General features: G+C 44.0%; 126 non-coding genes across 126 annotated transcripts; all 126 read right to left on the bottom strand.

Annotated features, from left to right (window-relative positions):
- Positions 1-30,834: 30,834 nt before the first annotated feature.
- Positions 30,835-30,905, bottom strand: trnag-gcc (transfer RNA glycine (anticodon GCC)). The gene has a single exon. It is a non-coding gene; the product is annotated as a tRNA-Gly (tRNA).
- Positions 30,906-31,016: 111 nt separating this feature from the next.
- trnad-guc (transfer RNA aspartic acid (anticodon GUC)) lies at positions 31,017-31,088 on the bottom strand. Its single transcript has one exon. It is a non-coding gene; the product is annotated as a tRNA-Asp (tRNA).
- A 534-nt stretch (positions 31,089-31,622) lies between these two features.
- trnag-gcc (transfer RNA glycine (anticodon GCC)) lies at positions 31,623-31,693 on the bottom strand. Its single transcript has one exon. It is a non-coding gene; the product is annotated as a tRNA-Gly (tRNA).
- A 111-nt stretch (positions 31,694-31,804) lies between these two features.
- Positions 31,805-31,876, bottom strand: trnad-guc (transfer RNA aspartic acid (anticodon GUC)). Its single transcript has one exon. It is a non-coding gene; the product is annotated as a tRNA-Asp (tRNA).
- Positions 31,877-32,409: 533 nt separating this feature from the next.
- On the bottom strand, positions 32,410-32,480 carry trnag-gcc (transfer RNA glycine (anticodon GCC)). Its single transcript has one exon. It is a non-coding gene; the product is annotated as a tRNA-Gly (tRNA).
- A 111-nt stretch (positions 32,481-32,591) lies between these two features.
- On the bottom strand, positions 32,592-32,663 carry trnad-guc (transfer RNA aspartic acid (anticodon GUC)). Its single transcript has one exon. It is a non-coding gene; the product is annotated as a tRNA-Asp (tRNA).
- A 533-nt stretch (positions 32,664-33,196) lies between these two features.
- Positions 33,197-33,267, bottom strand: trnag-gcc (transfer RNA glycine (anticodon GCC)). The gene has a single exon. It is a non-coding gene; the product is annotated as a tRNA-Gly (tRNA).
- Positions 33,268-33,378: 111 nt separating this feature from the next.
- On the bottom strand, positions 33,379-33,450 carry trnad-guc (transfer RNA aspartic acid (anticodon GUC)). The gene has a single exon. It is a non-coding gene; the product is annotated as a tRNA-Asp (tRNA).
- Positions 33,451-33,983: 533 nt separating this feature from the next.
- trnag-gcc (transfer RNA glycine (anticodon GCC)) lies at positions 33,984-34,054 on the bottom strand. The gene has a single exon. It is a non-coding gene; the product is annotated as a tRNA-Gly (tRNA).
- A 111-nt stretch (positions 34,055-34,165) lies between these two features.
- On the bottom strand, positions 34,166-34,237 carry trnad-guc (transfer RNA aspartic acid (anticodon GUC)). Its single transcript has one exon. It is a non-coding gene; the product is annotated as a tRNA-Asp (tRNA).
- Positions 34,238-34,770: 533 nt separating this feature from the next.
- Positions 34,771-34,841, bottom strand: trnag-gcc (transfer RNA glycine (anticodon GCC)). Its single transcript has one exon. It is a non-coding gene; the product is annotated as a tRNA-Gly (tRNA).
- An 898-nt stretch (positions 34,842-35,739) lies between these two features.
- On the bottom strand, positions 35,740-35,811 carry trnad-guc (transfer RNA aspartic acid (anticodon GUC)). Its single transcript has one exon. It is a non-coding gene; the product is annotated as a tRNA-Asp (tRNA).
- A 533-nt stretch (positions 35,812-36,344) lies between these two features.
- Positions 36,345-36,415, bottom strand: trnag-gcc (transfer RNA glycine (anticodon GCC)). Its single transcript has one exon. It is a non-coding gene; the product is annotated as a tRNA-Gly (tRNA).
- A 111-nt stretch (positions 36,416-36,526) lies between these two features.
- On the bottom strand, positions 36,527-36,598 carry trnad-guc (transfer RNA aspartic acid (anticodon GUC)). The gene has a single exon. It is a non-coding gene; the product is annotated as a tRNA-Asp (tRNA).
- A 532-nt stretch (positions 36,599-37,130) lies between these two features.
- Positions 37,131-37,201, bottom strand: trnag-gcc (transfer RNA glycine (anticodon GCC)). The gene has a single exon. It is a non-coding gene; the product is annotated as a tRNA-Gly (tRNA).
- A 715-nt stretch (positions 37,202-37,916) lies between these two features.
- trnag-gcc (transfer RNA glycine (anticodon GCC)) lies at positions 37,917-37,987 on the bottom strand. The gene has a single exon. It is a non-coding gene; the product is annotated as a tRNA-Gly (tRNA).
- Positions 37,988-38,098: 111 nt separating this feature from the next.
- trnad-guc (transfer RNA aspartic acid (anticodon GUC)) lies at positions 38,099-38,170 on the bottom strand. Its single transcript has one exon. It is a non-coding gene; the product is annotated as a tRNA-Asp (tRNA).
- A 533-nt stretch (positions 38,171-38,703) lies between these two features.
- trnag-gcc (transfer RNA glycine (anticodon GCC)) lies at positions 38,704-38,774 on the bottom strand. Its single transcript has one exon. It is a non-coding gene; the product is annotated as a tRNA-Gly (tRNA).
- Positions 38,775-38,885: 111 nt separating this feature from the next.
- Positions 38,886-38,957, bottom strand: trnad-guc (transfer RNA aspartic acid (anticodon GUC)). Its single transcript has one exon. It is a non-coding gene; the product is annotated as a tRNA-Asp (tRNA).
- Positions 38,958-39,493: 536 nt separating this feature from the next.
- Positions 39,494-39,564, bottom strand: trnag-gcc (transfer RNA glycine (anticodon GCC)). The gene has a single exon. It is a non-coding gene; the product is annotated as a tRNA-Gly (tRNA).
- Positions 39,565-39,675: 111 nt separating this feature from the next.
- trnad-guc (transfer RNA aspartic acid (anticodon GUC)) lies at positions 39,676-39,747 on the bottom strand. Its single transcript has one exon. It is a non-coding gene; the product is annotated as a tRNA-Asp (tRNA).
- Positions 39,748-40,281: 534 nt separating this feature from the next.
- On the bottom strand, positions 40,282-40,352 carry trnag-gcc (transfer RNA glycine (anticodon GCC)). Its single transcript has one exon. It is a non-coding gene; the product is annotated as a tRNA-Gly (tRNA).
- A 111-nt stretch (positions 40,353-40,463) lies between these two features.
- trnad-guc (transfer RNA aspartic acid (anticodon GUC)) lies at positions 40,464-40,535 on the bottom strand. Its single transcript has one exon. It is a non-coding gene; the product is annotated as a tRNA-Asp (tRNA).
- Positions 40,536-41,067: 532 nt separating this feature from the next.
- Positions 41,068-41,138, bottom strand: trnag-gcc (transfer RNA glycine (anticodon GCC)). The gene has a single exon. It is a non-coding gene; the product is annotated as a tRNA-Gly (tRNA).
- A 715-nt stretch (positions 41,139-41,853) lies between these two features.
- trnag-gcc (transfer RNA glycine (anticodon GCC)) lies at positions 41,854-41,924 on the bottom strand. Its single transcript has one exon. It is a non-coding gene; the product is annotated as a tRNA-Gly (tRNA).
- A 111-nt stretch (positions 41,925-42,035) lies between these two features.
- On the bottom strand, positions 42,036-42,107 carry trnad-guc (transfer RNA aspartic acid (anticodon GUC)). Its single transcript has one exon. It is a non-coding gene; the product is annotated as a tRNA-Asp (tRNA).
- Positions 42,108-42,641: 534 nt separating this feature from the next.
- trnag-gcc (transfer RNA glycine (anticodon GCC)) lies at positions 42,642-42,712 on the bottom strand. The gene has a single exon. It is a non-coding gene; the product is annotated as a tRNA-Gly (tRNA).
- Positions 42,713-42,823: 111 nt separating this feature from the next.
- trnad-guc (transfer RNA aspartic acid (anticodon GUC)) lies at positions 42,824-42,895 on the bottom strand. Its single transcript has one exon. It is a non-coding gene; the product is annotated as a tRNA-Asp (tRNA).
- A 532-nt stretch (positions 42,896-43,427) lies between these two features.
- On the bottom strand, positions 43,428-43,498 carry trnag-gcc (transfer RNA glycine (anticodon GCC)). Its single transcript has one exon. It is a non-coding gene; the product is annotated as a tRNA-Gly (tRNA).
- A 111-nt stretch (positions 43,499-43,609) lies between these two features.
- trnad-guc (transfer RNA aspartic acid (anticodon GUC)) lies at positions 43,610-43,681 on the bottom strand. Its single transcript has one exon. It is a non-coding gene; the product is annotated as a tRNA-Asp (tRNA).
- A 532-nt stretch (positions 43,682-44,213) lies between these two features.
- Positions 44,214-44,284, bottom strand: trnag-gcc (transfer RNA glycine (anticodon GCC)). The gene has a single exon. It is a non-coding gene; the product is annotated as a tRNA-Gly (tRNA).
- A 715-nt stretch (positions 44,285-44,999) lies between these two features.
- On the bottom strand, positions 45,000-45,070 carry trnag-gcc (transfer RNA glycine (anticodon GCC)). Its single transcript has one exon. It is a non-coding gene; the product is annotated as a tRNA-Gly (tRNA).
- Positions 45,071-45,181: 111 nt separating this feature from the next.
- trnad-guc (transfer RNA aspartic acid (anticodon GUC)) lies at positions 45,182-45,253 on the bottom strand. Its single transcript has one exon. It is a non-coding gene; the product is annotated as a tRNA-Asp (tRNA).
- Positions 45,254-45,786: 533 nt separating this feature from the next.
- On the bottom strand, positions 45,787-45,857 carry trnag-gcc (transfer RNA glycine (anticodon GCC)). Its single transcript has one exon. It is a non-coding gene; the product is annotated as a tRNA-Gly (tRNA).
- Positions 45,858-45,968: 111 nt separating this feature from the next.
- Positions 45,969-46,040, bottom strand: trnad-guc (transfer RNA aspartic acid (anticodon GUC)). The gene has a single exon. It is a non-coding gene; the product is annotated as a tRNA-Asp (tRNA).
- Positions 46,041-46,572: 532 nt separating this feature from the next.
- Positions 46,573-46,643, bottom strand: trnag-gcc (transfer RNA glycine (anticodon GCC)). Its single transcript has one exon. It is a non-coding gene; the product is annotated as a tRNA-Gly (tRNA).
- A 111-nt stretch (positions 46,644-46,754) lies between these two features.
- trnad-guc (transfer RNA aspartic acid (anticodon GUC)) lies at positions 46,755-46,826 on the bottom strand. The gene has a single exon. It is a non-coding gene; the product is annotated as a tRNA-Asp (tRNA).
- Positions 46,827-47,359: 533 nt separating this feature from the next.
- On the bottom strand, positions 47,360-47,430 carry trnag-gcc (transfer RNA glycine (anticodon GCC)). The gene has a single exon. It is a non-coding gene; the product is annotated as a tRNA-Gly (tRNA).
- A 111-nt stretch (positions 47,431-47,541) lies between these two features.
- trnad-guc (transfer RNA aspartic acid (anticodon GUC)) lies at positions 47,542-47,613 on the bottom strand. The gene has a single exon. It is a non-coding gene; the product is annotated as a tRNA-Asp (tRNA).
- Positions 47,614-48,146: 533 nt separating this feature from the next.
- On the bottom strand, positions 48,147-48,217 carry trnag-gcc (transfer RNA glycine (anticodon GCC)). The gene has a single exon. It is a non-coding gene; the product is annotated as a tRNA-Gly (tRNA).
- Positions 48,218-48,328: 111 nt separating this feature from the next.
- trnad-guc (transfer RNA aspartic acid (anticodon GUC)) lies at positions 48,329-48,400 on the bottom strand. The gene has a single exon. It is a non-coding gene; the product is annotated as a tRNA-Asp (tRNA).
- A 533-nt stretch (positions 48,401-48,933) lies between these two features.
- trnag-gcc (transfer RNA glycine (anticodon GCC)) lies at positions 48,934-49,004 on the bottom strand. The gene has a single exon. It is a non-coding gene; the product is annotated as a tRNA-Gly (tRNA).
- A 111-nt stretch (positions 49,005-49,115) lies between these two features.
- On the bottom strand, positions 49,116-49,187 carry trnad-guc (transfer RNA aspartic acid (anticodon GUC)). Its single transcript has one exon. It is a non-coding gene; the product is annotated as a tRNA-Asp (tRNA).
- Positions 49,188-49,720: 533 nt separating this feature from the next.
- trnag-gcc (transfer RNA glycine (anticodon GCC)) lies at positions 49,721-49,791 on the bottom strand. Its single transcript has one exon. It is a non-coding gene; the product is annotated as a tRNA-Gly (tRNA).
- A 111-nt stretch (positions 49,792-49,902) lies between these two features.
- trnad-guc (transfer RNA aspartic acid (anticodon GUC)) lies at positions 49,903-49,974 on the bottom strand. The gene has a single exon. It is a non-coding gene; the product is annotated as a tRNA-Asp (tRNA).
- Positions 49,975-50,506: 532 nt separating this feature from the next.
- trnag-gcc (transfer RNA glycine (anticodon GCC)) lies at positions 50,507-50,577 on the bottom strand. Its single transcript has one exon. It is a non-coding gene; the product is annotated as a tRNA-Gly (tRNA).
- A 111-nt stretch (positions 50,578-50,688) lies between these two features.
- On the bottom strand, positions 50,689-50,760 carry trnad-guc (transfer RNA aspartic acid (anticodon GUC)). The gene has a single exon. It is a non-coding gene; the product is annotated as a tRNA-Asp (tRNA).
- A 533-nt stretch (positions 50,761-51,293) lies between these two features.
- Positions 51,294-51,364, bottom strand: trnag-gcc (transfer RNA glycine (anticodon GCC)). Its single transcript has one exon. It is a non-coding gene; the product is annotated as a tRNA-Gly (tRNA).
- A 714-nt stretch (positions 51,365-52,078) lies between these two features.
- trnag-gcc (transfer RNA glycine (anticodon GCC)) lies at positions 52,079-52,149 on the bottom strand. The gene has a single exon. It is a non-coding gene; the product is annotated as a tRNA-Gly (tRNA).
- A 111-nt stretch (positions 52,150-52,260) lies between these two features.
- trnad-guc (transfer RNA aspartic acid (anticodon GUC)) lies at positions 52,261-52,332 on the bottom strand. The gene has a single exon. It is a non-coding gene; the product is annotated as a tRNA-Asp (tRNA).
- A 533-nt stretch (positions 52,333-52,865) lies between these two features.
- trnag-gcc (transfer RNA glycine (anticodon GCC)) lies at positions 52,866-52,936 on the bottom strand. Its single transcript has one exon. It is a non-coding gene; the product is annotated as a tRNA-Gly (tRNA).
- A 110-nt stretch (positions 52,937-53,046) lies between these two features.
- trnad-guc (transfer RNA aspartic acid (anticodon GUC)) lies at positions 53,047-53,118 on the bottom strand. Its single transcript has one exon. It is a non-coding gene; the product is annotated as a tRNA-Asp (tRNA).
- A 533-nt stretch (positions 53,119-53,651) lies between these two features.
- trnag-gcc (transfer RNA glycine (anticodon GCC)) lies at positions 53,652-53,722 on the bottom strand. The gene has a single exon. It is a non-coding gene; the product is annotated as a tRNA-Gly (tRNA).
- Positions 53,723-53,833: 111 nt separating this feature from the next.
- Positions 53,834-53,905, bottom strand: trnad-guc (transfer RNA aspartic acid (anticodon GUC)). Its single transcript has one exon. It is a non-coding gene; the product is annotated as a tRNA-Asp (tRNA).
- A 532-nt stretch (positions 53,906-54,437) lies between these two features.
- On the bottom strand, positions 54,438-54,508 carry trnag-gcc (transfer RNA glycine (anticodon GCC)). Its single transcript has one exon. It is a non-coding gene; the product is annotated as a tRNA-Gly (tRNA).
- A 111-nt stretch (positions 54,509-54,619) lies between these two features.
- On the bottom strand, positions 54,620-54,691 carry trnad-guc (transfer RNA aspartic acid (anticodon GUC)). The gene has a single exon. It is a non-coding gene; the product is annotated as a tRNA-Asp (tRNA).
- A 532-nt stretch (positions 54,692-55,223) lies between these two features.
- trnag-gcc (transfer RNA glycine (anticodon GCC)) lies at positions 55,224-55,294 on the bottom strand. The gene has a single exon. It is a non-coding gene; the product is annotated as a tRNA-Gly (tRNA).
- Positions 55,295-55,405: 111 nt separating this feature from the next.
- trnad-guc (transfer RNA aspartic acid (anticodon GUC)) lies at positions 55,406-55,477 on the bottom strand. Its single transcript has one exon. It is a non-coding gene; the product is annotated as a tRNA-Asp (tRNA).
- A 533-nt stretch (positions 55,478-56,010) lies between these two features.
- Positions 56,011-56,081, bottom strand: trnag-gcc (transfer RNA glycine (anticodon GCC)). Its single transcript has one exon. It is a non-coding gene; the product is annotated as a tRNA-Gly (tRNA).
- Positions 56,082-56,192: 111 nt separating this feature from the next.
- trnad-guc (transfer RNA aspartic acid (anticodon GUC)) lies at positions 56,193-56,264 on the bottom strand. Its single transcript has one exon. It is a non-coding gene; the product is annotated as a tRNA-Asp (tRNA).
- Positions 56,265-56,796: 532 nt separating this feature from the next.
- On the bottom strand, positions 56,797-56,867 carry trnag-gcc (transfer RNA glycine (anticodon GCC)). The gene has a single exon. It is a non-coding gene; the product is annotated as a tRNA-Gly (tRNA).
- Positions 56,868-56,978: 111 nt separating this feature from the next.
- On the bottom strand, positions 56,979-57,050 carry trnad-guc (transfer RNA aspartic acid (anticodon GUC)). Its single transcript has one exon. It is a non-coding gene; the product is annotated as a tRNA-Asp (tRNA).
- Positions 57,051-57,582: 532 nt separating this feature from the next.
- On the bottom strand, positions 57,583-57,653 carry trnag-gcc (transfer RNA glycine (anticodon GCC)). Its single transcript has one exon. It is a non-coding gene; the product is annotated as a tRNA-Gly (tRNA).
- A 111-nt stretch (positions 57,654-57,764) lies between these two features.
- Positions 57,765-57,836, bottom strand: trnad-guc (transfer RNA aspartic acid (anticodon GUC)). Its single transcript has one exon. It is a non-coding gene; the product is annotated as a tRNA-Asp (tRNA).
- Positions 57,837-58,369: 533 nt separating this feature from the next.
- Positions 58,370-58,440, bottom strand: trnag-gcc (transfer RNA glycine (anticodon GCC)). Its single transcript has one exon. It is a non-coding gene; the product is annotated as a tRNA-Gly (tRNA).
- Positions 58,441-58,551: 111 nt separating this feature from the next.
- Positions 58,552-58,623, bottom strand: trnad-guc (transfer RNA aspartic acid (anticodon GUC)). The gene has a single exon. It is a non-coding gene; the product is annotated as a tRNA-Asp (tRNA).
- Positions 58,624-59,154: 531 nt separating this feature from the next.
- On the bottom strand, positions 59,155-59,225 carry trnag-gcc (transfer RNA glycine (anticodon GCC)). The gene has a single exon. It is a non-coding gene; the product is annotated as a tRNA-Gly (tRNA).
- Positions 59,226-59,335: 110 nt separating this feature from the next.
- On the bottom strand, positions 59,336-59,407 carry trnad-guc (transfer RNA aspartic acid (anticodon GUC)). Its single transcript has one exon. It is a non-coding gene; the product is annotated as a tRNA-Asp (tRNA).
- A 531-nt stretch (positions 59,408-59,938) lies between these two features.
- Positions 59,939-60,009, bottom strand: trnag-gcc (transfer RNA glycine (anticodon GCC)). Its single transcript has one exon. It is a non-coding gene; the product is annotated as a tRNA-Gly (tRNA).
- Positions 60,010-60,120: 111 nt separating this feature from the next.
- On the bottom strand, positions 60,121-60,192 carry trnad-guc (transfer RNA aspartic acid (anticodon GUC)). The gene has a single exon. It is a non-coding gene; the product is annotated as a tRNA-Asp (tRNA).
- Positions 60,193-60,725: 533 nt separating this feature from the next.
- Positions 60,726-60,796, bottom strand: trnag-gcc (transfer RNA glycine (anticodon GCC)). Its single transcript has one exon. It is a non-coding gene; the product is annotated as a tRNA-Gly (tRNA).
- Positions 60,797-60,907: 111 nt separating this feature from the next.
- Positions 60,908-60,979, bottom strand: trnad-guc (transfer RNA aspartic acid (anticodon GUC)). Its single transcript has one exon. It is a non-coding gene; the product is annotated as a tRNA-Asp (tRNA).
- A 533-nt stretch (positions 60,980-61,512) lies between these two features.
- Positions 61,513-61,583, bottom strand: trnag-gcc (transfer RNA glycine (anticodon GCC)). The gene has a single exon. It is a non-coding gene; the product is annotated as a tRNA-Gly (tRNA).
- A 111-nt stretch (positions 61,584-61,694) lies between these two features.
- trnad-guc (transfer RNA aspartic acid (anticodon GUC)) lies at positions 61,695-61,766 on the bottom strand. Its single transcript has one exon. It is a non-coding gene; the product is annotated as a tRNA-Asp (tRNA).
- Positions 61,767-62,299: 533 nt separating this feature from the next.
- Positions 62,300-62,370, bottom strand: trnag-gcc (transfer RNA glycine (anticodon GCC)). Its single transcript has one exon. It is a non-coding gene; the product is annotated as a tRNA-Gly (tRNA).
- A 111-nt stretch (positions 62,371-62,481) lies between these two features.
- Positions 62,482-62,553, bottom strand: trnad-guc (transfer RNA aspartic acid (anticodon GUC)). Its single transcript has one exon. It is a non-coding gene; the product is annotated as a tRNA-Asp (tRNA).
- A 532-nt stretch (positions 62,554-63,085) lies between these two features.
- On the bottom strand, positions 63,086-63,156 carry trnag-gcc (transfer RNA glycine (anticodon GCC)). Its single transcript has one exon. It is a non-coding gene; the product is annotated as a tRNA-Gly (tRNA).
- Positions 63,157-63,267: 111 nt separating this feature from the next.
- On the bottom strand, positions 63,268-63,339 carry trnad-guc (transfer RNA aspartic acid (anticodon GUC)). Its single transcript has one exon. It is a non-coding gene; the product is annotated as a tRNA-Asp (tRNA).
- A 533-nt stretch (positions 63,340-63,872) lies between these two features.
- trnag-gcc (transfer RNA glycine (anticodon GCC)) lies at positions 63,873-63,943 on the bottom strand. Its single transcript has one exon. It is a non-coding gene; the product is annotated as a tRNA-Gly (tRNA).
- Positions 63,944-64,053: 110 nt separating this feature from the next.
- trnad-guc (transfer RNA aspartic acid (anticodon GUC)) lies at positions 64,054-64,125 on the bottom strand. The gene has a single exon. It is a non-coding gene; the product is annotated as a tRNA-Asp (tRNA).
- A 532-nt stretch (positions 64,126-64,657) lies between these two features.
- Positions 64,658-64,728, bottom strand: trnag-gcc (transfer RNA glycine (anticodon GCC)). Its single transcript has one exon. It is a non-coding gene; the product is annotated as a tRNA-Gly (tRNA).
- Positions 64,729-64,839: 111 nt separating this feature from the next.
- trnad-guc (transfer RNA aspartic acid (anticodon GUC)) lies at positions 64,840-64,911 on the bottom strand. Its single transcript has one exon. It is a non-coding gene; the product is annotated as a tRNA-Asp (tRNA).
- A 533-nt stretch (positions 64,912-65,444) lies between these two features.
- trnag-gcc (transfer RNA glycine (anticodon GCC)) lies at positions 65,445-65,515 on the bottom strand. Its single transcript has one exon. It is a non-coding gene; the product is annotated as a tRNA-Gly (tRNA).
- Positions 65,516-65,627: 112 nt separating this feature from the next.
- trnad-guc (transfer RNA aspartic acid (anticodon GUC)) lies at positions 65,628-65,699 on the bottom strand. Its single transcript has one exon. It is a non-coding gene; the product is annotated as a tRNA-Asp (tRNA).
- Positions 65,700-66,232: 533 nt separating this feature from the next.
- trnag-gcc (transfer RNA glycine (anticodon GCC)) lies at positions 66,233-66,303 on the bottom strand. The gene has a single exon. It is a non-coding gene; the product is annotated as a tRNA-Gly (tRNA).
- A 111-nt stretch (positions 66,304-66,414) lies between these two features.
- Positions 66,415-66,486, bottom strand: trnad-guc (transfer RNA aspartic acid (anticodon GUC)). The gene has a single exon. It is a non-coding gene; the product is annotated as a tRNA-Asp (tRNA).
- Positions 66,487-67,018: 532 nt separating this feature from the next.
- trnag-gcc (transfer RNA glycine (anticodon GCC)) lies at positions 67,019-67,089 on the bottom strand. The gene has a single exon. It is a non-coding gene; the product is annotated as a tRNA-Gly (tRNA).
- Positions 67,090-67,200: 111 nt separating this feature from the next.
- On the bottom strand, positions 67,201-67,272 carry trnad-guc (transfer RNA aspartic acid (anticodon GUC)). The gene has a single exon. It is a non-coding gene; the product is annotated as a tRNA-Asp (tRNA).
- Positions 67,273-67,805: 533 nt separating this feature from the next.
- trnag-gcc (transfer RNA glycine (anticodon GCC)) lies at positions 67,806-67,876 on the bottom strand. Its single transcript has one exon. It is a non-coding gene; the product is annotated as a tRNA-Gly (tRNA).
- A 111-nt stretch (positions 67,877-67,987) lies between these two features.
- On the bottom strand, positions 67,988-68,059 carry trnad-guc (transfer RNA aspartic acid (anticodon GUC)). Its single transcript has one exon. It is a non-coding gene; the product is annotated as a tRNA-Asp (tRNA).
- Positions 68,060-68,592: 533 nt separating this feature from the next.
- On the bottom strand, positions 68,593-68,663 carry trnag-gcc (transfer RNA glycine (anticodon GCC)). Its single transcript has one exon. It is a non-coding gene; the product is annotated as a tRNA-Gly (tRNA).
- Positions 68,664-69,379: 716 nt separating this feature from the next.
- Positions 69,380-69,450, bottom strand: trnag-gcc (transfer RNA glycine (anticodon GCC)). The gene has a single exon. It is a non-coding gene; the product is annotated as a tRNA-Gly (tRNA).
- Positions 69,451-69,561: 111 nt separating this feature from the next.
- Positions 69,562-69,633, bottom strand: trnad-guc (transfer RNA aspartic acid (anticodon GUC)). The gene has a single exon. It is a non-coding gene; the product is annotated as a tRNA-Asp (tRNA).
- A 534-nt stretch (positions 69,634-70,167) lies between these two features.
- On the bottom strand, positions 70,168-70,238 carry trnag-gcc (transfer RNA glycine (anticodon GCC)). Its single transcript has one exon. It is a non-coding gene; the product is annotated as a tRNA-Gly (tRNA).
- Positions 70,239-70,349: 111 nt separating this feature from the next.
- trnad-guc (transfer RNA aspartic acid (anticodon GUC)) lies at positions 70,350-70,421 on the bottom strand. Its single transcript has one exon. It is a non-coding gene; the product is annotated as a tRNA-Asp (tRNA).
- A 532-nt stretch (positions 70,422-70,953) lies between these two features.
- On the bottom strand, positions 70,954-71,024 carry trnag-gcc (transfer RNA glycine (anticodon GCC)). The gene has a single exon. It is a non-coding gene; the product is annotated as a tRNA-Gly (tRNA).
- Positions 71,025-71,135: 111 nt separating this feature from the next.
- On the bottom strand, positions 71,136-71,207 carry trnad-guc (transfer RNA aspartic acid (anticodon GUC)). Its single transcript has one exon. It is a non-coding gene; the product is annotated as a tRNA-Asp (tRNA).
- Positions 71,208-71,741: 534 nt separating this feature from the next.
- trnag-gcc (transfer RNA glycine (anticodon GCC)) lies at positions 71,742-71,812 on the bottom strand. Its single transcript has one exon. It is a non-coding gene; the product is annotated as a tRNA-Gly (tRNA).
- Positions 71,813-71,923: 111 nt separating this feature from the next.
- Positions 71,924-71,995, bottom strand: trnad-guc (transfer RNA aspartic acid (anticodon GUC)). Its single transcript has one exon. It is a non-coding gene; the product is annotated as a tRNA-Asp (tRNA).
- Positions 71,996-72,528: 533 nt separating this feature from the next.
- On the bottom strand, positions 72,529-72,599 carry trnag-gcc (transfer RNA glycine (anticodon GCC)). Its single transcript has one exon. It is a non-coding gene; the product is annotated as a tRNA-Gly (tRNA).
- Positions 72,600-72,710: 111 nt separating this feature from the next.
- trnad-guc (transfer RNA aspartic acid (anticodon GUC)) lies at positions 72,711-72,782 on the bottom strand. The gene has a single exon. It is a non-coding gene; the product is annotated as a tRNA-Asp (tRNA).
- Positions 72,783-73,500: 718 nt separating this feature from the next.
- On the bottom strand, positions 73,501-73,572 carry trnad-guc (transfer RNA aspartic acid (anticodon GUC)). Its single transcript has one exon. It is a non-coding gene; the product is annotated as a tRNA-Asp (tRNA).
- A 533-nt stretch (positions 73,573-74,105) lies between these two features.
- trnag-gcc (transfer RNA glycine (anticodon GCC)) lies at positions 74,106-74,176 on the bottom strand. Its single transcript has one exon. It is a non-coding gene; the product is annotated as a tRNA-Gly (tRNA).
- Positions 74,177-74,287: 111 nt separating this feature from the next.
- On the bottom strand, positions 74,288-74,359 carry trnad-guc (transfer RNA aspartic acid (anticodon GUC)). Its single transcript has one exon. It is a non-coding gene; the product is annotated as a tRNA-Asp (tRNA).
- A 533-nt stretch (positions 74,360-74,892) lies between these two features.
- On the bottom strand, positions 74,893-74,963 carry trnag-gcc (transfer RNA glycine (anticodon GCC)). Its single transcript has one exon. It is a non-coding gene; the product is annotated as a tRNA-Gly (tRNA).
- Positions 74,964-75,074: 111 nt separating this feature from the next.
- On the bottom strand, positions 75,075-75,146 carry trnad-guc (transfer RNA aspartic acid (anticodon GUC)). The gene has a single exon. It is a non-coding gene; the product is annotated as a tRNA-Asp (tRNA).
- A 536-nt stretch (positions 75,147-75,682) lies between these two features.
- Positions 75,683-75,753, bottom strand: trnag-gcc (transfer RNA glycine (anticodon GCC)). Its single transcript has one exon. It is a non-coding gene; the product is annotated as a tRNA-Gly (tRNA).
- A 702-nt stretch (positions 75,754-76,455) lies between these two features.
- trnag-gcc (transfer RNA glycine (anticodon GCC)) lies at positions 76,456-76,526 on the bottom strand. The gene has a single exon. It is a non-coding gene; the product is annotated as a tRNA-Gly (tRNA).
- A 111-nt stretch (positions 76,527-76,637) lies between these two features.
- On the bottom strand, positions 76,638-76,709 carry trnad-guc (transfer RNA aspartic acid (anticodon GUC)). The gene has a single exon. It is a non-coding gene; the product is annotated as a tRNA-Asp (tRNA).
- A 526-nt stretch (positions 76,710-77,235) lies between these two features.
- On the bottom strand, positions 77,236-77,306 carry trnag-gcc (transfer RNA glycine (anticodon GCC)). The gene has a single exon. It is a non-coding gene; the product is annotated as a tRNA-Gly (tRNA).
- A 111-nt stretch (positions 77,307-77,417) lies between these two features.
- On the bottom strand, positions 77,418-77,489 carry trnad-guc (transfer RNA aspartic acid (anticodon GUC)). The gene has a single exon. It is a non-coding gene; the product is annotated as a tRNA-Asp (tRNA).
- Positions 77,490-78,022: 533 nt separating this feature from the next.
- Positions 78,023-78,094, bottom strand: trnag-gcc (transfer RNA glycine (anticodon GCC)). Its single transcript has one exon. It is a non-coding gene; the product is annotated as a tRNA-Gly (tRNA).
- Positions 78,095-78,205: 111 nt separating this feature from the next.
- Positions 78,206-78,277, bottom strand: trnad-guc (transfer RNA aspartic acid (anticodon GUC)). The gene has a single exon. It is a non-coding gene; the product is annotated as a tRNA-Asp (tRNA).
- A 527-nt stretch (positions 78,278-78,804) lies between these two features.
- trnag-gcc (transfer RNA glycine (anticodon GCC)) lies at positions 78,805-78,875 on the bottom strand. The gene has a single exon. It is a non-coding gene; the product is annotated as a tRNA-Gly (tRNA).
- Positions 78,876-78,986: 111 nt separating this feature from the next.
- On the bottom strand, positions 78,987-79,058 carry trnad-guc (transfer RNA aspartic acid (anticodon GUC)). Its single transcript has one exon. It is a non-coding gene; the product is annotated as a tRNA-Asp (tRNA).
- Positions 79,059-79,592: 534 nt separating this feature from the next.
- Positions 79,593-79,663, bottom strand: trnag-gcc (transfer RNA glycine (anticodon GCC)). The gene has a single exon. It is a non-coding gene; the product is annotated as a tRNA-Gly (tRNA).
- Positions 79,664-79,773: 110 nt separating this feature from the next.
- On the bottom strand, positions 79,774-79,845 carry trnad-guc (transfer RNA aspartic acid (anticodon GUC)). The gene has a single exon. It is a non-coding gene; the product is annotated as a tRNA-Asp (tRNA).
- Positions 79,846-80,373: 528 nt separating this feature from the next.
- trnag-gcc (transfer RNA glycine (anticodon GCC)) lies at positions 80,374-80,444 on the bottom strand. Its single transcript has one exon. It is a non-coding gene; the product is annotated as a tRNA-Gly (tRNA).
- A 111-nt stretch (positions 80,445-80,555) lies between these two features.
- Positions 80,556-80,627, bottom strand: trnad-guc (transfer RNA aspartic acid (anticodon GUC)). Its single transcript has one exon. It is a non-coding gene; the product is annotated as a tRNA-Asp (tRNA).
- Positions 80,628-81,161: 534 nt separating this feature from the next.
- On the bottom strand, positions 81,162-81,232 carry trnag-gcc (transfer RNA glycine (anticodon GCC)). Its single transcript has one exon. It is a non-coding gene; the product is annotated as a tRNA-Gly (tRNA).
- Positions 81,233-81,343: 111 nt separating this feature from the next.
- Positions 81,344-81,415, bottom strand: trnad-guc (transfer RNA aspartic acid (anticodon GUC)). The gene has a single exon. It is a non-coding gene; the product is annotated as a tRNA-Asp (tRNA).
- A 711-nt stretch (positions 81,416-82,126) lies between these two features.
- trnad-guc (transfer RNA aspartic acid (anticodon GUC)) lies at positions 82,127-82,198 on the bottom strand. The gene has a single exon. It is a non-coding gene; the product is annotated as a tRNA-Asp (tRNA).
- A 529-nt stretch (positions 82,199-82,727) lies between these two features.
- On the bottom strand, positions 82,728-82,798 carry trnag-gcc (transfer RNA glycine (anticodon GCC)). The gene has a single exon. It is a non-coding gene; the product is annotated as a tRNA-Gly (tRNA).
- A 112-nt stretch (positions 82,799-82,910) lies between these two features.
- trnad-guc (transfer RNA aspartic acid (anticodon GUC)) lies at positions 82,911-82,982 on the bottom strand. Its single transcript has one exon. It is a non-coding gene; the product is annotated as a tRNA-Asp (tRNA).
- A 534-nt stretch (positions 82,983-83,516) lies between these two features.
- Positions 83,517-83,587, bottom strand: trnag-gcc (transfer RNA glycine (anticodon GCC)). The gene has a single exon. It is a non-coding gene; the product is annotated as a tRNA-Gly (tRNA).
- A 111-nt stretch (positions 83,588-83,698) lies between these two features.
- On the bottom strand, positions 83,699-83,770 carry trnad-guc (transfer RNA aspartic acid (anticodon GUC)). Its single transcript has one exon. It is a non-coding gene; the product is annotated as a tRNA-Asp (tRNA).
- Positions 83,771-130,740: the final 46,970 nt, after the last annotated feature.

Here is a 130,740-nt window from a genome sequence, read left to right as displayed (position 1 = left end):
CTGTCCCTCACATGTCAGAGAGCTGCGGAGAGCTGCGGAGAGAGGGAGGGATCAATGGGGCTTGAATACAATGAATACATTTTAGGAGGACAAAAAAATAGAACAGCCAACAACAAATGAAGTCCTCTGTCTTTGGCCCCTCTGCAATGACACAACCATGGACTGTAACGGGGTTCTTCCTGGGAAGGAGAGGGGCAGCTCGGGACAGAGGGGCAGCTCGGGACAGAGGGGCAGCTCAGTGCTGAGGGGTAGCTCCGTACTGGCTGACGACTCTGGCGGATCCTGGCTGACTGACGGCTCTGGCGGATCCTGGCTGACTGGCGGCTCTGGCGGATCCTGGCTGACTGACGGCTCTGGCAGATCCTGGCTGACTGGCGGCTTTGGAAGATCCTGGCTGACTGGCGGCTCTGGAAGATCCTGGCTGAAGGGAGACTCTGGCGGCTCATGACAGACGGGAGACTCTGGCGGCTCATGACAGACGGGAGACTCTGGCGGCTCATGACAGACGGGAGACTCTGGCGGCTCATGACAGACGGGAGACTCTGGCGGCTCATGACAGACGGGAGACTCTGGCGGCTCATGACAGACGGGAGACTCTGGCGGCTCATGACAGACGGGAGACTCTGGCGGCTCATGACAGACGGGAGACTCTGGCGGCTCATGACAGACGGGAGACTCTGGCGGCTCATGACAGACGGGAGACTCTGGCGGCTCATGACAGACGGGAGACTCTGGCGGCTCATGACAGACGGGAGACTCTAGCAGCTCTGGACAGATGGGCAGCTCAGGCCGTGCTGGACAGGCGGGAGACTCCGGCTGCGCTGGAGAGGAGGAAGGCTCCGGCAGCGCTGGACAGGTGGGAGACTCTAGCAGCTCTGGACAGGTGGGAGACTCTACTAGCGCTGGAGTTGAGGAAGGCTCTGGCAGCGCTGGACAGGCGGGAGACTCCGGCAGCATTGGAGAGGAGGAAGGCTCCGGCAGCTCTGGACAGGCAGGAGCACCTGTAGGGATGAGACGAAGAGACAGCCTGGTGCGGGGGGCTGCCACCGGAGGGCTGGTGCGTGGAGGTGGTACTGGATAGACCGGACCGTGCAGGCGCACTGGAGCTCTTGAGCACCGAGCCTGCCCAAACTTACCTGGTTGAATGCTCCCGGTCGCCCTGCCAGTGCGGCGAGGTGGAATAGCCCGCACTGGGCTGTGCAGGCGAACCGGGGACACCATGTGCAAGGCTGGTGCCATGTACGCCAGTCCAAGGAGACGCCCTGGAGACCAGATGCGTAGAGCCGGCTTCATGGCACCTGGCTCGATGCCCACTCTAGCCCGGCCGATACGAGGAGCTGGTATGTACCGCACCGGGCTATGCACCTGCACTGGGGACAACGTGCGCTCCACAGCATAACACGGTGCCTGCCCGGTCTCTCTCATCCCCCGGTAAGCACAGGAAGTTGGCGCAGGTCACCTACCTGGCTTCGCCATACTCCCTGTGTGCCACCCCCCAAGAAATTTTTGGGGCTGACTCTCGGGCTTCCATCCACGCCGCCATGCTGCCTCCTCATACCAGCGCCTCTCCGCCTTCGCTGCCTCCAGCTCTACTTTGGGGTGGCGATAATCTCCTGGCTGTGCCCAGGGTCCTTTACCGTCCAATTCGTCCTCCCATGTCCATTCCTCTTTGCGCCGCTGTTGCTGTTGCCCGTTACCACGCCGCTTGGTCCTGTTTTGGTGGGTGGTTCTGTAACGGGGTTCTTCCTGGGAAGGAGAGGCGAACCAAAATGCAGCGTGGTTATAGTTCATGTTTTTAATATAGGAAAACTCAACATAAACATAATACAAAACAATAAACGTGGAAAAATCGAAACAGCCCTGGTGCAGCAAACACAAAGACAGGAAACAACCACCCACAAAACCCAAAACAAAACAGGCTACCTAAATATGGTTCCCAATCAGAGACAATGACTATCACCTGCCTCTGATTGAGAACCATATCAGGCCCAAACACAGAAACAGACAAACTAGACATCCAACATAGAATGCCCACTCAGATCACACCCTGACCAAACAAAACATAGAAACATACAAAGCAAACTATGGTCAGGGTTTGACATGGACTGCATTTCTCAGAAGCGTTTTGTTCAATGGTGGAATTAAGATGTGCGGCCCGAGATAGAGTCGAGGTATGGGTTTGAACCGTGGGCGATACATTCTGGAGGTCTTAATTCAATGGCTCAGACACAAGAAGTGTGTGGCAGGGACTTCATACAATCATGGATTATAAAGGGAAAACCAGCCATGTCTTGCTACCGGACAAACTAAACACCTTCTTCGCCCGCTACAAGGAAAACACAGCCCCCGCCACTCCCGAAGACTGTGAGCTCTCGTGAGTAAGACATTTAAGCAAAGGTAGGCAACAACACCACTACGCTGATCTTCAACACAGGGGCCCCACAAGGGTGTGTGCTCAGCCCTCTCCTGTACTCCCTATTCACGCATGACTGTGTGGCCACACATGTCTCCGACTTAATCATCAAGTTTGGGTGGTGTGGTCCCAACACATCACTGGGGGCACGCTGCCTGCCCTCCAGGACATCTACAGCACCTAGTGTCACAGGAAGACCAAGAAAATCATCAAGGACCTCAGCAACCCCAGCCACGGCCTGTTCTCCCATCCAAAAGGTATGGCCAGTACATGTGCATCAAAGGTGGTACCGAGAGATTGAAAAACAGCTTCTATGTCAAGGCCATCAACCTGTTAAATAGTCACCACTAGCCGGCCTCCACCCAGTACCTTGCACTGAACTTTAGTCACTGTCACTAGCCGGCTACCAGCCGGTTACTCAACCTTGCACCTTAGAGGCTAATGCCTATGTACATAGTGTAGACATGCAACACTGGTCAGTTTAATCATGTTTACATCTTGTTTTACCCACTTCATATGTATATACTATAATCTAGTCAAGGCCTAACCTATTTAACTATTGCTGTACATATACATACATTCACAGATACACACGGAGACAAGATCAGGGGACAAGGTGAGCCATAAAACGACACTTACTCAGACCCACACATATCCACACCCTGTTTCCAATCTAAAATTGTGTTATGTTGTATCTGTCTGTTTTTTTCAATATTTAGATGATAAAACATTTGATTCTTCCGTTCTCTTAATGTTGGAGTATGATTCTACTTCCAGTATTAAAGTAACAGCTTCGTCAATATAAGTGACAAAAATAATATTGTCCAACCCATTGGGTATCTCGCCACACCCCCATATACTATGTCTTCAAATATGCAGATATCCGGATTAAAAGTCTATTTACATTGTACAATTTCTGATAGCCAGCTTTCTAACCCTGCCACCACTTTTAGACGTTATAGCACTCCCAGAAGGCATGAATTATTGAGTCTGTAGTATATATATACCAGGTTTGCCCCTGGGTGGATATACAGTAGATGGCAGCATAGGCCTGTCCAACCCAGCTACTCTTTAAATATTCTATTTCTCTTTTTGTGAAGTGGAGCCCTTGAAGGAAAACCACATCTGCTGACGATCTCTATAAATATTCAAGAGCCTTATGCTTCTTTTTTTGCCATCATGAAGCATGTGCACATTCTTTTTGTGTGAATATTTTTGTATTGTTTAAAAAAAAAAAATCCACACTCCAGATACAAATTTATATGAACAACAACTTACAGATGCACACAAACAACGACTAAATATGTCTTAAGGTAGTAGACATCCCATGGATATGGAAGAGTCATAGTGTGAATACATAGTTGTCCGTGGCTGTTGGTGCCGTTTACGATGAGTAAGGACAATTTTTTCATGAGCATGGCCTTATTTCTATTACAGTATATTGGATGACTATCATTCATATTCCATTCAGGTTCAATGTAACAGCAATAGTTTTAGGTTACTACACGATACAAACATTTTCCCTACACCCATCATGAGGTTGCTACAACCTAGCCTATGAATAAACGTTTACAACATACACATAGGTTGAGAGAAACACTTAACGTGACAGACAGCAACACATGGACAGAGAGTGACACATTCTATACCACTTTGCACACTCTTGCCTGCATCTAGCTGGTCTAAGCTGTAATCATTAGTCCAACAGTTGCAAATGAGTGTTTCTATGGGACACATTCAGGTATGTTTATCCCCGTTTTGTTACATTTGCTTCCGTTTAAGAAACATTTTCCGACAGAATAGGTGGAATGAATACACCCCTGATCACACGTAAACACAGTTCACTTTCATAGCAGCCATGTTGTATTCCTTCTCGCATCTATGCACTCTCCTCGACTCACATTTTCCCTTTGCTTTTGGACTTCAATGCACAGTACATCAGCTGTATGTGACCAAGTGAAAAAAAACATTCCAAGCCAAACCATATCATAACCACTACACACAGCCTGCATCGTTGTCACCATATTAGCTAAAGTAATGTCATAGTCAACATAGAGAATAGAACTAACGCGTTAGTACACCTGCTACAATCATGCAGTAACGTTACAGTGTACAGTCAGTAAGCAGTTTAGCACTTACACCAGTGGGCACCGGTAGCAATAAATGTGTATAACCTAAAGCTTACCTTCACTTGAAATAGTTCCAGTGTTGTGTTGGATAGTCAGCCAGCTACAATGCATTGCAGAAGTATTCATCCCCCTTGGCATTTTTCCTATTTGTTGAATTACAACCTGAAATTTAAATGGATTTTTATTTGGATTTCATGTAATGGGCATACATGTAATAGTCAAAATTGTTGAAGTGAAATGAAAAAAAATAAAAAATCTAAAAATTCTAACAAATATAAAACGGAAAAGTTGTGCGTGCATATGTATCCCCCCCTTTGCTATACATTTACATTTAAGTCATTTAGCAGACGCTCTTATCCAGAGCGACTTACAAGGGGCTATGAAGCCCCTAAATAAGATCTGGTGCAACCAATTACCTTCAGAAGACACATAACTAGTTAAATAAAGTCCACCTGCGTGCAATCTAATTGTCACATGATCTGAGTATATATACACCTATTCTGAAAGGCCCCAGAGTCTGTAACAACACTCAGCAAGCAGCACTATGAAGACCAAGGAGCTCTCCAAAGAGGTCAGGGACAAAGTTGTACAGATCAAGAAGTACAGATCAAGGTTGGGTTATAAAAAAATATTAGAAACGTTGAACATCCCACGGAGCACCATTAAATCTATTATTAAAAAATCGAAAGAATATAGCACCACAACAAACCTGTAAAGAGAGGGCCGCCCACCAAAACTCACGGACCAGGCAAGGAGGGAATTAATCAGAGAGGCAACAAAGAGACCAAAGATAACCCTGAAGGAGCTACAAAGCTCCACAGTGGAGATCGGAGTATCTGTCCATAAGACCACTTTAAGCTGTACACTCCACAGAGCTGGGCTTTATGGAAGAGTGGCCAGAAAAAAGCCATTGCTTAAAGAAAAAAATTAGCAAACTCATTTGGTGTTCGACAAAAGGCATGTGGGACTCCCCAAACATATGGAAGAAGGTACTCAAGTCAGATGAGACTAAAATTGAGCTTTTTGACCATAAAGAAAAACGCTATGCTAGCATAAACCCAACACCTCTCATCAAACCGAGAACACCATCCCAACACCATGTTTTTAATCAGCAGGGACTGGGAAACTGGTCAGAATTGAAGAAATGATGGATAGCGCTAAAAACAGGGAAATTCTTGAGGGAAATCTGTTCCTCTTCCAGAGATTTGAGATTGGGACTTCCAGCAGGACAATGACCCTAAGCATACTGCTAAAGCAACACTCGAGTGGTTAAAATGTCTTGGAATGGCCTAGTCAAAGTCCAGACCTCAATCTGTGGTATGACTTAAAGATGGCTGTACACCAGGGGAAGCTATTCTACTTGAAGGAGCAGTTTTGCCTTGAATTATGGGAAAAATCCCAGTGGCTAGATGTGCCAAGCTTATAGAGACATACCCCAAGAGACTTGCAGCTGTAATTGCTGCAAAAAGGTGGCTCTACAAAGTATCGACTTTGTTTTTAGTGTTTTTGTCTTATTTCTTATTTTCTTCACAGTATAAATATTTTGCATCTTCAAAGTGGTAGGCATGTTGTGTAAATCAAATGATACAACCCCCCCCCCCAAAAAAAATCTATTTTAATTCCAGGTTGTAAGGCAACATTTACATTACATTTAAGTCATTTAGCAGACGCTCTTATCCAGAGCGACTTACAAATTGGTGAATTCACCTTCTGACATCCAGTGGAACAGCCACTTTACAATAGTGCATCTAAATCATTAAGGGGGGGGGGGTGAGAAGGATTACTTATCCTATCCTAGCTATTCCTTGAAGAGGTGGGGTTTCAGGTGTCTCCGGAAGGTGGTGATTGACTCCGCTGTCCTGGCGTCGTGAGGGAGTTTGTTCCACCATTGGGGGGCCAGAGCAGCGAACAGTTTTGACTGGGCTGAGCGGGAACTGTACTTCCTCAATGGTAGGGAGGCGAGCAGGCCAGAGGTGGATGAACGCAGTGCCCTTGCTTGGGTGTAGGGCCTGATCAGAGCCTGGAGGTACTGCGGTGACGTTCCCCTCACAGCTCCGTAGGCAAGCACCATGGTCTTGTAGCGGATGCGAGCTTCAACTGGAAGCCAGTGGAGAGAGCGGAGGAGCGGGGTGACGTGAGAGAACTTGGGAAGGTTGAACACCAGACGGGCTGCGGCGTTCTGGATGAGTTGTAGGGGTTTAATGGCACAGGCAGGGAGCCCAGCCAACAGCGAGTTGCAGTAATCCAGACGGGAGATGACAAGTGCCTGGATTAGGACCTGCGCCGCTTCCTGTGTGAGGCAGGGTCGTACTCTGCGGATGTTGTAGAGCATGAACCTACAGGAACGGGCCACCGCCATGATGTTGGTTGAGAACGACAGGGTGTTGTCCAGGATCACGCCAAGGTTCTTAGCGCTCTGGGAGGAGGACACAATGGAGTTGTCAACCGTGATGGCGAGATCATGGAACGGGCAGTCCTTCCCCGGGAGGAAGAGCAGCTCCGTCTTGCCGAGGTTCAGCTTGAGGTGGTGATCCGTCATCCACACTGATATGTCTGCCAGACATGCAGAGATGCGATTCGCCACCTGGTCATCAGAAGGGGGAAAGGAGAAGATTAATTGTGTGTCGTCTGCATAGCAATGATAGGAGAGACCATGTGAGGTTATGACAGAGCCAAGTGACTTGGTGTATAGCGAGAATAGGAGAGGGCCTAGAACAGAGCCCTGGGGGACACCAGTGGTGAGAGCGCGTGGCGAGGAGACAGATTCTCGCCACGCCACCTGGTAGGAGCGACCTGTCAGGTAGGACGCAATCCAAGCGTGGGCCGCGCCGGAGATGCCCAACTCGGAGAGGGTGGAGAGGAGGATCTAATGGTTCACAGTATCGAAGGCAGCCGATAGGTCTAGAAGGATGAGAGCAGAGGAGAGAGAGTTAGCTTTAGCAGTGCGGAGCGCCTCCGTGATACAGAGAAGAGCAGTCTCAGTTGAATGACTAGTCTTGAAACCTGACTGATTTGGATCAAGAAGGTCATTCTGAGAGAGATAGCGGGAGAGCTGGCCAAGGACGGCACGTTCAAGAGTTTTGGAGAGAAAAGAAAGAAGGGATACTGGTCTGTAGTTGTTGACATCGGAGGGATCGAGTGTAGGTTTTTTCAGAAGGGGTGCAACTCTCGCTCTCTTGAAGACGGAAGGGACGTAGCCAGCGGTCAGGGATGAGTTGATGAGCGAGGTGAGGTAAGGGAGAAGGTCTCCGGAAATGGTCTGGAGAAGAGAGGAGGGGATAGGGTCAAGCGGGCAGGTTGTTGGGCGGCCGGCCGTCACAAGAAGCGAGATTTCATCTGGAGAGAGAGGGGAGAAAGAGGTCAGAGCACAGGGTAGGGCAGTGTGAGCAGAACCAGCGGTGTCGTTTGACTTAGCAAACGAGGATCGGATGTCGTCGACCTTCTTTTCAAAATGGTTGACGAAGTCATCTGCAGAGAGGGAGGAGGGGGGGAGGGGGAGGAGGATTCAGGAGGGAGGAGAAGGTGGCAAAGAGCTTCCTAGGGTTAGAGGCAGATGCTTGGAATTTAGAGTGGTAGAAAGTGGCTTTAGCAGCAGAGACAGAGGAGGAAAATGTAGAGAGGAGGGAGTGAAAGGATGCCAGGTCCGCAGGGAGGCGAGTTTTCCTCCATTTCCGCTCGGCTGCCCGGAGCTCTGTTCTGTGAGCTCGCAATGAGTCATCGAGCCACGGAGCGGGAGGGGAGGACCGAGCCGGCCTGGAGGATAGGGGACATAGAGAGTCAAAGGATGCAGAAAGGGAAGAGAGGAGGGTTGAGGAGGCAGAATCAGGAGATAGGTTGGAGAAGGTATGAGCAGAGGGAAGAGATGATAGGATGGAAGAGGAGAGAGTAGCGGGGGAGAGAGAGCGAAGGTTGGGACGGCGCGATACCATCCGAGTAGGGGCAGTGTGGGAAGTGTTGGATGAGAGCGAGAGGGAAAAGGATACAAGGTAGTGGTCGGAGACTTGGAGGGGAGTTGCAATGAGGTTAGTGGAAGAACAGCATCTAGTAAAGATGAGGTCGAGCGTATTGCCTGCCTTGTGAGTAGGGGGGAAGGTGAGAGGGTGAGGTCAAAAGAGGAGAGGAGTGGAAAGAAGGAGGCAGAGAGGAATGAGTCAAAGGTAGACGTGGGGAGGTTAAAGTCGCCCAGGACTGTGAGAGGTGAGCCGTCCTCAGGAAAGGAGCTTATCAAGGCATCAAGCTCATTGATGAACTCTCCGAGGGAACCTGGAGGGCGATAAATGATAAGGATGTTAAGCTTGAAAGGGCTGGTAACTGTGACAGCATGGAATTCAAAGGAGGCGATAGACAGATGGGTAAGGGGAGAGAGAGAGAATGACCACTTGGGAGAGATGAGGATCCCGGTGCCACCACCCCGCTGACCAGAAGCTCTCGGGGTGTGCGAGAACACGTGGGCGGACGAAGAGAGAGCAGTAGGAGTAGCAGTGTTATCTGTGGTGATCCATGTTTCCGTCAGTGCCAAGAAGTCGAGGGACTGGAGGGAGGCATAGGCTGAGATGAACTCTGCCTTGTTGGCCGCAGATCGGCAGTTCCAGAGGCTACCGGAGACCTGGAACTCCACGTGGGTCGTGCGCGCTGGGACCACCAGATTAGGGTGGCCGCGGCCACGCGGTGTGGAGCGTTTGTATGGTCTGTGCAGAGAGGAGAGAACAGGGATAGATAGACACATAGTTGACAGGCTACAGAAGAGGCTACGCTAATGCAAAGGAGATTGGAATGACAAGTGGACTACACGTCTCGAATGTTCAGAAAGTTAAGCTTACGTAGCAAGAATCTTATTGACTAAAATGATTGAAATGATACAGTACTGCTGGAGTAGGCTAGCTGGTAGTGGCTGCGATGTTGACACTACACTAATCAAGTCGTTCCGTCGAGTGTAATAGTTTCTACAGTGCTGCTATTCGGGGCTAGCTGGCTAGCTAGCAGGTTGATTGCGTTACGTTACCTTAAAAGAACGACAATAGCTGGCTAGCTAACCTAGAAAATCGCTCTAGGCTACACAATTGTCTTAGATACAAAGACGGCTATGTAGCTAGCTAGCTACGATCAAACAAATCAAACCGTTGTACTGTAATAGTTTCTACAGTGCTGCTATTCGGGGCTAGCTGGCTAGCTACGTTAAGAGAACGACAATAGCTGGCCAGCTAACCTAGAAAATCGCTCTAGACTACACAATTGTCTTAGATACAAAGACGGCTATGTAGCTGGCTAGCTACGATCAAACAAATCAAACCGTTGTACTGTAATGAAGTGAAATGAAAATGTGATACTACCTGTGGAGCGACGCGGAATGTTGACCGGGTAGTTGAAGTTCAATTCGGTAGAGGTTGGCTAGCTGTTGGCTAGCTAGCTAGCTGCATCTCCTACGTTAAGGACGACAAATAGCTGGCTAGCTAACCTCGGTAAATTAAGATAATCACTCTAAGTCTACACACTCTAAACTACACAATTATCTTGGATACGAAGACAGCGAAGACAACTATGTAGCTAGCTGACAAAATAGAAAAAATGCCAAGGGGGGTGAATACTTTCTCAAGCCACTGTAGCTAACATAGCATCCCTCTGTTTGAGCCTGGTATTTGAGTAGACTAAGCCAGCTAGTTGTCTTTCTATCTCTTTGAGTCAACTACTCACCACATGTTATGCACTGCAGTGCTAGCTAGCTGTAGCTTATACTTTCAGTACTATATTCATTCTCTGATCCTTTGATTGGGTGGACAACATGTCAGTTCATGCTGCAAGAGCTCTGATAAGTTAGAACACGTTGTCATAATTGCTTTGTAAGTCTTTGGAAGGGGGTGAGAACCATGTGCCTCCTAGGTTTTGTATTAAAGTTAATGTACCCATAGATGGAAGCTAGCTGTCCTCCAGCTACACCATGCTGCACCCTACACCCTAGTGCTGTTGAGGCTACTCTAGACCTTCATTTCAAAACAGTGTGGAGTGACTACATTTTGTATAGTATTATCAAAAAATAACACTTTTTTAATGTTTAAAATATATGTTTTAATGAAATTCACTGAGGAGGATGGTCCTCCTCCCCTTCCTCCTCTGAGGATCCGTCACTGATAGTTATTGTATACATTATAAAACAACAAATCTGTGAATTATGTCATTGTAAATATATTGGAGAAAGAATGCCAATTAAATAGTTGTCAGTTAAAATTATATCTTACACTCAGCCCCTCTCTCTATCTCTCTCTCAAGCACGCGCACACACACACACACACACACACACACACACACACACACACACACACACACACACACACACACACACACACACACACACACATACACAGGAATTATTTATGTGCTCGGCCAGGCATTATTGTGCTGCTAATCTTTACAGCGCTACAGGGCGGTGGCCCTGGCTGGCTTTTGGAGCAGAGTTGTCTTTTCAGGATCTCTCTGTCCTATCGCTCTGTCAGTGGGGGATTCTCTCCCTCCCTCCCTTCCTTTCTTTTTTTAAGAAGGGTTCAAACAGAGGGGTTCACCTTCATCTCTCTGTCTTTCTCTCTCTGTGGAAGGTTCAAATGGTGGGGTCAACCTCACCAGAGACCTGACCATCTCACATCTTCAGCCAGGCTAAGCCCCTGGGCCCCATGGGAACCCTCAGTCTCAGAGGTTAATAGAAGACCCTGGGTGGGATACAGACAAAGAGGCAGAGGTGAATAGGCCATGGCAAAAGAATGGCAATGGCCCCAAGACACATCCCCGTGTTACACCCCCACTTGCAATACTTATTTTCCACCATAATTTGCAAATATATTCATTAAAAATCCTACAATGTGATTTTCTGGATTTTTTTCTCCTAATTTTGTCTGTCATAGTTGAAGTGTACCTATGATGAAAATTACAGGCCTCTCTCATCTTTTTAAGTGGGAGAACTTGCACAATTGGTGGCTGACTAAGTACTTTTTTTCCCCACTGTAACTCTCTCCACTTGTTTAGTAAATGTCATCCATTCATCCTGTCCTCTATTTAACTCTGCAGAACGGAAGCATTCGGGCTGTCCCCAGGTGGTGAAGGTAGGCAACATTACCTCCTCCACACTAATCCACAAGGGTGCATTCTCAGTCCCCTCCTGTACTCCCTGTATGCCCACGACTGCGTGGCCTCACACAATTTCAACTCCATCAAGTTCACTGACAACACGACAGTAGTAGGCCTGATTACCAACAGCAACAAGACGGCCTACAGAGACGAGGTAGACTGAAGGCGTGGTGTCAGGTAAACAACCTTTCCCTCAACATCAGCAAAACAAAGGAGCTGATTGTGTACTTCAGGAGGAACCAGGCTGGGCACATCAACGGGGCCGCCATGGAGATGGTCAAAAACTTCAAGTTCCTCTGCGTAAACATCTCTGACAAGCTGAAATGGTCAAACCACACATACACCGTGGTAAAGAAGGCACGGCAGTGACTCTTCACCCTCAGGAGGCTGAAGAAATTAAGCTTGCCCCCGAGGGTCCTCACAGTGTCCTACAAAAGCACCATCGAGAGCATACTGTCGGGCAGCATCACAGCCTGGTACGACAACTCCACCGATGCTGACCGCAAGGCTCTACAGAGGTTGGTACGCTCATTGTCTCACAGGGAGCCAAGAAGACCTTCAGGCTGCTGAATAGCCCCCCCCCATTGTCACAGTTGAATATAGGTATATGTTATTATTTTTATTATTGTTTTATTCCCTTCTCTCTTCCCCGTCTGCTGCCCCCCCACCCCCCAGTTGTAAATATGTAAATATAATGATTATTATTGTGATGATTTTTATTATTGTTTCATTTAATTCTCGTTTTGACCTGCACTGTTGGAGCTCGCTTAAGAATTTCACTGTACTCTGCAATTACATCTGCAACCCTGTGCAAGTGACTAATAAACTCATCTAATCTAAAAGCAACCTCTGCCCTACTGTACTTCCCCCTAGGGGACCACAGCTCCTGCAGTACCAGATTCATGGTAATAATGTAACATCCATTGGTATTAATTAAAACAATGTGTAGAGCTGTATTATTTATACAACAGAGAGAGTTGTTGTTTGGAACTCAATGCTTTGCTTTGGGTGAGTGACAATGGTATAAAACAGCTAGCACACCAGGTTGCATTGCTTTCCAAAAACACTGTTTTCTTTTACAGGGCAGGGAGTGAAACTACAGTCTGTAGGGAAGGGGGGGTCTGTGAGTCTGGGGAAGGTGGTGGTTTATTCAACGATTTTGCAAAAGGTGAAGATCCTAAGCTAAGCTATGGTCCTGCTGTGGATGAGTGCATTTATGATTTAATTAAGTGTTATGGTGGAAAAATGAAAGTCAGACCTCATCGCTCTCACTGCCGGGCAAAAACACACACTGGCAGGCCATTATTAATGTCGAGCTGACACACACACACACCCACCAGAGACACCAAACTCCAGGGAACACGAACAGTACATTTGTTTTTGTTAAACTTTTTTTTTAAACTAGGCAAGTCAGTTAAGAACAAATTCTTATTTACAATGACGTCCTACTTGTAATGCCCCCCGGACAAACCCTCCTCTAACCTGGACGACACTGGGCCAATTGTGTGCCTCCATATGGGAGTCCTGATCACAGCCGGTTGTGATACAGCCCGGAATCGAACCCAGGTCTGTAATGACACCTATAGCTCTGTGATGCAGTGCTTTAGACCTCTGCTCCACTCATGAGGCCTGTGTCACTCTGAAACAGTAGGAGTCAGTCTGGCAGGCAGCTCTGTGATGCAGTGCTTTAGACCTCTGCTCCACTCATGAGGCCTGTGTCACTCTGAAACAGTAGGAGTCAGTCTGGCAGGCAGCTCTGTGATGCAGTGCTTTAGACCTCTGCTCCACTCGGGAGGCCTGTGTCACTCTGAAACAGTAGGAGTCAGTCTGGCAGGCAGCTCTGTGATGCAGTGCTTTAGACCTCTGCTCCACTCAGGCCTGTGTCACTCTGAAACAGTAGGAGTCAGTCTGGCAGGCAGCTCTGTGATGCAGTGCTTTAGACCTCTGCTCCACTCATGAGGCCTGTGTCACTCTGAAACAGTAGGAGTCAGTCTGGCAGGCAGCTCTGTGATGCAGTGCTTTAGACCTCTGCTCCACTCATGAGGCCTGTGTCACTCTGAAACAGTAGGAGTCAGTCTGGCAGGCAGCTCTGTGATGCAGTGCTTTAGACCTCTGCTCCACTCATGAGGCCTGTGTCACTCTGAAACAGTAGGAGTCAGTCTGGCAGGCAGCTCTGTGATGCAGTGCTTTAGACCTCTGCTCCACTCGGGAGGCCTGTGTCACTCTGAAACAGTAGGAGTCAGTCTGGCAGGCAGCTCTGTGATGCAGTGCTTTAGACCTCTGCTCCACTCGGGAGGCCTGTGTCACTCTGAAACAGTAGGAGTCAGTCTGGCAGGCAGCTCTGTGATGCAGTGCTTTAGACCTCTGCTCCACTCGGGAGGCCTGTGTCACTCTGAAACAGTAGGAGTCAGTCTGGGAATGGAAGGTACGTCTGTTGAGCCATGACAGACTGTGACAACCACGGTGTCATTCACTGTGATGTTCTAGTGTGAACCCCCCAGGTTTGTTGTATGCACACGGAGTAACCCAGTTCACACTTTGTAGGAGAAGGGCCCCAATGTTTCACGTAACAGCCAAGGTTTTGAATTGGATACTGTTGTTTGTAAAACTGTCAAAAACAAATCCTGCTATAAGAAACAGGGGATACAACCAAAGCGATACTCATAGACAAACACACACATACTGGTAGACATCAGAGGCTCTGTCTCTTTCTGTCTCCATCTCTACAGTATTAGATAACCTGTCATAAATAGCCCAAAGTCCAGGGCTGAAGACAGATCAGTGCTTGTGTGTGTGTATGTTTGCGGTTTACTTGGGTTGAGGTCACAGCCCTGGGACATTGTGTGTGTTGTTGACACATTTAAAAAAAAAAACATGCTTCATTCCTGTGGTCATACGAATGCTCTCATACACTCTTCACACTACTGAGTCGAGCCGAGCTGGGCTGCGCTGGCCTGGTTCTTTATGTCGAGATAAATGATCCGAGCCAGCACAGTATGGTTCAGGTCAACACAATAGTGTGAAAAGGGTATTACAGAATGAGTCGAGACTAGATAGTAGCAGAGGTTAAAAGTAATCTAGCATTAATTCCGATGAACACCCCATCCACCCACTGGAACAAAGGCAGATTATCACCAGGAGTGATAGAAAACAGGAATAGAGAAGGATGAACAGCTGGAATATAAATGTGCAGTAATCGTAATGCCGGTATTTTGAATAATCTTGGTAAGTCTTCAAATAATACAGTGGGAGTTGTGATATTTCTGGGGTGTTCAGCAAAGGAGACAACAGGGTGACAGTTACTGTATGTACATACAGTACATGCATAGACTATATCAGTAGTACCCAACACAAAGCGTATGTTTCTGAGTTGATCATGATTTGTTTTAGACCAGGGGCTCTAGTGTAGTTTAGTTATTCACTGATATTGATTTATTCCTGAAACTGGTTGGAACTAAACACTGCAGAACTTACGGCAGAAAACCTCTAGGACCACAGTTGCTTATACTACTGGACTATATGCATATCTTCACAGTGGGAGCATCCATATTTTCATCTTTTAACACACTTCACTGTAAGTCAACCCAACTTTACAGCAATATACAAATAACCCACCACAATCAATACCCACTACAGTTTCACCAGTCTCACCTAGTCAGGATGGTGAGTGGCAGCAACTGAGTTTTTTGTGGCCCCAAAAGGTGGGTCAACTCTTAATGTCCAGCCCAGCATCCCATCAAATTGGACATTGAATCAATGAAAACACTCACTGCAACCAGATAGTGCCACTAATGCAGGCATTCCCCAAAATGGCAGCCTCACAGAGAGAGCAGGGGGGATTAAATATGGAGCCAAAATGGTAGCCGTAAGTGATAAATAAATGTAAAGGCCCCACAGTTTCCCAATTCACAGGCCCCACTGTCCTAGTCTTTAATCTCTGCGACTGCTCCAAATGAACATTCAAAGTCCTTGAGTTAAATGTAGCAAAGCATAATCCCTCTGTCTGAAAATATGTGGCTGGAGTTCCACTCAAAGGGAATATTTAATGCGTTCCCCTTCGTTCAGATTCCGAGACAAGGCACTCCATATAGCGCCTCTGTGTGTGTGTGTGTGTGTGTGTGTGTGTGTGTGTGTGTGTGTGTGTGTGTGTGTGTGTGTGTGTGTGTGTGTGTGTGTGTGTGTGTGTGTGTGTGTGTGTGTGTGTGTGTGTGTAGCCTGGACAGAAAGTGTCATTAGAGGAAGGAGTCATGTATGTGCATGTGTCAGTGCATGTGTCTTTTTCAGGACAATGTCTTTCAAAGATAATTCATAAAAATCCAAATAACTTCGCAGATCTTCATTGTAAAGGGTTTAAACAATGTTTCCCATGCTTGTTCAATGAAACATAAACAATGAATGAACATGCACCTGTGGAACGGTCGTTAAGACACTAACAGCTTACAGAGAGTAGGCAATTAAGGTCACAGTTATGAAAACTTAGGACACTAAAGAGGCCTTTCTACTGACTCTGAAAAACACCAAAAGAAAGATGCCCAGGGTCCCTGCTCATCTGCGTGAACGTGCCTTAGGCATGCTGCAAGGAGGCATGAGGACTGCAGATGTGGCCAAGGCAGTAAATTGCAATGTCAGTATTGTGAGAGACGCCTAAGACAGCGCTACAAGGAGACAGGATGGACAACTGATTGTCCTCACAGTGGCAGACCACGTGTATCAACACCTGCACAGGATTGGTACATCCAAACATCACACCTGCGGGACAGGTACAGGATGGCAACAACAACTGCCCGAGTTACACCAGGAACGCACAATCCTTCCATCAGTGCTCAGACTGTCCGCAATAGACTGAGAGAGGCTGTACTGAGGGCTTGTAGGCCTGTCCTCACCAGACATCACCGGCATCAAGTCACCTATGGGCACAAACCCACCGTCGCTGGGCCAGACAAGACAGGCAAAAAGTGCTCTTCACTGACGAGTCGCAGTATTGTCTCACCTGGGGTGATGGTCGGATTGGCATTTATCGTCGAAGGAATGAGCATTACACCGAGGCCTGTACTCTGGAGCGGGATCGATTTGGAGGTGGAGGGTCCGTCGTGGTCTGGGGCAGTGTGTCACTGCATCATCGGACTGAGCTTGTTGTCATTGCAGGCCATCTCAACGCTGTGCGTTACAGGGAAGACATCCTCCTCCCTCATGTGGTACCCTTCCTGCAGGCTCATCCTGACATGACCCTCCAGCATGACACTGCCACCAGTCATACTGCTCATTCTGTGTGTGATTTCGTGCAAGACAGAAATGTCAGTGTTCTGCCATGGCCAGCGAAGAGCCCGGATCTCAATCCCATTGAGCACGTCTGGTACCTGTTGGATCGGAGGGTGAGGGCTAGGGTAATTTCCCCCAGAAATGTCCGGGAACTTGCAGGTGCCTTGGTGGAAGAGTGGGGAAACATCTCACAGCAAGAACTGGCAAATCTGGTGCAGTCCATGAGGAGGAGATGCACTGCAGTACTTAATGCAGCTGGTGGCCACACCAGATACTGACTGTTACTTTTGATTTGAACCCCCCCCCCCTTTGTTCAGGGACACATTATTCAATTTCTGTTAGTCAGTTTATGTCTGTTGTTGAATCTTGTTATGTTAACGTTTCTTTTTTTTACTGAGTTTATGTATCCTGACGTGTGTCAGTGTGTGCGCTTTTATCCTGGTGTGTCAGAATGTGTGTGTGAGTGTGTTTGTGTGCGTGCGCGTGTATATGCCTGTGTGTGTGAGTATGGACATTTGTTAATGATGGTTAGGCAGGCTCTCTCTCTTTCTCCAAAACACCCCAGAGCTTGCCTCCTTTAGTACTTCACACAGCCGTCAGTCCCTCATTAACGATGTTCTCTCATCAGATGTTCTTAACACAAATAGAGTGTTTGATATTTTAATCAGGCAGGGCTTAGTTAGAGACAATGGACATGACAATTGTCACAACATTATGTGGTGTTATGTGAGGAAATGATTAAAGATCCATAGTGTGAAATTATTAAAGATCCAAATGATGATAGACTGGTGTGCGTGTTTATTTATGGGTTCTGTGTGTATGTGATATATGTTTAATGAGTAACAAATTGACATTGCAGCATTGACGGCTATGAGTTAATAGTTTTATTGTCATTCATGATTCACAATGGATAAACTGCAGCTGTGTGTGAGGACGTTCTCCCACATGGCTACGTCTACAAAGACCTGAGATTTTGACTTGGATCTTAGTAATCTCTCCTTCCACCCCCCCACCCCTAATCTGCATGGATGGGATACACACACAAACGCACGCACCCACACACACACACACACACACACACACACACACACACACTGGCCCCCAACCCCACCCACAGCTTTTGCTCTCCACCATCACTCCAGGTCATCTCCAATTAAGCAGGGGAGATCGAGGTACCAAATAATGGATTCCATTACTACTGTATCAATGTTGAACCACTCACCTTCATTAAGGTGATTACAGTTTTTTACAATCACCTTGGCACTAATTTTGGAACCTTGATGTCATTTTTTAAAACTCTAGACACAAAACTCACAACCAATGATCAAAACGCACATTTTTCCAAACTCTAACACTTTCCATTTGCTTGGATACTATACACATAAAGCTAAGATATTTTGTTCATTGAACTAAAATCACCAGTTCAAAACGATACAACTTAACATCAAACTATTCCCATTTCAAAATGCAATTCACACATTACATCTGAGAGGACTGTCTATTCATTTCATTACAATGATCTAACTATCAATTGAAACAACTGCTCAAAATGATAAGAAACTGTTGCGTTACTCTTTTAATGCATAGTTTTATGGAAACTGACAAAGAATATTTCAGATCATGAAAGTTTCAGGCTAACGAGATCCATTGACACCAATTACCATGGAACATGAACCAATTGGACTACATTATCTATGGATGTAATATTTCATCATCATTCTTTATCAGACACTGTTTTCTATGGTCCCATGTACCACTTTTCCAGACCATGTTTTCAGATTTGACATTACTGTACACACGTTATTAGGTACACCTATCTAGTACTGGGTAGGACCCCCTTTTGCCTCCACAACAGCCTAAATTATTCACGGTGTTGTACATTAAGAGATGCCCTTCTGCACACCACTGTTTTAAACAGCTGTTATTTGAGCGTTTGTGGCCTTTCTGTTTGCTTGAATGAGTCTGGACATTCTCCTCTGACCTCTCTCATTAACAAGGTGTTTTTGCCCACAGAAATGTCGCTCACTGAATGTGTTTTGTTTATCGCACCATTCTCTGTAAACTCTAGAGACTGTATTGCGTAAAAATCCCAGGAGGGCAGCTGTTTCTGAGATGCTCGAATCACGAGTGGCATCAACAATCAGACCACGGTCAAAGTTGCTTAGATTACTCATCACTAAAACGCAGCATGGTTAATATTCATGGTTCTTTAATAAAGAAACTATACATGAATAGACTAAGAACTGTGAAAAACCAAAACAGCCCTATCTGGTGCAAACACAGAGACAGGAACAATCACCCCAAAAAAAAACAACACCAAACAGGCTACCTAAATATGGTTCCCAATCAGAGACAATGACTAACACCTGCCTCTGATTGAGAACCATATAAGGCCAAACACAGAAACAGACAAACTAGACACACCATAGAAAGCCCACTCAGATCACACCCTGACCAAACAAAACATAGAAACATACAAAGCAAACTATGGTCAGGGTGTGACAACTACAATATTTACAGTTTTCTCCAACTGCTTACACATAAAATCTTTTCATGTTGTGGCGAAATCTGCTCGGAGCCTTCACCGTGCACTGCCACTTTAAGAGCGCATCAGCAGTAAGGAAGGAGGAAATAAAGAGAGCTCGTTCAGCTCTTTGGGGAGGGGCTCTTGGCTGGCGCGACAGTTTGATTTTGTGTGCTGTGCTGCAGAAGAGTTGTTTGTTTTCAGCGTTTGTAGTTTATAAAGTATTTAACTCAATCATCGTTGTGATCACTTTAGATCGTGGTTGTTTTTGTTTGGGACCGCGCTCCTCGTTATGGATCGCATGGATTAGTAGCAACATTGTTGCGAAGCTTTAACACACAAACCAACAAACCATCGGACAGTCAGACCGTACACCGGCAGGCCTGAAGACCACAGCTAAGATTTCTCTTTTTCTCTCTTTCTCTTCCCTCTCGTTCCAGTGCTTTACCCTGCAACAGACTCTCTATTTTTCAAATGCACTTCCCATTGAAGTTCATTAGAGCTGGACTATTATTGCCCTGCCAGAAGTATTTTGATGGACATTTTAGTTAAAAGGGAGGTTGCTTGCAAGTTGTGTATTGTTATGTGAACTGTATTGAGGTGAGGTGTACTAATGACATGTGGCCGAGAAGACTGTGGACATTTTTAAGGCCTTTGTTGTGTCGATGAACACCCCCCACATTCATACCCTCTGCACTCATCCACTAGAAAATAATACAGATTATTGCAAATCCTCTGTTGATGACTGGGTTCATTCTTGTATGAAGTGGCTGTTTAATTGCTCTGCCATTATTAGTATTAGTATTATTGTATGAGGTATTCTTGTTGGGGTTACCCCTGTGCTGCGATGTGGGTTTTATAGGGTGTGTATTCTCTTTTCTCTCCACTGGCTATCTGGTAAACCGGCTACACTCTAGGCAGTCTCTTCTGCTGATGTGTGTGGATCTGGTAGTGGTACTCTCTCTATTCTACTCTTTTCCTTTCGGCATGGTTAATACCTGCCTGGCGCCCGAACAAAATCTTTCTTTACCCCTCTCTAATAAATACCGCTACAATGTCACACAATTTTTGAAATCTCTCACTCAAAGTGCAAAACTACACACCAAATTTCCAAAACAATAAGCTATTTCTCAGCCTTTGACTCAGTTGTCAATTGCAAAAAACACTTTTTTCAAAACACTACAAAGCACTATTCAGTGTCTGACAATTATCTACCTAAAACACAAAAATCTAACAGGAAGTGACTTGCTTTCCTTTTCCAAACACAACCAATCAAATGCTACACTTATTCACCAGGTCACACACACACTCCTCACATGTGCAAACACTAATAGCTTAACTGATCACTAACCAATCACTGCTTTACTGTAGTAAAGGCCTATAAATAGGTCAAAGGTCAGATTACATGTTTTGTACAATGGATTCCAACAATGGACAGAGAGCAAGAGGAGTAGGAGGGAGAGGAAGAGGAAGAAGCGGATGAGGACAAAGAAGAGAAGGAAGGAGAGCCATCTATGATGAGATTATGGCAACACTTGTTGATCATGTGATCAGCCATGGTTTGATTATGAGAGGCTGGACTGAGAGTCGATTTACAGTGGCGTCCATAATTCGAACCTTCAGAAATGAGAAAGGTATGCAACTATCTAATGACTATTTTAGCATTACAGTAATGTACTGTAAAACACGTATGACTGCATAGTATTGCATAAACATCTGTAACTCTGAGCCATCCATTTACTGCACTGCATTGAATGAATGAGGTTGGTTATCATGCTGTACTACATTGAATGAATAAGGTTGGTTATCATGCTGTACTACATTGAATGAATGAGGTTGGTTATCATGCTGTACTACATTGAATGAATGAGGTTGGTTATTATGCTGTACTACATTGAATGAATAAGGTTGGTTATCATGCTGTACTGCATTGAATGAATGAGGTTGGTTATCATGCTGTACTACATTGAATGAATGAGGTTGGTTATCATGCTGTACTACATTGAATGAATAAGGTTGGTTATCATGAGGTACTACATTGAATGAATGAGGTTGGTTATCATGCTGTACTACATTGAATGAATGAGGTTGGTTATCATGCTGTACTACATTGAATGAATGAGGTTGGTTATCATGCTGTACTACATTGAATGAATAAGGTTGGTTATCATGCTGTACTGCATTGAATGAATGAGGTTGGTTATCATGCTGTACTACATTGAATGAATGAGGTTGGTTATCATGCTGTACTACATTGAATGAATGAGGTTGGTTATCATGCTGTACTACATTGAATGAATGAGGTTGGTTATCATGCTGTACTACATTGAATGAATGAGGTTGGTTATCATGCTGTACTACATTGAATGAATGAGGTTGGTTATCTTGCTGTACTACATGTGTTTGTACATTGTTTACAGTTCCTATGCTGAACACATACTGTGTTTGAATTCTGTACAGAGTGGAAAGGCAAAGACATCATGGAGGACGAGGACGCTTGTTTACAGATGTACAAGAGACTGCAATTATAAATATGGTTTTGGCCAACAATACAATTAGGATTCGAGAGATAAGAGAGAATATCTTGAATAATGACACCATATTTAACAACATCAATGCTGTAAGCCTGTCGACCACACAAAACATCCTCCAACCCTATGCCCGCATGCCGCTTCTCCAGGCAATGGAGGACGCATGTGTGGACATAGAGGTTGCCTCTGTCCAAGGTTGGATACGCCATGCTAGGAGATACTTCCTTCAATGTTTGGCAAGAGAAAACCTATCTTGTGATGTCGACGAAGTATTGTGGCCAGACCCAGGCCGGAGAAGAGATGAAGCGAAGCTTAGCGCTGGTGACTGCCCCCCCCCACTACCAATTGCTGGACTGCCCCCCCCACCCCCGGGACCCCACACACAATTGTGTTCTTTACTGTATTCTAAAGAATATACTTTTGGTTTACATATGTTTATGGTTTTGTTGTATGCTACTGTATACAACAGTAATGTTTGGCCTAATAAATATGTTCTGTTTCTACATTGCATTGGTGTTTACAGTGTACTCGTTTCCCCTCTCAGCAGATAACTTTCACTGTAGAACATCGTATTGAAATGTAGATATAAGCCTATGAAAGACCAAAGAGCTTTAGATTTAGAACAACAGTGTTTACATGGTTTACATCCAAACATGTACTATTATGAAAGCAGTGTTTGCCATTTGATGCAAATGCTTCATTCTGACATGTGTTTATGGCATTTTGAATGCAGTGTTACATTTTGAAGGAGTTGTGAGGCATTTTGCATTTTGTGTGTGCAGATTGGGGAATTGTGTGTAGAGTTTTGAAAACGTGTGTAAGCAGTTGGAAAAAACTAATGATTGTTCAAACACAGTGAAACTATCGGTATCTTGTATTTGGGTGATCTAAATGAATGTTCCTATGGTACTTATAGGATGCACAATGCAATGTTTTGAACATTGGACAGCCTGTGTTACAAGTGATGATCATTTTGAGTTTTGAAAAATGACCACAAGGTTCTGAAATTAGTGCCAAAGTGCTAATTTTTTACAATGTTTACCAGCTATAGAATATTAACACCTGAACACACCAGAAGAATTTATACGGCTGTCCTGGGATCATAAACTGCCCCCTGTTCCCTGGTTTCCCGGGGCGATAACAGATTAGAACGTAATGTGGACTGATCTCCACTCTCTCCCTCACAGGCCCGGCCATGATAGAACCCTACAGCTCACTGCAGTGCACTCATCTCCACACACAGGGTTACCTGTGTGTGTGTGTGTGAGAGAGAGAGAGAGAGAGACTGTCACTGTGTATGTTTGTGTGTTTGTGTGTATGTGGGTGTGTATTTGAAACCCATAGTAGCATGGCTGTCCCCTTTGGGTTTTTAGTTTATTTTTATTTTTTATCTTAGAGATCTTTCTGCAAGATTAATTCCTCTCTTCCCATCTCTAGGCTGTCAACTCTGGGTTCGTTTTTTACAGGTCGCTGTTCCCGAGGACAGAGACTGAGTTGTGGCCTTTTTCTGAATGGGTAAAAATGGGATTCATGTACAACCCTCAGAACCATACAACGGGGTTAAACAGGCCCTACAGGCAAAACAAAGGTCAAATAAGAATAGTTTATAAACAAAAGAGAATTAATTTAGATTAGGTCAGGAGTCTGATGTACTGTGTGTACCCTTTACTCATGTCTGAGGTGTGTGTGTGTCAAAGATTAACTGTTGAGAAGGGATACAGAGTTGTTTCTTTCATGTCGAAAATAACTTTGAAAAAGGTCTCTTAAATGACTGATTTTGCAAATCCCTCTGTACAGGTGAATACTTGAAGGTTAATGATGACTATATTACGTAATTGCGTTGCTGTACCTCGAGGAAGATCTGTTAGACAGGGACAAAGAGCGACAAGTTCGATGCAGCCTTCTACACACCACTCCAACCCACATTTAACTGAAACTGTGTCTGCCAGGGCTAAACTCACACTCACTCAAGTCCCCCCATAAGGCACCAGTGCCAGATACTGGGTGGCATATGATTAAGATAAGACTTTGTCACTGAAGCCCTCCATTCATCTATTGGCTTCAGGAGATAACGCCATGGAATAGAGGGAAACGACTGAATGGGAGAGAGGAGGAATCGCAGAGAAGGAGGTGTGTGTTACCTTTTTTCAAAAACATCACTCAACTCTTAATTTATGATGGTTTGCTGACCCAGACAATCTATTGGCTCATGACTATTGATTTACATGTTTATTGACCAATGATTGACCATTAGTAAATTATGTTCGGATTGCATTAGTTTCAATAGGGATTTCTCCCAAATGGTGCCCTATGACCCTACATGGGCCCTGGTCAAATGTAAATCAGTATATAGGGAATAGGGTGCCACTTAGAACTCTGTCCTGAGGTCCCCCCTGAACACACGTTTTGGTTGTGCTTTGACCGAGCACTAAACAGCTGATTCAAATAACCAAATCATTATCAAGCTTTGTTCATTTGAAACAGCTGTGTAGTTCTAGGTTAAAAACCAAAATGTGCACCCAAGGGTGCTCTAGGACTGAGTTTGGGAAACCCTGGCCTAGAGTATCACTAATGGGATGAGTCATCAAGCAATCTATCATCAAGTCAAAAGAAACCTGCACTCACGGGCAAGCGGGAGAGGGAAGGGGCTCTGTGGGGGCTTGAGGAACAAACATTCTCAACAAAGACAAGAATTACTCATACTGTGAATTCTCATGAACTTCTCCTCTCTACTCCCTCTTCCTCACCCCATCCCTCCATCCCAGTCCCTCTCCTCCCCTAGCTGCACCATGCTGAATGTCTGATTAAACATGGATTAGCGCAGGCTTATTAGTATCCCATCAGCATTGACCTGCACTCTCCCCGCCTTCCCCCACCTCATCCCCTCTCCACCTACCCATTTTAGCCCCCCACTCTCTTCTCTCCCTCCTCCCTCCTCTCTCCCAACGCCTCCTCCCTCCTCTCTCCCAACGCCTCCTCCCTCCTCTCTCCCAACGCCTCCGCCCCCATGACATAATGACTGAAATGGATCAACAAGCACAATATTTCTGCCATGAACAGGAAATCACTGAACACTTGTCATTGATCTCCCACTTCCCCCCGACCTATCCACAGGGCCCACCACAGCCCTTTCTACAGTCACACAGGGCAGCCCCTGTCCCAACGCCTCCTCCCTCCTCTCTCCCAACGCCTCCTCCCTCCTCTCTCCCAACCCCTCCTCCCTCCTCTCTCCCAACGCCTCCTCCCTCCTCTCTCCCAACGCCTCCTCCCTCCTCTCTCCCAACGCCTCCTCCCTCCTCTCTCCCAACGCCTCCTCCCTCCTCTCTCCCAACGCCTCCTCCCCAGCCCCATGACATAACGACTGAAATGGATTAACAGGAAATCACTGAACACTTGTCATTGATCTCCCACTTCCCCCCGACCTATCCACAGGGCCCACCACAGCCCTTTCTACAGTCACACAGGGCAGCCCCTGTCCCAACCCACCTCTCATATTTGCATTTCTTTACATAGCCGATCAGGCAGTTCTCTGGCTTTATAATGTAACTAACGACCTTGATACACACACACACGCAGACAGGAGTGCGCACACACACACACTCACACACACACACACACATATTCAAGGAAACGTACAGTAAAACACAGAGACATGAGGGCATGGAACTCCCTTCCATCTTATATACAGTATAATACAGACATATATACAGTATAATACAGACATGTATACAGTATAATACAGACTTGTATACAGTATAATACAGACATATATACAGTATAATACAGACATATATACAGTATAATACAGAGCCATGAGGGCATGGAACTCCCTTCCATCTTATATACAGTATAATACAGACATATATACAGTATAATACAGACATATATATACAGTATAATACAGACTTATATACAGTATAATACAGACTTATATACAGTATAATACAGACTTATATACAGTATAATACAGACATATATACAGTAAAATACAGACATATATACAGTATAATACAGAGACATGAGTGCATGGAACTCCCTTCCATCTTATATAGCGCAAGTGAAGATCAAACCTAGCTTTAAAAAACGAATAGAGCAACACCTCACAGCACATCGCCTCTCCCCCATGTGACCTACTTGTTGTGTGTATGTACTGACATGTATGTGTTACTGATCGATGCACACACACACACACACACACACACACACACACACACACACACACACACACACACACACACACACACACACACACACACACACACATACTACATGTTCATGTTTTTACATTGTAAAGTATTTTGCCTATCTGAAAGCAGAGTTTTGGTGGCTGCCTTTTCTTTCTCTCGCTTTAAATACCCTGCAAATCAGAGGAGGAATGCACAATGCCAGCGCTGCTCTCCTTAGCTGGAGCGCCACAGGGTGCCTCCAAGGTTAACTTCATACATTACAGTCAGAGAGAGCAGAGACAGTACTGAGAAGAGTGGAGAGACAGTTAAGAGTGGCAGATGGGATACGAGTGGGATGTTGGATCGGAATAATATACTGTGTGTGTGTGTGTGTGTGTGTGTGTGTGTGTGTGTGTGTGTGCGCGCGCGAGAGAGAGGCTGAGGGTTAGATATTATTTTCATTGATAACAGTATTTCATTGATTTAATTTAATTTCATGAATATCAGAAGGAATTGATCCAGAAGTCAACGTTTCTGATGTAGCTGGAATCATTTAGTCACATGTCAGTACACTTGTAACAACTATTATATAAAACATTTTATATCAAACTCCATTATATACAGTACATATGTACAACAGCTAGCAATATCTATAATACAACGCAGTTGTGAGTGTACTAGACATTCTATATTATACTACAACATCAGTCTAACTGAATATAGATGTTGTGTAGGCTAAATGTTCCAGGCAGGTTCCTGAATGTTCTTCAGCTGGTGAACGTCATATTGTGTTCCACAGGGATGCTGGCCCATGTTGACTCCAATGCTTCCCACAGTTGTGTCAAGTCCTTTGAGTGGTGGACCATTATTGATACAGAAGGGAAACTGTTGAGCGTGAAAAACCCAGCAGCGTCGCAGTTCTTGACACAAACCGGTGCACCTGGCACCTACTACCATACCCCGTTCAAAGGTATCTAAATGTGTTGTATTGCCCATTCACCCTCTGAATGGTACACATACACAATCCATGTCTCAATTGTCTCAATGCTTAAAAATCCTTCTTTAACCTGTCTCCTCCACTTCATCTACCCTGATTTAAGTGGATTCAACAAGTGACATCAATAAAGGATCATAGCTTTCACCTGGATTCACCTGGACAGTCTATGTCATGGAAAGAGCAAGTGTCCTTAATGTTTTGTACACTCAGTGTACAGTAGAAGCTGTAGCCTACTTATAAACCCACCAACTCTGACGACAAGACACGGACCTTGTTTATGCCTAGCTCCAGTATATTTATTTGCTCATCATGGAGTCATGGAAAGATTTAGCAAAGGGGACAAGCTCCTGGTGTTGAGCTTGATGTTGATGCCGCTGCAGACGTTGATGGGTTCAAACTCTGTAAATAGAACACATAGGCCAGTCACCTTGGCCTCTGCAGTAGTTAATTAGCTAGTTAATGGTTAGATACAGTCCGGTAGGCTGTAGCTAACATTGCTAAAGTTAACTTGCAAAGTTACAAATCACATCGACAGATAGCGTCTGGCTAATTACATCGATTTGCTTTGAAATGTCTAGGTAGCATATTATGAATGGAAATGTAGTTCAATAACTAGTTCGCTAGCTAAGTTAGTTGTTACCTATGCTTGACATCTTAATAAGGTAACCGATGAAATGTTACACCAGCAGCCTGTGCTTGCTTGTAGTTTGCACATTCAGGTACTGAGAACAACACCATGACTAAACAGTACAGTTGTTGTCAACACAAAAAATAAAAATAAAGATTTAATTGCGCGCTGATGTTCGATGAATGAGTGGCTGATCCAGTGAGTTAGCTACCTGTTGACACCCATTCTCAAATGGATCAACCTAGACAGCGGTGGTACTACATCCTGAAATTGCTATGAATTGCAGAAAGGCTCGTATTTGTGTGTAGTGAGGAAATTATCAATATTTATGACACATATTATACGTTAATAACATCTTCATGGACAAATACAGTGAAATGTCCCTTTAACTGAGATAAAATAATGAAAAACCCTTTTGAAAAACTAAAACTATTATCTTTGAATCCAAAACAAACAAAAATGTAATTAAAACCATCATACTTATGTTCAGTTTGAGTGTTTTTGGAGGCAAAAATCAAATGGCTTCTGAATCTCACAGATCACATTGAGATTGACTTTATAATTAAAAGGTAGACTAAATGATATGACGTTGCCATGAGCAGCGCCACAGATATTTGGCGCGTTTGAGTGGTAAGGCGGGGAAGGTGTCTCTGTGACAGCTGAAAGTCGAGACGTAAAGTCGGGGAAGGTGTCTCTGCGACAGCTGAAAGTCGAGACGTAAAGTCGGGGAAGGTGCCTCTGCGACAGCTGAAAGTCGAGACGTGAAGTCGGGGAAGGTGCCTCTGCAACAGCTGAAAGTCGAGAGGTAAAGTCGGGGAAGGTGTCTCTGCGACAGCTGAAAGTCGAGACGTGAAGTCGGGGAAGGTGCCTCTGCGACAGCTGAAAGTCGAGACGCGAAGTCGGGGAAGGTGCCTCTGCCACAGCTGAAAGTCGAGACGTGAAGTCGGGGAAGGTGCCTCTGCCACAGCTGAAAGTCGAGACGTGAAGTCGGGGAAGGTGCCTCTGCGACAGCTGAAAGTCGGATACTAATATGGTTTTCCAACAGAAAGGCTCAGGACACGGCAGTGTTGCCATTGTTTATAAAATATGTACTTTATAATGTCGAAATGAATATGTTTCTAACCCCCATATCACGCACTCAAACTGAAATCATAATATAATATTACGTGTGTACACATTGTAGAATCAATTAGTGAGAGAGAACCTCAAATATCATCTTACTGTGTGTACAGTATATCCACTGCACACATAAATCACTGCAAATTGATTCCTGTTTCAATCAAGTCTTTGGTCAAGTTCGCATTGGTCAAACATGGCATTTGAGTAATTTAGACGTTCATATCCAGAGCAATTTACAGGAGCAATAATAAGGGATAAATGCCTCGCTCAAGGGAACATCAACATGAACTCAACAAAAAAAGAAACATCCTCTCACTGTCAACTGCGTTTATTTTCAGCAGCTTAACATGTGTAAATATTTGTATGAACATAACAAGTGAGACATAAACTGAACAAGTTCCACAGACATGTGACTAACAGAATTGGAAAAATGTGTCCTTGAACAAAGGGGGGAGTCAAAATCAAAGTAACGATCAGTATCTGGTGTGGCCACCAGCTGCATTAAGTACTGCAGTGCATCTTCTCCTCATGGACTGTACCAGATTTTCCGGCTCTTGCTGTGAGATATTACTCACTCTTCCACCAAGGCACCTGCAGGTTCCCAGATATTTCTGGGGGGATTGAGATCCGGGCTCTTCGCTGGCCATGGCAGTACACTGACATTCCTGTCTTGGAAATCACGCACGGAACGAGCAGTATGGCTGGTGGCATTGTCATGCTGGAGGTTCATGTCTGGATGAGCCTACAGGAAGGGTACCACATGAGGTAGGAGGATGTCTTCCCTGTAACGCACAGCGTTGAGATTGCCTGCAATGACAAGAAGCTCAGTCCGATGATGCTGTGACACACCGCCCCAGACCATGACGCACCCTCCACCTCCAAATTGATCCTGCTCCAGAGTACAGGCCTCGGTGTAATGCTCATTCCTTCGACGATAAACGCGAATCTGACCATCACCCCTTGTGAGACAAAACTGTGACTCGTAAGCGTAGAGCACTTTTTGCCAGTCCTGTCTGGTCCAGCGACGATGGGTTTGCGCCCATAGGCAACGTTGAGTCAGTAGAAAGGCCTCTTTAGTGTCCTAAGTTTCCTAAGTTTTCATAACTCTGACCTTAATTGCCTACTGCCTATTGCCTACTGTCTGTAAGCTGTTAGTGTCTTAACGACCATTCCACAGGTGCATGTTCATTCATTGTTTATGTTTTGAACAAGCATGGGAAACAGTGTTTAAACCCTTTAAAATGAAGATCTGTGAAGTTATTTGAATTTTTACAAAATATCTTTGAAAGACAGGATCCTGAAAAAGTGACGTTACTTTTCTTGCTGAGTTTATTTTTCACTTATTCGATTTCAACCAGCAACCTTTCGATTACTGGCTCAACGCTTTTAACTGTTAGGCTTCCTGCCAACCAATGATGAGTTGACATTAGAGTCTCCCGCAATGCAGGCAATGAAGTTAGTGAAAAGCAATTGCATAAACTTGCAGTCGACTGCTGTCAAAGTCATGACCTTTGATTACATTATTTTTGTAAAGTTCATGCAGTGGACATGTAGGTACGAGTCTGACAATTTTCATCCCCAGAATGCAACACCATATTAGCGCCACACCGGTGGTCATGATGGCAGTCACAGTAGTTAGAAGGTGACGAGTTTGTGGGATGTCCCAGGACATTGTCACAAATGCCAAACTCAAGACAGTTGTCAGTGACGAGTTGGTTACTCATTTCCCATTTAACAACTAAAGCCTTGCACAAAGTAAATCACCTCACACACTGGACATCTAAAATGGTTTCACCAAAGTCTCCTGAGAATGAGTAAATGTCCAAACTGAAAACGAAAGCAAAATCCGATTTTTCAAGAGTCAGTTGAGATTTCTGTTGGCCTGGCAATCGAACAAAGAATTTTTTTTCCTCAGGGCTTTGCATACTTCTCGAAATTACATGTTCAAAATATCCTGCATTGGCCGGGAATCGAACCCGGGCCTCCCGCGTGGCAGGCGAGAATTCTACCACTGAACAACCAATGCCTTGGTATACTGTGATAAGGCTGGAAATCGTATCATAAAGCTTTATCTCCGAGCATATTTTTGGATTTGAGGGCTCAGCTACATTGTTCACCCTAAAAAAAGAATTCCTTTCTCCCCGTCGGGGAATTGAACCCCGGTCTCCCGCGTGACAGGCGGGGATACTCACCACTATACTAACGAGGAGCTTGTGTGTTGGACCTTTGAAAAAACGTGGAGCATTGGGACTAACCATAAGTTGGCAGTGTTGGGCTTTAACCCTTCTAACAAAAACATCTGTATTGCCTGAATGGTTAGAGCTGGAAACTACTGTGACCCCTCTATGGAAAGCTGGGACTCTCACGAACACGTACATGTAATCGATTTTGCTCTATACCACTCACAGGCCACACAATCGTAGTTAGAAGGTGACGAGTTTGTGGGATGTCCCAGGACATTGTCACAAATGCCAAACTCAAGACAGTTGTCAGTGACGAGTTGGTTACTCATTTCCCATTTAACAACTAAAGCCTTGCACAAAGTAAATCACCTCACACACTGGACACCTAAATTGGTTTCACCAAAGTCTCCTGAGAATGAGTAAATGTCCAAACTGAAAACGAAAGCAAAATCCGATTTGTCAAGAGTCAGTTGAGATTTCTGTTGGCATGGCAATCGAACAAAGAATTTTTTTTCCTCAGGGGTTTGCATACTTCTCGAAATTACATGTTCAAAACATTCTGCATTGGCCGGGAATCGAACCCGGGCCTCCCGCGTGGCAGGCGAGAATTCTACCACTGAACAACCAATGCCTTGGTATACTGCGATAAGGCTGGAAATCGTATCATAAAGCTTTATCTCCGAGCATATTTTTGGATTTGAGGGCTCAGCTACATTGTTCACCCTAAAAAAAGAATTCCTTTCTCCCCGTCGGGGAATTGAACCCCGGTCTCCCGCGTGACAGGCGGGGATACTCACCACTATACTAACGAGGAGCTTGTGTGCTGGACTTTGAAAAAACGTGGAGCATTGGGACTAACCATAAGTTGGCAGTGTTGGGCTTTAACCCTTCTAACAAAAACATCTGTATTGCCTGAATGGTTAGAGCTGGAAACTACTGTGACCCCTCCGTGGAAAGCTGGCACTCTCACGAACACGTTCATGTAATCGATTTCGCTCTATACCACTCACAGGCCACACAATCGTAGTTAGAAGGTGACGAGTTTGTGGGATGTCCCAGGACATTGTCACAAATGCCAAACTCAAGACAGTTGTCAGTGACGAGTTGGTTACTCATTTCCCATTTAACAACTAAAGCCTTGCACAAAGTAAATCACCTCACACACTGGACATCTAAAATGGTTTCACCAAAGTCTCCTGAGAATGAGTAAATGTCCAAACTGAAAATGAAAGCAAAATCCGATTTTTCAAGAGTCAGTTGAGATTTCTGTTGGCCTGGCAATCGAACAAAGAATTTTTTTTCCTCAGGGCTTTGCATACTTCTCGAAATTACATGTTCAAAATATCCTGCATTGGCCGGGAATCGAACCCGGGCCTCCCGCGTGGCAGGCGAGAATTCTACCACTGAACAACCAATGCCTTGGTATACTGCGATAAGGCTGGAAATCGTATCATAAAGCTTTATCTCCGAGCATATTTTTGGATTTGAGGGCTCAGCTACATTGTTCACCCTAAAAAAAGAATTCCTTTCTCCCCGTCGGGGAATTGAACCCCGGTCTCCCGCGTGACAGGCCGGGATACTCACCACTATACTAACGAGGAGCTTGTGTGCTGGACTTTGAAAAAACGTGGAGCATTGGGACTAACCATAAGTTTGCAGTGTTGGGCTTTAACCCTTATAACAAAAACATCTGTATAGCCTGAATGGTTAGAGCTAGAAACTACTGTTACCCCTCCGTGGAAAGCTGGCACTCTCACGAACACGTTCATGTAATCGATTTCGCTCTATACCACTCACAGGCCACACAATCGTAGTTAGAAGGTGACGAGTTTGTGGGATGTCCCAGGACATTGTCACAAATGCCAAACTCAAGACAGTTGTCAGTGACGAGTTGGTTACTCATTTCCCATTTAACAACTAAAGCCTTGCACAAAGTAAATCACCTCACACACTGGACATCTAAAATGGTTTCACCAAAGTCTCCTGAGAATGAGTAAATGTCCAAACTGAAAACGAAAGCAAAATCCGATTTGTCAAGAGTCAGTTGAGATTTCTGTTGGCATGGCAATCGAACAAAGAATTTTTTTTCCTCAGGGGTTTGCATACTTCTCGAAATTACATGTTCAAAACATTCTGCATTGGCCGGGAATCGAACCCGGGCCTCCCGCGTGGCAGGCGAGAATTCTACCACTGAACAACCAATGCCTTGGTATACTGCGATAAGGCTGGAAATCGTATCATAAAGCTTTATCTCCGAGCATATTTTTGGATTTGAGGGCTCAGCTACATTGTTCACCCTAAAAAAAGAATTCCTTTCTCCCCGTCGGGGAATTGAACCCCGGTCTCCCGCGTGACAGGCCGGGATACTCACCACTATACTAACGAGGAGCTTGTGTGCTGGACTTTGAAAAAACGTGGAGCATTGGGACTAACCATAAGTTTGCAGTGTTGGGCTTTAACCCTTCTAACAAAAACATCTGTATTGCCTGAATGGTTAGAGCTAGAAACTACTGTTACCCCTCCGTGGAAAGCTGGCACTCTCACGAACACGTTCATGTAATCGATTTCGCTCTATACCACTCACAGGCCACACAATCGTAGTTAGAAGGTGACGAGTTTGTGGGATGTCCCAGGACATTGTCACAAATGCCAAACTCAAGACAGTTGTCAGTGACGAGTTGGTTACTCATTTCCCATTTAACAACTAAAGCCTTGCACAAAGTAAATCACCTCACACACTGGACATCTAAAATGGTTTCACCAAAGTCTCCTGAGAATGAGTAAATGTCCAAACTGAAAACGAAAGCAAAATCCGATTTTTCAAGAGTCAGTTGAGATTTCTGTTGGCCTGGCAATCGAACAAAGAATTTTTTTTCCTCAGGGCTTTGCATACTTCTCGAAATTACATGTTCAAAATATCCTGCATTGGCCGGGAATCGAACCCGGGCCTCCCGCGTGGCAGGCGAGAATTCTACCACTGAACAACCAATGCCTTGGTATACTGCGATAAGGCTGGAAATCGTATCATAAAGCTTTATCTCCGAGCATATTTTCAGATTTGAGGGCTCAGCTACATTGTTCACCCTAAAAAAAGAATTCCTTTCTCCCCGTCGGGGAATTGAACCCCGGTCTCCCGCGTGACAGGCCGGGATACTCACCACTATACTAACGAGGAGCTTGTGTGCTGGACTTTGAAAAAACGTGGAGCATTGGGACTAACCATAAGTTTGCAGTGTTGGGCTTTAACCCTTATAACAAAAACATCTGTATAGCCTGAATGGTTAGAGCTAGAAACTACTGTTACCCCTCCGTGGAAAGCTGGCACTCTCACGAACACGTTCATGTAATCGATTTCGCTCTATACCACTCACAGGCCACACAATCGTAGTTAGAAGGTGACGAGTTTGTGGGATGTCCCAGGACATTGTCACAAATGCCAAACTCAAGACAGTTGTCAGTGACGAGTTGGTTACTCATTTCCCATTTAACAACTAAAGCCTTGCACAAAGTAAATCACCTCACACACTGGACATCTAAAATGGTTTCACCAAAGTCTCCTGAGAATGAGTAAATGTCCAAACTGAAAACGAAAGCAAAATCCGATTTGTCAAGAGTCAGTTGAGATTTCTGTTGGCATGGCAATCGAACAAAGAATTTTTTTTCCTCAGGGGTTTGCATACTTCTCGAAATTACATGTTCAAAACATTCTGCATTGGCCGGGAATCGAACCCGGGCCTCCCGCGTGGCAGGCGAGAATTCTACCACTGAACAACCAATGCCTTGGTATACTGCGATAAGGCTGGAAATCGTATCATAAAGCTTTATCTCCGAGCATATTTTTGGATTTGAGGGCTCAGCTACATTGTTCACCCTAAAAAAAGAATTCCTTTCTCCCCGTCGGGGAATTGTACCCCGGTCTCCCGCGTGACAGGCCGGGATACTCACCACTATACTAACGAGGAGCTTGTGTGCTGGACTTTGAAAAAACGTGGAGCATTGGGACTAACCATAAGTTGGCAGTGTTGGGCTTTAACCCTTCTAACAAAAACATCTGTATTGCCTGAATGGTTAGAGCTGGAAACTACTGTGACCCCTCCGTGGAAAGCTGGCACTCTCACGAACACGTTCATGTAATCGATTTCGCTCTATACCACTCACAGGCCACACAATCGTAGTTAGAAGGTGACGAGTTTGTGGGATGTCCCAGGACATTGTCACAAATGCCAAACTCAAGACAGTTGTCAGTGACGAGTTGGTTACTCATTTCCCATTTAACAACTAAAGCCTTGCACAAAGTAAATCACCTCACACACTGGACATCTAAAATGGTTTCACCAAAGTCTCCTGAGAATGAGTAAATGTCCAAACTGAAAACGAAAGCAAAATCCGATTTTTCAAGAGTCAGTTGAGATTTCTGTTGGCCTGGCAATCGAACAAAGAATTTTTTTCCCTCAGGGCTTTGCATACTTCTCGAAATTACATGTTCAAAATATCCTGCATTGGCCGGGAATCGAACCCGGGCCTCCCGTGAGGCAGGCGAGAATTCTACCACTGAACAACCAATGCCTTGGTATACTGCGATAAGGCTGGAAATCGTATCATAAAGCTTTATCTCCGAGCATATTTTCAGATTTGAGGGCTCAGCTACATTGTTCACCCTAAAAAAAGAATTCCTTTCTCCCCGTCGGGGAATTGAACCCCGGTCTCCCGCGTGACAGGCCGGGATACTCACCACTATACTAACGAGGAGCTTGTGTGCTGGACTTTGAAAAAACGTGGAGCATTGGGACTAACCATAAGTTTGCAGTGTTGGGCTTTAACCCTTCTAACAAAAACATCTGTATAGCCTGAATGGTTAGAGCTAGAAACTACTGTTACCCCTCCGTGGAAAGCTGGCACTCTCACGAACACGTTCATGTAATCGATTTCGCTCTATACCACTCACAGGCCACACAATCGTAGTTAGAAGGTGACGAGTTTGTGGGATGTCCCAGGACATTGTCACAAATGCCAAACTCAAGACAGTTGTCAGTGACGAGTTGGTTACTCATTTCCCATTTAACAACTAAAGCCTTGCACAAAGTAAATCACCTCACACACTGGACATCTAAAATGGTTTCACCAAAGTCTCCTGAGAATGAGTAAATGTCCAAACTGAAAACGAAAGCAAAATCCGATTTTTCAAGAGTCAGTTGAGATTTCTGTTGGCCTGGCAATCGAACAAAGAATTTTTTTTCCTCAGGGCTTTGCATACTTCTCGAAATTACATGTTCAAAACATCCTGCATTGGCCGGGAATCGAACCCGGGCCTCCCGCGTGGCAGGCGAGAATTCTACCACTGAACAACCAATGCCTTGGTATACTGCGATAAGGCTGGAAATCGTATCATAAAGCTTTATCTCCGAGCATATTTTTGGATTTGAGGGCTCAGCTACATTGTTCACCCTAAAAAAAGAATTCCTTTCTCCCCGTCGGGGAATTGAACCCCGGTCTCCCGCGTGACAGGCGGGGATACTCACCACTATACTAACGAGGAGCTTGTGTGCTGGACTTTGAAAAAACGTGGAGCATTGGGACTAACCATAAGTTTGCAGTGTTGGGCTTTAACCCTTCTAACAAAAACATCTGTATAGCCTGAATGGTTAGAGCTAGAAACTACTGTTACCCCTCCGTGGAAAGCTGGCACTCTCACGAACACGTTCATGTAATCGATTTCGCTCTATACCACTCACAGGCCACACAATCGTAGTTAGAAGGTGACGAGTTTGTGGGATGTCCCAGGACATTGTCACAAATGCCAAACTCAAGACAGTTGTCAGTGACGAGTTGGTTACTCATTTCCCATTTAACAACTAAAGCCTTGCACAAAGTAAATCACCTCACACACTGGACATCTAAAATGGTTTCACCAAAGTCTCCTGAGAATGAGTAAATGTCCAAACTGAAAACGAAAGCAAAATCCGATTTTTCAAGAGTCAGTTGAGATTTCTGTTGGCCTGGCAATCGAACAAAGAATTTTTTTCCTCAGGGCTTTGCATACTTCTCGAAATTACATGTTCAAAACATCCTGCATTGGCCGGGAATCGAACCCGGGCCTCCCGCGTGGCAGGCGAGAATTCTACCACTGAACAACCAATGCCTTGGTATACTGCGATAAGGCTGGAAATCGTATCATAAAGCTTTATCTCCGAGCATATTTTCAGATTTGAGGGCTCAGCTACATTGTTCACCCTAAAAAAGAATTCCTTTCTCCCCGTCGGGGAATTGTACCCCGGTCTCCCGCGTGACAGGCCGGGATACTCACCACTATACTAACGAGGAGCTTGTGTGCTGGACTTTGAAAAAACGTGGAGCATTGGGACTAACCATAAGTTTGCAGTGTTGGGCTTTAACCCTTCTAACAAAAACATCTGTATAGCCTGAATGGTTAGAGCTAGAAACTACTGTTACCCCTCCGTGGAAAGCTGGCACTCTCACGAACACGTTCATGTAATCGATTTCGCTCTATACCACTCACAGGCCACACAATCGTAGTTAGAAGGTGACGAGTTTGTGGGATGTCCCAGGACATTGTCACAAATGCCAAACTCAAGACAGTTGTCAGTGACGAGTTGGTTACTCATTTCCCATTTAACAACTAAAGCCTTGCACAAAGTAAATCACCTCACACACTGGACATCTAAAATGGTTTCACCAAAGTCTCCTGAGAATGAGTAAATGTCCAAACTGAAAACGAAAGCAAAATCCGATTTTTCAAGAGTCAGTTGAGATTTCTGTTGGCCTGGCAATCGAACAAAGAATTTTTTTTCCTCAGGGCTTTGCATACTTCTCGAAATTACATGTTCAAAATATCCTGCATTGGCCGGGAATCGAACCCGGGCCTCCCGCGTGGCAGGCGAGAATTCTACCACTGAACAACCAATGCCTTGGTATACTGCGATAAGGCTGGAAATCGTATCATAAAGCTTTATCTCCGAGCATATTTTCAGATTTGAGGGCTCAGCTACATTGTTCACCCTAAAAAAAGAATTCCTTTCTCCCCGTCGGGGAATTGAACCCCGGTCTCCCGCGTGACAGGCCGGGATACTCACCACTATACTAACGAGGAGCTTGTGTGCTGGACTTTGAAAAAACGTGGAGCATTGGGACTAACCATAAGTTTGCAGTGTTGGGCTTTAACCCTTCTAACAAAAACATCTGTATAGCCTGAATGGTTAGAGCTAGAAACTACTGTTACCCCTCCGTGGAAAGCTGGCACTCTCACGAACACGTTCATGTAATCGATTTCGCTCTATACCACTCACAGGCCACACAATCGTAGTTAGAAGGTGACGAGTTTGTGGGATGTCCCAGGACATTGTCACAAATGCCAAACTCAAGACAGTTGTCAGTGACGAGTTGGTTACTCATTTCCCATTTAACAACTAAAGCCTTGCACAAAGTAAATCACCTCACACACTGGACATCTAAAATGGTTTCACCAAAGTCTCCTGAGAATGAGTAAATGTCCAAACTGAAAACGAAAGCAAAATCCGATTTTTCAAGAGTCAGTTGAGATTTCTGTTGGCCTGGCAATCGAACAAAGAATTTTTTTCCCTCAGGGCTTTGCATACTTCTCGAAATTACATGTTCAAAATATCCTGCATTGGCCGGGAATCGAACCCGGGCCTCCCGCGTGGCAGGCGAGAATTCTACCACTGAACAACCAATGCCTTGGTATACTGCGATAAGGCTGGAAATCGTATCATAAAGCTTTATCTCCGAGCATATTTTCAGATTTGAGGGCTCAGCTACATTGTTCACCCTAAAAAAAGAATTCCTTTCTCCCCGTCGGGGAATTGAACCCCGGTCTCCCGCGTGACAGGCCGGGATACTCACCACTATACTAACGAGGAGCTTGTGTGCTGGACTTTGAAAAAACGTGGAGCATTGGGACTAACCATAAGTTTGCAGTGTTGGGCTTTAACCCTTCTAACAAAAACATCTGTATAGCCTGAATGGTTAGAGCTAGAAACTACTGTTACCCCTCTCCGTGGAAAGCTGGCACTCTCACGAACACGTTCATGTAATCGATTTCGCTCTATACCACTCACAGGCCACACAATCGTAGTTAGAAGGTGACGAGTTTGTGGGATGTCCCAGGACATTGTCACAAATGCCAAACTCAAGACAGTTGTCAGTGACGAGTTGGTTACTCATTTCCCATTTAACAACTAAAGCCTTGCACAAAGTAAATCACCTCACACACTGGACATCTAAAATGGTTTCACCAAAGTCTCCTGAGAATGAGTAAATGTCCAAACTGAAAACGAAAGCAAAATCCGATTTTTCAAGAGTCAGTTGAGATTTCTGTTGGCCTGGCAATCGAACAAAGAATTTTTTTTTCCTCAGGGCTTTGCATACTTCTCGAAATTACATGTTCAAAACATCCTGCATTGGCCGGGAATCGAACCCGGGCCTCCCGCGTGGCAGGCGAGAATTCTACCACTGAACAACCAATGCCTTGGTATACTGCGATAAGGCTGGAAATCGTATCATAAAGCTTTATCTCCGAGCATATTTTTGGATTTGAGGGCTCAGCTACATTGTTCACCCTAAAAAAAGAATTCCTTTCTCCCCGTCGGGGAATTGAACCCCGGTCTCCCGCGTGACAGGCGGGGATACTCACCACTATACTAACGAGGAGCTTGTGTGCTGGACTTTGAAAAAACGTGGAGCATTGGGACTAACCATAAGTTTGCAGTGTTGGGCTTTAACCCTTCTAACAAAAACATCTGTATAGCCTGAATGGTTAGAGCTAGAAACTACTGTTACCCCTCTATGGAAAGCTGGCACTCTCACGAACACGTTCATGTAATCGATTTCGCTCTATACCACTCACAGGCCACACAATCGTAGTTAGAAGGTGACGAGTTTGTGGGATGTCCCAGGACATTGTCACAAATGCCAAACTCAAGACAGTTGTCAGTGACGAGTTGGTTACTCATTTCCCATTTAACAACTAAAGCCTTGCACAAAGTAAATCACCTCACACACTGGACATCTAAAATGGTTTCACCAAAGTCTCCTGAGAATGAGTAAATGTCCAAACTGAAAACGAAAGCAAAATCCGATTTTTCAAGAGTCAGTTGAGATTTCTGTTGGCCTGGCAATCGAACAAAGAATTTTTTTTTCCTCAGGGCTTTGCATACTTCTCGAAATTACATGTTCAAAACATCCTGCATTGGCCGGGAATCGAACCCGGGCCTCCCGCGTGGCAGGCGAGAATTCTACCACTGAACAACCAATGCCTTGGTATACTGCGATAAGGATGGAAATCGTATCATAAAGCTTTATCTCCGAGCATATTTTCAGGATTTGAGGGCTCAGCTACATTGTTCACCCTAAAAAAGAATTCCTTTCTCCCCGTCGGGGAATTGAACCCCGGTCTCCCGCGTGACAGGCGGGGATACTCACCACTATACTAACGAGGAGCTTGTGTGCTGGACTTTGAAAAAACGTGGAGCATTGGGACTAACCATAAGTTTGCAGTGTTGGGCTTTAACCCTTCTAACAAAAACATCTGTATAGCCTGAATGGTTAGAGCTAGAAACTACTGTTACCCCTCTATGGAAAGCTGGCACTCTCACGAACACGTTCATGTAATCGATTTCGCTCTATACCACTCACAGGCCACACAATCGTAGTTAGAAGGTGACGAGTTTGTGGGATGTCCCAGGACATTGTCACAAATGCCAAACTCAAGACAGTTGTCAGTGACGAGTTGGTTACTCATTTCCCATTTAACAACTAAAGCCTTGCACAAAGTAAATCACCTCACACACTGGACATCTAAAATGGTTTCACCAAAGTCTCCTGAGAATGAGTAAATGTCCAAACTGAAAACGAAAGCAAAATCCGATTTTTCAAGAGTCAGTTGAGATTTCTGTTGGCCTGGCAATCGAACAAAGAATTTTTTTCCTCAGGGCTTTGCATACTTCTCGAAATTACATGTTCAAAACATCCTGCATTGGCCGGGAATCGAACCCGGGCCTCCCGCGTGGCAGGCGAGAATTCTACCACTGAACAACCAATGCCTTGGTATACTGCGATAAGGCTGGAAATCGTATCATAAAGCTTTATCTCCGAGCATATTTTTGGATTTGAGGGCTCAGCTACATTGTTCACCCTAAAAAAAGAATTCCTTTCTCCCCGTCGGGGAATTGAACCCCGGTCTCCCGCGTGACAGGCGGGATACTCACCACTATACTAACGAGGAGCTTGTGTGCTGGACTTTGAAAAAACGTGGAGCATTGGGACTAACCATAAGTTTGCAGTGTTGGGCTTTAACCCTTCTAACAAAAACATCTGTATAGCCTGAATGGTTAGAGCTAGAAACTACTGTTACCCCTCTATGGAAAGCTGGCACTCTCACGAACACGTTCATGTAATCGATTTCGCTCTATACCACTCACAGGCCACACAATCGTAGTTAGAAGGTGACGAGTTTGTGGGATGTCCCAGGACATTGTCACAAATGCCAAACTCAAGACAGTTGTCAGTGACGAGTTGGTTACTCATTTCCCATTTAACAACTAAAGCCTTGCACAAAGTAAATCACCTCACACACTGGACATCTAAAATGGTTTCACCAAAGTCTCCTGAGAATGAGTAAATGTCCAAACTGAAAACGAAAGCAAAATCCGATTTTTCAAGAGTCAGTTGAGATTTCTGTTGGCCTGGCAATCGAACAAAGAATTTTTTTTCCTCAGGGCTTTGCATACTTCTCGAAATTACATGTTCAAAATATCCTGCATTGGCCGGGAATCGAACCCGGGCCTCCCGCGTGGCAGGCGAGAATTCTACCACTGAACAACCAATGCCTTGGTATACTGCGATAAGGCTGGAAATCGTATCATAAAGCTTTATCTCCGAGCATATTTTCAGATTTGAGGGCTCAGCTACATTGTTCACCCTAAAAAAAGAATTCCTTTCTCCCCGTCGGGGAATTGAACCCCGGTCTCCCGCGTGACAGGCCGGGATACTCACCACTATACTAACGAGGAGCTTGTGTGCTGGACTTTGAAAAAACGTGGAGCATTGGGACTAACCATAAGTTTGCAGTGTTGGGCTTTAACCCTTCTAACAAAAACATCTGTATAGCCTGAATGGTTAGAGCTAGAAACTACTGTTACCCCTCTATGGAAAGCTGGCACTCTCACGAACACGTTCATGTAATCGATTTCGCTCTATACCACTCACAGGCCACACAATCGTAGTTAGAAGGTGACGAGTTTGTGGGATGTCCCAGGACATTGTCACAAATGCCAAACTCAAGACAGTTGTCAGTGACGAGTTGGTTACTCATTTCCCATTTAACAACTAAAGCCTTGCACAAAGTAAATCACCTCACACACTGGACATCTAAAATGGTTTCACCAAAGTCTCCTGAGAATGAGTAAATGTCCAAACTGAAAACGAAAGCAAAATCCGATTTTTCAAGAGTCAGTTGAGATTTCTGTTGGCCTGGCAATCGAACAAAGAATTTTTTTTTCCTCAGGGCTTTGCATACTTCTCGAAATTACATGTTCAAAACATCCTGCATTGGCCGGGAATCGAACCCGGGCCTCCCGCGTGGCAGGCGAGAATTCTACCACTGAACAACCAATGCCTTGGTATACTGCGATAAGGCTGGAAATCGTATCATAAAGCTTTATCTCCGAGCATATTTTTGGATTTGAGGGCTCAGCTACATTGTTCACCCTAAAAAAAGAATTCCTTTCTCCCCGTCGGGGAATTGAACCCCGGTCTCCCGCGTGACAGGCGGGGATACTCACCACTATACTAACGAGGAGCTTGTGTGCTGGACTTTGAAAAAACGTGGAGCATTGGGACTAACCATAAGTTTGCAGTGTTGGGCTTTAACCCTTCTAACAAAAACATCTGTATTGCCTGAATGGTTAGAGCTAGAAACTACTGTGACCCCTCTATGGAAAGCTGGCACTCTCACGAACACGTTCATGTAATCGATTTCGCTCTATACCACTCACAGGCCACACAATCGTAGTTAGAAGGTGACGAGTTTGTGGGATGTCCCAGGACATTGTCACAAATGCCAAACTCAAGACAGTTGTCAGTGACGAGTTGGTTACTCATTTCCCATTTAACAACTAAAGCCTTGCACAAAGTAAATCACCTCACACACTGGACATCTAAAATGGTTTCACCAAAGTCTCCTGAGAATGAGTAAATGTCCAAACTGAAAACGAAAGCAAAATCCGATTTTTCAAGAGTCAGTTGAGATTTCTGTTGGCCTGGCAATCGAACAAAGAATTTTTTTCCTCAGGGCTTTGCATACTTCTCGAAATTACATGTTCAAAACATCCTGCATTGGCCGGGAATCGAACCCGGGCCTCCCGCGTGGCAGGCGAGAATTCTACCACTGAACAACCAATGCCTTGGTATACTGCGATAAGGCTGGAAATCGTATCATAAAGCTTTATCTCCGAGCATATTTTTGGATTTGAGGGCTCAGCTACATTGTTCACCCTAAAAAAAGAATTCCTTTCTCCCCGTCGGGGAATTGAACCCCGGTCTCCCGCGTGACAGGCGGGGATACTCACCACTATACTAACGAGGAGCTTGTGTGCTGGACTTTGAAAAAACGTGGAGCATTGGGACTAACCATAAGTTTGCAGTGTTGGGCTTTAACCCTTCTAACAAAAACATCTGTATAGCCTGAATGGTTAGAGCTAGAAACTACTGTTACCCCTCTATGGAAAGCTGGCACTCTCACGAACACGTTCATGTAATCGATTTCGCTCTATACCACTCACAGGCCACACAATCGTAGTTAGAAGGTGACGAGTTTGTGGGATGTCCCAGGACATTGTCACAAATGCCAAACTCAAGACAGTTGTCAGTGACGAGTTGGTTACTCATTTCCCATTTAACAACTAAAGCCTTGCACAAAGTAAATCACCTCACACACTGGACATCTAAAATGGTTTCACCAAAGTCTCCTGAGAATGAGTAAATGTCCAAACTGAAAACGAAAGCAAAATCCGATTTTTCAAGAGTCAGTTGAGATTTCTGTTGGCCTGGCAATCGAACAAAGAATTTTTTTCCTCAGGGCTTTGCATACTTCTCGAAATTACATGTTCAAAACATCCTGCATTGGCCGGGAATCGAACCCGGGCCTCCCGCGTGGCAGGCGAGAATTCTACCACTGAACAACCAATGCCTTGGTATACTGCGATAAGGATGGAAATCGTATCATAAAGCTTTATCTCCGAGCATATTTTCGGATTTGAGGGCTCAGCTACATTGTTCACCCTAAAAAAAAGAATTCCTTTCTCCCCGTCGGGGAATTGAACCCCGGTCTCCCGCGTGACAGGCGGGATACTCACCACTATACTAACGAGGAGCTTGTGTGCTGGACTTTGAAAAAACGTGGAGCATTGGGACTAACCATAAGTTTGCAGTGTTGGGCTTTAACCCTTCTAACAAAAACATCTGTATAGCCTGAATGGTTAGAGCTAGAAACTACTGTTACCCCTCTATGGAAAGCTGGCACTCTCACGAACACGTTCATGTAATCGATTTCGCTCTATACCACTCACAGGCCACACAATCGTAGTTAGAAGGTGACGAGTTTGTGGGATGTCCCAGGACATTGTCACAAATGCCAAACTCAAGACAGTTGTCAGTGACGAGTTGGTTACTCATTTCCCATTTAACAACTAAAGCCTTGCACAAAGTAAATCACCTCACACACTGGACATCTAAAATGGTTTCACCAAAGTCTCCTGAGAATGAGTAAATGTCCAAACTGAAAACGAAAGCAAAATCCGATTTTTCAAGAGTCAGTTGAGATTTCTGTTGGCCTGGCAATCGAACAAAGAATTTTTTTCCTCAGGGCTTTGCATACTTCTCGAAATTACATGTTCAAAACATCCTGCATTGGCCGGGAATCGAACCCGGGCCTCCCGCGTGGCAGGCGAGAATTCTACCACTGAACAACCAATGCCTTGGTATACTGCGATAAGGCTGGAAATCGTATCATAAAGCTTTATCTCCGAGCATATTTTTGGATTTGAGGGCTCAGCTACATTGTTCACCCTAAAAAAAGAATTCCTTTCTCCCCGTCGGGGAATTGAACCCCGGTCTCCCGCGTGACAGGCGGGGATACTCACCACTATACTAACGAGGAGCTTGTGTGCTGGACTTTGAAAAAACGTGGAGCATTGGGACTAACCATAAGTTTGCAGTGTTGGGCTTTAACCCTTCTAACAAAAACATCTGTATAGCCTGAATGGTTAGAGCTAGAAACTACTGTTACCCCTCTATGGAAAGCTGGCACTCTCACGAACACGTTCATGTAATCGATTTCGCTCTATACCACTCACAGGCCACACAATCGTAGTTAGAAGGTGACGAGTTTGTGGGATGTCCCAGGACATTGTCACAAATGCCAAACTCAAGACAGTTGTCAGTGACGAGTTGGTTACTCATTTCCCATTTAACAACTAAAGCCTTGCACAAAGTAAATCACCTCACACACTGGACATCTAAAATGGTTTCACCAAAGTCTCCTGAGAATGAGTAAATGTCCAAACTGAAAACGAAAGCAAAATCCGATTTTTCAAGAGTCAGTTGAGATTTCTGTTGGCCTGGCAATCGAACAAAGAATTTTTTTTCCTCAGGGCTTTGCATACTTCTCGAAATTACATGTTCAAAACATCCTGCATTGGCCGGGAATCGAACCCGGGCCTCCCGCGTGGCAGGCGAGAATTCTACCACTGAACAACCAATGCCTTGGTATACTGCGATAAGGCTGGAAATCGTATCATAAAGCTTTATCTCCGAGCATATTTTTGGATTTGAGGGCTCAGCTACATTGTTCACCCTAAAAAAAGAATTCCTTTCTCCCCGTCGGGGAATTGAACCCCGGTCTCCCGCGTGACAGGCGGGGATACTCACCACTATACTAACGAGGAGCTTGTGTGCTGGACTTTGAAAAAACGTGGAGCATTGGGACTAACCATAAGTTTGCAGTGTTGGGCTTTAACCCTTCTAACAAAAACATCTGTATAGCCTGAATGGTTAGAGCTAGAAACTACTGTTACCCCTCTATGGAAAGCTGGCACTCTCACGAACACGTTCATGTAATCGATTTCGCTCTATACCACTCACAGGCCACACAATCGTAGTTAGAAGGTGACGAGTTTGTGGGATGTCCCAGGACATTGTCACAAATGCCAAACTCAAGACAGTTGTCAGTGACGAGTTGGTTACTCATTTCCCATTTAACAACTAAAGCCTTGCACAAAGTAAATCACCTCACACACTGGACATCTAAAATGGTTTCACCAAAGTCTCCTGAGAATGAGTAAATGTCCAAACTGAAAACGAAAGCAAAATCCGATTTTTCAAGAGTCAGTTGAGATTTCTGTTGGCCTGGCAATCGAACAAAGAATTTTTTTCCTCAGGGCTTTGCATACTTCTCGAAATTACATGTTCAAAACATCCTGCATTGGCCGGGAATCGAACCCGGGCCTCCCGCGTGGCAGGCGAGAATTCTACCACTGAACAACCAATGCCTTGGTATACTGCGATAAGGCTGGAAATCGTATCATAAAGCTTTATCTCCGAGCATATTTTTGGATTTGAGGGCTCAGCTACATTGTTCACCCTAAAAAAAGAATTCCTTTCTCCCCGTCGGGGAATTGAACCCCGGTCTCCCGCGTGACAGGCGGGGATACTCACCACTATACTAACGAGGAGCTTGTGTGCTGGACTTTGAAAAAACGTGGAGCATTGGGACTAACCATAAGTTTGCAGTGTTGGGCTTTAACCCTTCTAACAAAAACATCTGTATAGCCTGAATGGTTAGAGCTAGAAACTACTGTTACCCCTCTATGGAAAGCTGGCACTCTCACGAACACGTTCATGTAATCGATTTCGCTCTATACCACTCACAGGCCACACAATCGTAGTTAGAAGGTGACGAGTTTGTGGGATGTCCCAGGACATTGTCACAAATGCCAAACTCAAGACAGTTGTCAGTGACGAGTTGGTTACTCATTTCCCATTTAACAACTAAAGCCTTGCACAAAGTAAATCACCTCACACACTGGACATCTAAAATGGTTTCACCAAAGTCTCCTGAGAATGAGTAAATGTCCAAACTGAAAACGAAAGCAAAATCCGATTTTTCAAGAGTCAGTTGAGATTTCTGTTGGCCTGGCAATCGAACAAAGAATTTTTTTTCCTCAGGGCTTTGCATACTTCTCGAAATTACATGTTCAAAACATCCTGCATTGGCCGGGAATCGAACCCGGGCCTCCCGCGTGGCAGGCGAGAATTCTACCACTGAACAACCAATGCCTTGGTATACTGCGATAAGGCTGGAAATCGTATCATAAAGCTTTATCTCCGAGCATATTTTTGGATTTGAGGGCTCAGCTACATTGTTCACCCTAAAAAAAGAATTCCTTTCTCCCCGTCGGGGAATTGAACCCCGGTCTCCCGCGTGACAGGCGGGGATACTCACCACTATACTAACGAGGAGCTTGTGTGCTGGACTTTGAAAAAACGTGGAGCATTGGGACTAACCATAAGTTTGCAGTGTTGGGCTTTAACCCTTCTAACAAAAACATCTGTATAGCCTGAATGGTTAGAGCTAGAAACTACTGTTACCCCTCTATGGAAAGCTGGCACTCTCACGAACACGTTCATGTAATCGATTTCGCTCTATACCACTCACAGGCCACACAATCGTAGTTAGAAGGTGACGAGTTTGTGGGATGTCCCAGGACATTGTCACAAATGCCAAACTCAAGACAGTTGTCAGTGACGAGTTGGTTACTCATTTCCCATTTAACAACTAAAGCCTTGCACAAAGTAAATCACCTCACACACTGGACATCTAAAATGGTTTCACCAAAGTCTCCTGAGAATGAGTAAATGTCCAAACTGAAAACGAAAGCAAAATCCGATTTTTCAAGAGTCAGTTGAGATTTCTGTTGGCCTGGCAATCGAACAAAGAATTTTTTTTCCTCAGGGCTTTGCATACTTCTCGAAATTACATGTTCAAAACATCCTGCATTGGCCGGGAATCGAACCCGGGCCTCCCGCGTGGCAGGCGAGAATTCTACCACTGAACAACCAATGCCTTGGTATACTGCGATAAGGCTGGAAATCGTATCATAAAGCTTTATCTCCGAGCATATTTTTGGATTTGAGGGCTCAGCTACATTGTTCACCCTAAAAAAAGAATTCCTTTCTCCCCGTCGGGGAATTGAACCCCGGTCTCCCGCGTGACAGGCGGGGATACTCACCACTATACTAACGAGGAGCTTGTGTGCTGGACTTTGAAAAAACGTGGAGCATTGGGACTAACCATAAGTTTGCAGTGTTGGGCTTTAACCCTTCTAACAAAAACATCTGTATAGCCTGAATGGTTAGAGCTAGAAACTACTGTTACCCCTCTATGGAAAGCTGGCACTCTCACGAACACGTTCATGTAATCGATTTCGCTCTATACCACTCACAGGCCACACAATCGTAGTTAGAAGGTGACGAGTTTGTGGGATGTCCCAGGACATTGTCACAAATGCCAAACTCAAGACAGTTGTCAGTGACGAGTTGGTTACTCATTTCCCATTTAACAACTAAAGCCTTGCACAAAGTAAATCACCTCACACACTGGACATCTAAAATGGTTTCACCAAAGTCTCCTGAGAATGAGTAAATGTCCAAACTGAAAACGAAAGCAAAATCCGATTTTTCAAGAGTCAGTTGAGATTTCTGTTGGCCTGGCAATCGAACAAAGAATTTTTTTTCCTCAGGGCTTTGCATACTTCTCGAAATTACATGTTCAAAACATCCTGCATTGGCCGGGAATCGAACCCGGGCCTCCCGCGTGGCAGGCGAGAATTCTACCACTGAACAACCAATGCCTTGGTATACTGCGATAAGGCTGGAAATCGTATCATAAAGCTTTATCTCCGAGCATATTTTTGGATTTGAGGGCTCAGCTACATTGTTCACCCTAAAAAAAGAATTCCTTTCTCCCCGTCGGGGAATTGAACCCCGGTCTCCCGCGTGACAGGCGGGGATACTCACCACTATACTAACGAGGAGCTTGTGTGCTGGACTTTGAAAAAACGTGGAGCATTGGGACTAACCATAAGTTTGCAGTGTTGGGCTTTAACCCTTCTAACAAAAACATCTGTATAGCCTGAATGGTTAGAGCTAGAAACTACTGTTACCCCTCTATGGAAAGCTGGCACTCTCACGAACACGTTCATGTAATCGATTTCGCTCTATACCACTCACAGGCCACACAATCGTAGTTAGAAGGTGACGAGTTTGTGGGATGTCCCAGGACATTGTCACAAATGCCAAACTCAAGACAGTTGTCAGTGACGAGTTGGTTACTCATTTCCCATTTAACAACTAAAGCCTTGCACAAAGTAAATCACCTCACACACTGGACATCTAAAATGGTTTCACCAAAGTCTCCTGAGAATGAGTAAATGTCCAAACTGAAAACGAAAGCAAAATCCGATTTTTCAAGAGTCAGTTGAGATTTCTGTTGGCCTGGCAATCGAACAAAGAATTTTTTTTCCTCAGGGCTTTGCATACTTCTCGAAATTACATGTTCAAAACATCCTGCATTGGCCGGGAATCGAACCCGGGCCTCCCGCGTGGCAGGCGAGAATTCTACCACTGAACAACCAATGCCTTGGTATACTGCGATAAGGCTGGAAATCGTATCATAAAGCTTTATCTCCGAGCATATTTTTGGATTTGAGGGCTCAGCTACATTGTTCACCCTAAAAAAAGAATTCCTTTCTCCCCGTCGGGGAATTGAACCCCGGTCTCCCGCGTGACAGGCGGGGATACTCACCACTATACTAACGAGGAGCTTGTGTGCTGGACTTTGAAAAAACGTGGAGCATTGGGACTAACCATAAGTTTGCAGTGTTGGGCTTTAACCCTTCTAACAAAAACATCTGTATAGCCTGAATGGTTAGAGCTAGAAACTACTGTGACCCCTCTATGGAAAGCTGGCACTCTCACGAACACGTTCATGTAATCGATTTCGCTCTATACCACTCACAGGCCACACAATCGTAGTTAGAAGGTGACGAGTTTGTGGGATGTCCCAGGACATTGTCACAAATGCCAAACTCAAGACAGTTGTCAGTGACGAGTTGGTTACTCATTTCCCATTTAACAACTAAAGCCTTGCACAAAGTAAATCACCTCACACACTGGACATCTAAAATGGTTTCACCAAAGTCTCCTGAGAATGAGTAAATGTCCAAACTGAAAACGAAAGCAAAATCCGATTTTTCAAGAGTCAGTTGAGATTTCTGTTGGCCTGGCAATCGAACAAAGAATTTTTTTCCTCAGGGCTTTGCATACTTCTCGAAATTACATGTTCAAAACATCCTGCATTGGCCGGGAATCGAACCCGGGCCTCCCGCGTGGCAGGCGAGAATTCTACCACTGAACAACCAATGCCTTGGTATACTGCGATAAGGCTGGAAATCGTATCATAAAGCTTTATCTCCGAGCATATTTTTGGATTTGAGGGCTCAGCTACATTGTTCACCCTAAAAAAAGAATTCCTTTCTCCCCGTCGGGGAATTGAACCCCGGTCTCCCGCGTGACAGGCGGGGATACTCACCACTATACTAACGAGGAGCTTGTGTGTTGGACTTTGAAAAAACGTGGAGCATTGGGACTAACCATAAGTTTGCAGTGTTGGGCTTTAACCCTTCTAACAAAAACATCTGTATAGCCTGAATGGTTAGAGCTAGAAACTACTGTTACCCCTCTATGGAAAGCTGGCACTCTCACGAACACGTTCATGTAATCGATTTCGCTCTATACCACTCACAGGCCACACAATCGTAGTTAGAAGGTGACGAGTTTGTGGGATGTCCCAGGACATTGTCACAAATGCCAAACTCAAGACAGTTGTCAGTGACGAGTTGGTTACTCATTTCCCATTTAACAACTAAAGCCTTGCACAAAGTAAATCACCTCACACACTGGACATCTAAAATGGTTTCACCAAAGTCTCCTGAGAATGAGTAAATGTCCAAACTGAAAACGAAAGCAAAATCCGATTTTTCAAGAGTCAGTTGAGATTTCTGTTGGCCTGGCAATCGAACAAAGAATTTTTTTTCCTCAGGGCTTTGCATACTTCTCGAAATTACATGTTCAAAACATCCTGCATTGGCCGGGAATCGAACCCGGGCCTCCCGCGTGGCAGGCGAGAATTCTACCACTGAACAACCAATGCCTTGGTATACTGCGATAAGGCTGGAAATCGTATCATAAAGCTTTATCTCCGAGCATATTTTTGGATTTGAGGGCTCAGCTACATTGTTCACCCTAAAAAAAGAATTCCTTTCTCCCCGTCGGGGAATTGAACCCCGTCTCCCGCGTGACAGGCGGGGATACTCACCACTATACTAACGAGGAGCTTGTGTGCTGGACTTTGAAAAAACGTGGAGCATTGGGACTAACCATAAGTTTGCAGTGTTGGGCTTTAACCCTTCTAACAAAAACATCTGTATAGCCTGAATGGTTAGAGCTAGAAACTACTGTTACCCCTCTATGGAAAGCTGGCACTCTCACGAACACGTTCATGTAATCGATTTCGCTCTATACCACTCACAGGCCACACAATCGTAGTTAGAAGGTGACGAGTTTGTGGGATGTCCCAGGACATTGTCACAAATGCCAAACTCAAGACAGTTGTCAGTGACGAGTTGGTTACTCATTTCCCATTTAACAACTAAAGCCTTGCACAAAGTAAATCACCTCACACACTGGACATCTAAAATGGTTTCACCAAAGTCTCCTGAGAATGAGTAAATGTCCAAACTGAAAACGAAAGCAAAATCCGATTTTTCAAGAGTCAGTTGAGATTTCTGTTGGCCTGGCAATCGAACAAAGAATTTTTTTCCTCAGGGCTTTGCATACTTCTCGAAATTACATGTTCAAAACATCCTGCATTGGCCGGGAATCGAACCCGGGCCTCCCGCGTGGCAGGCGAGAATTCTACCACTGAACAACCAATGCCTTGGTATACTGCGATAAGGCTGGAAATCGTATCATAAAGCTTTATCTCCGAGCATATTTTTGGATTTGAGGGCTCAGCTACATTGTTCACCCTAAAAAAAGAATTCCTTTCTCCCCGTCGGGGAATTGAACCCCGGTCTCCCGCGTGACAGGCGGGGATACTCACCACTATACTAACGAGGAGCTTGTGTGCTGGACTTTGAAAAAACGTGGAGCATTGGGACTAACCATAAGTTTGCAGTGTTGGGCTTTAACCCTTCTAACAAAAACATCTGTATTGCCTGAATGGTTAGAGCTGGAAAACTACTGTTACCCCTCTATGGAAAGCTGGCACTCTCACGAACACGTTCATGTAATCGATTTCGCTCTATACCACTCACAGGCCACACAATCGTAGTTAGAAGGTGACGAGTTTGTGGGATGTCCCAGGACATTGTCACAAATGCCAAACTCAAGACAGTTGTCAGTGACGAGTTGGTTACTCATTTCCCATTTAACAACTAAAGCCTTGCACAAAGTAAATCACCTCACACACTGGACATCTAAAATGGTTTCACCAAAGTCTCCTGAGAATGAGTAAATGTCCAAACTGAAAACGAAAGCAAAATCCGATTTTTCAAGAGTCAGTTGAGATTTCTGTTGGCCTGGCAATCGAACAAAGAATTTTTTTCCTCAGGGCTTTGCATACTTCTCGAAATTACATGTTCAAAACATCCTGCATTGGCCGGGAATCGAACCCGGGCCTCCCGCGTGGCAGGCGAGAATTCTACCACTGAACAACCAATGCCTTGGTATACTGCGATAAGGCTGGAAATCGTATCATAAAGCTTTATCTCCGAGCATATTTTTGGATTTGAGGGCTCAGCTACATTGTTCACCCTAAAAAAGAATTCCTTTCTCCCCGTCGGGGAATTGAACCCCGGTCTCCCGCGTGACAGGCGGGGATACTCACCACTATACTAACGAGGAGCTTGTGTGCTGGACTTTGAAAAAACGTGGAGCATTGGGACTAACCATAAGTTTGCAGTGTTGGGCTTTAACCCTTCTAACAAAAACATCTGTATAGCCTGAATGGTTAGAGCTAGAAACTACTGTTACCCCTCTATGGAAAGCTGGCACTCTCACGAACACGTTCATGTAATCGATTTCGCTCTATACCACTCACAGGCCACACAATCGTAGTTAGAAGGTGACGAGTTTGTGGGATGTCCCAGGACATTGTCACAAATGCCAAACTCAAGACAGTTGTCAGTGACGAGTTGGTTACTCATTTCCCATTTAACAACTAAAGCCTTGCACAAAGTAAATCACCTCACACACTGGACATCTAAAATGGTTTCACCAAAGTCTCCTGAGAATGAGTAAATGTCCAAACTGAAAACGAAAGCAAAATCCGATTTTTCAAGAGTCAGTTGAGATTTCTGTTGGCCTGGCAATCGAACAAAGAATTTTTTTTCCTCAGGGCTTTGCATACTTCTCGAAATTACATGTTCAAAACATCCTGCATTGGCCGGGAATCGAACCCGGGCCTCCCGCGTGGCAGGCGAGAATTCTACCACTGAACAACCAATGCCTTGGTATACTGCGATAAGGCTGGAAATCGTATCATAAAGCTTTATCTCCGAGCATATTTTTGGATTTGAGGGCTCAGCTACATTGTTCACCCTAAAAAAAGAATTCCTTTCTCCCCGTCGGGGAATTGAACCCCGGTCTCCCGCGTGACAGGCGGGGATACTCACCACTATACTAACGAGGAGCTTGTGTGCTGGACTTTGAAAAAACGTGGAGCATTGGGACTAACCATAAGTTTGCAGTGTTGGGCTTTAACCCTTCTAACAAAAACATCTGTATAGCCTGAATGGTTAGAGCTAGAAACTACTGTTACCCCTCTATGGAAAGCTGGCACTCTCACGAACACGTTCATGTAATCGATTTCGCTCTATACCACTCACAGGCCACACAATCGTAGTTAGAAGGTGACGAGTTTGTGGGATGTCCCAGGACATTGTCACAAATGCCAAACTCAAGACAGTTGTCAGTGACGAGTTGGTTACTCATTTCCCATTTAACAACTAAAGCCTTGCACAAAGTAAATCACCTCACACACTGGACATCTAAAATGGTTTCACCAAAGTCTCCTGAGAATGAGTAAATGTCCAAACTGAAAACGAAAGCAAAATCCGATTTTTCAAGAGTCAGTTGAGATTTCTGTTGGCCTGGCAATCGAACAAAGAATTTTTTTCCTCAGGGCTTTGCATACTTCTCGAAATTACATGTTCAAAACATCCTGCATTGGCCGGGAATCGAACCCGGGCCTCCCGCGTGGCAGGCGAGAATTCTACCACTGAACAACCAATGCCTTGGTATACTGCGATAAGGCTGGAAATCGTATCATAAAGCTTTATCTCCGAGCATATTTTTGGATTTGAGGGCTCAGCTACATTGTTCACCCTAAAAAAAGAATTCCTTTCTCCCCGTCGGGGAATTGAACCCCGGTCTCCCGCGTGACAGGCGGGGATACTCACCACTATACTAACGAGGAGCTTGTGTGCTGGACTTTGAAAAAACGTGGAGCATTGGGACTAACCATAAGTTTGCAGTGTTGGGCTTTAACCCTTCTAACAAAAACATCTGTATAGCCTGAATGGTTAGAGCTAGAAACTACTGTTACCCCTCTATGGAAAGCTGGCACTCTCACGAACACGTTCATGTAATCGATTTCGCTCTATACCACTCACAGGCCACACAATCGTAGTTAGAAGGTGACGAGTTTGTGGGATGTCCCAGGACATTGTCACAAATGCCAAACTCAAGACAGTTGTCAGTGACGAGTTGGTTACTCATTTCCCATTTAACAACTAAAGCCTTGCACAAAGTAAATCACCTCACACACTGGACATCTAAAATGGTTTCACCAAAGTCTCCTGAGAATGAGTAAATGTCCAAACTGAAAACGAAAGCAAAATCCGATTTTTCAAGAGTCAGTTGAGATTTCTGTTGGCCTGGCAATCGAACAAAGAATTTTTTTCCTCAGGGCTTTGCATACTTCTCGAAATTACATGTTCAAAACATCCTGCATTGGCCGGGAATCGAACCCGGGCCTCCCGCGTGGCAGGCGAGAATTCTACCACTGAACAACCAATGCCTTGGTATACTGCGATAAGGCTGGAAATCGTATCATAAAGCTTTATCTCCGAGCATATTTTTGGATTTGAGGGCTCAGCTACATTGTTCACCCTAAAAAAAGAATTCCTTTCTCCCCGTCGGGGAATTGAACCCCGGTCTCCCGCGTGACAGGCGGGGATACTCACCACTATACTAACGAGGAGCTTGTGTGCTGGACTTTGAAAAAACGTGGAGCATTGGGACTAACCATAAGTTTGCAGTGTTGGGCTTTAACCCTTCTAACAAAAACATCTGTATAGCCTGAATGGTTAGAGCTAGAAACTACTGTTACCCCTCTATGGAAAGCTGGCACTCTCACGAACACGTTCATGTAATCGATTTCGCTCTATACCACTCACAGGCCACACAATCGTAGTTAGAAGGTGACGAGTTTGTGGGATGTCCCAGGACATTGTCACAAATGCCAAACTCAAGACAGTTGTCAGTGACGAGTTGGTTACTCATTTCCCATTTAACAACTAAAGCCTTGCACAAAGTAAATCACCTCACACACTGGACATCTAAAATGGTTTCACCAAAGTCTCCTGAGAATGAGTAAATGTCCAAACTGAAAACGAAAGCAAAATCCGATTTTTCAAGAGTCAGTTGAGATTTCTGTTGGCCTGGCAATCGAACAAAGAATTTTTTTTCCTCAGGGCTTTGCATACTTCTCGAAATTACATGTTCAAAACATCCTGCATTGGCCGGGAATCGAACCCGGGCCTCCCGCGTGGCAGGCGAGAATTCTACCACTGAACAACCAATGCCTTGGTATACTGCGATAAGGCTGGAAATCGTATCATAAAGCTTTATCTCCGAGCATATTTTTGGATTTGAGGGCTCAGCTACATTGTTCACCCTAAAAAAAGAATTCCTTTCTCCCCGTCGGGGAATTGAACCCCGGTCTCCCGCGTGACAGGCGGGGATACTCACCACTATACTAACGAGGAGCTTGTGTGCTGGACTTTGAAAAAACGTGGAGCATTGGGACTAACCATAAGTTTGCAGTGTTGGGCTTTAACCCTTCTAACAAAAACATCTGTATAGCCTGAATGGTTAGAGCTAGAAACTACTGTTACCCCTCTATGGAAAGCTGGCACTCTCACGAACACGTTCATGTAATCGATTTCGCTCTATACCACTCACAGGCCACACAATCGTAGTTAGAAGGTGACGAGTTTGTGGGATGTCCCAGGACATTGTCACAAATGCCAAACTCAAGACAGTTGTCAGTGACGAGTTGGTTACTCATTTCCCATTTAACAACTAAAGCCTTGCACAAAGTAAATCACCTCACACACTGGACATCTAAAATGGTTTCACCAAAGTCTCCTGAGAATGAGTAAATGTCCAAACTGAAAACGAAAGCAAAATCCGATTTTTCAAGAGTCAGTTGAGATTTCTGTTGGCCTGGCAATCGAACAAAGAATTTTTTTCCTCAGGGCTTTGCATACTTCTCGAAATTACATGTTCAAAACATCCTGCATTGGCCGGGAATCGAACCCGGGCCTCCCGCGTGGCAGGCGAGAATTCTACCACTGAACAACCAATGCCTTGGTATACTGCGATAAGGCTGGAAATCGTATCATAAAGCTTTATCTCCGAGCATATTTTTGGATTTGAGGGCTCAGCTACATTGTTCACCCTAAAAAAAGAATTCCTTTCTCCCCGTCGGGGAATTGAACCCCGGTCTCCCGCGTGACAGGCGGGGATACTCACCACTATACTAACGAGGAGCTTGTGTGCTGGACTTTGAAAAAACGTGGAGCATTGGGACTAACCATAAGTTTGCAGTGTTGGGCTTTAACCCTTCTAACAAAAACATCTGTATAGCCTGAATGGTTAGAGCTAGAAACTACTGTTACCCCTCTATGGAAAGCTGGCACTCTCACGAACACGTTCATGTAATCGATTTCGCTCTATACCACTCACAGGCCACACAATCGTAGTTAGAAGGTGACGAGTTTGTGGGATGTCCCAGGACATTGTCACAAATGCCAAACTCAAGACAGTTGTCAGTGACGAGTTGGTTACTCATTTCCCATTTAACAACTAAAGCCTTGCACAAAGTAAATCACCTCACACACTGGACATCTAAAATGGTTTCACCAAAGTCTCCTGAGAATGAGTAAATGTCCAAACTGAAAACGAAAGCAAAATCCGATTTTTCAAGAGTCAGTTGAGATTTCTGTTGGCCTGGCAATCGAACAAAGAATTTTTTTCCTCAGGGCTTTGCATACTTCTCGAAATTACATGTTCAAAACATCCTGCATTGGCCGGGAATCGAACCCGGGCCTCCCGCGTGGCAGGCGAGAATTCTACCACTGAACAACCAATGCCTTGGTATACTGCGATAAGGCTGGAAATCGTATCATAAAGCTTTATCTCCGAGCATATTTTTGGATTTGAGGGCTCAGCTACATTGTTCACCCTAAAAAAAGAATTCCTTTCTCCCCGTCGGGGAATTGAACCCCGGTCTCCCGCGTGACAGGCGGGGATACTCACCACTATACTAACGAGGAGCTTGTGTGCTGGACTTTGAAAAAACGTGGAGCATTGGGACTAACCATAAGTTTGCAGTGTTGGGCTTTAACCCTTCTAACAAAAACATCTGTATAGCCTGAATGGTTAGAGCTAGAAACTACTGTTACCCCTCTATGGAAAGCTGGCACTCTCACGAACACGTTCATGTAATCGATTTCGCTCTATACCACTCACAGGCCACACAATCGTAGTTAGAAGGTGACGAGTTTGTGGGATGTCCCAGGACATTGTCACAAATGCCAAACTCAAGACAGTTGTCAGTGACGAGTTGGTTACTCATTTCCCATTTAACAACTAAAGCCTTGCACAAAGTAAATCACCTCACACACTGGACATCTAAAATGGTTTCACCAAAGTCTCCTGAGAATGAGTAAATGTCCAAACTGAAAACGAAAGCAAAATCCGATTTTTCAAGAGTCAGTTGAGATTTCTGTTGGCCTGGCAATCGAACAAAGAATTTTTTTTCCTCAGGGCTTTGCATACTTCTCGAAATTACATGTTCAAAACATCCTGCATTGGCCGGGAATCGAACCCGGGCCTCCCGCGTGGCAGGCGAGAATTCTACCACTGAACAACCAATGCCTTGGTATACTGCGATAAGGCTGGAAATCGTATCATAAAGCTTTATCTCCGAGCATATTTTTGGATTTGAGGGCTCAGCTACATTGTTCACCCTAAAAAAAGAATTCCTTTCTCCCCGTCGGGGAATTGAACCCCGGTCTCCCGCGTGACAGGCGGGGATACTCACCACTATACTAACGAGGAGCTTGTGTGTTGGACTTTGAAAAAACGTGGAGCATTGGGACTAACCATAAGTTTGCAGTGTTGGGCTTTAACCCTTCTAACAAAAACATCTGTATAGCCTGAATGGTTAGAGCTAGAAACTACTGTTACCCCTCTATGGAAAGCTGGCACTCTCACGAACACGTTCATGTAATCGATTTCGCTCTATACCACTCACAGGCCACACAATCGTAGTTAGAAGGTGACGAGTTTGTGGGATGTCCCAGGACATTGTCACAAATGCCAAACTCAAGACAGTTGTCAGTGACGAGTTGGTTACTCATTTCCCATTTAACAACTAAAGCCTTGCACAAAGTAAATCACCTCACACACTGGACATCTAAAATGGTTTCACCAAAGTCTCCTGAGAATGAGTAAATGTCCAAACTGAAAACGAAAGCAAAATCCGATTTTTCAAGAGTCAGTTGAGATTTCTGTTGGCCTGGCAATCGAACAAAGAATTTTTTTCCTCAGGGCTTTGCATACTTCTCGAAATTCATGTTCAAAACATCCTGCATTGGCCGGGAATCGAACCCGGGCCTCCCGCGTGGCAGGCGAGAATTCTACCACTGAACAACCAATGCCTTGGTATACTGCGATAAGGCTGGAAATCGTATCATAAAGCTTTATCTCCGAGCATATTTTTGGATTTGAGGGCTCAGCTACATTGTTCACCCTAAAAAAGAATTCCTTTCTCCCCGTCGGGGAATTGAACCCCGGTCTCCCGCGTGACAGGCGGGGATACTCACCACTATACTAACGAGGAGCTTTTGTGCTGGACTTTGAAAAAACGTGGAGCATTGGGACTAACCATAAGTTTGCAGTGTTGGGCTTTAACCCTTCTAACAAAAACATCTGTATTGCCTGAATGGTTAGAGCTAGAAACTACTGTTACCCCTCTATGGAAAGCTGGCACTCTCACGAACACGTTCATGTAATCGATTTCGCTCTATACCACTCACAGGCCACACAATCGTAGTTAGAAGGTGACGAGTTTGGGATGTCCCAGGACATTGTCACAAATGCCAAACTCAAGACAGTTGTCAGTGACGAGTTGGTTACTCATTTCCCATTTAACAACTAAAGCCTTGCACAAAGTAAATCACCTCACACACTGGACATCTAAAATGGTTTCACCAAAGTCTCCTGAGAATGAGTAAATGTCCAAACTGAAAACGAAAGCAAAATCCGATTTTTCAAGAGTCAGTTGAGATTTCTGTTGGCCTGGCAATCGAACAAAGAATTTTTTTTCCTCAGGGCTTTGCATACTTCTCGAAATTACATGTTCAAAACATCCTGCATTGGCCGGGAATCGAACCCGGGCCTCCCGCGTGGCAGGCGAGAATTCTACCACTGAACAACCAATGCCTTGGTATACTGCGATAAGGCTGGAAATCGTATCATAAAGCTTTATCTCCGAGCATATTTTTGGATTTGAGGGCTCAGCTACATTGTTCACCCTAAAAAAAGAATTCCTTTCTCCCCGTCGGGGAATTGAACCCCGGTCTCCCGCGTGACAGGCGGGGATACTCACCACTATACTAACGAGGAGCTTGTGTGCTGGACTTTGAAAAAACGTGGAGCATTGGGACTAACCATAAGTTTGCAGTGTTGGGCTTTAACCCTTCTAACAAAAACATCTGTATAGCCTGAATGGTTAGAGCTAGAAACTACTGTTACCCCTCTATGGAAAGCTGGCACTCTCACGAACACGTTCATGTAATCGATTTCGCTCTATACCACTCACAGGCCACACAATCGTAGTTAGAAGGTGACGAGTTTGTGGGATGTCCCAGGACATTGTCACAAATGCCAAACTCAAGACAGTTGTCAGTGACGAGTTGGTTACTCATTTCCCATTTAACAACTAAAGCCTTGCACAAAGTAAATCACCTCACACACTGGACATCTAAAATGGTTTCACCAAAGTCTCCTGAGAATGAGTAAATGTCCAAACTGAAAACGAAAGCAAAATCCGATTTTTCAAGAGTCAGTTGAGATTTCTGTTGGCCTGGCAATCGAACAAAGAATTTTTTTTCCTCAGGGCTTTGCATACTTCTCGAAATTACATGTTCAAAACATCCTGCATTGGCCGGGAATCGAACCCGGGCCTCCCGCGTGGCAGGCGAGAATTCTACCACTGAACAACCAATGCCTTGGTATACTGCGATAAGGCTGGAAATCGTATCATAAAGCTTTATCTCCGAGCATATTTTTGGATTTGAGGGCTCAGCTACATTGTTCACCCTAAAAAAAGAATTCCTTTCTCCCCGTCGGGGAATTGAACCCCGGTCTCCCGCGTGACAGGCGGGGATACTCACCACTATACTAACGAGGAGCTTGTGTTTTGGACTTTTGAAAAAACGTGGAGCATTGGGACTAACCATAAGTTTGCAGTGTTGGGCTTTAACCCTTCTAACAAAAACATCTGTATTGCCTGAATGGTTAGAGCTGGAAACTACTGTGACCCCTCTATGGAAAGCTGGCACTCTCACGAACACGTTCATGTAATCGATTTCGCTCTATACCACTCACAGGCCACACAATCGTAGTTAGAAGGTGACGAGTTTGTGGGATGTCCCAGGACATTGTCACAAATGCCAAACTCAAGACAGTTGTCAGTGACGAGTTGGTTACTCATTTCCCATTTAACAACTAAAGCCTTGCACAAAGTAAATCACCTCACACACTGGACATCTAAAATGGTTTCACCAAAGTCTCCTGAGAATGAGTAAATGTCCAAACTGAAAACGAAAGCAAAATCCGATTTTTCAAGAGTCAGTTGAGATTTCTGTTGGCCTGGCAATCGAACAAAGAATTTTTTTCCTCAGGGCTTTGCATACTTCTCGAAATTACATGTTCAAAACATCCTGCATTGGCCGGGAATCGAACCCGGGCCTCCCGCGTGGCAGGCGAGAATTCTACCACTGAACAACCAATGCCTTGGTATACTGCGATAAGGCTGGAAATCGTATCATAAAGCTTTATCTCCGAGCATATTTTTGGATTTGAGGGCTCAGCTACATTGTTCACCCTAAAAAAAGAATTCCTTTCTCCCCGTCGGGGAATTGAACCCCGGTCTCCCGCGTGACAGGCGGGGATACTCACCACTATACTAACGAGGAGCTTGTGTGCTGGACTTTGAAAAAACGTGGAGCATTGGGACTAACCATAAGTTTGCAGTGTTGGGCTTTAACCCTTCTAACAAAAACATCTGTATAGCCTGAATGGTTAGAGCTAGAAACTACTGTTACCCCTCTATGGAAAGCTGGCACTCTCACGAACACGTTCATGTAATCGATTTCGCTCTATACCACTCACAGGCCACACAATCGTAGTTAGAAGGTGACGAGTTTGTGGGATGTCCCAGGACATTGTCACAAATGCCAAACTCAAGACAGTTGTCAGTGACGAGTTGGTTACTCATTTCCCATTTAACAACTAAAGCCTTGCACAAAGTAAATCACCTCACACACTGGACATCTAAAATGGTTTCACCAAAGTCTCCTGAGAATGAGTAAATGTCCAAACTGAAAACGAAAGCAAAATCCGATTTTTCAAGAGTCAGTTGAGATTTCTGTTGGCCTGGCAATCGAACAAAGAATTTTTTTTCCTCAGGGCTTTGCATACTTCTCGAAATTACATGTTCAAAACATCCTGCATTGGCCGGGAATCGAACCCGGGCCTCCCGCGTGGCAGGCGAGAATTCTACCACTGAACAACCAATGCCTTGGTATACTGCGATAAGGCTGGAAATCGTATCATAAAGCTTTATCTCCGAGCATATTTTTGGATTTGAGGGCTCAGCTACATTGTTCACCCTAAAAAAAGAATTCCTTTCTCCCCGTCGGGGAATTGAACCCCGGTCTCCCGCGTGACAGGCGGGGATACTCACCACTATACTAACGAGGAGCTTGTGTGCTGGACTTTGAAAAAACGTGGAGCATTGGGACTAACCATAAGTTTGCAGTGTTGGGCTTTAACCCTTCTAACAAAAACATCTGTATAGCCTGAATGGTTAGAGCTAGAAACTACTGTTACCCCTCTATGGAAAGCTGGCACTCTCACGAACACGTTCATGTAATCGATTTCGCTCTATACCACTCACAGGCCACACAATCGTAGTTAGAAGGTGACGAGTTTGTGGGATGTCCCAGGACATTGTCACAAATGCCAAACTCAAGACAGTTGTCAGTGACGAGTTGGTTACTCATTTCCCATTTAACAACTAAAGCCTTGCACAAAGTAAATCACCTCACACACTGGACATCTAAAATGGTTTCACCAAAGTCTCCTGAGAATGAGTAAATGTCCAAACTGAAAACGAAAGCAAAATCCGATTTTTCAAGAGTCAGTTGAGATTTCTGTTGGCCTGGCAATCGAACAAAGAATTTTTTTCCTCAGGGCTTTGCATACTTCTCGAAATTACATGTTCAAAACATCCTGCATTGGCCGGGAATCGAACCCGGGCCTCCCGCGTGGCAGGCGAGAATTCTACCACTGAACAACCAATGCCTTGGTATACTGCGATAAGGCTGGAAATCGTATCATAAAGCTTTATCTCCGAGCATATTTTTGGATTTGAGGGCTCAGCTACATTGTTCACCCTAAAAAAAGAATTCCTTTCTCCCCGTCGGGGAATTGAACCCCGGTCTCCCGCGTGACAGGCGGGGATACTCACCACTATACTAACGAGGAGCTTGTGTGCTGGACTTTGAAAAAACGTGGAGCATTGGGACTAACCATAAGTTTGCAGTGTTGGGCTTTAACCCTTCTAACAAAAACATCTGTATAGCCTGAATGGTTAGAGCTAGAAACTACTGTTACCCCTCTATGGAAAGCTGGCACTCTCACGAACACGTTCATGTAATCGATTTCGCTCTATACCACTCACAGGCCACACAATCGTAGTTAGAAGGTGACGAGTTTGTGGGATGTCCCAGGACATTGTCACAAATGCCAAACTCAAGACAGTTGTCAGTGACGAGTTGGTTACTCATTTCCCATTTAACAACTAAAGCCTTGCACAAAGTAAATCACCTCACACACTGGACATCTAAAATGGTTTCACCAAAGTCTCCTGAGAATGAGTAAATGTCCAAACTGAAAACGAAAGCAAAATCCGATTTTTCAAGAGTCAGTTGAGATTTCTGTTGGCCTGGCAATCGAACAAAGAATTTTTTTTCCTCAGGGCTTTGCATACTTCTCGAAATTACATGTTCAAAACATCCTGCATTGGCCGGGAATCGAACCCGGGCCTCCCGCGTGGCAGGCGAGAATTCTACCACTGAACAACCAATGCCTTGGTATACTGCGATAAGGCTGGAAATCGTATCATAAAGCTTTATCTCCGAGCATATTTTTGGATTTGAGGGCTCAGCTACATTGTTCACCCTAAAAAAGAATTCCTTTCTCCCCGTCGGGGAATTGAACCCCGGTCTCCCGCGTGACAGGCGGGGATACTCACCACTATACTAACGAGGAGCTTGTGTGCTGGACTTTGAAAAAACGTGGAGCATTGGGACTAACCATAAGTTTGCAGTGTTGGGCTTTAACCCTTCTAACAAAAACATCTGTATAGCCTGAATGGTTAGAGCTAGAAACTACTGTTACCCCTCTATGGAAAGCTGGCACTCTCACGAACACGTTCATGTAATCGATTTCGCTCTATACCACTCACAGGCCACACAATCGTAGTTAGAAGGTGACGAGTTTGTGGGATGTCCCAGGACATTGTCACAAATGCCAAACTCAAGACAGTTGTCAGTGACGAGTTGGTTACTCATTTCCCATTTAACAACTAAAGCCTTGCACAAAGTAAATCACCTCACACACTGGACATCTAAAATGGTTTCACCAAAGTCTCCTGAGAATGAGTAAATGTCCAAACTGAAAACGAAAGCAAAATCCGATTTTTCAAGAGTCAGTTGAGATTTCTGTTGGCCTGGCAATCGAACAAAGAATTTTTTTCCTCAGGGCTTTGCATACTTCTCGAAATTACATGTTCAAAACATCCTGCATTGGCCGGGAATCGAACCCGGGCCTCCCGCGTGGCAGGCGAGAATTCTACCACTGAACAACCAATGCCTTGGTATACTGCGATAAGGCTGGAAATCGTATCATAAAGCTTTATCTCCGAGCATATTTTTGGATTTGAGGGCTCAGCTACATTGTTCACCCTAAAAAAAGAATTCCTTTCTCCCCGTCGGGGAATTGAACCCCGGTCTCCCGCGTGACAGGCGGGGATACTCACCACTATACTAACGAGGAGCTTGTGTGCTGGACTTTGAAAAAACGTGGAGCATTGGGACTAACCATAAGTTTGCAGTGTTGGGCTTTAACCCTTCTAACAAAAACATCTGTATAGCCTGAATGGTTAGAGCTAGAAACTACTGTTACCCCTCTATGGAAAGCTGGCACTCTCACGAACACGTTCATGTAATCGATTTCGCTCTATACCACTCACAGGCCACACAATCGTAGTTAGAAGGTGACGAGTTTGTGGGATGTCCCAGGACATTGTCACAAATGCCAAACTCAAGACAGTTGTCAGTGACGAGTTGGTTACTCATTTCCCATTTAACAACTAAAGCCTTGCACAAAGTAAATCACCTCACACACTGGACATCTAAAATGGTTTCACCAAAGTCTCCTGAGAATGAGTAAATGTCCAAACTGAAAACGAAAGCAAAATCCGATTTTTCAAGAGTCAGTTGAGATTTCTGTTGGCCTGGCAATCGAACAAAGAATTTTTTTTCCTCAGGGCTTTGCATACTTCTCGAAATTACATGTTCAAAACATCCTGCATTGGCCGGGAATCGAACCCGGGCCTCCCGCGTGGCAGGCGAGAATTCTACCACTGAACAACCAATGCCTTGGTATACTGCGATAAGGATGGAAATCGTATCATAAAGCTTTATCTCCGAGCATATTTTCGGATTTGAGGGCTCAGCTACATTGTTCACCCTAAAAAAAAGAATTCCTTTCTCCCCGTCGGGGAATTGAACCCCGGTCTCCCGCGTGACAGGCGGGGATACTCACCACTATACTAACGAGGAGCTTGTGTGCTGGACTTTGAAAAAACGTGGAGCATTGGGACTAACCATAAGTTTGCAGTGTTGGGCTTTAACCCTTCTAACAAAAACATCTGTATAGCCTGAATGGTTAGAGCTAGAAACTACTGTTACCCCTCTATGGAAAGCTGGCACTCTCACGAACACGTTCATGTAATCGATTTCGCTCTATACCACTCACAGGCCACACAATCGTAGTTAGAAGGTGACGAGTTTGTGGGATGTCCCAGGACATTGTCACAAATGCCAAACTCAAGACAGTTGTCAGTGACGAGTTGGTTACTCATTTCCCATTTAACAACTAAAGCCTTGCACAAAGTAAATCACCTCACACACTGGACATCTAAAATGGTTTCACCAAAGTCTCCTGAGAATGAGTAAATGTCCAAACTGAAAACGAAAGCAAAATCCGATTTTTCAAGAGTCAGTTGAGATTTCTGTTGGCCTGGCAATCGAACAAAGAATTTTTTTTCCTCAGGGCTTTGCATACTTCTCGAAATTACATGTTCAAAACATCCTGCATTGGCCGGGAATCGAACCCGGGCCTCCCGCGTGGCAGGCGAGAATTCTACCACTGAACAACCAATGCCTTGGTATACTGCGATAAGGCTGGAAATCGTATCATAAAGCTTTATCTCCGAGCATATTTTTGGATTTGAGGGCTCAGCTACATTGTTCACCCTAAAAAAAGAATTCCTTTCTCCCCGTCGGGGAATTGAACCCCGGTCTCCCGCGTGACAGGCGGGGATACTCACCACTATACTAACGAGGAGCTTGTGTGCTGGACTTTGAAAAAACGTGGAGCATTGGGACTAACCATAAGTTTGCAGTGTTGGGCTTTAACCCTTCTAACAAAAACATCTGTATAGCCTGAATGGTTAGAGCTAGAAACTACTGTTACCCCTCTATGGAAAGCTGGCACTCTCACGAACACGTTCATGTAATCGATTTCGCTCTATACCACTCACAGGCCACACAATCGTAGTTAGAAGGTGACGAGTTTGTGGGATGTCCCAGGACATTGTCACAAATGCCAAACTCAAGACAGTTGTCAGTGACGAGTTGGTTACTCATTTCCCATTTAACAACTAAAGCCTTGCACAAAGTAAATCACCTCACACACTGGACATCTAAAATGGTTTCACCAAAGTCTCCTGAGAATGAGTAAATGTCCAAACTGAAAACGAAAGCAAAATCCGATTTTTCAAGAGTCAGTTGAGATTTCTGTTGGCCTGGCAATCGAACAAAGAATTTTTTTCCTCAGGGCTTTGCATACTTCTCGAAATTACATGTTCAAAACATCCTGCATTGGCCGGGAATCGAACCCGGGCCTCCCGCGTGGCAGGCGAGAATTCTACCACTGAACAACCAATGCCTTGGTATACTGCGATAAGGCTGGAAATCGTATCATAAAGCTTTATCTCCGAGCATATTTTTGGATTTGAGGGCTCAGCTACATTGTTCACCCTAAAAAAAGAATTCCTTTCTCCCCGTCGGGGAATTGAACCCCGGTCTCCCGCGTGACAGGCGGGGATACTCACCACTATACTAACGAGGAGCTTGTGTGCTGGACTTTGAAAAAACGTGGAGCATTGGGACTAACCATAAGTTTGCAGTGTTGGGCTTTAACCCTTCTAACAAAAACATCTGTATAGCCTGAATGGTTAGAGCTAGAAACTACTGTTACCCCTCTATGGAAAGCTGGCACTCTCACGAACACGTTCATGTAATCGATTTCGCTCTATACCACTCACAGGCCACACAATCGTAGTTAGAAGGTGACGAGTTTGTGGGATGTCCCAGGACATTGTCACAAATGCCAAACTCAAGACAGTTGTCAGTGACGAGTTGGTTACTCATTTCCCATTTAACAACTAAAGCCTTGCACAAAGTAAATCACCTCACACACTGGACATCTAAAATGGTTTCACCAAAGTCTCCTGAGAATGAGTAAATGTCCAAACTGAAAACGAAAGCAAAATCCGATTTTTCAAGAGTCAGTTGAGATTTCTGTTGGCCTGGCAATCGAACAAAGAATTTTTTTTCCTCAGGGCTTTGCATACTTCTCGAAATTACATGTTCAAAACATCCTGCATTGGCCGGGAATCGAACCCGGGCCTCCCGCGTGGCAGGCGAGAATTCTACCACTGAACAACCAATGCCTTGGTATACTGCGATAAGGCTGGAAATCGTATCATAAAGCTTTATCTCCGAGCATATTTTTGGATTTGAGGGCTCAGCTACATTGTTCACCCTAAAAAAAGAATTCCTTTCTCCCCGTCGGGGAATTGAACCCCGGTCTCCCGCGTGACAGGCGGGGATACTCACCACTATACTAACGAGGAGCTTGTGTGTTGGACTTTGAAAAAACGTGGAGCATTGGGACTAACCATAAGTTTGCAGTGTTGGGCTTTAACCCTTCTAACAAAAACATCTGTATAGCCTGAATGGTTAGAGCTAGAAACTACTGTTACCCCTCTATGGAAAGCTGGCACTCTCACGAACACGTTCATGTAATCGATTTCGCTCTATACCACTCACAGGCCACACAATCGTAGTTAGAAGGTGACGAGTTTGTGGGATGTCCCAGGACATTGTCACAAATGCCAAACTCAAGACAGTTGTCAGTGACGAGTTGGTTACTCATTTCCCATTTAACAACTAAAGCCTTGCACAAAGTAAATCACCTCACACACTGGACATCTAAAATGGTTTCACCAAAGTCTCCTGAGAATGAGTAAATGTCCAAACTGAAAACGAAAGCAAAATCCGATTTTTCAAGAGTCAGTTGAGATTTCTGTTGGCCTGGCAATCGAACAAAGAATTTTTTTTCCTCAGGGCTTTGCATACTTCTCGAAATTACATGTTCAAAACATCCTGCATTGGCCGGGAATCGAACCCGGGCCTCCCGCGTGGCAGGCGAGAATTCTACCACTGAACAACCAATGCCTTGGTATACTGCGATAAGGCTGGAAATCGTATCATAAAGCTTTATCTCCGAGCATATTTTTGGATTTGAGGGCTCAGCTACATTGTTCACCCTAAAAAAAGAATTCCTTTCTCCCCGTCGGGGAATTGAACCCGGTCTCCCGCGTGACAGGCGGGGATACTCACCACTATACTAACGAGGAGCTTGTGTGTTGGACCTTTGAAAAAACGTGGAGCATTGGGACTAACCATAAGTTTGCAGTGTTGGGCTTTAACCCTTCTAACAAAAACATCTGTATAGCCTGAATGGTTAGAGCTAGAAACTACTGTTACCCCTCTATGGAAAGCTGGCACTCTCACGAACACGTTCATGTAATCGATTTCGCTCTATACCACTCACAGGCCACACAATCGTAGTTAGAAGGTGACGAGTTTGTGGGATGTCCCAGGACATTGTCACAAATGCCAAACTCAAGACAGTTGTCAGTGACGAGTTGGTTACTCATTTCCCATTTAACAACTAAAGCCTTGCACAAAGTAAATCACCTCACACACTGGACATCTAAAATGGTTTCACCAAAGTCTCCTGAGAATGAGTAAATGTCCAAACTGAAAACGAAAGCAAAATCCGATTTTTCAAGAGTCAGTTGAGATTTCTGTTGGCCTGGCAATCGAACAAAGAATTTTTTTTCCTCAGGGCTTTGCATACTTCTCGAAATTACATGTTCAAAACATCCTGCATTGGCCGGGAATCGAACCCGGGCCTCCCGCGTGGCAGGCGAGAATTCTACCACTGAACAACCAATGCCTTGGTATACTGCGATAAGGCTGGAAATCGTATCATAAAGCTTTATCTCCGAGCATATTTTTGGATTTGAGGGCTCAGCTACATTGTTCACCCTAAAAAAAGAATTCCTTTCTCCCCGTCGGGGAATTGAACCCCGGTCTCCCGCGTGACAGGCGGGGATACTCACCACTATACTAACGAGGAGCTTGTGTGCTGGACTTTGAAAAAACGTGGAGCATTGGGACTAACCATAAGTTTGCAGTGTTGGGCTTTAACCCTTCTAACAAAAACATCTGTATAGCCTGAATGGTTAGAGCTAGAAACTACTGTTACCCCTCTATGGAAAGCTGGCACTCTCACGAACACGTTCATGTAATCGATTTCGCTCTATACCACTCACAGGCCACACAATCGTAGTTAGAAGGTGACGAGTTTGTGGATGATGTCCCAGGACATTGTCACAAATGCCAAACTCAAGACAGTTGTCAGTGACGAGTTGGTTACTCATTTCCCATTTAACAACTAAAGCCTTGCACAAAGTAAATCACCTCACACACTGGACATCTAAAATGGTTTCACCAAAGTCTCCTGAGAATGAGTAAATGTCCAAACTGAAAACGAAAGCAAAATCCGATTTTTCAAGAGTCAGTTGAGATTTCTGTTGGCCTGGCAATCGAACAAAGAATTTTTTTCCTCAGGGCTTTGCATACTTCTCGAAATTACATGTTCAAAACATCCTGCATTGGCCGGGAATCGAACCCGGGCCTCCCGCGTGGCAGGCGAGAATTCTACCACTGAACAACCAATGCCTTGGTATACTGCGATAAGGCTGGAAATCGTATCATAAAGCTTTATCTCCGAGCATATTTTTGGATTTGAGGGCTCAGCTACATTGTTCACCCTAAAAAAAGAATTCCTTTCTCCCCGTCGGGGAATTGAACCCCGGTCTCCCGCGTGACAGGCGGGGATACTCACCACTATACTAACGAGGAGCTTGTGTGTTGGACTTTGAAAAAACGTGGAGCATTGGGACTAACCATAAGTTTGCAGTGTTGGGCTTTAACCCTTCTAACAAAAACATCTGTATAGCCTGAATGGTTAGAGCTAGAAACTACTGTTACCCCTCTATGGAAAGCTGGCACTCTCACGAACACGTTCATGTAATCGATTTCGCTCTATACCACTCACAGGCCACACAATCGTAGTTAGAAGGTGACGAGTTTGTGGGATGTCCCAGGACATTGTCACAAATGCCAAACTCAAGACAGTTGTCAGTGACGAGTTGGTTACTCATTTCCCATTTAACAACTAAAGCCTTGCACAAAGTAAATCACCTCACACACTGGACATCTAAAATGGTTTCACCAAAGTCTCCTGAGAATGAGTAAATGTCCAAACTGAAAACGAAAGCAAAATCCGATTTTTCAAGAGTCAGTTGAATTTCTGTTGGCCTGGCAATCGAACAAAGAATTTTTTTTCCTCAGGGCTTTGCATACTTCTCGAAATTACATGTTCAAAACATCCTGCATTGGCCGGGAATCGAACCCGGGCCTCCCGCGTGGCAGGCGAGAATTCTACCACTGAACAACCAATGCCTTGGTATACTGCGATAAGGCTGGAAATCGTATCATAAAGCTTTATCTCCGAGCATATTTTTGGATTTGAGGGCTCAGCTACATTGTTCACCCTAAAAAAAGAATTCCTTTCTCCCCGTCGGGGAATTGAACCCCGGTCTCCCGCGTGACAGGCGGGGATACTCACCACTATACTAACGAGGAGCTTGTGTGTTGGACCTTTGAAAAAACGTGGAGCATTGGGACTAACCATAAGTTTGCAGTGTTGGGCTTTAACCCTTCTAACAAAAACATCTGTATTGCCTGAATGGTTAGAGCTGGAAACTACTGTGACCCCTCTATGGAAAGCTGGCACTCTCACGAACACGTTCATGTAATCGATTTTGCTCTATACCACTCACAGGCCACACAATCGTAGTTAGAAGGTGACGAGTTTGTGGGATGTCCCAGGACATTGTCACAAATGCCAAACTCAAGACAGTTGTCAGTGACGAGTTGGTTACTCATTTCCCATTTAACAACTAAAGCCTTGCACAAAGTAAATCACCTCACACACTGGACATCTAAAATGGTTTCACCAAAGTCTCCTGAGAATGAGTAAATGTCCAAACTGAAAACGAAAGCAAAATCCGATTTTTCAAGAGTCAGTTGAGATTTCTGTTGGCCTGGCAATCGAACAAAGAATTTTTTTTCCTCAGGGCTTTGCATACTTCTCGAAATTACATGTTCAAAACATCCTGCATTGGCCGGGAATCGAACCCGGGCCTCCCGCGTGGCAGGCGAGAATTCTACCACTGAACAACCAATGCCTTGGTATACTGCGATAAGGCTGGAAATCGTATCATAAAGCTTTATCTCCGAGCATATTTTTGGATTTGAGGGCTCAGCTACATTGTTCACCCTAAAAAAAGAATTCCTTTCTCCCCGTCGGGGAATTGAACCCCGGTCTCCCGCGTGACAGGCGGGGATACTCACCACTATACTAACGAGGAGCTTGTGTGTTGGACCTTTGAAAAAACGTGGAGCATTGGGACTAACCATAAGTTTGCAGTGTTGGGCTTTAACCCTTCTAACAAAAACATCTGTATAGCCTGAATGGTTAGAGCTAGAAACTACTGTTACCCCTCTATGGAAAGCTGGCACTCTCACGAACACGTTCATGTAATCGATTTCGCTCTATACCACTCACAGGCCACACAATCGTAGTTAGAAGGTGACGAGTTTGTGGGATGTCCCAGGACATTGTCACAAATGCCAAACTCAAGACAGTTGTCAGTGACGAGTTGGTTACTCATTTCCCATTTAACAACTAAAGCCTTGCACAAAGTAAATCACCTCACACACTGGACATCTAAAATGGTTTCACCAAAGTCTCCTGAGAATGAGTAAATGTCCAAACTGAAAACGAAAGCAAAATCCGATTTTTCAAGAGTCAGTTGAGATTTCTGTTGGCCTGGCAATCGAACAAAGAATTTTTTTCCTCAGGGCTTTGCATACTTCTCGAAATTACATGTTCAAAACATCCTGCATTGGCCGGGAATCGAACCCGGGCCTCCCGCGTGGCAGGCGAGAATTCTACCACTGAACAACCAATGCCTTGGTATACTGCGATAAGGCTGGAAATCGTATCATAAAGCTTTATCTCCGAGCATATTTTTGGATTTGAGGGCTCAGCTACATTGTTCACCCTAAAAAAAGAATTCCTTTCTCCCCGTCGGGGAATTGAACCCCGGTCTCCCGCGTGACAGGCGGGGATACTCACCACTATACTAACGAGGAGCTTGTGTGTTGGACCTTTGAAAAAACGTGGAGCATTGGGACTAACCATAAGTTTGCAGTGTTGGGCTTTAACCCTTCTAACAAAAACATCTGTATTGCCTGAATGGTTAGAGCTAGAAACTACTGTTACCCCTCTATGGAAAGCTGGCACTCTCACGAACACGTTCATGTAATCGATTTCGCTCTATACCACTCACAGGCCACACAATCGTAGTTAGAAGGTGACGAGTTTGTGGGATGTCCCAGGACATTGTCACAAATGCCAAACTCAAGACAGTTGTCAGTGACGAGTTGGTTACTCATTTCCCATTTAACAACTAAAGCCTTGCACAAAGTAAATCACCTCACACACTGGACATCTAAAATGGTTTCACCAAAGTCTCCTGAGAATGAGTAAATGTCCAAACTGAAAACGAAAGCAAAATCCGATTTTTCAAGAGTCAGTTGAGATTTCTGTTGGCCTGGCAATCGAACAAAGAATTTTTTTTCCTCAGGGCTTTGCATACTTCTCGAAATTACATGTTCAAAACATCCTGCATTGGCCGGGAATCGAACCCGGGCCTCCCGCGTGGCAGGCGAGAATTCTACCACAGAACAACAACAATGCCTTGGTATACTGCGATAAGGCTGGAAATCGTATCATAAAGCTTTATCTCCGAGCATATTTTTGGATTTGAGGGCTCAGCTACATTGTTCACCCTAAAAAAAGAATTCCTTTCTCCCCGTCGGGGAATTGAACCCCGGTCTCCCGCGTGACAGGCGGGGATACTCACCACTATACTAACGAGGAGCTTGTGTGTTGGACCTTTGAAAAAACGTGGAGCATTGGGACTAACCATAAGTTTGCAGTGTTGGGCTTTAACCCTTCTAACAAAAACATCTGTATTGCCTGAATGGTTAGAGCTGGAAACTACTGTGACCCCTCTATGGAAAGCTGGGACTCTCACGAACACGTTCATGTAATCGATTTTGCTCTATACCACTCACAGGCCACACAATCGTAGTTAGAAGGTGACGAGTTTGTGGGATGTCCCAGGACATTGTCACAAATGCCAAACTCAAGACAGTTGTCAGTGACGAGTTGGTTACTCATTTCCCATTTAACAACTAAAGCCTTGCACAAAGTAAATCACCTCACACACTGGACATCTAAAATGGTTTCACCAAAGTCTCCTGAGAATGAGTAAATGTCCAAACTGAAAACGAAAGCAAAATCCGATTTTTCAAGAGTCAGTTGAGATTTCTGTTGGCCTGGCAATCGAACAAAGAATTTTTTTCCTCAGGGCTTTGCATACTTCTCGAAATTACATGTTCAAAACATCCTGCATTGGCCGGGAATCGAACCCGGGCCTCCCGCGTGGCAGGCGAGAATTCTACCACTGAACAACCAATGCCTTGGTATACTGCGATAAGGCTGGAAATCGTATCATAAAGCTTTATCTCCGAGCATATTTTTGGATTTGAGGGCTCAGCTACATTGTTCACCCTAAAAAAAGAATTCCTTTCTCCCCGTCGGGGAATTGAACCCCGGTCTCCCGCGTGACAGGCGGGGATACTCACCACTATACTAACGAGGAGCTTGTGTGTTGGGACCTTTGAAAAAACGTGGAGCATTGGGACTAACCATAAGTTTGCAGTGTTGGGCTTTAACCCTTCTAACAAAAACATCTGTATAGCCTGAATGGTTAGAGCTAGAAACTACTGTTACCCCTCTATGGAAAGCTGGCACTCTCACGAACACGTTCATGTAATCGATTTCGCTCTATACCACTCACAGGCCACACAATCGTAGTTAGAAGGTGACGAGTTTGTGGGATGTCCCAGGACATTGTCACAAATGCCAAACTCAAGACAGTTGTCAGTGACGAGTTGGTTACTCATTTCCCATTTAACAACTAAAGCCTTGCACAAAGTAAATCACCTCACACACTGGACATCTAAAATGGTTTCACCAAAGTCTCCTGAGAATGAGTAAATGTCCAAACTGAAAACGAAAGCAAAATCCGATTTTTCAAGAGTCAGTTGAGATTTCTGTTGGCCTGGCAATCGAACAAAGAATTTTTTTCCTCAGGGCTTTGCATACTTCTCGAATTACATGTTCAAAACATTCTGCATTGGCCGGGAATCGAACCCGGGCCTCCCGCGTGGCAGGCGAGAATTCTACCACTGAACAACCAATGCCTTGGTATACTGCGATAAGGCTGGAAATCGTATCATAAAGCTTTATCTCCGAGCATATTTTTGGATTTGAGGGCTCAGCTACATTGTTCACCCTAAAAAAAGAATTCCTTTCTCCCCGTCGGGGAATTGAACCCCGGTCTCCCGCGTGACAGGCGGGGATACTCACCACTATACTAACGAGGAGCTTGTGTGTTGGACCTTTGAAAAAACGTGGAGCATTGGGACTAACCATAAGTTTGCAGTGTTGGGCTTTAACCCTTCTAACAAAAACATCTGTATAGCCTGAATGGTTAGAGCTAGAAACTACTGTTACCCCTCTATGGAAAGCTGGCACTCTCACGAACACGTTCATGTAATCGATTTTGCTCTCTATACCACTCACAGGCCACACAATCGTAGTTAGAAGGTGACGAGTTTGTGGGATGTCCCAGGACATTGTCACAAATGCCAAACTCAAGACAGTTGTCAGTGACGAGTTGGTTACTCATTTCCCATTTAACAACTAAAGCCTTGCACAAAGTAAATCACCTCACACACTGGACATCTAAAATGGTTTCACCAAAGTCTCCTGAGAATGAGTAAATGTCCAAACTGAAAACGAAAGCAAAATCCGATTTTTCAAGAGTCAGTTGAGATTTCTGTTGGCCTGGCAATCGAACAAAGAATTTTTTTTCCTCAGGGGTTTGCATACTTCTCGAAATTACATGTTCAAAACATCCTGCATTGGCCGGGGATCGAACCCGGGCCCCCCGCGTGGCAGGCGAGAATTCTACCACTGAACAACCAATGCCTTGGTATACTGCGATAAGGCTGGAAATCGTATCATAAAGCTTTATCTCCGAGCATATTTTTGGATTTGAGGGCTCAGCTACATTGTTCACCCTAAAAAAAGAATTCCTTTCTCCCCGTCATTCCCCGGTCTCCCGCGTGACAGGCGGGGATACTCACCACTATACTAACGAGGAGCTTGTGTGTTGGACCTTTGAAAAAACGTGGAGCATTGGGACTAACCATAAGTTTGCAGTGTTGGGCTTTAACCCTTCTAACAAAAACATCTGTATTGCCTGAATGGTTAGAGCTGGAAACTACTGTGACCCCTCTATGGAAAGCTGGGACTCTCACGAACACGTAATCGATTTCGCTCTATACCACTCACAGGCCACACAATCGTAGTTAGAAGGTGACGAGTTTGTGGGATGTCCCAGGACATTGTCACAAATGCCAAACTCAAGACAGTTGTCAGTGACGAGTTGGTTACTCATTTCCCATTTAACAACTAAAGCCTTGCACAAAGTAAATCACCTCACACACTGGACATCTAAAATGGTTTCACCAAAGTCTCCTGAGAATGAGTAAATGTCCAAACTGAAAACGAAAGCAAAATCCGATTTTTCAAGAGTCAGTTGAGATTTCTGTTGGCCTGGCAATCGAACAAAGAATTTTTTTCCTCAGGGCTTTGCATACTTCTCGAAATTACATGTTCAAAACATCCTGCATTGGCCGGGAATCGAACCCGGGCCTCCCGCGTGGCAGGCGAGAATTCTACCACTGAACAACCAATGCCTTGGTATACTGCGATAAGGCTGGAAATCGTATCATAAAGCTTTATCTCCGAGCATATTTTTGGATTTGAGGGCTCAGCTACATTGTTCACCCTAAAAAAAGAATTCCTTTCTCCCCGTCGGGGAATTGAACCCCGGTCTCCCGCGTGACAGGCGGGGATACTCACCACTATACTAACGAGGAGCTTGTGTGCTGGACTTTGAAAAAACGTGGAGCATTGGGACTAACCATAAGTTTGCAGTGTTGGGCTTTAACCCTTCTAACAAAAACATCTGTATAGCCTGAATGGTTAGAGCTAGAAACTACTGTGACCCCTCTATGGAAAGCTGGGACTCTCACGAACACGTAATCGATTTCGCTCTATACCACTCACAGGCCACACAATCGTAGTTAGAAGGTGACGAGTTTGTGGGATGTCCCAGGACATTGTCACAAATGCCAAACTCAAGACAGTTGTCAGTGACGAGTTGGTTACTCATTTCCCATTTAACAACTAAAGCCTTGCACAAAGTAAATCACCTCACACACTGGACATCTAAAATGGTTTCACCAAAGTCTCCTGAGAATGAGTAAATGTCCAAACTGAAAACGAAAGCAAAATCCGATTTTTCAAGAGTCAGTTGAGATTTCTGTTGGCCTGGCAATCGAACAAAGAATTTTTTTCCTCAGGGCTTTGCATACTTCTCGAAATTACATGTTCAAAACATCCTGCATTGGCCGGGAATCGAACCCGGGCCTCCCGCGTGGCAGGCGAGAATTCTACCACTGAACAACCAATGCCTTGGTATACTGCGATAAGGCTGGAAATCGTATCATAAAGCTTTATCTCCGAGCATATTTTTGGATTTGAGGGCTCAGCTACATTGTTCACCCTAAAAAAAGAATTCCTTTCTCCCCGTCGGGGAATTGAACCCCGGTCTCCCGCGTGACAGGCGGGGATACTCACCACTATACTAACGAGGAGCTTGTGTGTTGGACTTTGAAAAAACGTGGAGCATTGGGACTAACCATAAGTTTGCAGTGTTGGGCTTTAACCCTTCTAACAAAAACATCTGTATAGCCTGAATGGTTAGAGCTAGAAACTACTGTTACCCCTCTATGGAAAGCTGGCACTCTCACGAACACGTTCATGTAATCGATTTCGCTCTATACCACTCACAGGCCACACAATCGTAGTTAGAAGGTGACGAGTTTGTGGGATGTCCCAGGACATTGTCACAAATGCCAAACTCAAGACAGTTGTCAGTGACGAGTTGGTTACTCATTTCCCATTTAACAACTAAAGCCTTGCACAAAGTAAATCACCTCACACACTGGACATCTAAAATGGTTTCACCAAAGTCTCCTGAGAATGAGTAAATGTCCAAACTGAAAACGAAAGCAAAATCCGATTTTTCAAGAGTCAGTTGAGATTTCTGTTGGCCTGGCAATCGAACAAAGAATTTTTTTTCCTCAGGGCTTTGCATACTTCTCGAAATTACATGTTCAAAACATCCTGCATTGGCCGGGAATCGAACCCGGGCCTCCCGCGTGGCAGGCGAGAAATTCTACCACTGAACAACCAATGCCTTGGTATACTGCGATAAGGCTGGAAATCGTATCATAAAGCTTTATCTCCGAGCATATTTTTGGATTTGAGGGCTCAGCTACATTGTTCACCCTAAAAAAAGAATTCCTTTCTCCCCGTCGGGGAATTGAACCCCGGTCTCCCGCGTGACAGGCGGGGATACTCACCACTATACTAACGAGGAGCTTGTGTGTTGGACCTTTGAAAAAACGTGGAGCATTGGGACTAACCATAAGTTTGCAGTGTTGGGCTTTAACCCTTCTAACAAAAACATCTGTATTGCCTGAATGGTTAGAGCTGGAAACTACTGTGACCCCTCTATGGAAAGCTGGCACTCTCACGAACACGTAATCGATTTCGCTCTATACCACTCACAGGCCACACAATCGTAGTTAGAAGGTGACGAGTTTGTGGGATGTCCCAGGACATTGTCACAAATGCCAAACTCAAGACAGTTGTCAGTGACGAGTTGGTTACTCATTTCCCATTTAACAACTAAAGCCTTGCACAAAGTAAATCACCTCACACACTGGACATCTAAAATGGTTTCACCAAAGTCTCCTGAGAATGAGTAAATGTCCAAACTGAAAACGAAAGCAAAATCCGATTTTTCAAGAGTCAGTTGAGATTTCTGTTGGCCTGGCAATCGAACAAAGAATTTTTTTTCCTCAGGGCTTTGCATACTTCTCAAATTACATGTTCAAAACATCCTGCATTGGCCGGGAATCGAACCCGGGCCTCCCGCGTGGCAGGCGAGAATTCTACCACTGAACAACCAATGCCTTGGTATACTGCGATAAGGCTGGAAATCGTATCATAAAGCTTTATCTCCGAGCATATTTTTGGATTTGAGGGCTCAGCTACATTGTTCACCCTAAAAAAAGAATTCCTTTCTCCCCGTCGGGGAATTGAACCCCGGTCTCCCGCGTGACAGGCGGGGATACTCACCACTATACTAACGAGGAGCTTGTGTGTTGGACCTTTGAAAAAACGTGGAGCATTGGGACTAACCATAAGTTTGCAGTGTTGGGCTTTAACCCTTCTAACAAAAACATCTGTATTGCCTGAATGGTTAGAGCTGGAAACTACTGTGACCCCTCTATGGAAAGCTGGGACTCTCACGAACACGTTCATGTAATCGATTTTGCTCTATACCACTCACAGGCCACACAATCGTAGTTAGAAGGTGACGAGTTTGTGGGATGTCCCAGGACATTGTCACAAATGCCAAACTCAAGACAGTTGTCAGTGACGAGTTGGTTACTCATTTCCCATTTAACAACTAAAGCCTTGCACAAAGTAAATCACCTCACACACTGGACATCTAAAATGGTTTCACCAAAGTCTCCTGAGAATGAGTAAATGTCCAAACTGAAAACGAAAGCAAAATCCGATTTTTCAAGAGTCAGTTGAGATTTCTGTTGGCCTGGCAATCGAACAAAGAATTTTTTTTCCTCAGGGCTTTGCATACTTCTCGAAATTACATGTTCAAAACATTCTGCATTGGCCGGGAATCGAACCCGGGCCTCCCGCGTGGCAGGCGAGAATTCTACCACTGAACAACCAATGCCTTGGTATACTGCGATAAGGCTGGAAATCGTATCATAAAGCTTTATCTCCGAGCATATTTTTGGATTTGAGGGCTCAGCTACATTGTTCACCCTAAAAAAAAAATCCTTTCTCCCCGTCGGGGAATTGAACCCCGGTCTCCCGCGTGACAGGCGGGGATACTCACCACTATACTAACGAGGAGCTTGTGTGTTGGACCTTTGAAAAAACGTGGAGCATTGGGACTAACCATAAGTTTGCAGTGTTGGGCTTTAACCCTTCTAACAAAAACATCTGTATTGCCTGAATGGTTAGAGCTGGAAACTACTGTGACCCCTCTATGGAAAGCTGGGACTCTCACGAACACGTAATCGATTTCGCTCTATACCACTCACAGGCCACACAATCGTAGTTAGAAGGTGACGAGTTTGTGGGATGTCCCAGGACATTGTCACAAATGCCAAACTCAAGACAGTTGTCAGTGACGAGTTGGTTACTCATTTCCCATTTAACAACTAAAGCCTTGCACAAAGTAAATCACCTCACACACTGGACATCTAAAATGGTTTCACCAAAGTCTCCTGAGAATGAGTAAATGTCCAAACTGAAAACGAAAGCAAAATCCGATTTTTCAAGAGTCAGTTGAGATTTCTGTTGGCCTGGCAATCGAACAAAGAATTTTTTTTCCTCAGGGCTTTGCATACTTCTCGAAATTACATGTTCAAAACATCCTGCATTGGCCGGGAATCGAACCCGGGCCTCCCGCGTGGCAGGCGAGAATTCTACCACTGAACAACCAATGCCTTGGTATACTGCGATAAGGCTGGAAATCGTATCATAAAGCTTTATCTCCGAGCATATTTTTGGATTTGAGGGCTCAGCTACATTGTTCACCCTAAAAAAAGAATTCCTTTCTCCCCGTCGGGGAATTGAACCCCGGTCTCCCGCGTGACAGGCGGGGATACTCACCACTATACTAACGAGGAGCTTGTGTGTTGGACCTTTGAAAAAACGTGGAGCATTGGGACTAACCATAAGTTTGCAGTGTTGGGCTTTAACCCTTCTAACAAAAACATCTGTATTGCCTGAATGGTTAGAGCTGGAAACTACTGTGACCCCTCTATGGAAAGCTGGGACTCTCACGAACACGTACATGTAATCGATTTTGCTCTATACCACTCACAGGCCACACAATCGTAGTTAGAAGGTGACGAGTTTGTGGGATGTCCCAGGACATTGTCACAAATGCCAAACTCAAGACAGTTGTCAGTGACGAGTTGGTTACTCATTTCCCATTTAACAACTAAAGCCTTGCACAAAGTAAATCACCTCACACACTGGACATCTAAAATGGTTTCACCAAAGTCTCCTGAGAATGAGTAAATGTCCAAACTGAAAACGAAAGCAAAATCCGATTTTTCAAGAGTCAGTTGAGATTTCTGTTGGCCTGGCAATCGAACAAAGAATTTTTTTTCCTCAGGGCTTTGCATACTTCTCGAAATTACATGTTCAAAACATCCTGCATTGGCCGGGAATCGAACCCGGGCCTCCCGCGTGGCAGGCGAGAATTCTACCACTGAACAACCAATGCCTTGGTATACTGCGATAAGGCTGGAAATCGTATCATAAAGCTTTATCTCCGAGCATATTTTTGGATTTGAGGGCTCAGCTACATTGTTCACCCTAAAAAAAGAATTCCTTTCTCCCCGTCGGGGAATTGAACCCCGGTCTCCCGCGTGACAGGCGGGGATACTCACCACTATACTAACGAGGAGCTTGTGTTTTGGACTTTTGAAAAAACGTGGAGCATTGGGACTAACCATAAGTTTGCAGTGTTGGGCTTTAACCCTTCTAACAAAAACATCTGTATAGCCTGAATGGTTAGAGCTAGAAACTACTGTGACCCCTCTATGGAAAGCTGGGACTCTCACGAACACGTAATCGATTTCGCTCTATACCACTCACAGGCCACACAATCGTAGTTAGAAGGTGACGAGTTTGTGGGATGTCCCAGGACATTGTCACAAATGCCAAACTCAAGACAGTTGTCAGTGACGAGTTGGTTACTCATTTCCCATTTAACAACTAAAGCCTTGCACAAAGTAAATCACCTCACACACTGGACATCTAAAATGGTTTCACCAAAGTCTCCTGAGAATGAGTAAATGTCCAAACTGAAAACGAAAGCAAAATCCGATTTTTCAAGAGTCAGTTGAGATTTCTGTTGGCCTGGCAATCGAACAAAGAATTTTTTTCCTCAGGGCTTTGCATACTTCTCGAAATTACATGTTCAAAACATCCTGCATTGGCCGGGAATCGAACCCGGGCCTCCCGCGTGGCAGGCGCGAGAATTCTACCACTGAACAACCAATGCCTTGGTATACTGCGATAAGGCTGGAAATCGTATCATAAAGCTTTATCTCCGAGCATATTTTTGGATTTGAGGGCTCAGCTACATTGTTCACCCTAAAAAAAGAATTCCTTTCTCCCCGTCGGGGAATTGAACCCCGGTCTCCCGCGTGACAGGCGGGGATACTCACCACTATACTAACGAGGAGCTTGTGTGTTGGACCTTTGAAAAAACGTGGAGCATTGGGACTAACCATAAGTTTGCAGTGTTGGGCTTTAACCCTTCTAACAAAAACATCTGTATTGCCTGAATGGTTAGAGCTGGAAACTACTGTGACCCCTCTATGGAAAGCTGGGACTCTCACGAACACGTAATCGATTTCGCTCTATACCACTCACAGGCCACACAATCGTAGTTAGAAGGTGACGAGTTTGTGGGATGTCCCAGGACATTGTCACAAATGCCAAACTCAAGACAGTTGTCAGTGACGAGTTGGTTACTCATTTCCCATTTAACAACTAAAGCCTTGCACAAAGTAAATCACCTCACACACTGGACATCTAAAATGGTTTCACCAAAGTCTCCTGAGAATGAGTAAATGTCCAAACTGAAAACGAAAGCAAAATCCGATTTTTCAAGAGTCAGTTGAGATTTCTGTTGGCCTGGCAATCGAACAAAGAATTTTTTTTTCCTCAGGGCTTTGCATACTTCTCGAAATTACATGTTCAAAACATCCTGCATTGGCCGGGAATCGAACCCGGGCCTCCCGCGTGGCAGGCGAGAATTCTACCACTGAACAACCAATGCCTTGGTATACTGCGATAAGGATGGAAATCGTATCATAAAGCTTTATCTCCGAGCATATTTTCGGATTTGAGGGCTCAGCTACATTGTTCACCCTAAAAAAAAGAATTCCTTTCTCCCCGTCGGGGAATTGAACCCCGGTCTCCCGCGTGACAGGCGGGGATACTCACCACTATACTAACGAGGAGCTTGTGTGTTGGACCTTTGAAAAAACGTGGAGCATTGGGACTAACCATAAGTTTGCAGTGTTGGGCTTTAACCCTTCTAACAAAAACATCTGTATTGCCTGAATGGTTAGAGCTGGAAACTACTGTGACCCCTCTATGGAAAGCTGGGACTCTCACGAACACGTACATGTAATCGATTTTGCTCTATACCACTCACAGGCCACACAATCGTAGTTAGAAGGTGACGAGTTTGTGGGATGTCCCAGGACATTGTCACAAATGCCAAACTCAAGACAGTTGTCAGTGACGAGTTGGTTACTCATTTCCCATTTAACAACTAAAGCCTTGCACAAAGTAAATCACCTCACACACTGGACATCTAAAATGGTTTCACCAAAGTCTCCTGAGAATGAGTAAATGTCCAAACTGAAAACGAAAGCAAAATCCGATTTTTCAAGAGTCAGTTGAGATTTCTGTTGGCATGGCAATCGAACAAAGAATTTTTTTTCCTCAGGGGTTTGCATACTTCTCGAAATTACATGTTCAAAACATCCTGCATTGGCCGGGAATCGAACCCGGGCCTCCCGCGTGGCAGGCGAGAATTCTACCACTGAACAACCAATGCCTTGGTATACTGCGATAAGGCTGGAAATCGTATCATAAAGCTTTATCTCCGAGCATATTTTTGGATTTGAGGGCTCAGCTACATTGTTCACCCTAAAAAAAGAATTCCTTTCTCCCCGTCGGGGAATTGAACCCCGGTCTCCCGCGTGACAGGCGGGGATACTCACCACTATACTAACGAGGAGCTTGTGTGTTGGACCTTTGAAAAAACGTGGAGCATTGGGACTAACCATAAGTTTGCAGTGTTGGGCTTTAACCCTTCTAACAAAAACATCTGTATTGCCTGAATGGTTAGAGCTGGAAACTACTGTGACCCCTCTATGGAAAGCTGGGACTCTCACGAACACGTACATGTAATCGATTTCGCTCTATACCACTCACAGGCCACACAATCGTAGTTAGAAGGTGACGAGTTTGTGGGATGTCCCAGGACATTGTCACAAATGCCAAACTCAAGACAGTTGTCAGTGACACAGAATCTTCCTTTCACCACTGTCCATGGTGTGGAATGCCAGGTCTCAGAATCCTCCTTTCACCGCTGTCCATGGTGCTGAAACATTTGCCTTCTTGGTGCCTACACATAAGACACAAGACTAAAACATAAAATCCAGTATAAAACAGTATGTGGTGAACATCTCATTTACTGTGAACTGGCAGGTCTAGTGGTAGTGTTGCAGCCTCCTGCCTACATGCCTATGGTATGTTGTCAGCATAGCTTTGAATCCGGCCTACTCCCATTTGACCCAACCTCTATCGTTTCCTTTCAGTACAGTCATCCCTCTGTCTCTGTTCAATAAAATAAGGAACTACTTAAAAATATATATAAAAAAATAATTGTGAGGAACGAGTTTAACAGAAGAGAGAGAAATGCATCTCAGGGGTAACAGAAGTTTTATTTCATTTTTTTGATAACTTGATAACTAAAAATAAATACATTACAAATGCTGTGGGATGAGACTGCAGATACCATGCTGCACTCCTTACAATTACAGCTGAACCATCAGTAGTCCCAGCCTACATAAATCTATTGAAATTACCATAAGCAAATTGGTCAACAAATCAAAAATATGCTAGTTTTAGGTGTTAACTTAAATGACCCTCTTGGTCTCGGTAATGCATTTTAACCTTTGGCACAGTCAGCTGATTGGCTGATCAAGCAAAGTGCAGGTACTGCAATGGGCATATGATCTCAAAGTACAGGTACCAGAATGGGCATATGATCTTGGAGTGGAAGGGGTGAGGAGAGAGGGGGGGCTTGGGGGATGTTGTTGAAAAATGCATGAGTCTGTGAGCCAGAAAATTAAACCATACCTTGCTATAATTGCTGAGTTGCAATGGTGGAGGAGCTGGAATTAGGAGGTTTGAGTAGAATAGAGGAGGGGGGTAAGCGGTTTCCCTCCCTAGTGTGTGTTCGTACCTTGACAGAGTAAAAAACACTTCCATTGGCAATGGGAAGGAAAGGTGAGAGAAGTAACTATGCACAACAAAGCTAAACAGAGGAATTACATTTTTTTCCATCTAATGTGTAATGGAATGCCATGCTCAACTTTCCTCTCATTTACTTTCAGTCTCTCCATCATTATCCTCACCCTGATCTGGAACAGCAGGAGCAGAGGAAGCAAAATAAAAGGAAAACATATATACAAATGGATTATTCCTCTTCTATTTCATTTGAAGACAGAATATAACGAACGCAAAGCAATGGGGGCAAAGGGTTTTATCATTTTTCTTGGGCACTGACATTAGTACCTGGTTGATGAGATATAAACTCCAGCCAAAAGCCTAGCTACCCCCCCCCCCCCCCCCACACACACACACACACACACACACACGCACTCACACAAACACACAAACGAGAACACACACAAAAATACACACACACACTCAGACACGCGCTCACACACATGCACACACATGCCAACACACACACACCACACACGATACACACGCTTGGACTGACCTTGATCTCCAGTTACTATTTTTAGAAACATACTTAATTCCTCCCTGTAATGTCCAGAACACCTCTACTACGCCCAGTTGGTCAAGAAAGATTTGAGAACCACTCTTGTACCAATTAAAGCAAGAAAATACATGCTTATACTCCAACAAACCTGATGAATATTCACCACACAGACCTGGCATCTACAGTATTTTTATTGAACCTTAAATTAACTAGGAAGTGCCATCATTGAGGTCAGAGCAATGGTTTGGCCCAGTTTACTTATTGAGTCGAGTTTATTTTTTCAGGTACATACTGCTGAAGTACTGAACACACAGAAGGAGTAATGACATTGTGTAATATCAATGTTGTTATCTTTCCCGTATGGTGTCATATTATTGTGAGTCATGTAATGTTATGTGATTGGGAGGAGTAGTGATACTGCGTTACTGTAAACGTGGGGTGGGTCTGAGGGAGTTGCTTCAGGCTGTTCTGTGTAGCTTTTAGGAAAAGCACTCTGTCATGTGCTTAATTGATCTTAAACTGCAGTATTTCAGGCCTCAACCCTTACTTTCCAGACTGGTACGACAATGAATAGCTTCACCATTGAGCGTACCCTCACAAACAAACAGGCAGAACCAAAATAGTGTCTGCATTGATCTTGAACGGAACACGAATCAGAGAGGGAGAACAGGTAGAAAAAGTCCTGGAGAGGGGGGGAGAGAGAGAGAGAGAGAGAGAGAGAGAGAGAGAGAGAGAGAGAGAGAGAGAGAGAGAGAGAGAGAGAGAGAGAGAGAGAACAGGTAGAACAAGTCCTGGAGAGGGGGGGAGAGAGAGAGAGAACAGGTAGAAAAAGTCCTGGAGAGGGGGGGAGAGAGAGAGAGAACAGGTAGAACAAGTCCTGGGGGGGAGAGAGAGAGAGAACAGGTAGAACAAGTCCTGGAGAGGGGGCGAGAGAGAGAGAGAACAGGTAGAACAAGACCTGGAGAGGGGGGAGAGAGAGAGAGAACAGGTAGAACAAGTCCTGGGGGAGAGAGAGAGAGAACAGGTAGAACAAGTCCTGGGGGGGAGAGAGAGAGAGAACAGGTAGAACAAGTCCTGGAGAGGGGGGGAGAGAGAGAGAACAGGTAGAACAAGTCCTGGAGAGGGGGGGAGAGAGAGAGAGAACAGGTAGAACAAGTCCTGGGGGGGAGAGAGAGAGAGAGAACAGGTAGAACAAGTCCGGGGGATAGAGGGAGAGAGACAGACAGACAGACAGACAGACAGACGTCATCACCTGTTTTTACTGTATCACTAAAGCTTTATCAACAGTCATTCCATTTTCCTCCAGCTCCTCCACCAATCTGGATAACTGTGCTAACAGTATGCTGTGTAAACAGTCTGTTTTCATGCAGGGAAAACCTTCCTGTCAGCGGGAATAGAGCTCGTTGAACAACAGCACCTGGCTTAAAGGGATAAATATTTATAGTACTGGACTCCAGAGAGGTTACAGGAGCTGAATACACACTATGTCATAATAGCAGGGTTACTGACTCGAAAGCAAACAGGATAATTTTCTAAAAGTGGATGACATATCAATATTCTATGTTTTACTAGGGTCTCACAGAGTAGCAAGGGAGCCATTTGCATCTGATTACAAGCTGTAAATCTGGAGGATGCTGGCTGGACAGTAAGGCTAAGGGTTTCATATGGGTATTGATCGCTAAGTAGACATGGGTGGTTTAAACAGAGCAAACACACAAGCGTACAGTAGGGTTGAAATTATTGACACCGTTGATAAAGATGAGCAAAAATGACTGTATAAAATAAATTATTCAAATACTGAGCTGCTGTATATTGTATGCAAAAAACAATGGAACACTATATTATTTTCTCATACTATTGTAGCTGGAAACGGTTATTTTTCATGGAATATCTACAGAGGCCCACTATCAGCAACCATCACGCCTGTGTTCCAATGGCACGTTGTGTTAGCTAATCCAAGTTGATCATATTAAAAGGCTAGCTGATCATTAGAAAACCATTTTGCAATTATGTAGTATATTGCCAAGAAACTGAATATCTCGTACAACGCTGTGTACTACTCCTTTCACAGAACAGCGCAAACTGTCTCGAACCAGAATAGAAAGAGGAGTGTGAGGCCCCGGTGCACAACTGAGCAAGAGGACAAGTACATTAGAGTGTCTAGTTTGAGAAACAGACTCCTCACAAGTCCTCAACTGGCAGCTTCATTAAATAGTACCCGCAAAACACCAGTCTCAATGTTAACCTTTCTGTCGCAGGCTTTCCTGTAGCGACCCACCTCGACAACATCCGTTGAAATTTCAGAGCGCCAAATTCAAAATACAGAAATTGTCTAAATAATAATAAACATTCAGAAAAAATACAAGTGTTATACATCGGCTTAAAGATGAACTCCTTGTTAATCCAGGCACTTTGTCAGATTTCAAAAAGGCTTTATGGGGAAAGCACACCGTGCGATTATCATCTGAGGACAGCGCCCCGCTTACAAAAGCGTACAAACATTTTACAACCAAGTAAAGGAATTACAAAAGTCAGAAATAGCGATAAAATGAATCACTTAACTTTGAAGATCTTCATATGGTTGCAGTCACAAGAGTCCCAGCTACACAATAAATGTTTGTTTTGTTCGATAATGTCCCTCTTTATATCCCAAAAACTCTGTTTTGTTGGCGCGTTTTGTTCAGTAATCCACTGGCTCAAAGGAGGTCAAAACATGCAGACGAATACATCCTAATAGTACTGGTAAAGTTAATCGAAACATGTCAAACGATGTTTATAATTCATCCTCAGGTTGTCGACTGTCTAAATAATCAATAATATTTCAACAGGACAATAGCGTATTCAATAGAAAGGAAAAAACAATGAAGGGCATGCACTAGGTCAGGTGCGCAAACCAGCACTGCATGATTCTACAGTCCACTGACAGAAAGGTCTCATTTTTCTTCATTTTTCAGAAAACAGGCATGAAAGAATTTCTAAAGACTGTGGACATCTAGTGGACGCCATAGGAACTACAACCTGGGTTCTAAACCATTAGATATTCTACAGGCATGACCACATCAAAAAAATCCCACTTCCTGGATGGTTTTTCCTCAGGTTTTCATCTGCCATATAAGTTCTGTTATACTCACAGACATTATTTTAACAGTTTTGGAAACGTTAGAGTGTTTTCTAACCAAATATACAAATTATATGCATATCCTATGGGCCTGAGTAACAGGCAGTTTACTTTGGGCATGCTTATCATCCAGACTTTGGGCATGCTTCTCATCCAGACGTCGAAATACTGTCCCTAAGCCAAAAGAAGTTTAACAGTGAATAGGCGACTCCGGGATGCTGGCCTTCTAGGCAGAGTTGCATAGAAAAAGCCATATCTCAGACTGGCCAATAAAAATAAAAGATTAAGATAGGCAAAAGAATACAGACACTGAAGCTGCCAGTTGAGGATTTGTGAGATGTCTGTTTCTCAAATTAGACACTCTAATGTACTTGTCCTCTAGCTCAGCTGTGCACCAAGGCCTCACACTCCTCTGTCATTTTAATTGACTAAAGAATAGCTTTTCTTTCAAAAAACACAGACATTTCTAAGTGACCCCAAACTTTTGAACGATAGTATAGGTGTCAAAAGGATTGACACCCCTATTTTCAATATCTTTCAATACTCCACCTTGCTCAGATAATGGCACTGAGCCTTTACACATTGGGTGGGATTCCAGACCATTCTCCACCTACGTATGCACACACACACACAAGCACACACACACACAAATATGCACACACACACACACACAATGCAAATGTATTCACTGTAAGTATAGACACCTTCTGACAGATTACTGAAGAGAACCTGTTTTCTCCCACTCGAAGATCTACACAAACCCAAAAGAGAGGGAGCCAAACACAACAACACCACAACAGATTGAGACTTCATATGACAGCTGAGGTATAAAAAGGAGAGAAATGACCAAATCACCTCAAACACATTTTCTACAAAGAAATGAACAAAAACAGAAAACAAACTAGAGTGGGAGAGTGTTTGTGACACCCTGAGGGGAAGAGAGGATTAAGGAAGTGACAGAGTAGGCAGGAGAGACAGATAGAGACAGAACGTGTATGGGACACACACACACAGAGAACGCCCCCAAACTCACACAAACACATTAGTGTCTGGTAAGTGTCTGTGATGGAAGTTGTAGTGGTGACAGGAATGGGGGTGGAGAGGTAAACAGAAGGCCTTTGATCCCTGTACAGACCCACCTGAGCTGGCAGGTATCAGCACCCATATGGCTCTATTCACATTGTAACACTAATGAGACTGCAGGATGAGGTGTGTGTGTGTGTCATGGAAACATCAGATATAGGAAACATTTTCTAAGATTTTTATCTGGTCCGACGGGGTGGATTTTTATTTTGTCAAACTTTCTTTATTTGCGACAATTGATGATGGAAACTGTCTTTTTTGAATAAATGACGATTGCGGAATACTTTTGCAGGTACGTGGGGCACATCAGGTCATCACTTAACGATAAACTCCACTCCACATTGATTTAGAAATGCCTACTTCCTGCAAAATATTGGATTGTCCCAACTTTCAAGAATGGCTGAATTGCTTCACCTTGTGTTTCTGGTTCGATGCCAAATTTCAACCTTACAATTATTTCAGATGTCCAGTAGTGCAAGTTCCATCATGGCACGGACCTTGCCGGCACATGACAATTATTAGAACGTGGCAAACATTAGTCAAGTATTGCATTCTACCCAGGCGAGCTCATTGAGACATGAAACAGATAGGTGGGAGGGCATACAGGCTGTCGCCAATTTATTAATGCGCAATTTGTCTATATGGGTAATGGAAACTTTTCAACCACTACATTTGTATTAAACAATGTATGTTTTTGCAAAACAGTGTTTTTTTTAGGTGTGACATCATTATGCCCAGCTGTTGTTATCGACACAAGATAGTTATTAAATGGTAACGCACCCTAGCAGGCGTTGTCACATCTATTTTCTATGCAAACTTTCTAAACGTCAACAGAAAATCACTGGACAAGTTAATGGAAACATAGCTATTGAGAATGAAAAGCATAGTTAACATGAAAGGTGTTTCTCACCTTGAATCAACTTAGAAGTGGGTGTGTGTTTATCTGCTTGTATGTGTGTTTGTTTAACCTCCACCCGGCACAGCCAGAAGAGGACTGGCCACCCCACATGTGCTCTATCTAATTCTCTCTTTCTTTCTCTCTCTCGGAGGACCTGAGCCCTAGGACCATGCCCCAGGACTACCTGACATGATGACTCCTTGCTGTCCCCAGTCCACCTGGCCATGCTGCTGCTCCAGTTTCAACTGTTTCAACTGTTCTGCCTTATTATTATTCGACCATGCTGGTCATTTATGAACATTTGAAAATCTTGGCCATGTTCTGTTATAATCTCAGCCAGAAGAGGACTGGCCACCCCACATAGCCTGGTTCCTATCTAGGTTCCTTCCTAGGTTTTGGCCTTTCTAGGGAGTTTTTCCTAGCCACCGTGCTTCTACACCTGCATTGCTTGCTGTTTGGGGTTTTAGGCTGGGTTTCTGTACAGCACTGTTTGTTTCTGTACAGCTGAGATATCAGCTGATGTACGAAGGGTTATATAAATAAATGTAATTTGATTTGATTTGATTTGTTTGTTGTGATAATCCCTCATAGATAATTCCAAAGAAAGACTTATCAAGAGCACTGTTAATAAGATCAATTGATTTTGTGCTAATTGTTCCATCAATTAGTTACATTGATCTGGTTGATCAATATGCATTCAGTAATCATTTTTAGGCTGGGTATCATGCCTGATCACTATATCCTCTTTCTCTACCCACCTTTTGCCTTTCCTTCCTCATCGGCTGCTCGGTTGGTTTGGGTGAGTGGTACTCTACTAGTCAGCCTGTTTCTCTGAAGGACATCTGAACACTTTGAAAGGTGATAACAAATCAAACCGGTCCCTGAATCTAATATCAAACAAGCCTGGTGTCAGCATTTATTAGAGAAATCTGATTCTCTCTCCCCCTCCTTCTCTCCATCCCTCTATCCTCTCTACCCCTCCTTCTCTCCATCCCTCTATCCTCTCTACCCCTCCTTCTATCCATCCCTCTATCCTCTCTCCCCCTCCTTCTCTCCATCCCTCTATCCTCTCTCCCCCTCCTTCTCTCCATCCCTCTATCCTCTCTACCCCTCCTTCTCTCCATCCCTCTATCCTCTCTCCCCCTCCTTCTCTCCATCCCTCTATCCTCTCGTCCCCTCCTTCTCTCCATCCCTCTATCCTCTCTACCCCTCCTTCTCTCCATCCCTCTATCCTCTCTCCCCCTCCTTCTCTCCATCCCTCTATCCTCTCTACCCCTCCTTCTCTCCATCCCTCTATCCTCTCTACCCCTCCTTCTCTCCATCCCTCTCTCCTCTCTACCCCTCCTTCTCTCCATCCCTCTATCCTCTCTACCCCTCCTTCTCTCCATCCCTCTATCCTCTCTCCCCCTCCTTCTCTCCATCCCTCTATCCTCTCTACCCCTCCTTCTCTCCATCCCTCTATCCTCTCTACCCCTCCTTCTCTCCATCCCTCTATCCTCTCTCCCCCTCCTTCTCTCCATCCCTCTATCCTCTCTACCCCTCCTTCTCTCCATCCCTCTATCCTCTCTAACCCCTCCCCCCTTCCTCAGTATTCCGACACACAGTGGATCCTTTGAAGTTTGAAAGAATGCAGGTTACCCAGGAGATGTGGCTGATAGTGTTTGAAGCACTCCGTTGACACATCTCTGGTACAACATTGGATAGGTGAATTCAAGTGTTTCTTTAACCTATGCAGTTATGGCAGATCAGTGATCACTTCTAAGAAGGGAAAGAGGGTAGGAGGGAGGGAGGATGAAGGGAAGGAAGAAATGAAGGTTGGAAGGACAGAAGGAAGGCAGGAAGGAAGGAAATAAGTACGAAAGGAATTATGAAAGGAAAGATGAAATTAATGAAATTAATGAAATTAATGAAATTAATGAAATTAAATAAGGTAGGGAGGAAGGGAGGAAGGAGGTAAATAAGTGATGACAGAACACAGGAAGAGAGGAAGGAAGAAAGGTATGCAACTACATTTTCCCCATGTGCGGAAAATTAAGATTGATGACCATCTGTCATATCTATCGACGTCTGAGTCCCAAGGACACCTGTGACCATCGATGTTCCAATCCATGTTGTGATCCTTGGCCTGTACAGTTTACAGTTCTGCTTTGATTGTTGTCACTGTTATATTACTGTACCACAGATCAATTCGAAATAAAGACTATGGAGACAAAATGCTGACAAAAAAAAGTTTCAGCACAGTTTCAGTCTCACAGTCAAAATACTGTTCATGTTCTTGTAGATGATGCAACCACTTTCAATCTCAGTGTAATGCTCTGTTGTACTTTGAATATTAAACTCTTTCTTTAGTAGCCAAATATATCTTGCATTGTTAAAGCCCTGTTGTTCTAGCGCTTTTTGTGTGTATACATGTGGCAAAGCTTATATGTTTACTGTATGTAAATGTGTGCACACACACCCTCTCACGAACACACACCTACACACACATTACCATGCGTTGCTCTGGTAGTTTGTTTATATGTTTACTGTATGTAAATGTGGGCTGATGTGTGTATAATCTGTTCGTCTGGGAGTGTGTGTAATGTGGTGAAGGTGGAAGCCTGCCTCATTTGATGATAATCACACACACACACACACACCCTCTCACGAACACACACCTACACACACATTACCATGCGTTGCTCTGGTAGTTTGGGGGCCTCACATCCACTCCCATAATGAACCAGCCAGATTGTTCAAGACTTATGTCGAAATTGGAAAATGCCCTGAGGAAAATGCCTTCAAAACCAGCCACTAGGGGCAACAGTGAGTGCTATTACATTGTGGTTGAGTGTATTCCCATGATTCTGGATTAGAAGGTTACGAGACTGAGACTGTGAGCGCTTGTTCAATGAACAGTGATCAAGGATCATCCCTGCTGTCATATTTGACTTGTGTTATCGCCTGTTGAAAAGTATTCAAACTCCCTTGCCTGAGCTGAAAGGAAAGCTACACGCACACGCACTCATATTCACATCCAATCAGAAGGAGTGTATGTATGCGAGGTGAGGACTGGAATCTAACCTATTTAATATGAACAAGGGAAGCTCAAGCGTGAAGGGGTGTATGTGTGTGCCTCCCTTTTCCTGCATCCATGGAATGGTTTGCCAGAGATCCCAAATGAAACAATAATTTCCATACTCCATTTGTTTCACTGTAAGAACTTGTGTCAATGGCTCTCGTTTAAATATATAATTGAACGGTAGCAGCACCAAACAACACTTGAGTATGTCGATACAACATAGTAAACACAACAACCTGTAAGCTCAGCCAATAGGGATGCAATGGTGACAGTGTATACGGAGATGCATACAGATGGAAAGATAACTTTAGTAACACACGCGCGCACATTTATCCACGCACACACACACACACACACACACACACACACACACACACACACACCCACATACACACACTCACCTATCCTTCATCTTACCACATAAAAACAGTATGACCAGACCACAGTATGACCAGACCACAGTTGGATAGAGGGTATGGTGTACTGAATGCCCTCTGGTTGCACGCTCGATCAACAGCTACCAAGTCACTACAACTTGCTTTTAGCACCTCCTAATGTCTCCTAGGAGGTGTGTGTGTGTATGTGTGTGTGCGTGTGAATGTGTGTATATATTTGTGGGTGTGTGTGTGTACCCCTTTGCATGTGTGTTTGAGTGAAAAAAAAGAGAGTAAGAGTCACAGACAAACAGATAGAAAGTGTATATGAGGGAAAATTATTTTAGTTGCTTCAACAATCTACTTATTGATAGGTCAAAAATGTTCTCAGCTTCTGGAAGAGTGTGGCAATCCAAAGAGTAAGCTGAGTCATTCCACCTCAATAAGCACAAGAAAGAGGATTTTGACACCCACCATCTCAAAGTGTTTCTGTAATTAGAAACAGATCAAATCAAATCAAATGTTATTGGTCACATACACATATTTAGCAGATGCTATTGCGGGTGTAGCAAAATGCTTGTGTTCCTAGATCCAACAGTGCAGTAGCCATTCATAACAATACACACAAATCTTAAAGTAAAAGAAAGGAATTAAGAAATATATAAATATTAGGACGAGCAATGTCAGAGTGGAATTGACTAGAGGACAGTAGACTACAGCATAAAAACTCAGCAAAAAAGACAGGTCCCTTTTTCAGGATCCTGTCTTTCAAAGATAATTCGTAAAAATCAATATAACTTCACAAATCTTCATTGTTAAGGGTTTAAACACTGTTTCACATGCTTGTTCAATGAAACATAAACAATGAATGAACATGCACCTGTGGAATGGTCATTAAGACACTAACAGCATACAGACGGTAGGCAATTAAGGTCCCAGTTATGAAAACGTAGGACACTAAAGAGGCCTTTCTACTGACTCTGAAAAACACCAAAAGAACAATGCCCAGGGTCCCTGCTCATCTGTGTGAATGTGCCTTAGGCCTGCTGCAAGGAGGCATGAGGACTGTTGATGTGGCCAAGGCAGTAAATTGCAATGTCCGTCCTGTGAGAGACGCCTAAGACAGCGATACAAGGAGACAGGATGGACAGCTGATAATCCTCGCAGTGGCAGACCACATGTAACAACACCTGCACAGGATTGGTACATCCAAACATCACACCTGCGGGACAGGTACAGGATGGCAACAACAACTGCCCGAGTTACACCAGGAACACACAATCCCTCCATCAGACGCTCTATTGGTCACACAGACTTTTGGCCTCCCATCCTATTCTAACCACCTCTCCACCTCTCACTGGCTATTCATGCTACTGTACCTGATGAAAATGCTGTACAGTATGTTGCCATCTGAAAACAAATTGTTGCCATTTGATGCACATTCAGATGTCATAAATCAGCTCTGCAGAGCTCTCCCTGTACTATGCCGTGCCTTGTTGATATCTGGAAATGTGCATGTACACCCTGGCCCATCTATAGCTGCTAGCCCCATTTCTGACTTGTACTCTGATATCTGCTTCACTGATTTCTGCTCTCGTAAAAGCCTGGGTTTTCTGCATGTTAACACTAGAAGCTTATTACCTAAAATGGATCAATTGAAAGTGTAGGTTCCCCGCTCCAATCCAGATGTGTTGGTCATTACTGAGACGTGGTTAAAGAGGAGTGTTTTGAATACTGATGTCATACTGATGTCAATCTTTACCAAGGATCACCTTCAGTGCTCGGTTGTCTGGTTTTAAGCATTAAACTTTCAAATAGCTCTTTGTTGGGTGCTATCGTCCTCCATCAGCACCGGCCTGTACCCTATCTGCCCTAAATTCTCTCCTGGCCCCTTACTCTAAATCTGAATTTGTCCTGCTTGGTGACCTAAACTGGGACATGCTTAAACCACCTGCCCAAGACCTTAAGCAATGGGACTCCCTAAATCTTTCTCAGATTATTGCCAATCCCACAAGGTATGACTCCAACCACCCAGAAAAGGCTACTCTCCTCAATGTTATCCTCACAAATAATCCAGATAGGTATCAATCTGGTCTTTTCGGTAATGGCCTTAGTGATCTTTGTTTTGCAGCCTGTGTTAGTTATGGCTGCTCAGTGAAATGACCTGTCCTGATTTGTCATAGACGCTTGCTAAAAAACTTTAATGAGCAAGTCTTCCTTCATGACCTGGCCTCTGTAAAATGGTATAGAATCAGCTTGATCCCCTCTGTCAAAGACTCTTGGACCTTTTTTGATATTTTCAGCGGTATTGTTAACCAACACGCCCTCATAAAAGAAATTAATATTAAAAACAAGTTCAGCCCCTGGTTCGACCGTGATCTTGCAGAGTTACTCCACCTCAAGAATTGCATTTGGAGAAAGGCTCGGCACATTCATACTCAGGCTGACTTGCTCTCGTCCAGGCAAATGAGAAATCAGTGCACTCAGGCTATCCGGAAGGCCAAAGTTAGTTACTTTAAGGAGCAGGTCTCTCTCTGTGGGTCTAACCCAGTCCCTCTCAAATAGTGGGGCGCGCCCCCCTGGGGGGGCTCGGAGCGATGCGTGTGACCCCATGGAACATGCTTTTTTTTCCGCAGGAATTTTTGCGCTGAACAAGAGCACACAGCACAGAGCAGGAGATATGAAGTGCAGATAACAAACCCTTAAGGGACACCATGAAAAAAGATTTAACAGAAATGAAAAGAAAGGCGGAGAGAGACGGAGATAATGAGACAAACGTAAATCTCCCGAAAGCTAAGACGAGGAAATATGATGAAGCGTATGTAGCGCTTGGCTTCACTGTGACTACGGTGGGAGACAAGGAGATATGACGAAGCGTATGTAGTGCTTGGCTTCACTGTGACTACGTTGGGAGACGAGGAAATACCGGTATGTCTAAAAATGTTGTCAGCGGACAGCATGAAGCCAAATAAATTAAGGCGTCACTTAAAGACATTACACCCCAATCAGGCTGATAAGCCGCTTGAGTTTTTTTAGCGAAAACGTGCCGAATACTGCCAACAATCGTCCCGCTTTGAGAATGCTCCTTCAGTAAACCAGCGAGCACTGTTAGCATCATATAAGGTGGCGTACCAAATTGCTCAGTGAAAACCCCCATAGCAGAGGAGCTGATACTGCCTGCAGCATTAGACTTGGTCTCTGTCCTGCTGGATGACGTAAGTGCTGCAAAAATAACAACTATCCCTCAGTCCAATGACACTGTCGCCAGACGTATAAATGACATCGATCTTAAAGAACAGCTGGTAGATGCACCCAAAGACAAACATTTTGGCCTTACAGTTCGATGAAGCAACTGACAGCAACAAAGACTGTTTGTTTATGGCTTATGTACGTCTTGACATGACAAACTCCCTGTGTGAGGATCTACTGTTTGTAAATATGTCAGAGACAGAGCCACAGCTGAAGAGCTATTCAAAATGCTGGACTGCTTCCTGACTGAGAAAGGGTTCAAGTGGGAGAACTGCATTGGTGTTTGCAGTGATGGTGCACAGACCATGGCAGGGATGAGAAAAGGACTTTGGGCACTCATCAAGAAAGCCTCACCTAATGCTGAGTGGACACACTGTGTTATACACAGAAAAGCACTGGCATCAAGGCACCTTTCCTCTGAATTAAGTGAGGTTATGACTGACATTGTAGGTGTAGTCAATTTTATAAAAACAAGAGTCTTCTCTGCAAGGAGATGGGAGCTGAACATCAAGCTGTGCTGTTTCACAGTGAAGCAAGGTGCCTGTCACGAGGAAAAGTCTTGTCCCAAGTTTTTGAGCTCAGAGAACAGATAAGAATGTTTTCGGAGCAGGTGCACAAGTATGACCTCGCAGAAAAATTCTGTGATGAGAACTTCCTGGCAAAACTGGCATACCTGAGTGACATATTTGGAAAGCTAAATGAACAAAATCTACAGCTTCAAGGGAAAGATAAACACCTCCCTCAGGTCAACTCTTTCACTCGAAAGCTTGCAATGTGGGGCAGGCAACTTGATGAAGGAAATACAGATTAATTCGAGAACCTGCATGAATTTCTTGACACTACTGACTATGATGCCACCTCAGTGATTCCATATATTAAGGGGCATATTTCATCACTGATGGGATTCTTTAAAAAGTACTTCCCTGAAAACAGTTCCCAATATGACTGGGTGAGAGATCCTTTCAATGCACCAGCTCCAACTGGTTTCAGCTCTGCAAAGGAGGACCAGTTCATTGATAGGGTTTGACTCCACATTGAGACGGAGTGAATTGAGTGTAGAGAGGCAGTATCCACTCTTAGGGCAGAGGGCTAGGGCATTCTTCTTCCTTTTGCAACATTTTATCTTTGTGAGATTGGCCTCTCTGCTGTAGCTGCACTGAAGACCAAGTACAGGTCCCAGCTAAACATTGAGCAGGAGCTGAGAGTTGCAGTATCATGCTTTAAACCTCGCTTCGAAAAGCTGTGCTCTGCACAACGTGCTCATTGTAGCCATTAAACCTTCCTCATTTTGATTTTTTTTAAATCATCATAAATTGTTTTATTTATTTTTGTTTTATAGGTCAAAGTGTTTCATATATTGTGCTCCTGAGTTAATGTTGCTGATCAATTTGAATGTATTATTATTTATTGATTACATTTTATTTTATTTTTCAGTATAAAATGGTCAAAAAATGTTTACAGTTTAAATAAGGTTTGAATTTTTTTAAACATTTCAGGCAACTTGCTTTTACATTATCTTTTCTGTTACTAAAAACAATGTTAATTACGTTATTCTTTTTAGTAAGTTATGTTAATAAAGCTATTCTTTGTTGTCAGTTGATCTATATTTCTTTCTTTTTTCTTGTTTTGTTTTCTTTAATGTTAATAAGGATACAATGTTATGCAGAGGTGTACTTGACAGCTGCCCATGTCCCTTAATGTTGATGGTGTAGTTGTTACGTGCCTGAGCTCTTTGGGATTGGTGTCCCATCCACGGGACAGTTGAGCTAACATAGGCTAATGCAATCAGCATGAGGTTGTAAGTAAATAAGAACATTTCCCAAGACATAGACATATGTATCTGATATTGGCAGAAAGCTTAAATTCTTCTTAATCTAACTGCACTCTCCAATTTACAGTAGTTATTACAGTAAAATAATACAATTAAATTGTTTGAGGAGAGTGCACAGTTTTGAACATGAAAAGTTAATAAACAAAATGGGCACATTTGGGCAGATACAGTATTTTGAACAGAAACGCAATTGTTCACTGAATCAGACTAATACTTTGCACATACACTGCTGCCATCTAGTGACCAAACTCTAAATTTCACCTGGGCTGAAATAATACATTATGGCCTTTCTCTTGCATTTCAAAGATGATGGTACACAAAAATACAAAATAATGTTGTTTTTTTCTTCTTTGTATTATCTACTACCAGATCTATTGTGTTATATAACCCTTTCCCATTTCCACAAACGTGTTTCCTTTCAAATGGCACCAAGAATATGCATATCCTGCTTCAGAGCCAGAGAAAATTGAAAAAAAGGGGTGGATCCTGCAGTTTTTAATCACCACATTAACTCAGGATTCCTATTTGACTCAGCCATGCCTCCTTGCCCGTCCTACTTTTCCTCATTTCCCACCCCTTCTAATGCGACTATGCCAATGTTTTTCCCTTGCCCGGCAACAACATTTCTCCCTGCAGGCAGTCACTGAGTCCGAGGTGCTAAAGGAGCTCCTTTCTTATGTCTGGGGGGCAGTATTGAGTAGCTTGGATGAATAAGTTGCCCAAAGTAAACGGCCTGCTCCTCAGTCTCAGTTGCTAATATATGCATATTATTATTAGTATTGTATAGAAAACACTCTAAAGTTTCTAAAACTGTTTGAATGATGTCTGTGAGTATAACAGAACTCATATGGCAGGCAAAATCCTGAGGAGAAATGAAAACAGGAAGTGAGAAATCTGAGCTTTGTATGTATTCACCACAGTTCCCAATGAAATCCCCTTGAAATATTAATGATGTTGGACTGCCTAGGGGTTCCACTAGATGTCAACCATCTATAGAAATTTGAATGAGACTACTGTGTTGTGGGAGTGAATGATAGCAGAATCTATCAGGTGACTGGCAGTCAGACATTTTCTGATCACGCACATTCCTCATGGTACCCACTTGTGTTCCATTGCTCATCAAGACACAAAGGAATACTGCGGTTGGAACTTTATTGAAGCTATATGTTAAAAACATCCTAATGATTGATTCTGTACTTAGTTTGAAATGTTTCTTCGACCTGTAATATAATCTTTTTAAGTTTTTGTCTGACGTAACACTGACCAGAATGAGTGTTTGGATATGTATAACAAACGCGCTAACAAAAGAAGGTATTTGGACATAAATTACCGACATTATCGAACAAAACAAATATTTATTGTGGACCTGGGATTCCTGGAGTGCTTTCTGATGTAGATCATCAAAGGTAAGGGAATATTTATCATGTAATTTCTTGTTTATGTTGACGCCAACTTTGCGGCTATTGTGACTATTTCTTTTGAGCGCCGTCTCAGATTATTGCATAGTTTGCTTATTCCGTAAAGTTTTTTTGAAATCAGACACAGCGGTTGCATTAAGGAGAGGTATATCTATAATTCCATGTGTATAACTTGTATTATCATCTACATTTATGATGAGTATTTCTGTTGAATGATGTGGCTATGCAAAATCACTGGATGTTTTTGGAACTAGTGAATGTAACGCACCAATGTAAACTCATATTTTGATAAATATGAACTTTATCAAACAAAACATACATGTATTGTGTAACATGAAGTCCTATGAGTGTCATCTGATGAGGATCATCAAAGGTTAGGGATTAATTTGATCTCTATTTGTGCTCTTTGAAACTCCTCTCTGGCTGGAAAAAAAATTGCTGTGTTTTTCTGTAGTATGGTGGTGACCTAACATAATCCTTTGTGGTGCTTTGCTGTAAAGCCTATTTGAAATCTGACACTGTGGTGGGATTAACAACAAGATTACAATTAAAACGGTAGAAGATACATGTATGTTTGAGGAATTTTAATTATGAGATTTCTGTTGTTTTGAATTTGTCACCCTGCACTTTCACTGGCTGTTGTCATATCATCCTGTTAACGGGATTGCAGCCATAAGACGTTTTTATGACCCTTTCTTCTTTAAGGTTGCTGCCCATATCATCGCCAAGCCTATCTCTAAACTTTTTGACCTGTCTCTCCTTTCTGGGGAGGTTCCCATTGCTTGGAAGGCAGCCACCGTTCTTCATTTATGTAAAGGGGGAGATCAAACTGATCCTAACTGTTATAGGCCTATTTCTCTTTTGCCCTGTTTATCAGAAGTGTTGGAAAACTTGCCAATAATCAACTGACTGGCTTTCCTGACGTCTATAGGGGTCTCTTGGGTATGCAATCTGGTTTCTGCTCAGGTTATGGATGTGTCATTGCAACCTTAAAGGTCCTTAATGATGTCAGCACTGCCCTTGATTCTAAGTAATATTGTGTGTTTTTATTGACTTGACTCAAAGCTTTTGATACGGTAGACCATTCCATTATTGTGGGCCGGCTAAGGAGAATTGGTGTCTCTGAGGGTTCTTTGGGTTGGTTTGCTAACTACCTCTCTCAAAGAGTGCATGGTATAAAGTCAGAATCTGCTGTCTCAGCCACAGCCTGGCACCAAGGGAGTACCCCAAGGCTCAATCCTAGGCCCCACGGTCTTTTCAATTTACATCAACAACATAGCTCAGGCAGTAGGAAGCTCTCTCATCCATTTATATGCAGATGATAGTCTTATACTCAGCTGGCCCCTCCCCGGATTTTGTGTTAAATGCTCTACAACAAAGCTTTCTTAGTGTCCAACAAGCTTTCACTACCCTTATCCTTGTTCTGAACACCTCCAAAACAGAGATCATGTGGTTTGGTAAGAAGAATGCCCCTCTCCCCACAGGCATGATTACTCCCTCTGAGGGATTAGAGCTTGAGGTAGTCACCTCATACAAGTACTTGGGAGTATGGCTAGATGGTGCACTGTCCTTCTCTCAGCACATATCAAAGCTGCAGGCTAAAGTTAAATCTAGACGTGGTTTCCTCTATTGTAATCACCCCTCTTTCACCCCAGCTGCCAACCCAACCCATTCTAGATTACGGAGACATCCTTTACAGATCGGCAGGTAAGGGTCCTCTTGAGCATCTAGCTGTTCTTTACCATTCGGCTATCAGCTTTGCCACCAATGCTCCTTACTGGACACATCACTGCACTCTATACTCCTCTGTAAACGGGTCATCTCTGTATACCCGTCGCAAGACCCATTGGTTGATGCTTATTTATAAAAACCCTCTTAGGCCTCACTCTCCCCTATCTGAGATATCTACTGCAGCCATCATCCTCTACATCCATTCGGCCAGTCACATTCTGTTGAAGGTCGGCAAGGCGAACACATCCCAGGGACGCTCCTCTTTTCAGTTCGCTGTAGCTAGCGACTGGAACGAGCTGCAACAAACACTCAAACTGGACAGTTTTATCTCAATCTCTTCATTCAAAGACTGTTGTCGGTGCCCAATAATGTTTGTACCATGTTTTGTGCTACTACCATGTGTTGCTGCCATGTTATGTTGTTTTTCTACCATGCTGTGTTATGTGTTGCTGCCTTGCTATGTTGTCTTAGGTCTCTCTTGTTGTGATGTGTGTTCTGTCCTGTATATTTTATTTTTAATCCCAGGGCCCCGTCCCCGCAGGAGGCCTTTTGATAGTCATTGTAAATAGCAATTTGTAAATAAGACTTGCCTAGTTAGATAAATAAAGGTTGAAAAAAATACATTCCCCGTCTCATGGAATAGGCGCAAACTTTATATCGGCGGAAAGTGGGGATTAAGCTGCAGCCACTTCAAGAAATGTATCATAAACACAAGGGGAGCTATAGAGGAGGTGAAAACGCTACATCTGGAACCACAGCTGTGCAGCAGCAAGGCAAATTGGTGCTGTGATGTTGTCATGGCAATGGCAAAACATAATCTAGTGATCAATCAAGGGGCCAATAGCGATATTTACTGAAAAACAGTTGGCAACACTGTTAGGAATTGTCATAATTGTTTTGGTGGGAAAACGAAGGTGCAAGCCAAATACAGTGCCTTCAGAAAGTTTACATACCCCTTGACTTATTCAATAAGGGGTGTCAGGTAGCCTAGTGGTTAGTAACTGGAAGAATGGTGGCTCGAAATCCCGAGCTAACAAGGTAAAAATGTCGTTCTGCCCCAAAGCAAGACAGTTAACCCACGGTTCCCCAGGCGCCGAAGACGTGGATGTCTATGGATGATTCAGAGGGATTGCCTTAAATGCGGAAGACACATTTCAGTTGAAGGCATTCAGTTGTACAATTGACTAGGTATCCCCCTTTCCCTTACTTTGTAGAAGCACATTTGGTAGTGGTTACAGCTGTGATTATTTCTGGGTTTGTCTCGAAGAGCTTTGGACACCTGGATTGTGCAACAATTGCCCATCATTCTTTTCAAAATTCTTCAAGCTCTGTAAAATGTGTTTTTGATCATTGCAAGACAGCCATTTTCAGGTCTTGCCATAGATTTTCAAGTAGATTTAAGTCAACTGTAACCCGGCTATTCATTCAATGTCTTCTTGGTAAGCAACTCCAATGTAGATTTGGCCTTGTGTTGTAGGTTATTGTTATGCTGAAAGGTGAATTAATCTCCCAGCATCTGGTGGAAACCAGACTGAACCTGGTTTTTCTCTAGGATTTTGCCTGTGCTTAGATCCATTCTGTTTCCTTTTTATCCAGAAAAACTCTCCAGTTCTTAGCAATTACAAGCATACCCAAGACATGATGCAGCCACCACTATGCTTGGAAATCAGTACTCAGTGATGTGTTCTATTGGATTTGCCCCAAACATAACACTTTGTATTCAGGACAAAAAGTTAATTGCTTTGCCACATTCTTTGCAGTATTGCTTTAGTACCTTGTTGCAAACAGAACACATGTTTTGTAATAGTTTTATTCTCTACTGACTTCCTCCTTTTACCTTGTAAATTGGGTTAGTATTGCGGAGTAACTACACTGTTGTTGATCCATCCTCAGTTTTCTCCAATTACTACCATTGAACTATAACTGTTTTAAAATCCCCATTGGTCTCATGGTGAAATCCCTGAGTGGTTACCTTCCTCTCTGGCAACTGAGTTAGATAGGACGCCTGTAGTGTCTCAGTGTATTGCTACACCATCCAAAGTGTAATTAATAACTTCACCGCTCAAAGGGAGATTCGATGTCTGACTTTATTTTTACCCATCTTTGCAAGGCTTTAGAAAACATCCCTGGTCTTTGTAGTTCAATCTGTGTTTGAAGTTCACTGCTAAACTGAGGGATCTTACAGATGAATGTATGTGTGGGGTACAAAGAAGGTAGTCATTACAAAATCATGTTAAACACTATTATTGCACAGAGTGTCCATTCAACTTATTAAGCACATTTTTACTCCTGAACTTATTTAGGCCATAACAAAAGGGTTGAACTGACTCAAAAGATTTCAGCTCAGGAGATTATTATTTCATTAGTAAACATTTCTAAAAACATTATTCCACTTTGACATGAGGTATTGTGTGTAGGCCAGTGACAAACATCTAAATTGAATCAATTTTAAATTCAGTCTGTAACACAGCAAAATGTGGATAAAGAAAAGGGGTGGGAATACTTTCTGAAGAGACTGAAAATATAAACACTTGGTTTTATAATATTTTTTTTCAATGTTTCATGGCACTCCAATAGACTGTTTGTCTCAATCCTACAATTCTACCATGTTAGTATAAATTAGAAATAAAATATATCACATTGCTGTATGTTAAACTGCACTTAATTTAGAAGTTAAATCCTATTTAAGTGTTTACAATTATGATTATTATGATCACCCACAGAGCTATGGTTAATTTAGGCACCACATTTCCACTCTGTAGGATTATGCAATGACTGTATGGCAGGGATCGTCAACTTTTATTTGTTCCCCCCGTCAACTGGCAATGACAAATGGCAGGGATCGTCAACTGGCTATGACTGTATGCACGCCCAATTTTTCAGTTTTTGATTTGTTAAAAAAGTTTGAAACATCCAATAAATGTCGTTCCACTTCATGATTGTGTCCCACTTGTTGTTGATTCTTCACCAAAAAAATACAGTTTTATATCTTTATGTTTGAAGCCTGAAATGTGGCAAAAGGTCGCAAAGTTCAAGGGGGCCGAATACTTTCGCAAGGCACTGTATATACAGTGGGGCAAAAAAGTATTTAGTCAGCCACCAATTGTGCAAGTTCTCCTACTTAAAAAGATGAGAGAGGCCTGTAATTTTCATCATAGGTACACTTCAACAATGACAGAGAAAAAAATCCAGAAAATCACATTGTAGGATTTTTTAAGAATTTCTTTGCAAATTATGGTGGAAAATAAGCATTTGGTCAATAACAAAAGTTTATCTCAATACTTTGTTATATACCCTTTGTTGGCAATGACAGAGGTCAAACATTTTCTGTAAGGTTTTCACACACTGTTGCTGGTATTTTGGCCCATTCCTCCATGCAGATCTCCTCTAGAGCAGTGATGTTTTGGGGCTGTTGCTGGGCAACACGGACTTTCAACTCCCTCCAAAGATTTTCTATGGGGTTGAGATCTGGAGTCTGGCTAAACCACTCCAGGACCTTGAAAATGCTTCTTACGAAGCCACTCCTTTGTTGCCCAGGCAGTGTGTTTGGGATCACTGTCATGCTGAAAGACCCAGCCACGTTTCATCTTCAATGCCCTTGCTGATGGAAGGAGGTTTTCACTCAAAATCTCACGATACATGGCCCCATTCATTCTTTCCTTTAAACGGATCAGTCGTCCTGGTCCCTTTGCAGAAAAACAGCCCCAAAGCATGATGTTTCCATCCCCATGCTTCACAGTAGGTATGGTGTTCTTTGGATGCAACTCAGCATTCTTTGTCCTCCAAACACGACGAGTTGAGTTTTTACCAAAAAGTTATATTTTGGTTTCATCTGACCATATGACATTCTCCCAATATTCTTCTGGATCATCCAAATACTCTCTAGCAAACTTCAGACGGGCCTGGACATGTACTGGCTTAAGTAGGGGGACACGTCTTGCACTGCAGGATTTGAATCCCTGGCGGCGTAGTGTGTTACTGATGGTAGGCTTTGTTACTTTGGTCCCAGCTCTCTGCAGATCATTCACTAGGTCCCCCCGTGTGGTTCTGGGATTTTTGCTCACCGTTCTTGTGATCATTTTGACCCCACGGGGTGAGATCTTGCGCGGAGCCCCAGATCGAGGGAAATTATCAGTGGTCTTGTATGTCTTCCATGTCCTAATAATTGCTCCCACAGTTGATTTCTTCAAACCAAGCTGCTTACCTATTGCAGATTCAGTCTTCCCAGCCTGGTGCAGGTCTACAATTTTGTTTCTGGTGTCCTTTGACAGCTCTTTGGTCTTGGCCATAGTGGAGTTTGGAGTGTGTCTCTTTGAGGTTGTGGACAAGTGTCTTTAATACTGATAACAAGTTCAAACAGGTGTCATTAATACAGGTAACGAGTGAAGGGCAGAGGAGCCTCTTAAAGAAGAAGTTACAGGTCTGTGAGAGCCAGAAATCTTGCTTGTTTGTTACTTATTTTCCACCATAATTTGCAAATAAATTCATTAAAAATCCTACAATGTGATTTTCTGGATTTTTTTTCTCATTTTGTCTGTCATAGTTGAAGCGTACCTATGATGAAAATGACAGGCCTCTCTCATCTTTTTAAGTGGGAGAACTTGCACAATTGGTGGCTGACTAAACACTTTTTTTGCCCCACTGTATATACTGAGAGAGATCTTTGTTTGAGCCTGTAATCGAACTCAGAAATGCTGATGCTCCAGATACTCATTTAGTCTAAAGAAGGCCAGTTTTATTGCTTCTTTAATCAGGACAACAGTTTTCAGCTGTGCTAACAGAATTGCAAAAGGGTTTTCTAATGATCAATGAGCTTTTTAAAATGATCAACTAGGATTAGCTAACACAACGTGCTATTGGAACACAGGAGTGATGGTTGCTGATTATGGTTCTCTACATGCCTATGTAGATATTCCATTTAAAAAAAATCCAGCTACAATAGTCATTTACAACATTAACAATGTCTACACTGTATTTTTGATCAATTTGACATTATTTTAATGGACAAAAGCAAAAAAATGTTCTTACAAAAACAAGAACATTTCTAAGTGATCCCAAACTTTTGAACGGTAGTGTACATATTTTCTCAATTACCTCGATTAACCATTGCCCCCGCACATTGACTCTGTACCGGTACCCCCTGTATATAGCCTCGTTATTGTTATTTTACTGCTAATCTTGAATTATTTGTTGCTTTAATTTGTATTTTTTTTGGGGGGGGTCTTTTTCTTAACTGCATTGTTGGAATCTCTACAGGATCAGTGTGCTAATGTGATTAGCATGAGGTTGTAAGTAACAAGAACATTTCCCAGCACGTAGATATCTGATATTGACAGAAAGGTTCAAATTTTGTTAATCTAACTGCACTGTCCAATTTACAGTAGAAATTACAGTGAAAGAATACCATGCTATTGATTGAGGAGTGCACAGTTTTGAACAGAAATACAATGGTTCATTGGATCAGTCTGACACTTTGCACATACACCGCTGTCATCTAGTGGCCAAAATCTAAATTGCACCTAGGCTGGCATAATACATTATGGTCTTTGTCTTGCATTTCAAAGATGATGGTACAAAGAAACAAGTTTTCTTTCTTTGTATTATCTTTTACCAGATCTAATGTGTTATATTCTCCTACATTAATTTCACATTTCCACAAACCTCAGTGTTTCCTTTTCAAATGGTATCAATAATATGCATATCCTTGCTTCAGGTCCTGAGCTACAGGCAGTTAGATTTGGGTCATTTTAGGCGAAAATTGAAGAAAAAAAGGCGGATCCTCTTAAGAGCTTGTAAGTCACTGTATTTGGCGCGTGACAAATAAATAAAATTGTATTTGTTACGATGACAAACAGACCAACTTGCTGTCTGTCTTGCTCAGACACTTTCACCTTCTATGATATGGTTTCAATATGTAAACAATGTTACAAATTTCCACTGTTGCAAACCAATTGCTAGGCTAGAAGCAAGGGGAAATAATAATAATAATGTTTAGGTGCTTTTTTACAGTGGAGATCCAAATTGGCTGGGTCAATGGGACAGTTGTTTGCACAGTGAGATGGCACAGTCAATATGCCAGAATGCAAATTGTACTGTGACATTCGGGGGTCTCAATTTTTTTAGTGAAGGCATTGTTTAGGGTTTCTTTTGCGTTTAATTTGTCATGAACACAACCAGTCATGATGTTTTCATATTATTGTCATGCAAATCACTTCAAAGAGTAGGCGCATGTTCGTCCACGCCAAAAAAATTCCAGCATCCAAACAGTGCCAATGCACTCGCACCATTCAATGACTGGAAAGAGAAATTTGATACAAAGCACCGAAACGCGTAATGACATTCAACAACATTCGGTCTCCACTCTAGTAGCCTGAATTAATTGATGCATCTTGCTGATAAATGTACCTTTTCTGTAGAAAGAAAAGTTTGAATACCTGAAAAGGGACTGAGATCTTGAGATGACAAGTGCAGCCACATGAATAGTAGAAAAAACAATCTATGACACAGAGGTGGGGGTGTTAGTTTATTTAGGAATATGCTTTTACTTTCATATATACATGTACCACTGTAGCAGTACAACAAGCATTTTAAACAAATAGAAGAATTAGCATTATTTCGAGACCACCCCCCTCCAAAGTTGAACTTTGTTGCATTTAGAGGTACTCATGTCTCATTCAGACTGCCCTGGGCACCCCATAATTCTGAAATAGGTTTTTGCCATAATAGCCGGAGGCAGAGGCTTTTGACCAACCAGCGTCCAGGATTAGACCCACCTGTTGTGTAAAGGTTAACACAATCTGCATTATACAAGCGCAGGCCTATAATCTGTTCCAGAGAGACTGTGGCCGTGCCAATCACAAGTTACACAAACTTTGCCTTTTGAAACATTCACTGAGCCCTTCACTGCAAACGTACCTTACCTTCCCTCCTTTGGTGTAATGCATAGCGTAAACACATTCTATACATTCTCTTCGTCACATACATTCTAAAGACAAAGCCTCTCAGTGGCCTTCCCATCCTCACAATTCGCTCTCTCCCTCTCCCTCTCCCTCTCCCTCTCCCTCTCCCCCCCTCTCTCTCTCCCCCCTCTCTCTCTCTCTCTCTCTCTCTCTCTCTCTCTCTCTCTCTCTCTCTCTCTCTCTCTCAGTTCCTTGTCTCTACAAACAGGGCTTCAATAATATCTCTCTGATATAATGAGTGGTGTAATAGACAGTGTAAGCTCATCATAAAACAATGCTAAACACACAGGCAGACATCTCAGCACTGTGAGATTACTAATGATGTTTGTTGTGTTTAAGTGGAACCATCTATTCAGTGCTTTACAAGACTATTAGGTATGCTGCCAGTTTTCGGTATTATACGAATACAGAAGGGAGACGATACATGTCAATCGTACACTATTGGGGACTGTACCAGTGCATCTGGGAAAGCAGAGAGAGAAGGAGTCTATTTAAAAATTAAAAAAAAAAAAACATTTTCTTTGCATTTCATCAGTTTGTCTCTACGGTGAGAGGCGGGGAAGGGGGTGGGCCGCCCTCTACCAGGACGTGCTGGGGAGTCTAGTCTCAGGGCTGAGGGGGTGGAATTAATGCCTTATGTACATTAGGAATGGGGTAATAGGATGAGAAAACAAAAAGTGAATTGTCTTATGACCTTTTCTTGCCTTCCTTTTACTCTTGTGGGGAAAGTGTTCTGTTCATGTATTAATTTCCTTAAAGTTGGATGCTTTAGTTTTAAAGCTTTGTGGTCCTCTGAAATGTTGCTGTGTCATGGTTGCCTATTTAGTAATTGTGATACAGTCACATTTGACATGATGTTGATCTTATCTGTTTAGTCATGCGGCTCTGATCACAAAATTGTATTAGCATGTCATTAGATTTGCTTGAACTGAGTAGTAATGGAGTTGAGCATTTTCTTTATTACTGGACTACAGACTGTTCCTTTTTTCACTACTCCATTATTATGCAATGACAAAGCAAGTACTAATATACTATGTAACAACATGCAAATGCAATGTTAGTTACTATTCTATTCTTGTCAGAATGGTGCCCACATATCCACAAACCCTAAATCAAGAAGCACACACCAGATTTAGCATCTACACACCAGATTTAGCCCTGTCTTACAGCTAGACAGTTTTCTGGTGCTGTAAACCACCCACTAGCTGGCCAGAAACTACGAAAGGTCCTATCTTGTTGAAACGTTACTGTAAGCTATGCAACTGGAGAGATGATCAGGGAACACACTTTAAAGGGATGTCTTGTTGAAACGTTACTGTAAGCTATGCAACTGGAGAGATGATCAGGGAACACACTTTAAAGGGATGTCTTGTTGAAACGTTACTGTAAGCTATGCAACTGGAGAGATGATCAGGGAACACACTTTAAAGGGATGAAGATGAAGTGATAAATAAGAATTGAGTGTGTGTATGAGAGAGATAGGGAGGGAAAGACTGTGTTTAGCGATATAGTAAAACCTGTTCCATCTGGCCAAGGGCCCATCAACTTAACCAGAAAAAAGTATTTATGTGATCACAAACAAATTAGACTTTCCTCCGAGTGAACATCCACCCAAGAAGTTAAAGTACTGAGATTGCACCAACACAAATTTGTACATATGAAAACATCTGAAACAACTTCTGTTCTAACTGTTCCTAATATCAAATATGCATAATTTATCTATTTTACATCATGGGCTGATGTTGACATACTTCTGCCTAACACAAATGATCAAGTACCAAAACCATCACTCCTGCTACCATACAGAGCTGCCAAGATCCGACACAGACATACAAAAGCTAAACAGTTTGAATTGACACAACAGAAGAAAGATATTTCTATATCAGACTAGTGAGGCAAGAGAATTGGAAACTAGGAACATTATCAAGCAGCGTTGAAAAATGCATAAAGGTATTAATACTTCATAAGCAAGGCCCCACACATCTCTCTCACACACACACACACACACACACACACACACACACACACACACACACACACACACACACACACACACACACACACACTATAACTCTTAGTAATGAGTTTAGACTCATTACAAATACTTTTTATGGAGGCTGGAGCTGAGAAAGAGAATTGTATGTGAGAGAAAGAGAATTGTGTGTGCGAGAGAGAAATAGAAGTGTGAGAGAGAGAGAGAGAGAGAGAGAGAGAGAGAATTGTGTATATGTGAGAGAGAGAGAGAGAGAGAGAGAATTGTGTATATGTGAGAGAGAGAGAGAGAGAGAGAGAGAGAGAGAGGGAGAGAGAGAGAATTGTCTATGTGTGAGAGAGAGAGAGAGAGAGAGAGAATTGTGTATGTGTGAGAGAGAGAGAGAGAGAGAGAGAGAGAGAGAGAGAGAGAGAGAGAGAGAGAGAGAGAGACAGAGAGACAGAGAGAGAGAGAGAGAGACAGAGAGAGAGAGAATTGTGTATGTGTGAGAGAAAGAGGGAGAGAGAGAGGGAGAGAGAGAGAGAGAGAGAGAGAGAGAGAGAGAGAGAGAGAGAGAGAGAGAGAGAGAGAAAGAGGGAGAGAAAGAGAGAGAGAGAGAGAGAGAATTGTGTATGTGTGAGAGAAAGAGAGGGAGAGAGAGAGAGAGGAGAGAGAGAGAGAGAGAGAGAGAGAGAGAGAGAGAGAGAATTGTGTATGTGTGAGAGAGAGAGAAGTATCACAGGAACAATAAGAAACCATGAAAATAACTTTACTTTTTGAGGCAACATTGTACCTCATACCTGTCGTGTCGGAATGTGGTGGATGAAAACTTCTGAGATGGCAACAATTCAACTTTTCTTGTCCAGGTTCTGTTCCACACTTGGATGTGCATAAGCACACCGTTCTCAGAGACAGTAAAGTCTGAAAACACACAAGGAAGAGACCCCAACCCCGAAGGTCCTTGCGAGACAGAGTTACCTCAGTAACTCCCACCCATCCTCTGACACGATCCTGCAAAACTGACTTTAGCTGAGTGGACACGGCGAGTAATAACACAGCATTCACGCCAGGGAGCCATTGACCAAGAGCAGACGCCTGGGGTGTCATAATGACAATATTGCGCTGGCAAAGCGCTAAATGACAGTGAGCTAAGGGACGAGGAGATGGAGCAAAGATGGCGGATCGATATAGGATCAATAGGACCCTGCCAGGTAATCAAAAAGTTCTGTGATTAACAACAGCTGATCAATCCACCATTAAGATGTGTGTGTGTGATAGATGTCCAAGATAGGAGACAATAGAAGACCATGTTGAAAGTTTGTTAAATATCGTTCATTTACACTGAGTGGACAAAACATTAGCTCTTTCCATGACATGTGAAAACTATGAATCCTTACTGATGTCACCTGTTAAATCGACTTCAATGATTTTTAAGCCTTGAGACAATTGAGACATGGATTGTGTCTGTGTACCATTCAGAGGGTGAATGGGCAAGACAAAATATTTAAGTGCCTTTGAACGGGGTAGGGTAGTAGGTTCCAGGCACACCGGTTTGAGTGTGTCAGGAACTGCAACACTGCTGCATTTTTTTTTCACGCTAAACAGTTTCCCATGTGAATCAAAAACTGGTCCACCACCCAAAGGACATACAGCCAACTTGACACAACTGTGGGATGCATTGGAGTCAACATGCCTCCACAAATTGATGGCTGTTCTGAGGGCAAAAGGGGTGCAACTCATTATTAGGAAGGTGTTGCTAATGTATCGTCCACTCAGTGTATATAAGTGGTCTATCAACCTTCCAATAATGGCAGACATATTTTGATATGCATTGCTGAGTAGCTCAGTATGAACGCAGCAAGAAAATAAACGTCCCTTTATCAGGATAATTCGTAAAAATCCAAATAACATATCTTCATTGTAAAGGGTTTAAACACTGTTTCTCATGCTTGTTCAATGAAACATAAACAATTATGGACTATGCACATGTGGAACAGTCGTTAAGACACTAACAGCTGGTAGGCAATTACAGTTATGAAAACTTAGGACACTAAAGAGGCCTTTCTACTGACTCTGAAAAACACCAAAAGAAAGATGCCCAGGGTCCCTGCTCCTCTGCGTTTACGTGCCTTAGGCATGCTGCAAGGAGGCATGAGGACTGCAGATGTGGCCAGGGCAATAAATTGCAATGTCAGTACTGTGAGACGTCATGGTCTGGGGCGGTGTGTCACAGCATCATCAGACTGAGCTTGTTGTCATTGCAGGCAATCTCAACGCTGTGTGTTACAGGGAAGACATCCTCCTCCCTCATGTGGTACCCTTCCTGCAGGCTCATCCTGACATGACCACCAAGCATGACATTGTCACCAGCCATACTGCTCGTTTTGTGCGTGATTTCCTGCAAGACAGGAATGTCAGTGTTCTGACATGGCCAGCGAAGAGCCCGGATCTCAATCCCATTGAGCACGTCTGGGACCTGTTGGATCGGACGGTGAGGGCTAGGGCCATTCCCCCAAGAAATGTCCAGGAACTTGCAGGTGCCTTGGTGGAAGAGTGGGGTAACATCTCACAGCAAGAACTGGCAAATCTGGTGCAGTCCATGAGGAGAAGGTGCACTGCAGTACTTAATACAGCTGGTGCCACACCAGATACTGACTGTTACTTTTGATTTTGACCCCTCCTTTATTCAGGGACACATTATTCCATTTCTGTTAGTCACATCTGTGGAATTTGTTCAGTTTATGTCTCAATTGTTGAATCTTGTTATGTTCATACAAATAATTACACATGTTAAGTTTGCTGAAGATAAACGCAGTTGACAATGGGGGGACGTTTCTTTTTTACTAAAAGTAATACTAAAAGTCATACTAAAAGAATGAAAGTATTTTACCTTGTCAAATGGCAGACATATTTAGACATATTTATACACTATATGACCAAACATATGTAGACAGCTGCCTGTCGAACATTTCAATTAAAAATCATGGGCATTAATATGGAGTTGGTCCCCCTTTGCTGCTATAGTAGCCTTCACTCATCATGGATGGCTTACCACTAACTGTTAGAACATTAGTGAGGTCAGACACAGATTTTGGCCGATTAGGTCTGGCTCGCAGACGGAGTTCCAATTCATCCCAAAGGTGTTCGATGAGGTTGAGGTCAGGGCTCTGTGCAGGCCAGTCAAGTTCTTCCACACCGATCTCAAGAAGAAAAAAAATGTTGTATGCTGTAGTGTTAATATTTACCTTAATTGGAACTAAGGGGCCTAGCCCAAACCATGAAAAACAGCCCCAGAACAGTATTCCTCCTCCACCAAACTTTACAGTTGGCACTCTGCATTGGGGCAGGTAGAATACCCCTGGCATCCTTAGGCTTGTGTGCAGCTGCTCGTCCATGGAAACACATTTCATGAAGCTCCCGATGAACAGTTATTGTGATGACATTGCTTCCAGAGGCAGTTTGGAACTCGTAGTGAGTGTTGTAACCGAGGGCAGATGATATTTAAGTACTATGCTTTTAGCACGAGGCTGTACCTTTCTGTGAGCTTGTGTGGCCAGCCACTTTGCATCTGAGCAGTTTTTGCTCCTCGACGTTTCCACTTCACAATAACAGCACTTACAGTTGACTGGGGCAGCTCTAGCAGGGCTGAAATTTGACGAACTGACTTGCTGGAAAGGTGGCATCCTGTGAAGGTGCCACGTTGATAGTCACTGAGTTCATTAGTAAGGCCATTCTTCTGACAATGTTTGTCTAGGGAGATTGAATGGCAGTGTGCTAAGTTTTGTACACTTGTTAGCAACGGGTGTGGATGAAATAGCCGAATCCACTAATTTGAAGGTGTGTCCACATTCACTATATAAACAAATGTATGTGTCGCTAAGAGGGTTTGAACCAAAGGGGAGTGATTGTCTCTCTTGCTTGTAATTGTGGGTTCATCAAAGTAAAAAGGTCATCAAATGTTTCTAAATAACCTAATGAATAAATACATATGCTTTACCAATATTAATTAGTCATTAGCCACAAGAATGAAGCCGGAGGGGATGGCTGCTGTTTTTGCTCCGAACCAAATGTGCTATTTATTATTATTTGTTTTGTGTTTCTGGTGGACGGAGACTTTAACGTGGGGAGACTTAAAACCGTCTCCTGCACCACTAGGGGTGCTAAAACTCTACCTCTCCCTCATCCTCCCTTTGGCAAATCTGATGATGACTCCTCTGTACTCCTGCTTCCTGTTCACAAACAAAAGCTCAAAAAGGAAGTACCAGTGATGTGCTCCATACGGAAGTGGTCGGATGAAACAAATGCGAGGCTGCATGACTGTTTTGCTAGTACAGACTGGTATATAGTATGTTCCTGGATTCATATCAACTGGATTCATCCCTTTGCAACTGGATCCTGGACTTCCTGACTGGTCGGCCCCAGGTGGTGAGGGTAGGCAACAACACCTAAGCCACGCTGACCATCAACGCGGAGGCCTATCTTGGGTGTGTGCTTAGTCCCCTCCTGTAACTAACTCCCTGTTCAACTATGACTGAGTGGCCACGCATGACTCCAATACCATCATCAAGTTTCCTAATGACACAACGGTGGTAGGCCTGATCCCGAGGCAATGGGTTAGCATACAGGGAGGAGGTCAGAGACTTAGTGTGTGCAAAGCCTGCATAGAGTCCTGACCTTTCTACCCCATCAAACACCTTTGATTTGGAACAGCTAGGCCTAATCGCTCAACATCAGTGCCCGACCTCACTAATGCTCTTGTGGCCCCACAGGAATGTTACAAAATCTAGTGGAAAGCATTCCCAGAATGGTGGGGGCTGTTTAAAGCAGCAAAGGTGGGACCAAAGCCATATTAATGCACATGATTTTGGAATGAGATGTTCGACGAGCAGGTGTCCACATACTTTTGGTCATATAGTGTATCTTCCTCAAGTACCTTGTACCTCTGCACATTGATTCAGTACTGGTACTCCCTGTATATAGCTTCTTGTGTATTTTAATGTATTCCTCTTGTGTTACCCCAGTGCTTTTCTCTCCTCTCCCCTCCCTTACTCCAGTGCTTTCCTCTCCTCTCCTCTCCTCTCCCTTACCCCAGTGTTTTCCTCTCCTCTCCCCTCCCTTACCCCAGTGCTCTCCTCTCCTCTCCCCTCCCCTCCCTTACCCCAGTGCTTTCTTCTCCTCTCCTCTCCTCTCCTCTCCTCTCCTCTCCTCTCCTCTCCTCTCCTCTCCTCTCCCCCTCTCCTCTCCTCTCCCCTCCCTTACCCCAGTGCCTCTCCCTCTCCCCTCCCCTCCTCCCCAGTGCTTTCCCTCTCCTCTCCTCCCTTCCTCCCAGTCCTCTCCCTCTCCTCTCCCTCCTCCCCTCCCTTACCCCAGTGCTTTCTTCTCTCTCCTCTCCTCTCCTCTCCTCTCCTCTCCTCTCCTCTCCTCTCCCCTCCCTTACCCCAGTGCTTTCTTCTCCTCTCCTCTCCCCTCCCCTCCCTTACCCAACCCCAGTGCTTTGCTCAGCAAAACTCCCAAGCTTTAGCTGTCACTGAATCCCAACAACATTTCCACACACCTTAGCATTCTGACTCTGGGGTTAGCTACGTGGCTAAAGCGTTAATTTTGAGTTTGGTCGAGTATGTGTCTGTGTGTGTGTGTGCAAGCGCGTGCATGCATGTGTGTAATATTTTTCATAAATGCAGATTAGTAGCAACAATATTGTTCCTCAATGTGTGGCCCATAAAGTGTACACAGCATACAACAACACACAAAGGTTTAACAAGCTTATATATGATATTCAATATTGTATGGTATGTTTGAGGTTCAGTGATGCTTTGATAGTTGAATTTGAAGCTGTAAGTTAGTCGTGTTAATTACAGTCTACTAATTAGCACAGAGACGTGTCATTAAGCACAACGAGTCACCCTCGGGCCTGACTGTGGAGAGGACTGCTCTCTCTCTCTCCTTCATTTGCTCCTTCTCTGTATCCTGACCCCGATCTCCCAATTAGCCCTGCTCTCTTTCTCTCTCTTGCTCTCTCTTTCTCAACAACAAATGTTAGAAAGGTGCAAATATTCCAGAGAAATGTAATTGGCATAGTCCCTTTTTTCAGGGCTTTACATGTAGTATATTTGATGCTGAAAGCTATCATCTTCCACATTGAGAACTCTCCCCACCAAGTCAGAAAGGAGGTAGGTGTAAAGATGTGCGCTGAGAGTCGGGAAGCAAGTTCAGGGAGTGACTGTTTTAATAAATAAATGCAACATAATACAAGACAAGAAACACGACCAATGCACAGACAAGAAACAGAAACAACAACGCCTGGGGAAGGAACCAAAGGGAGTGACATATATAGGGAAGGGAAGTGATGGAGTCCAGGTGAGTCTGATGACGTGCAGGTGCGTGTAACGCTGGTGACAGGTGTGCGCCATAATGAGCAGCCTGGTGACCTAGAGGCCGGAGAGGGAGCACACTGACGGGAGGGGAGGCCACGGCCGTGTCCTGTAAATATGGAAAGGACTTCCAGGTCAAACTGTTTTCTTGAGAAGTCTCTGACAAACACCGCTCCAGCTCTGCCACCTTTCACCACAGATGTGGAAGTGCGACATCAGTGGATTGAGATGCATCCAACGCAAAAAAAAACAAACAGATTGATTTTGATGAGGATTTTTTTTATTATGTTACTTTGAATGATGCACCGGTGTACATACTGAAAAGGGGAATATTTGACATGGTGGCTCTCTCCAGTGACCATGAACCCACAGGCAGGGCAGAACCGACGAATCCACACCCAGAGGGGGGCTCCTCTTCGGGTTGACGACCTGTGAGCCCCGTCTTGGATCTGGATGCTGGATCTCCATGTTGTATGTTCCTCAATATTGGAGAACATGGATAACGAGTCATGTTGTGCGTGGGGGAAACATGTACAGTAGATGTCTATATAAGATGTGGACATGGGGGAGGGGTGCAGAACTACAGCAGGGGTTGATACAGTAAGAAGTGGCGGAAAGGATGATATCTTATTCTTCCTATCTAAAAATGTGTCAAGTCAATTACGATGCAAAAGGCACCTTCATTAAATAATGGCAGAAGAAAAAACTAAATGCTTTGTGAAACTTATCGAGAACTTTCTGAGATATCTCTTTGTTTTTGCGCCTATTTGTATCTCAGTGGTGTTTGTTCGTTGCTAGTTAATCCACCAGTCAACATAAAAATCTAAAGCTGAGGATTCTAGTCGGCCAGGCCTCCCTCAGTATGTTTGATCACTTAACCACCGCCTTCTTAGCTTGTGGCCCCTTAATAGTGTGTGTGTGTGTGTGTGTGTGTGTGTGTGTGTGTGTCTACTGCTGTGCACTGTACATGCACACACATAATCTACTAGTAAAGCACACACATACACACGTGTGCACTGTGCACAAACACAGATATACACTAAGTGGACGAAACGTTAGGAACGTCTTCCTAATATTGAGTTGCACCCCCTTTAACCTCAGAACAGCCTCAATTCGTCGGGGCATGGACTCTACAAGGTGTCGAAAGCAGTCAACAGGGATGCTGGCCCATGTTCACTCCAATGCGTCCCAAAGTTGGGTCAAGTTGGCTGGATGTCGTTTGGGTGGTGGACCATTCTTGATAAAAACATGGAAACTGAGTTAAAGGCTAGAGCTGCCGCTTTCAAGGATCGGGACTCTAATCCGGAAGCATATAAGAAATCCCGCTATGGCCTTCAAAGAAGCATTAAACAGGCAAAGCGTCAATACAGGACTAAGACTACACCGGTTCTGACGCTCATCGGATGTGGCAGGGCTTGCAAACCATTACAGATTACAAGGGGAAGCACAGCCGAGAGCTGCCCAGTGACACGAGTTTACCAGATGAGCTAAACTACTTCTATGCTCGCTTCTAGGCAAATAACACTGAAAATGCATGAGATCACCAGCTGTTCCAGACGACTGTGTGATCACGCTCTCGGCTGCAGAAGTGAGTATGACTTTTCGACGGGTCAACATTCACAAGGCCGGAGGGTCAGACGGATTTCCAAATATCTTCTATGCTTTGAGTCAAGTATCACTGAAACACTGAAACATGCATGAGAGCATCAGCTGTTCAGGACGACTGTGTGATCACGCTCTCTGCAGCCGATGTGAGTAAGACCTTTAAACAAGTCAACATTCACAAGGCCACAGGGCCAGATGAATTACCAGGACGTGTACTCCGAGTATGCGCTGACCAACTGGCAAGTGTCTTCACTGACATTTTCAACCTCTCCCTGTCTGGGTCTGTAATCCCAACATGTTTTAAGCAGACCACCATAGTCACTGTGCCCAAGAACACTAAGGTAATCTGCCTAAATGACTACCGACCCATAGCAATCATCAACACCATCATCCCAGATACCCACTCCAATTTGCAAAATGCCCCAACAGATCCTCAGATGATGCAATCTCCATTGCACTACACACTGCCCTTTCCCACCTGGACAAAAGGAACACCTATGTGAGAATTCTATTCATTGACTACAGCTCAGCGTTCAACACCATAGTGCCCTCAAAGCTCATCAATAAACTAAGGACCCTGGCACTAAACACCTCCTTCTGCAACTGGATCCTGGACTTCCTGACAGGCTGTCCCCAGGTGGTAAGGATAGGTAACAACACATCTGCCACGCTGATCCTCAACACAGGGGCCCCTCAGGGGTGCATTCTCAGTCCCCTCCTGTATTCCCTGTTCATTCATGGCTGCATGGCCAGGCACGACTGCAACACCATCGTTAAGTTTGCTGATGACACAACAGTGGTAGACCTGATCACCGACAACGACGAGACAGCCTATAGGGAGGAGGTCAGAGACCTGACCGTGTGGTGCCAGGACAACAACCTCTCCCTCAATGTGATCAGGACAAAGGAGATTATTGTGGACTACAGGAAAAAGAATACCGAAAGAATCCACATTCTCAGCAACGGGGCTGCAGGGGAGCAGGTTAAGAGCTTCAAGTACCTTGGTATCCACATCACCAACAAACTAACATGGCTACCCAGACTATTTGCAGTGTTCCCCCCACCCCAGCTTTAAACCACTGCTACTCTCTGTTGTCATCTATGCATAGTCAATTTAATAACTCTGCCTACATGTACACTTGAAGTCTGAAGTTTACATACATTTAGGTTTGATTCATTAAAACTCGTTTTTCAACCACTCCACAAATTTCTCGTCAACAAACTATAGTTTTGGCATGTCAGTTAGGACATCTACTTTGTGCATGACACAAGTCATTTTTCCAAAAATTGTTTCCAACAATTGTTTACAGAAAGATAATTTCACTTATAATTCATTGTATCACAATTCCAGTGGGTCAGAAGTTTCCATCCACTAAGTTGACTGTGCCTTTAAACAGCTTCGAACATTTCAGGAAATGATGTCATGGCTTTAGAGGCTTCTGATAGGCAAATTGACATAATTTGAGTCAATTGGAGGTGTACCTGTGGATGTACTTCAAGGACTACCTTAAAACTCAGCGCCTCTTTGCTTGATGGGAAAATGGGAAAATCAAAAGAAATCAGCCAAGACCTCAGAAAAAGACTGTAGACCCCCACAAGTCTGGTTTATCCTTGGTAGCAATTTCCAAATGCCTGAAGGTACCACGTTCATCTGTACAAACAATAGTACACAAGTATAAACACCATGGGACCACGCAGCCATCATACCGCTAAGGAAGGAGACACATTCTGTCCCCTAGGAATGAACGTACTTTGGCACGAAAAGTGCAAATCAATCCCAGAACAACAGCAAAGGACCTTGTGAAGATGGTGGAGGAAACAGGTACAAAATAATCTGTATCCACAGTAAAATGAGTCCTATATCGACATAACCTGAAACGCCGCTCAGCAAGGAAGAAGCCACTGCTTCAAAACCATTATAAAAAAGCTATACTATGGTTTGCAACTGCACATGGGGACAAAGATCGTACTCTTTGGAGAAATGTCCTCTGGTCTGATGAAGCAAAATAGAACTGTTTGGCCATAATGACCAGTGATGTGTTCGGAGGAAAAAGGGGGAGGCTTGCAAGCCGAAGGACACCATCCCAACCGTGAAGCAGGGGGGTGGCAGCATCATGTTGTGGGGGTGCTTTGCTGCAGGAGGGCCTAGTGCACTTCACAAAATAGATGGCATCATGAGGGAGGACAATTATGTGGATATATTGAAGCAACATATCAAGACATCAGTCAGGAAGTTAAAGCTTGGTCGCAAATGGGTCTTCCAAATGGACAATGACCCCAAGCATACTTCCAAAGTTGTGGCAAAATGGCTTAAGGACAACGAAGTCAAGGTATTGGAGTGGCCATCACAAAGCCCTGACCTCAATCCTATAGAAAATGTGTGGGCAGAACTGAAAAAGTGTGTGCGAGCAAGGAGGTCTACAAACCTGACTCAGTTACACCAGCTCTGTCAGGAGGAATGGGCCAAGATTTGCCCAATTTATTGTGGGAATCTTGTGGAAGGCTACCCGTAACGTTTGACCCAAGTTAAACAATTTAAAGGCAATGCTACCAAATACTAATTGAGTGTATGTAAACTTCTGACCCACTGGGAATGTGATGAAAGAAATAAAGCTGAAATAAATCCTTCTCTCTGCTACTATTCTGACATTTCACATTCTTAAAATAAAAGTGGTGATTCTAACAGGGAATTGTTACTAGGATTAAATGTCCGGAATTGTGAAAAACTGAGTGTATTTAAATGTATTTTGCTGAAGTGTTTGTGAACTTCCGACTTCAACTTTACATTCTACCTCAAATAGCCTATGCCCACGCACACTGACTCTGTTTCGAAACCCCCGTAATATTGTCTCGCCATTGTTATTTCACTGCAGCTCTTCAATGACTTGTTACTTTTATTTTTTATTCTTATCTGTATTTTTTTGAAAGATTGTTGGTTAGGGGCTCATAAGTAAACATTTCACTGTAAGGGTACACCTGTTGTATTCGGCGCATGTGACTAATATTATTAGATTTGATTTGAAACTGTTGAGCGTGAAAAACCCTGCATTGTTGCAGTTCTTGACACACTCAAACCTGTGTGCCTGGCACCTACTACCTTGTCCCATTCAAAGGCACTTAAATATTGTGTCTTGCCCATTCACCCTCTGAATGGCACACATACACAATTCATGTTTAAAAATCCTTATTTAAGTGGATTTAACAGGTGACATCAATAAAGGATGATAGCTTTCATCTTTTTCCAGGTCGGTCAACAGTATGTCATGGAAAGAGCAGGCATTCCTAATGTTTTGTACACTCAGTGTACATGTGAAGGTTCCAACATACAGTAGAGACACTCTCTGACACAGGCAAGCAGTACCCCCCCTACACCCACACCGCAACACACACGTACACTTTGGAACCCACTCACTGATACATGAAAGCAGACACACAGACGTGGAGCCTCCATGGGCCTGAGGGAGCACTAATGGCCTTGTACTGTGCAGTCAGGGAGAGTGAGGGTGAATAGCAGAGCAAGGTGAAGGCATGCATCTCCTCCAGTTAAGCACACACACACACACACACACACACACCGACCATCTCTCCAGTCAAACGGGCCTGTCCTGATGAAGCTGCCGTTTCTAAAAGGAGCAGAGCATATGAATTATGCAGTTCAGTCTTCACCTGAGGCTTTTTCTCCCTCTGCACCACGTTCCTCTCAGCAAGCTGTTTTCTCAATCTGCCATGTCTCTTTCTCTCTGTCATCCCACTTTTAACTTATTTTCTTCATCTTACTGTACTGCAGTGCTTCTCAATTATTTTCTGTTACCCCCCCCCGAGGAAGAAGTAAATATTACGCGCCCCCAACTCTCCGCCGCGACTGTAAATAGTATAATTTGTCTATAAAATTACACCTCTGCATAACATTGTATCCTTATTAATATTAAAGAAAAGAAAAAAAGAAAAAAGAAAGAAGTATAGATCAACTTACAACAAATAATACATTTATTAACATTGCTTTTTAGTAACAGAAAAGACTTAAAGTGCATCAATTTGCCTGAAATGTTCTTAAAAAATCTAACCTTATTTAAACTGTAAACATTTTTTGAGCATTTGATACTGAAAAAATAAAATAAAATATAATCAATAAAAAGTAATACATTCAAATTGATCAGCAACATTAACTCAAGAGCAGAATATATGAAACACTTTGACCTATAAAACTAAAATAAATAAAATAATTTGTGATTTTTTTAAATCTAAATGAGGAAGTCAGGATTAATAGCTACAATGAGCACGTTGTGCAGAGCACAGCTTTTCGAAGCGGGGTTTAAAGCATGATACTGCAACTCTCAGCTCCTGCTCAATGTTTAGCTGGGACCTGTACTTGGTCTTCAGTGCAGCTACAGCAGAGAAGCCAGTCTCACAAAGATAAGATGTTGCAAAAGGAAGAAGAATGTCCTAGCCCTCTGCCCTAAGAGTGGATACTGCCTCTCTACACTCAATTCACTCCGTCTCAATGTGGAGTCAGACGTCATATCAATGAACTGGCCCTCTGCCCTAAGAGTGGATACTGTGGGTTTTTTGCACTGAACAATTTGGTACACCACCTTAAATGATGCTAACAGTGCTCGCTGGTTTACTGAAGTAAAACGGGACGATTGTTGGCAATATTCGGCACGTTTTCGCTGAAAAAACTCAAGCGTGATTGGGGTGTAATGTCTTTAAGTGACACCTTAATTTATTTGGCTTCATGCTGTCCGCTGACAACATTTTAAAACACAGTAAACATACCGGTCCTTCCTCGTCTCCCACCGTAGTCACAGTGAAGCCAAGTGCTACATACGCTTCGTCATATTTCCTCGTCTTAGCTTTCGGGAGACTTACGTTTGTCTCATTATCTCCGTCTCTCTCCGCCTTTCTTTCCATTCTTGTTAAATATTTATCCATGTTGTCTCTTAAGTGTTTGTTACCTGCACTTCATATCTCCTGCTCTGTGCTGTGTGCTCTTGTTCGGTGCAAAAAAAACCTACCCCCTGCAGCAAAAAAAGCAAGTTCCCCGGGGTCACACGCGCCCCCTGGCATCGCTCCGAGCCCCCCCAGGGGCCCCCCAGCGCGCCCCACTATTTGAGAAGGACTGCTGTACTGTAAGTTAACCGTCACTGCTCAGCTCTCTACCTGCTACACTTGACTTTTCCCCATCTCTCTTATCTTTCTCCCTCTTTCCTTCCATTTCAATCTCCCCTCTCTCTCTCTCTCTCTCTCTCTCTCTCTCTCTCTCTGCCCCCTCTCTCTGAATCTCTGTCCCCCCTCCCTCTCTCCTTCCCCCTCCCCCACTGTCTCTCTCTCTCTTGCTCTCTCTCTCTCTTCCACTCTCCCTCTTAAATCCCTCCTCTCTTACTCTGTATGGTTCTGGATGGATTGCTGGGCAGATAAAGGGTAGGAAGACTAGTGGTATCAGATTTTCAGAAGTGTGTGTAAGAGGAGAAACGGTAGCTTCACGTCATATAATATAACCTGCTCCGTCGGGTTTTGTTTCTCAATACAATAAGAGTGACTATGGCAAAAGTCGACTGATTACTGCACTAGCGGATGTAATGTGTGTATGTGCATGCATATTTGCGTGTGACAGACAGACAGAGAGAGAGAGAACAGGTAGAACAAGTCCGGGGGAGAGAGGGAGAGAGAGAGAGAGAGAGAGAGAGAGAGAGAGAGAGAAAGAGGGAGAGAGAGAGAGAGAGACAGGCAGACAGGCAGACAGGCAGACAGGCAGACAGGCAGACAGGCAGACAGGCAGACAGGCAGACAGGGAGGGAGGGAGGGAGGGAGGGAGGGAGGGAGGGAGGGAGGGAGGGAGGGAGGGAGGGAGGGAGGGAGGGAGGGAGGGAGGGAGGGAGGGAGGGAGGGAGGGAGGGAGGGAGGGAGAAACATTTCTGGAAACACAACAAGCCAGACAAGGTCACCTCCCCCAGAACAGAAGCATGGTGGGAAGTTTCCAGTTTAGCCAATCAGAGAGTCCATCTCTCTCAGAGGTTTCCTGTGTCCTTGAGGAGTGGATCCAGAGTGGCCTTTCTGTCCTGTCATGTCACTACTGTTCCTGTCACCAGGGAAACCAAGCGTGGCTAACTAGAGAACGTCACATGGTCACAACTCCTGGGCAGCTGCTCACTTCAGGCCCGGTTCTACGGTTCTAACGATGCAACTGTGGAACCTGTTTTCTGTTCCACTGCCATTCAAAGGCTATACTGTACTATCTGCAAGGACGGGGCTGCAGTGTGTGTGGGTTGGGGGTGGGTATGGAAGGGGTGAGTGCATGTGTTTTGTTTTGGTGTGCGTGCGTGCAGGATTGTGTGTGTGTGTGTGTTGTGGGGGGGGGGTTGTGACATGGGGCTCATGGTGGGCACTCTGACCTTGTGCTTACCTGTAGCGAAACAGAAGGCTCTCACAAGGGGTGGCTGAACCATCGCAATCGAGGGGGTACAAAGTTTGTCGTTCTCTTTCGAAAATCCTCTTTCAGCATCTGTGGCATGATGGTCCAGGATAGAATGTAATTTAATATGTTTCTGACTGTTTTGCTCTCACACAACCTACACATAACCTCAAAATAACCATCTGACCCCTCAATTCAATACTCCGGCTATTCAATAAGCAATGACTCCATTCCTGAGAGACTCGGGTTATTACAAGGTTATGTCGTAACATTCCATTCCATAACCATATAATGAATTGTATTTATATGGGATGGATAACAGTACAGATGTGTTAGCCTTTGATTTCACCCGTTAACCCCTGATAAACCCTTAACCCATCGTTCTGCAAAAAATATCTATTCATCATACTTTTTTTTTCTTGTCCTCTGTCTGATCTCCCTCCCTCCCTCCTCTCCTCTCATCAATGTAGACTATAGACTGGCTGCCGGCCAGTTGCGTAACCTCTGTGCTGTTCCCAGCTCTTGTTAGGGACATCTTTTTGTGTTTAATCGTGGGAGATTGAGGGGATTAAGGCTGAGATTATGTACGGCCAGATTACACTGACCCCGATATCAGGAGGGCTGGCGAGAGAGATGGGGGAAGAGAGGAGGGAGGAGGAGAGTAGGGGAGGGATAGGGATAGGGGGAGGGGAGGGGAGAAAGAGGGCAAGGATGCGGCAAGGCTAAAAAAGAGACAGGGCAGGGGGAGGGATGGGTAGAGGACAGAGGGAAAGCTGGGCTGGGGGAAGGATGGGTGATGTAAGTGTGAAGATATAAAGTCTAATTCTTTCAGATACAACAATGGCTGAGGGGGGCAGGGTAGCCTAGTGGTTAGAGTGTGTGACTGGTAACCAGAAGATTGCAAGTTCAAACCCCTGAGCTGACAAAGTACAAATCTGTCATTCTGCCCCTGAACAGGCAGTAAACCCACTGTTCCTAGGCCATCATTGAAACTAAGAATTTGTTCTTAACTGACTTGCCTGGTTAAATAAATAAACATATAGATGGAGGATACATTATCTTGTCAACGTGTTCCATTCTGAGTTCTAAGCTAACATACAGAGCTGTTTTAAGATGGTCCTACCATGGATCATTTAGATCTTCCATTCTGAGTTCTAAGCTAACATACAGAGCTGTTTTAATATGGTCCTACCATGGATCATTTAGCTCTTCCATTCTGAGTTCTAAGCTAACATACAGAGCTGTTTTAAGATGGTCCTACCATGGATCATTTAGATCTTCCATTCTGAGTTCTAAGCTAACATACAGAGCTGTTTAAGATGGTCCTACCATGGATCATTTAGCTCTTCCATTCTGAGTTCTAAGCTAACATACAGAGCTGTTTTAAGATGGTCCTACCATGGATCATTTAGATCTTCCATTCTGAGTTCTAAGCTAACATACAGAGCTGTTTTAAGATGGTCCTACCATGGATCATTTAGATCTTCCATTCTGAGTTCTAAGCTAACATACAGAGCTGTTTTAAGATGGTCCTACCATGGATCATTTAGATCTTCCATTCTGAGTTCTAAGATAACATACAGAGCTGTTTTAAGATGGTCCTACCATGGATCATTTAGATCTTCCATTCTGAGTTCTAAGATAACATACAGAGCTGTTTTAAGATGGTCGTACCATGGATCATTTAGATCTTCCATTCTGAGTTCTAAGCTAACATACAGAGCTGTTTTAAGATGGTCCTACCATGGATCATTTAGATCTTCCATTCTGAGTTCTAAGCTAACATACAGAGCTGTTTTAAGATGGTCCTACCATGGATCATTTAGATCTTCCATTCTGAGTTCTAAGATAACATACAGAGCTGTTTTAAGATGGTCCTACCATGGATCATTTAGCTCTTTGATTTAGAATATTAGGACCCTTTTAGGTCTAAAGAAAACCTCTCTATATTTGATAAAATATTGAATTTGGCCTTTACCACTTTTCCCATAGAAATGCATTGATTAACATATTCATAAATGGATGACAGTCCAAAAATCTATCATCAGGAATAAGGTTTTGAAGTGTCTGTGCTATTGTATATCTAGGAAATATAAAATATACATGTATATGTACATTTGTTTTGCACATATTTACCACTTTTTGGAGGGTAGGCACAAACATGCCTCCATACTTCTATTCATTTATTTAAACAGTTACCTTCAGACAAGACAAGACACTTGTGGGGGTCGTAGTTAGTAGGCCAAACCGTTCCCATGCTACAGAGGTTTTTGGGGGAAGATTTTCACCATGTCTTATGTCTGACAAACACCACTGTAGCTCGGTCACCTTCCGCCACAGATGCGGAAGGCTACGATAGGAGGATGCGGTGGAAGCGAGGAAGATTTCTCATCAAATGCGGTGAGTATTATGACTTGGTGTCACGTCCTGACCATAGAAAGCCTTTATTTTCTATGGTAGAGTAGGTCAGGGCGTGACTAGGGGTTTAGTCTAGTTTATATTTTCTATGTGGGGTTCTAGTTTGTTTTTTCTATGTTGGGGTTTTGGTATGATTCCCAATGATAGGCAGCTGGCTACCGTTGTCTCTAATTGGGGATCATACTTAAGTAGCATTTTTTCCACCTGTGTGTTTATGGGATATTGTTTTGAGTTAGTGCACGTAGCATTCTCTGTAGTCACGGTTCGTTTTTAGTTTATTTGTTTTGTTTTTTGTCTTTGCTAAGTGTCTCTTCTTTAATAAATATGTGGAACTCAACATCTGCTGCTCCTTAGTCTGATATTTCTACAAACGATCGTGACACTTGGGTAGGTTTTAGCCTGGTCGAGGCGGAGGATAATGAGAACAGGGTGGTGGACAAAGTCATGGTAGCAACAAAGTGAGGTAGTTTGTGCATGCGAACAGATTGAATGGTGCGTGTAATCAGCTATATTGTATGCAGGGACCTTGGCATGAGTGCAGCGAGGTTGTGGATATAATTGGATATAATTGGTTATCATAAACTATGCAGTGAGGATTATCTTTATGCTTTGGTGCCATCTACGGGCTGAATGTTACGTGGACCAGTTAGCGCTCTCCTTCCAGAACAGGGTTAAATAATGTATAGAAACTTCAAGTATAACTATACAGTATATTCCTAGGAAACGTCGATGTAATGCAACAACCCAAATAGTGCTATTTAGTCTACAGATTAGGCTCAAGGTTGTTGGATAGGAAAAATATGATATGATTGAAATGACATTTGGCCAAATGATAAAACATTGTGAGAATGCATTACGAATCAAGGAATAACAAAAGTTGATTACATCAAATGGAGCCCAGGAGTCCATTCCCAGGGGCTTTATTTTTATCCAGCTTAAACGTTTAAATGTATCCTGTGCTTGTCCCCCCATTAATTGATAAATCATAATAATATTTCCTCCATTTACCCCCCCCCCCCCCCCAATAACTGGATCTTCTAAAGAAGTGTTCTAATCACACAGGTTTTAGCGTACGCTGCAGGGACCACTGCGGAATGATCACACCTATGTGTTTGTATGTGTTTATTTTTTATTTAACCTTTATTTAACTAGGCAGTTAAGAACAAAAAGAACCCTGCCGCCACAAAAGTGTAAAGGCAAAAATGAAAGGAGGGTGGATGGGTGGGCATATATTGCAAATGTCTAGCAACTCAAAGGTTACAAGTTTGAATCTCATCACGGACAATTTGTGCTATTCGAGCAACTTTTCAACTACTTGCTACTTAGCATGTTAGCTAACTCTTCTCCTAACCCTTCCCCTAACCCTAAACTTAATAACCCTTTAACCTAACTCCTAAACTTAACCCTAACCCCTAAAATCGTGGACACCGGCCACTAGGGGCAACAGTGAGCACTGTTAGCTTCAAGTAGCTGCCCTCCAGGACACCTACACCACCCGATGTTACAGGAAGGCCATAAAGATCATCAAGGACATCAACCACCCAAGCCACTGCCTGTTCACCCCGCTATCATCCAGAAGGCGAGGTCAGTACAGGTGCATCAAAGCTGGGACCGAGAGACTGAAAAACAGCTTCTATCTCAAGGCCATCAGACTGTTAAACAGCCACCACTAACATTGAGTGGCTGCTGCCAACTCACTGACACTGACTCAACTCCAGCCACTTTAATAATGGGAATTGATGGGAAATGATGTAAATATATCACTAGCCACTTTAAACAATGCTACCTTATATAATGTTACTTACCCTACATTATGAATCTCATATGCATACGTATATACTGTACTCTATATCATCGACTGCATCCTTATGTAATACATGTATCACTAGCCACTTTAACTATGCCACTTTGTTTACATACTCATCTCATATGTATATACTGTACTCGATACCATCTACTGTATCTTGCCTATGCTGCTCTGTACCATCACTCATTCATATATCCTTGTGTACATATTCTTTATCCCCTTACACTGTGTATAAGACAGTAGTTTAGGAATTGTTAGTTAGATTACTTGTTGGTTATTACTGCATTGTCGGAACTAGAAGCACAAGCATTTCGCTACACTCGCATTAACATCTGCTAACCATGTGTATGTGACAAATAAAAATTTGATTTGATTTGATTTGTTCCAGTGCTTGTAATGGATTACAACAAGAGAATGGGTAGGGTTATCCATCTTGACCAACTGAGGAGCTATTACAATGTTGGATGCACAGGCTGAAAATGGTGGAAGTACGTTTTGGGGGATGCTCAACATTGCCATCATAAATGCGTGCATTGTGTGGGGGACCCTGCAAACGCCCCTTTGCAGAAACCGCAGGTGCTGGTCCCTGAAGGTATTCAAAATACAGCTTGTGCATTCACTTTGACATGGCTACAGTGGCAGGAAGTGGGGAGACCAGAGTGTGGCACCAGGGCTGATTTGTAACTCACTTGAAAGCAGATGTAGTTTGAAGGGCACAAGGGAGGGTGTTTGGTGTGCATCCATAGTGCCAGCAGGCCAAAAAGTGGGAAATGTGTGGCACAGAATACATAGAGTTTCCGCTCTGTGCCACTTTGCAGGATGGGGCCGTGCTTCCAGAAGTTCCATGACATGTTGTAGGCTAAATGCAAACACTAAAATGACCG

The sequence above is a fragment of the Oncorhynchus masou genome, chromosome 8, assembly GCF_036934945.1.
Source record: "Oncorhynchus masou masou isolate Uvic2021 chromosome 8, UVic_Omas_1.1, whole genome shotgun sequence".
Lineage (NCBI taxonomy): Eukaryota > Metazoa > Chordata > Actinopteri > Salmoniformes > Salmonidae > Oncorhynchus > Oncorhynchus masou.
This window is presented reverse-complemented; position numbering and strand designations above follow the sequence as displayed.